This window comes from Accipiter gentilis, chromosome Z (genome assembly GCF_929443795.1).
Source record: "Accipiter gentilis chromosome Z, bAccGen1.1, whole genome shotgun sequence".
NCBI classification, from domain to species: Eukaryota; Metazoa; Chordata; class Aves; order Accipitriformes; family Accipitridae; genus Astur; species Astur gentilis.
The window spans coordinates 74,697,024-74,841,202 of record NC_064919.1 but is presented as its reverse complement, the minus strand read 5'-3'; the positions used below and the strand labels follow the sequence as shown (position 1 = coordinate 74,841,202).

The 144,179-nt window shown below is 38.0% G+C and overlaps 1 protein-coding gene across 1 annotated transcript; it reads left to right on the top strand.

The window, feature by feature from the left end:
• The first annotated feature begins 73,867 nt into the window (after positions 1-73,867).
• Positions 73,868-139,967, top strand: SLC1A3 (solute carrier family 1 member 3). Its single transcript, XM_049795878.1, has 9 exons — positions 73,868-74,138; positions 92,706-92,843; positions 120,991-121,195; positions 122,588-122,630; positions 131,665-131,960; positions 133,550-133,783; positions 136,390-136,584; positions 138,030-138,164; positions 139,433-139,967. Exons 1-9 carry the CDS (start codon positions 73,958-73,960, stop codon positions 139,635-139,637), a joined length of 1,632 nt encoding a protein of 543 aa, XP_049651835.1. The 5' UTR covers positions 73,868-73,957; the 3' UTR covers positions 139,638-139,967.
• The last annotated feature ends 4,212 nt before the right edge of the window (positions 139,968-144,179 follow it).

The window sequence follows — 144,179 nt, the reverse complement described above, 5'->3', positions numbered from 1 at the left end:
TTTCTATGCCTAACAAGATCTACAGGAGTGTATAAAGAACCACCTCTGTGTATTCTGAAAGGAAACATGAATGAAAGTATCATTACAGATAGAGGAGTGCAAAAGATAAAGTAAGCTCAGACAAAATATTATTTAAATGTAATATGTTTCTGGTTTTTGAAGTTTTGTTTTTCTCTTTGTAATATTTCATTTCACATAATTTTTAGGGACTCTAATTTAATAAAATCAGTCTACAGCATTGAGAATCCAAGAAATTAATCTGACAGGGTCATAGCGAGAGCATGTACCTTAAAATTCAACAGTTAACTAGTGCTGTAGATTGTTTCTTGTTACTGCTGGTAAGCTTTCAAAAGCCCTTTGAAAATCAAACTTTTCCATCTATGAAAAAAAAAAATTATACTGATTTTTAATTCAGGCTGAATGGCCAAGTAGCAAAGCAACAACTTATATAACAAAATTGTGCAATTTATGAATATGGTAACCATTATGCAAACTGACATTCTTGTTCCTCTACCTTGAAAATAACATAATAGAACTAAACAATTTTGGCATATTGAACACAGATGATGAGACAGCTACCACAGAATTGGAGATTAAATAGGTGACGAAACTTGGAAAAATGACAGCTAAGTTAAGAGGGGTATGATTAAGGGCTATGAAATTATGAATGGTACATGGAAGATGAATAAGGAATGACTACTCAAAATTTCTTCTATTAAAAAAAAATTGCAAGGGATCAAATTAAATTATCACGCAGAAATCTTTACATTGACAAAATTTTCCATACAGTGAATAATTAAATGATGGAACTGACTGCCACAGGATTCTCTGAACATAAGCACTATAAATGGAATTTAAAAATTAGACAAAATAATTGAAGAAAAAAAATCAAGTAAAAGCCTCTAAACACAAAGACACATTTATAAATTCCATTCACGAGTCACATATTGTGGGAAGCTAGAAGGGCACATCAAAGGAAACACCACTATACTCCTGTCTTGCTTTCAAACTCTTCCCCTAAGCAGTGCTTTTGGCAATTATAAGGACAGGATTCTGGGCTAGATGGACTTTTGGACTGACCTAGTACAATATACAGATAATTATTTCAGATTTTCATGCAACATTTGGTCATGCAGTTTATAGAATGAACATCAATTCAATATGAGTAAACTCATTTCTGAAGATGAAAGAGGAAACCCAAAAATAGGTAACCATACATGCATCTCTAATTAGCTCTCAGTGTATATATTTACACATAGTAATAATTTTAGGCAAAAGAAATTACAAAATGCAAGCAGGAAATGTGGCTTGCTTTAATAAAAAAAAAAGGTTTCATTTTTTTCTTACAAAGCTTTTCAATAGTCTTTAAACTTGAGACTTAATGTGTGCCAATGAAAACTATTTTTGCTTCTTTAAGGAGGTAAGTCAAGCAGAATGCAGTAATCCAGGCAACTTTTTCTTGTGATTTCTTCTCCAATGTCAGAATTTCTTGCATGTTTGATAACTTACGATAAATCACAAGTGGTTCCAACTTAACACTTCTGATTTTTCTGTTTTCTCATGACTTGGGATACATTTTGAATAAAAAGTGTTCTAAAATTAAAGAAAGCATTTAGATGTATTTGCTGGCACTGTGTGGTAAGCCTGCTGTGAATTAATCACCATCTGTTCCAAATAGAGTTGCATCTTTCCTTAGGACTGACCACCAATCCCTGTTACTGACTATTGTAATTTGTAAGTCCATTTTCTATCACAGATTTACAAAGTTTATGTGTCACAGCTATCCTTCAGAAAGGGAAGTAGTGGTTGATGTGCACTGCTTCAGTTTGGACATCTCTGCTGAAACTTATCTCAGAGTATTTACAGCAATTTGCAACTCTAAGGAACTGTGCTATGAAGTTGTTATTACTGTAAGTATGAATTTATTGTTACTACTGTATACTTTGCTATGAAGTGTGTGAATTACTCATTCCTTTCTATGATGATCAAGTATTTTTAGGTGAAGATATAAAGACAAAGTAAAGTTTGGTTACCATCTGTTTCAGCCAGTTCCTACCTTCATTTGTTTTGCTGTTTTGTGAACTCTTCATCTTCATAGATTATAGAGGTTATTAAGCTGAAGCCACACAGAGCTCAGGAACTCTATTTCACAGGAAATTTTAAATGTGGCCCAAATGTATTGTAACTATTTTTACATCTACCTTCAAAAAAGTTAATTTGGAAAAAGTGTTCTGAACAGAGATTTTCAAAAACAGATTTTACCCTGTAACTTTAAACACAGCTGAAATAAACTGTCAAACTTCTCAAATTAATTCTGCAAATTGCCAGAAATCAGGTCAAGAATACCAGACCTTCCAAACACCTTTCTAATGGAAAAGGGAACTACAGCTATAACCATGCTTCACAACAGCTGGTGCCCTTAGAACGCTGACTTGAGACAGGATTCACAGGACAGGACATAAACAGACCAAATGAGCTCTCTGCAGTAATCAAATTTCAAAGCAAATTGGCCAGATAACTATCTAACTTGAAGAAGGTGTAAATATTCTGCTTGGCTTTAGTTCTGTTAATAGGACATAGCATATTTCCATTCTGTAACAGAATTGGTAGTAAACTTGGTTAGCCATGGTAAGGAATAAATCACCATAATGAAGAAATAAAGCAGCAGGTAAAAGGGAGGTTCTAAGTGCTCGTGCTCCGTGGATCATGCAAGTCCTTCCCCTTGGAAGTGCTGCGTCATACGGTACCACACTACATGCTTTTGCAAACAGAACTATCCAGGCACAGCAGGGTTTCTGCTGAAAGACAACAATGCCACCATCAGATTTCTTAAGAAAACTGTGTACCTGTGGCTTATCCAGAGTTTAGTAAGCATTTCCTAAAATAACACATTAAGCCTTTTGCTTCTACTGATGAGATTTCAACCCTTCTTCAGGTCACTTAAAATTCAGTTATGTCAAGAAAAATAAGGCAGAAATGTGGCCAGAAATAAGAAATACGTTTTAATGATGAATGCTACTACTGAATCATAAAAACTTTTCTAAACTGATGAAAACAGAGGTCAGAAGATACCACTGGGTTTCACATCATATTTCTGACATCAGAGAGATTGGAATTATTTTGAAAAGTAATATTGTTGATATAATCAGTTACATTTACTTAAAACTGACACTTTAATGTTTTGGAAATTGACACAAGAACAAAGAATTTGTTATGAGTTGCTGGTGTTTGGAAGCTTTAGACACATTGCACCTTTCACCTTGAACATGAAAGGTGTTTGGTCCTTTACAGTATCTTCTTCTGAACTGATAGGAGTTTTTTAAAACAGCTCCTACTATAATAAATATAACTAAGATCATGGCAAATACTTTTAAGGAAAGGTGCAATTAACAGTTGGGAAAAAAAAAGTCCCTCACAGAAACAAAGTTTTAAATTAATTGTAAAAATGCCCATCTTAACAGGTGCACAGTGACAGATTCCAGTTCACACTGACCTTTTTATCAAAAGACCAGAGGCAGACAGGATATCTGGAGCTAAGGCACATTAGAAGTGCTACACTGCTTGTGGTAATGAGAAAGAGTAATATCCAGTGGATACACTTGGAGATGACAAATATGGCTACTTTGGATTAGATATTTTGAATCTTTTAGCGACTACAGTTATTACAAAAATGCCTTAAAAGGTTACACCTGAGACTCACTGTTTTTAAAAGGAGGGAAGCATCTGATTTACCTGAAACAATTAAAAAAAGTGCTTCAATACCTTAGAAGCTGACCCTGTCCTCACTGAAGTGATTGTTCAAGATTTGTATCAGTAGCATCGATATTCATTTCTGATCAGATCACATGTCCTCAAATCAAACATGATCTAACCCTTTCTATAAAAGAAAGGCAGCCAGATAGTATCATCTTTTTGTTAATTCAATACATGCTGAAGCTATAACCATCTCTCACATATTACTCACTTTGCGTGCTCTATTGTTTACTACACAGCTGGAGGGCTTGGTGGATGAGGCGAGAGCAGTGGGTGGTGTTTATTTCAGTTTCAGTAAGGCTTTTGACATTGTCTCCCAAAACATCCTTACAGACAAACTGATGAAGTACAGACAAGATAAGTAGACAGAGAGATGGACAGAAAACTGGCTGAACTGCCAGGCTCAAACCAATCTCCTAAGTGGCACAAATCCAGCTGGCAGCCAGTCACTTGACCTTGGGCATCAGTACTGGCTCCAGTACTGGAGCAAGTCCACTGAGGGGCCACAAAGACAAATAAGGGATTGGAGTCTGTGAACAAAAGGAGAGGCTGAGGGAGCTGGGACGGTTCAGCCTGGAGAAGAAGAGAAAGCTCAGGGGGATGTTATCAATGTGTATAAATACTGGGGGTGGGGTGATGGACTAAAGAAGATGGAAATCAGACTCTTCTCAGCGGTGCCCAGTGACAGGACAAGAGGCAATGGGAAGAAACTGAAATACAGGAAATACTGTTTATAGAGAAGAAAAAAACTTTTTTACTGTAAGTGTGATTGAACACCAAAACAGGTTGCCCAGAGAGGTTGTAGAGTCTCCATCCTTGGCAATATTCAAAACCTGAATGTCCCAGTCCTGGGCAGCCTGCCCTCGCTGACCCTGCTCTGAGCAGAGAGGTTGGACTAGGCAATCTCTAGAGGTCCCTTCCAACCTCAACTATTCAATGAATCTATCATTTAATTCAGATCATAAATTCCTCTAAACAGGCACCTTACTGTTTTGTATATTAATAAAGCATAATGAGACAATCTACAGAAAATTCCAATGATTGATTCAATTACACTTTGAACTTATCTAGAGACTTTCTGTCATGTTTCCCTAGTGGGACACTTGGAAAAAGAGGGTCTTCTACTTTCTCTGATACACTTTTTTTTCAAAGGCTGAAGAATTATTACCACCTGCAAAACATTAACTGAATAAACAACACATAATAATTTAAAACATCTGCTTTTTGTGAGCAAATCTGAAAAAACAAACTGAAAGCTTCTAATAAAAATGCTGTCTATCAGTATAATCTTGAAGCAGTCTGACAAGCTGCCCAATTCTTTCATGGCTGGTGCCTTTTAAAACTACTCCCCGTTGTGCAGCTGTTTGCTGAAGTTCCTGAAGTCTGTTTTGTCTTGCCAGCGTTACTTTCCTTGCTCACAGTTCAAAGACATGCCATGCAAAGCACAGCATTTTTATGACTTAAACAATTATAATTGTTTATTATTTTATCTTGCCCTGAGCGTGCCAGATATTTCTCAGAAAACGTATCACAGAAACAGATGGGCTTGCCTTTATCTCATTGATAGTCTTCATGCCTAATATGGCACATTTCCTTTTTGCTATGTTGGTTATTTGGTGGTACAGAAACAGCAGCTTCTTATGTTCCTGAAGTCACTTCTCTTGTCATCTAGAAAACACAGGACCAGTGCAGCCCTTCCCCATAAGGAATTGTCATCTGTACGCAGAGCTATAGACTGGAGCAATACAATGGACAGTCATTTTGCCCCTTCCCTGAAATGGAACAAGAGAAGCAATTGAAAAGCCCTTTCTATTCCTCCCTCTCTAGCCCCTGGCTGGTGGCAATTTCAGCACACCCAAATTACTGTATCACCTGGGCATCACTTTGGACTCGGACTTTGTTCCAGAAGGTTCCACAGTCTTACACTGAGGCCTATGCTTGATAGCCACGATAATTCAGTTTGTGGTTTGCTTATCATACTGACCAACAGTATCTCAATATCCCTTTGTACTTGTCTAATGGTAACTAATGTCACTTGTTTTACGTTGTTAGATTTTTTGGCAAAAAAAAATCACACAGTGGACTCATGGCCCATGAATGAGGCTTATTGGCATTAAAGTAATGCTGTTATTACTCTATGAGATAATGTGACTAATTAGGTAATAGGTTATTACAACTATTATTATTACTAATATCAAGACATTTCTTTAAGCTATTTGTCTTGCTACAGTGTAAAAACTGACAATGCCATAGAGGAATAAATTTAAATACAGACTTTCATTAATAAACAAATGGGATCGCCTCTATCCCTATAATCACTGAGAAATACTAGCTTTTACCAGAAGGTGGTGCTTATGTGCCACTAAATAAAAACGACGCAGTCCTCCAATTTCAATCACGTTTGCCGCATGGTAAAACAGAGAAGAAAATAATCATTTATTATTTCTGTGCTTCGTTTTGAAAAGATTGACTGAGCTGTCAAGATAAGGAACCAATATCTTTCTTCCACAGGAGATGACTTTTCCAAGTTTTTTAAACTGGGCTTTCATCTCATTTTACAAGCAGACTGACAGTGAAAAAGGTTTTTAGTGCTGTCAAGTATTAGTCCATGTGCAAAACAATGAGAACCTATTTATAACTTTTTATTTTTTTTTTACAAAAAGAGAACATGTAAGGTGTTGTAAATATGGTTTATTTAAATTTGTATTACTAACTACCTGACAAGAAGCTGCTGTTTTGATAACTGATTTTTACTATTTTGGATTAATAAAATGGTTTTTTAAAGCCAAAAAGTGAAGATAAAAATATATTCTCAAAAATTAGCTCAAATGGGATCATTTGAAATTACCCTGTGAAGTGCCTGGGTGTAACAAGAATCTATAAAAAAACCAATTTCTTTTAAACAACAACATTTTCCTTTATGCAGTATATTTCATCTCACAGGAACACAGAAATTCCTTTAGAGGCTTTGGTATCTAATATTTAGAATTTCAGAAGTTCTATTTAGAAAGCTGATTTGGAGAGGTGAGGATTGTACCCTGTCCTTCTGTTGTCAGTTGCTTTTAAGTTCTTGAAAACAGCCTGTCCCAGCCTGAAACTTTGCTTAGTCTGCCTTAAACAAATGGTCTCATTCACTGATTTCAAACACAGGACTGAAGGGACAAGAGACCAGAATTTGCTATTCTGTCATGTCTGTGCCTCCACAGATTCATTGCTAGCCCAGAGAAATAGCATCTCCAGAGATACCCAAACCATTCTGGTTTCTAAAATGGCAGGATGCATAGCAGTGCTATGGTCACCACAGTTTTTCTTGGCCTTGTGCCCTGGTTCTTGTGCTGTAAGCATGTAGCCTTTACTGTAGACCTCTGTGTCTTGCTCACGTTCTCTATTGGGTAAGGGCATTTAGTTGAGTTTATAGATTGGATGGTAACTCCATGAAGAATCAGGCAGATACCTCTCCAGTCTTGGTAAGGTAGTGTCTGCCTGTATCTTTCACTCCATGATGTGACCATTATTCTGTGAACCCAAATTAATCTAAAGCTTTAGGAAAAAAAAGAAAAAAAAAAAAATCAGAATTACAACTAAAGGGAAACAGGCAATCTAGTATGGCTGCATAATTTCAGTATTCAAATTTGGATGTTCATTACACTCTCTGCTTTCTTGACAGAGCCTATCACTTCTTCACACCACTACATATTGTCACACTACTGGGCTGCAATGTTAGCCAAATTCAGGGCCCTGATGGGTTGCTTCCATTAGGATCAGGAATGGGGAATCTGAGTCAGGTAGTCTCCAGACCTGTTTACAGAAAAATGCAGTCAAGGTTCTGTTTTCTTGAAGATACTAAAACCAGCTATAGGTAGACTCTTCAGTTAGAAGCTGCCCAATCCTCTACCCTGGCAAGTTTTGTGTTCAGGAACCTCTATCTCTCTTCTCAAGTTCACATTTGCAATTATTTTGCCTCCAATTTAAGTATATTCTAAGTTTATTCTGAAAGTTTTGCCGTTAGAAGCTACTTTGACTTGCTGCTGAAAGTGACCAATAGCCAGAGATAGTAAACCCTGCCCTAGGCCCAGGAAAAAGCAGGACATCACCTCCATTTCCTTTACATACACATGCAGTGAGTGTGGATACAGTACTTTCATCCAGGGTGCTGGCAGCTGGACCACATTTGGTCGTTTACAGGAAAAAAATAAGAAAAGGAAAATATCCTCAAACAACTCAAATGTGCTATGTCAATCTGTGGTAGGGCAGCAGGAAACTACAGAGATAGACAGCACTGTTTTGCTTCTTATCCCCACTGCTTGGTTACCAACTGAGAGGGCATCAGTCCCATTGAGAGGATTTGGACATTATGTGGCAGTGGACTCAGATCTCCAAGCTGTAAAAGAAGAGAGTGTCTGCAAAATAAATGGCATTTCCACCCCTGTATTATTTGTTGTATATGCATGAGCAATGAAAGGAGTTATTTTCAATCCAGGTTTCATAGAAGGCGAAAGGACAAAAGGAATATGCTGTATGAGGAAGAAAATTACAAGAGTTGTCCTAACTTTAGTTTGTTTCCTGGCACTAACTCCACCTCTTTTGTTAGAGCTTAAATGACTTAAAGTCTGAATTACATCTACCTAGACCTTGCCCCTTCCTTGTTATCAGGTTCTTTTCCTTCTCTTTCACCTTTTCTCTATGAAGCTCAGAAACAGTGCCTTGCACAGTTGCAACTCTGGAATGTTGGCCCCCTTGAAAGAATGACATGAGACTCCCCACAGAAGGAGCATGTCTCAACAGCTGCTCCAAACTTCTTGTCCTGATTTCTTGAGGAAGCAAGTTTCAAAAGAGATAACATTCTTTATACAAGTCTTTGTAAGTCAAGGATTCTCCTCTGTTTAGGCTTTCTGGTGTCTCACACAGCACAAATTTCACTTGAGCATTTTCCCACAGCATAGACTTTCCTAGTGTTTTTCTCTCATTTTCTGATGTCTGGTAAGGGCTGAGCTGAAACATAACCTCAGCATGAATCAGTTGAACAGTTAATCAACCAATGCATACAGGAAACCAGGCTTCACTAGGTCCAGCACTCACTGCAATACTTCTTGTTTCACGGAGTCACTCCAGTACCTCTGGCAGGGATATAGCACTGCTTCTCATCCCACCCCTCCACCTGGTGCCTGAAAGTCATTTAATAACAGAGTGTAGGAATTTCTTTCCCAGAGTTTCCCAGGAAGTGTGGTCTGCATGGTCACTACCCTTTCCTTACAGCTACTTGATCTACCAACATAATGGGATAGTAGCATTTGTTCCTCCTTAAAAACTTGGACTTGCAGAAATGCACTTTTTATTCAAGGCTTCTAAGGGTAACTAGCCTCTGCTCAGCCACACCTCAGCCAGAAGAACTGAAACCTCTGGCCAAGAAGTTGGCATAAGGCACTGTAGGACGGATATTGCAGAATTGTTAAATGCAACAAATGCAAAGGCATGTCTATACTGGATGTGGAGTTACTCAGCCCAAATAGAGCTAAGGATTTGCTTCCTCATATGTGGAGGCATATTGGGGTCCTTTCTAAGAAAGGATCTGAACCACAGATATTGCTTTTTGCAAGTGTACGCACAGACTGCTGACTAAACCAAAATCACAACCTCCCCCTTAAAAAAAAGTGTAGTATTTTACAAAATAAGGGCTTTTCCATCCTAAAGTACCCTCAGTAGACAAAATAGATTAAAAACTTAACATACATCCTGTTCTTTCTTCAGCTGTAAATCTTTAGCAGGATCCTTTCATCAGTAGTTCTGAGAGGCTTGATAGTGTTATACATCCATGCAGCAGCAGCATGAAGATTACAAGGTTACGCTGTGCTGGACAGTTCTGGATCCCAGTCTGCCAAACACCTACTTTGTATGTTTATGTGGTGTTTTATACATTTTTGATTGACTTTTAACTTCTACTAACACTACATTTGCCTAGTACTCTTATGGTTCTTTTTAATCTTCAAGCATTCTGCATACATTAACTAACATAATCCTCTTAATTAATTACTTCAGTACTTCTAGTTATTCCCCCCCCTCCTCCAGAAATGTTAAGGACCAAGCTGAAGAGTTGCTGCTACAGCATTAACTCCATGTCTTGAAGAAATCAGCACACACCTCACTAACGTCTATCTCAAACACTTGATTCTACTGCAGAAACACTTGAGGGTTTGCATGAAAGCAGTGGAAATTTACAGTACACTGATATGAAATTTGATAAAACTTTCTTCATACATACAAAATAATGAAAGAGTTTTTGAGAAAAGGTTGTAATTGCAAAGGAGTTAGAGGAATTGTAAAAAAATCTCTAAGAAGAAGCCTAATACTTATGAAACACTGGTGACATATGCACACATATATTCAAAGATTTCTTTTAAAAGATCACTGTTGTATGTGCATCATCTTTTACACAATACTTCAGTATTGAAAAGCACTGCATATTGAAGAAATAGGTTCATTTTCTAACCTAATGCATAAGATATTTTCTTCAGAGGTAACAAAGACATACATGCAGTTAAAAGGGAGAAAGGACTGGTTAATCAGGACAGGCAAGGTTACGGGTTTTTCTGAAATACAACTTGAGCTCAGACAAAATGGACTAACCTTTTAAAAACAAGCAGAAGGTTTGATGAGGGAGACTTCTTGGAGGAGAAAAGGATTTTCAAAGAAGTCATGTGCTTGGGAAGAAAATGAAACAAAGTTAATTCTAAGAAAAGTTTGAAAGCTGGGAAAAGAAAACCTGTCTATTCTAATAATGTTAAGTATTATCAGTGGGAATGTTAATTTTCATTTGATTATAAAATTTGGATCAGAATGGAAAATTAAGTGCTTGAATTTTAAGGACTGAGTCAATCTTTAGAATATTTTCTGCAGTTATGCTCTCCACGTAATTCTTTCTTAAACTTTATCCTGGGTAATCTTCACATGCGTGCATTGCATTCTAAGTCATTAAGGGGTTTTTTCCACTTTGTTTTGCATGGACAAAGGACCTGCTCCAATAGAGCAACTGCTGTACTCTAAATCAGTAGTTCTGAAACTATTGTCTGCAGTCATCCACAGAGAGCTGGCTTGTCACGTGGTGCTGGCAGTAACCTTGTAAACAGAACTAAAAAGATGTATTAAATACTTTCCCATGACACAGTCTCAGCAAATAAAACTGAAGTGACCATGCAGTTCTCTAAGAGAATTGGGAGTGTTCTTTGACAAATCTTTGATGCTGGATGTGATTTCGTGCACTTCTAAATATTCAGAAGACTTCCACTGCTTCCCTGGAGTATCAGAACTGCTTACCACAGAGAAATCTGTTATGAGAATAACACTAAAGAGCAGTGAAACCAAAGAGAGGAAGGCAAAATAAAAATAATAAACTTCAGGAAGGTAGATTCCAGTAAACTCAGGGAAACATTAGTTAAGTATTTATGGCAGGCAAGTTCATGAGGAAAAGGAGTTAAAGAGATCTGGCAATTCCTCAAAGAAATAGTATTGAGGCACAAGTACAAACTGGCCCAATGCAGAGGAAGGATGGAAAATGTAGAAAGAGACCGATCTGGCGAAGTCATGAGCTTGTTATTAGCCCCAAACACAGGAAGAGAACACAAAGTGGAAATTAGGTTAGACTGCTAGGGACAAGTATTTTCAGAAGACACAAATCTCAGGCCAAGGTACAAACAGCTGCAATTAGCAAGGAAGACCAAGAATAATAAGGAAGAAATATATAAGTAATAACTACATTAGTAACAGTAAGAAGAGCAAGGATAATAGAGCTTTGCTCCATAGCAGAGATGAAAATTTACAGGGCTTCAGAATTCACTAAAGAGATCATTTGCGAACAGGAAACTAACACAATTCATTAGGTGATAAAACATGTGGCTTTAGCTTAAAATAAGGAAAGAAAAAGCTAGGCAATTTTAAATATGTTATAAATGAAAGCAGCTTAAAATAATTTTCATATCAGTTTGATCCACTATCAAAATTTACTTAGCAAAATGCAAAAGAAACTGAGAGACTAGAAGACTCTACAGAGGGAAAATGCAGTACACAACTTTAATGGTAACGGAGGGAGCAGGAAAGAAGAATTAAATGTTCAATTACTGGAAAAATCCCACTAAAAAATAAACAACTTCCAAACATTGTCAAGAATAATGTTTTAGGTAGTCCTGCAAGGAACAGGGAGTTGGACTCAATGATCCTTATGCATCCCTTCCAACTCAAGATATTCTATGATTCTCTGATTCTATGAAATCAAGTCAAGTCTTTTACTATAAAGTAACAGGACTTGCAACTGAGGACACAGTAGATAATGCCGTCTTTCCAGACAGTAGTAAGGCTTTTGACAACTGTCCCATATGACATCTGCATGGACAGCTTAAAAAAACTTTTTTTTGACTCCTCTGACATAGAGTGGGTGCATAATTTGTGGGAAAATCATACCCAGAATGTACTTATTTATGTCTAGCTATCAAAATGGAAGGAAGTATTGAGTGGTGCCATGATCCGAATGAAGCTTAGCAGGCATGAATATGTGAAAGCTGGAGTAATCAACCAACTGTACAAATACCGTACATGGAACAGCTTTCTAAGGAGGAACTAGGGGTAAATCACAAGCTGATCATGTCCCAGGATTGGCTTGCAGTTACAGAAAAAGCAAAGCTCAGACTAGGTCATATAAACAGAATATATATCACAAAACAAATGAAGTAATCTGTCTAGTCTGATCAGCACTGATAAAGCCACAGCATATGCAGAACAGGGTATCCAGTTTTGGGCACTGCCCTTCAAGAAAGACTTAGATCCACTGGGCAGCTCTAACAGAGAGCAACAGGATTTTCAGATATCTAGAAAACATAACCTAAATAAAACATAACCTAAAGACTGAAGAGGAATATGATAATACTCAAGAATATAAACATTACTGTAAAGAGAAAGAGAATGTTTTTCTCTATATGTGCATGTAACTGCCAGCAGCTGATGGACCCATTTTTCTATGTACCAATGCACTATAATTCCAAAATCTTAGACACATTCCTATGGTTCCCATCAGGCATTAAAAAAGTGTTGTAGAAGACAAATTGTAGTTGTGTTTATGCTTCAATTGCTGTAATGAAAATATCATAATATACATCATTCATATCTTCATATTCAGGTCCAACTCAGAACTGTCATGTTCCTCAGATAAAAAAAGTGTAATACATACACAAATATTGCTCCCAAATTCTTCATATTTATTTAATGCTTCTTCACTTTCCTTTCAAGACAATGCATCCCAAATCATAGTTACGCTCTTCTTTCTAGCTTCCTTTCCTGTTCCTCTCCCCTATACAGTAGCCACCAAAATGGCCAGCTAGGTACCTTTAAAAACCTCTCTTACACATATTTTGAAAGCTTTCTTGAAACATCTCAGAAAAAAATAAGAGTGCTGGTTTCCTGATCACTCTGCAAGATCCTCTTTCACAATTAAGCCTGTGCAACTAATACAGAATTGAAATATGGGGAGAATTCACAGCAGACCAACTATGAAAATTCTCATGCTTAAATTTCACCTTGGAATGTCACTGATTGTGACAATGGAAAATTTGTGGCTATCTCAATAATTTTTTGAAGTCAGGTTTATCCACTGGCCAAAGACACTGAACACTCAGGTTTCATGCAAATATAAAGAACTTTACAGTACAAGGCGAGCTGCTTTTACAACACACTTTTCTTTAGTTCTTCTCAAGGTGTTTTACAAGGCATTAAAATAACTCTGACAAAACACCTAGTCAAGTAGCTCACCTATTCAAAACAAAACACATCTTAAGGTTGAAGGCTAACCCCCCTTTTGTATATCAGTGTGCAAATCTCACTGAATCTCTTGTTAGGAAGAATTTTTAGTATTGGTTTAGGATTCTTTTCATAAGGGAATGACAGAGAAATCCAGATCCGAGAGACATGAGAGTTGAATTAGTTTCCAAACCAGCTAGACTGACAAAGACACAGTCATCAATACATTACACAGTGGATGCACAGAAAGAATTCTTGGAAAGAAAATGAGATTCATTACTGCTTTGAAAACCTATGGTCAGAAATGGTTCGTATTTCATAAAGTCAGCAAGAGAATTAATACAGAATAACTCATACTGTGTTTTGCCTACTCAGGCTAAAATCTTTCCTCCTTAAAATGCCAATCCTAGAATCTGAAATGGGTTTGGAAACTTTTTTTTTTTTTTTTAATTGTTACTCATTTATTGTCCTCGTAAGAAACCAAGATTCTCAGATATCCTCTGCTGCCACATTTTGAAGGGTTAGTTAACAGATGTCCAACCAGATGATACAGAAGAACTTGAGATTTCAAATATTATATAAACTACTACTTTTTCTGCTGTCACCAGTAGATAGTAAAAATTCAGCCTCTCACAATATATAAGTGCAAAAGCACATATAAGGGCAGCTACATGAGTGCAATCATATAGGCACAAGAGCACGATAGAGCCCTGTTTATTGCATGAGTGCATATTGTCATGTTCTTGAGGACAAGGGCCTTTAAATAATTACAGACAGTACCTAAACAGCAAGCTAATAGGTTAGATGCAGTAGTTCCACATTTAGGAAAGAGCTATGAAAACTTGATTAATGTTGCAAAACTCAAGCACTGAAGAATTAGGAAATCCCTTTTGCAACCTTAGCTTTTACAAGTTCATGGTATTTTCACACTGAATATCTTCGCAGATATCCTGCTTCAACAAATGGCACATTCCTGACGCAAAAAGTTTTTGAGTTTTTGTAATATGATGTGAGGAAAAGACAGGTTCTTCGAGTGTAATTTCAGCAACAGCTAAGCTGACACTCCTACAAGAAATTCCAACCCAAGACACTTAAAGTTGGGGAAAATTCTGACCATTGAAAAAGAAGATTTTATAAAGTTTTATAAACAGAAATGTGAGGTAAATTTATTAATAACAATTATGTAACATAGACACAGCTGCAGGCACAGACAGACATACACAACTTTTCCAGATTGGCAAAAGTAGTAGAGAAACTTTGTGCCATTCTGGCAGTTACAATACTACTAATAATAGGCAAAGGTATCATTTGTAATTTTAAAGATATTCCTGAAGTACCCCTAATATAAACTTGTTCTGTAGGTAACATCTAGGCAACTTGATTGCTCTGGTAACACTTAAATTCTGATTGGATATGATACAATCTATTTTTTTTTTTTTCAGTTTAGACCAGGTGCTTTTATCATGCAGTGATCTGCATAATGCAGTGTTGACATTCTATGTGAGGGATTGTACAGTCTTTTCTTCTTCATTTCAGTATGCTACCTTTCTCATAGTTCTGCTCTCTCTTTTGTAGTGAATCACTTGCAAGTACCCTAGCAATGCTACGTCTTGCAACTAACTGAAGGCTTGTGCTTTTTCCTTTGTTTGGGGGGTCTCCAGTTTGCATTTGGTGTAAAAGAGATGGCAGTTACTGTATGCTAAACTGACTTTTTTAAGGACACATTTACTGATTGCATAAGAAAAGGGTGAAATCACATACCTGCTACTAAGTAGGTCCTGATAAAATAAGATCTTGGTCTCCTTCAGTCATGAGAACAAGCTGTAGCCATTTCTAGTCAACGGTAATTGAAGAGAATAGCAGGGCTCATTTGAAGTTTAATCCAGGAGGTTCACAGTACCAGCACCAGTTCCAGTGTGCTGGTTATGTTTCTGTCCTCAGAGTGACCCTGAGGGGCTCCTGTTCCCTGTCTCAGCATCAATGCAGGCAGTCTCCTGAGGATGGACACTCCCTAATCCACCTTCAGGAAGCTAGAAGGATTAAATAATAGATGTAAGATTTATTTACAAGTAACTGGGATACTGCAGTGTTACTTTTCTGTGCCACATGGTTCAAAAGGTCTTACAAAATACCAGATGATAAGGCTGACAATGAAAGGAAGCAATTTCAGTAATTTATCTAAAAAAGGAAGGAAATAGGTTTTTTGAGGTTGAATCACAGTTCTGGCGAAATCAATTGATTCAGTGAGACCAGCTATTCACTCTGGTAAGGTAACTTTAGTTGTTTGTAGAGGCAGCTCTAGTGTGCATTTACAGATTGAGTAAGTATAATTGAAGTTCATATTCTATTATTCATAATATTACCCATTTTGGTGAAAGAATACACACTATCCCTTTACACCACAAGCCTTACTTTACCCACTAAGCATATGTTTAAGAAAAAAAAAACCACTTCATTTTATCAATAGAATTCTTATACACAAATATTTCTCTTCAGCTGTACCCATAACACCACAACAGGCATAGAATCATAGAATCATTTAGATTGGAAAAGACCTTCAAGATCATCGAGTCAACCATGCCTACTAAACCATGTCCTGAAGTACCCTGTTGTCATGGTTTAACCCCAGCCAGCAACTAAGCACCACGCAGCCACTCACTCACTCCCCCCCATCCAGTGGGATGGGGGAGAAAATCGGGAAAAAGAAGTAAAACTCGTGGGTTGAGATAAGAACAGTTTAATATAACAGAAAAGAACAAACTAATGGTGATAATGATAACACTAATAAAATTACAACAGTAGTAATAAAAGGATTGGAATGTACAAATGATGCGCAGTGCAATTGTTCACCACCTGCCGACCGACACCCTGCCAGTCTCCGAGCAGCAATTCCCTGCCCCCCCCACTTCCCAGTTCCTATACTAGATGGGACGTCCCATGGTATGGAATACACCATTGGCCAATTTGGGTCAGGTGCCCTGGTTGTGTCCTGTGCCAACTTCTTGTGCCCTGGCTGGGCATGAGAAGTTGAAAAATCCTTGACTTTAGTCTAAACACTACTGAGCAACAACTGAAAACATCAGTGTGTTATCAATATTCTTCACATACTGAACCCAAAACATAGCACTGTACCAGCTACTAGGAAGACAGTTAACTCTATACCAGCTGAAACCAGGACACCTGTCCACTCGCTTTTTGAACACCTCCAGGGATGGTGACTCAACCACTTCCCTGGGCAGCCCATTCCAACGTCTGACAACCCTCTCAGTAAAAAAATTTTTCCTAATATCTAACCTAAATCTTCCTAGCCTCAACTTGAGGCCATTTCCTCTTGTCCTATGACTAAGCCACCTGACAGAAGAGACCAGCACCCACCTCACTACAACCCCCCTCAGGCAGTTGTAGAGAGCGATCAGGTCTCCCCTCAGCCTCCTCTTCTCCAGGCTAAACAGCCCCAGCTCCCTCAGCCGCTCCTCACAGGACTTGTGCTCCAGGCCCCTCACCAGCTTGGTTGCCCTTCTCTGGACACGCTCCAGCACCTCCATGTCTTTCCCGTAGTGAGGGGCCCAAAACAACACAGGACTCGAGGTGCGGCCTCACCAGTGCCCAGTACAGGGGAACGACCACCTCCCTGCTCCTGCTGGCCACACTATTTCTGATACAGGCCAGGATGCCATTGGCCCTCTTGGCCACCTGGACACACTGCTGGCTCATATTCAGCCGGCTGTTGACCAGCACCCCCAGGTCTTTGTCTGCTGGGCAGCTTTCCAGCCACTCTTCCCCAAGCCTGTAGTGCTGCATGGGGTTGCTGTGACCAAAGTGCAGGACCCAGCACCTGGCCTTGTTGAACTTCATACGATTGGCCTCAGCCCATCAATCCAGCCTGTCCAGATCCCTCTATAGAGCCTCCCTACCCTCAAGCAGATTGACCCTGGCTCCCAACTTGGTGTCATCTGCAAACTTGCTGAGGGTGCACTCGATCCCTTCGTCCAAATCATTGATAAAGATATTAAACAGAACAGGGCCCAACACCGAGCCCTAGGGAACGCCACTTGTGACCCACCGCCAACTGGATTTCACCCCATTCACCAAAGCCCTCTGGGTTCAGCCATCCAGCCAGTTATTCACCCAGTGAAGAGTACACTTATCCTGGCCACGAGACGCCAGTTTCTCAAGGAGTATGCCATGAGAGACAGTGTCAGAGGCCTTGCTGAAGTCAAGGAAGATAACATCCACAGCCTTTCCCTCATCCACTAGGTGGGTCACCTGGTCAGAGAAGGAGATCAGGTTGGTCAAGCAGGACCTGCCTTTCATAAACGCATGCTGACTAGGCCTGATCTCCTTCTTATCCTGACTTGCCATGTGAGTGTGCTCAAGACAAACCGTTCCATAATCTTCCCTGGTACCGAGGTCAGCCTGACAGGCCTGTAGTTCCCCAGATCCTCCCTCCAACCCTTCTTGTAAATGGGAGTCACATTGGCAAGCCTCCAGTCCTCTGGGACCTCCCCTGTTGACCAAGAATACTGATAGATGATAGAGAGTGGCTTGGCAAGGACCTCTGCCAGTTCCCTCAGTACTCTTGAATGGATCCCATCGGGTCCCAGAGATTTCTGAGTGTCCAGACGGTGTAGTAGGTCCCCAACTAGTCCCTCCTGGATTAAAGGGGGTATGTTATGCTCTTCATCCTTTCCTTCCAGCTCAACGGGCGGAGTACCCTGGGGATAACTGGTCTCCCTATTAAAGACTGAGGCAAAGAAGGCATTAAGTACCTCGGCCTTTTCCTCATCACTGGTTGCTACGTTCCCTTCTGTATCCATTAAAGGAAAGATATTCCCCTTGGGATTCTTTTTATTGTTAATATATTTGTAAAAATGTTGTCCCTTATGATAGTGGCCAGATTTAGTTCTAGCTGAGCTTTTGCCTTTCTAATTTTCTCTCTGTATGATCTAACAAGATCCCTGTACTCTTCCCAAGTTGCCCGCCCTTTCCTCCAGAGATGATAAACTCTCCTTTTTTTCTTGACTCCTAGCAAAAGCTCCCCGTTCAGCCAGGCCAGTCATTTTCCTTGGCAGTTTGACTTGTGGCACATGGGAATAGCCTGGTCCTGAGCCATAAAGATAGTGGTGGTTTTGCCGACCGCCGTCCTTGCCTCACCAAGAATTGAAAATTCTATCATTTCGTGGTCGCTAAGCCCAAGACAGCCTCCAACCATCACAGCTCGCACCAGTCCTTCCCTGTTCGTAAACAACAGATCTAGCAAGGCTCCTCCCCTGGTTGGCTTACCCACAAGTTGTGTCAAGAAGTTATCTTCCACACACTCCAGGAACCTCCTAGATTGTTTACTCGCTGCTGTATTGTATTTCCAGCAGATGTCTGGAAAGTTAAAGTCCCCCACGAGGACAAGGGCACACAATTCTGAGACTACTGCCAGCCACTTGTAGAGTGATTCATCCGTCTCTTCAACCTGGTCGGGTGGTCTATAGCAGACTCCCAGCACAATATCTGTCTTGTTGGCTTTCCCTCTCATCCTCACCCATAAGCACTCCACGTTGCATTCACAATCGTGTAGCTCTCTACAGTCAAAACATTCCCTAACATAGAGAGCCACCCCACCACCTCTTCTACCTTGTCTATCCTTTCTGAAGAGCTTGTAGCCATCCATTGCAGCACTCCAGTCATGGGAGTCGTCCCACCATATTTCCGTGATGGCAACTAAGTCATATCTATCCTGCTGCAGGATGGCTTCCAGCTCCTCCTGTTTATTGCCCATGCTGCGTGCATTGGCATAGATGCATTTGAGCTGGGTTATCGAATCCACCCCTAACACTGGCACGCTGCCCCCAGGCTCATCTCTGGTGCACCTAGTTTTATCCCTTACACCCTTCAAGCCTAGTTTAAAGCCCTTTCTATGAGCCCTGCCATGTGTCGCATCCCAAAGTTGGAATGACTCAGGTTCATGGATTTCCTTTGTCAGAATTAAGGTGAAATGACACCAGGGGAGTTCAAACAACAACCAATATTTATTCAACCTAGCTAACTTTGTCCAAGTACACATGAACTTGTTAATATGAACCTTGCAACATGTGATTAAGCCGCTGTTTGAGAAGAGGAGGGAAGTATAGAAAAATGAAATGGAATAAGGAACATGGAATAAGGAACGAATATATCGGAAGGAGAGCCCTCCCGTTGAGTCATGAGGTTCAGAGCAGACCCCCTTGCTTTCTGGACTCCTTCTCAAAGAGGAGCTCAGGGGCAGCTAGATCCACTCCTAGTCTCAGACTTGGTCAACAGTTTATGTTTAAAAGGATAAGGTGTAGAGACTGTGGAAAAGAGAGAAGGAAAAGAGGGAGAGAGACAATGAGAGAAAGAAAGAAAGAAAGACAGAAGAGAAGGGTTTCACGAGTCCTGGGTCCAGCGTTGGTCCAGCCAGCGTAGAGATCCAGTTCTGGAGGGTGCGCACTGAGGATTCGTTCTCTCTTCTTTTATAGTGTGTTAGTTGATGATCTCAATATGCGCAGTTCCCACACCTGGGGTTCACTGGAATCGGTTAGTAAGTTTGGGGGGGGGGGGAGGGGGGAGGGGGGGGTTCATTGTGGAGTTGCCTCTCTTTTCCTGCCGGCACGACCACTTAAGATAGAAGCACAGTCCCAACTTCTATGGGGCCTTCTTCCTCCAGGAAGGCATAAATTGTGTTCCTTCTCCTGGTCACTTAAGATAAGGAATTGGGGCTTTGGAGAATTGCGTTCCCACACTCCGTGGGGCCTTCTTCTCTGGCCATATTGTCCTGTTCACAAAACTCCAGCATTTTTACAGAGGCCGTTTTCTCCAGCAAAGCTCTTTTGGCGGATGTTTGAGACATTGAATTTGTCAGACCATCACACCATGTCACGAGCGAGGATTCTTTTCCCCCTTTGAGATAGCTGGACTCCATCTGTTGCCAGCAAGGCCGGTGCTGTGTAAACCTCCCCATGATCAAAAAAACCCCAAATTCCACCAATGGCACCAGCCTCTGAGCCATGTATTAACCAAGTGTATTTTCCTGTTCCTTTCAGTATATTCACCTGCCACTGAAGGGATTGAGGAAAACACTACCTGTGCTCCCCATCCTTCCACTAATCACCCCAGTGCCCTGAAGTCCCTTTTGATTGCCTTTGGATTTCTCTCTGCAGTCTCATCACTGCCAATCTGCACAACCAGCAATGGGTAATAATCAGAGGTCTGAACCAGACCAGGCTGATCCCTGGTAATGTCTTCTACCTGGCCCCCAGGGAGGCAGCAGTCTTCCCTGTGGGATGGGTCAGGTCTGCACATTGGGCCCTCTGGCCCTCTCAGAAGGGAGTCGCCTACGACAATTACCCTCCTTTTTCTTTTTTCAGAGGATGTGAGAATGTGTGGGGCTGTCCAGCTGGGCCTAGGAACCTCCCTAGATAGGACTTCATCTGCACCCTGATCTCCACTGGCCTGGTCTTCAAGTTCCAGAGCCACATACCTGTTGTGTAGGGGCAACTGGGAATGTGAGGGAGACTGGGAGGGAATTCGCCTTCCTCCCTGAGCAGGGACCTGTATCCATTCCCCTCCATCTCTTAGGTCCCCTGCTACCTGGTGGCAAGAGGGCAGGGGAACCTCCGCTTCTTGTGGAGCCTCCATCTGCTGCTTCTGCCTCAGGGATGGTAGCGTGTGGGCCCACCAATCTATCTCCCTCTCGTAATCCCTGATACTCCTCAACCTTTCCACTGCCTCTGCCAGCTCTACCACCAGGCTGAGCAGATCACCCACCTGGTCACACCGCACACAAGAGGCGTCCCCCTGCCTCCGTCATCAGCGATAGACTCAGGCACTGCCCGCAGCCAGAGACCCGGACGGCTGCACCTTCACACGGGAGCTCTGTCTGCGTGGCCACATTTTTCCTAACAGTGGCTTTCCCCCGAGTGGCAGCCATACCCGGGTCTTCCTCTGGGCCAAGGGAGCCTCCTCCGGCTGGGAAGAGGAAGGGGAAGGGGAAGAGGAAGGGGAAGAGGAAGAGGAAGAGGAGGAAGAGGAAGATACCCCTCCCGTGGTTGCCCCCAGCAATGCCCACCACGCCCGGGAGCCGCCGGCTGTGGCCGGTCCCCCTGCTCTCCCCCGGCGCTCCTGGGCCTCGGGAACCTCCCGGTCCTCCTCAGTCTGCCCTTCAGGCCACCGGCCACCTACCGCTGCTGCTGCTGGCCTCGCCGCTGACCAAATGCTGCCGACCGTTATGCCGCATTCAAATCACAGCAAGTCTCTGAGCCGAAAAGAACCAAGTGGTGGTAGAGAGCACATTGGCCAGCTCCTTCCATTCTCCTGGGTTTCATTTATGACCACTGCTGGAGACAAGAGTTTGATGGACACTTTTGGTGTGGCCATTCTCATATTCTGATGTGGTAACCCTTCCTGTTCAGGAGCAAAGAATGATTGATGTGATTAGGTGCAGTTTAGCAGAAGGAAACTACACTACAATATGCTAATCTTTGATTCAGCTCAGACATTTGCTGTTGCCTTAGCTGTGTTAACTTACACTACTCTCAAATCCTGGTCTGTAAAAATGCAGATTATATATGTGGGAGGCTTAAATCAATTAATGGCATTATCATAAAAACAGAGGTCCAGCTAGTGGTTGCTTCTAGTGTAATTCCACATGTCAAATCTAACTTGTTATGGGAACATGACTTTATGTCTGTCTACATAACTTAGAAGAAAGTCTGTACTACACAGGGGAGTGTTGATTTATTTTTTCTCCTCCTTGTGGTGTCATTTTAGCAATGTAATTTTGCTGCACAACAGAGCATAAGGTAGAAAAATAGCTATAATTAAAGAAGGGAAAACTACAAATTAATCTTAAGTAAAAAGATCTGAAAAGTTCCCAAACACATGGCTTACATACCCACCTTTTTTTAAAGAGACTTCTGAGATATTTGCTCCATTCATCTGCATAGTCATTGGTATAAAGTTATGATGCATCTGTAGACTTATGAAGTTATCTGCAGTAACATATTTAACACTGTCCAGATCAGAGATGTTTAACAAAAGTAAATTAAAGAGCATAACATTGGAAACAGAAGACTATTGGAAGCTTTAGAAAGGTAAGTATTGTGAAAAGAATATGTTCACAATGCCTGGATTACTGGTGGGTTTAGGAAAACATTTTCTAGTGCAAAAGGAGCATAGTGTTCCATCTCCTGACTAGCATGCCTAAAACTTCCAGCCTGCAATAAATTAGAGGAAATATCTGAAGAGTCCTACAGTAGCACAGATACTCACTCTGTTTGTCTTGCATCACTAGTGTGAGACTTTCATCATTTGTTTGAATGATGTATTTAAATTGCTTTTATTGCAAGCATTTGCTGCCCCCAAGAGTCAACAGCTCGTTCCCATGGTGCTGTGTACTTTCTTAAAAGATGTTTCATACATACAGTATCACATGTTTCTGTGGTTGTTATAATAATGAGAGTACTTGTCTTTTACAAAACTGTGGAGTAAAAAAACAGGGATACAAAACATGAAGACTAAATAGCAGAGTTTTAAGTTAATTTCTGAGAAGGTTTTGGCTAATTTGGTAACTGATGTATCAGTGGACTGTACTTGCCTTCTGTTCAATATTAACATGAAACTGAAGTAATATAATCAAAATAACACCTTTATCTAGAAAATAGAAGTTCTGCCTATTTGATTTGTGCATTATTTGCACAAATGCATACCTCAATGTGTACATTTGTTAAAAATGTGTCAATAACTGATCAAAACCATTTTTTTCTGCATTTTCCTGTGCAATATACTCACCCCATTACTTTCTAATGCATATCTTTATTAGTGTTTTTACTGAACAATGGCAATGTGGCTATTTGTGTCCAAAGCTGGAATAGAATGCAATCCCTGCACTATAAAAATAATATTTTGAAGCTTAAATGCCCCACCTGGTCTTATGCAAAAAGGGGAGCAGAGTGCCCCTCACCAAAGATTACTAACCTACAGTGGAACAGAACCAACTGGGATACTGTGTTTTGCCAGAAATCCAAATATCAAAGGGCAAGGAAACAAAGGATACTGACAAAACAGAGGTATAAACACAAAATAACAAAACAAGATCTATTTGGGGAAAATAAAAGCTAAACCACTGTGGAAGTGATTCAGCACCTCACACACATACATTATTATATACCTTCTATACAAACATGCAGAAACACATGTAAACAGAGTCCTATACACACAAAATATGAATGCAGCATACACCTAAAGAGGAATGAGAAAAAATGACAACACAGACAAATCAGATAACAGATAGGAAATAAGCTATGAGTGTGCAAAGAGATATGTCTAAAAACCCAATACTTTTTGAAGTGCTTATACCCAAGTGAGCTGACATTTAGCAAAAAAGGACTATATACACTCTGTACAGTTCTATTGCGACCATGCCTGTAATAATGGATTTGCCACATTCGTCTGAGTAGCACATTAAGTCCTTTTCATCTGTTGGAAGCAGCTTTTTCCAACTGTTAAGCTCCTAGAAATACATTACCTTACACTTCACACTATCACATTTCTATTAGTCCAGTCTCAAGGCCATTCAAATCTTTCTGTATGACAACAATTAACATCAGGTGCCTCCCAATCCTATGGCAGTGCATACAGGCATTACAGAGGTTCTTACCTTGAGTTTATGGTCTGAAATTATTATGTAAAAGAGAAATTATATGAGAAACTAGATGAGAACTAAGGCCACAGAGTCCATGTTAGTTAAATATAGTGTCATACAGCATGTCTGTAACTAAGCCAAGACATGATCCCAGATCACCAGTGTCTCAGGCCAATGCCTAAACTGCAAAACAGTACTTTGTGGGTAGGAATAATGCTAGGCCAACCAGTCTCTAACACCATCACTGACATGAAAAACTTGGTGGTTTTTTTTCTTCCTCTTAATGATATCAATGGTAACAATTTTCTTTGCAATAAACATTTGTCACATATAAGCATTATCTGGTATTTTTTACATATCACAAATATTTTTTCTGCTTGTTCAAATATTAACAGGAATGTTGCTCACTAAGTAGTAGTTCCAGAAATTATTTAGCACATGCTATTAAAATCTTGTCTGAAACAAGAATCATTACTTTCCTTGTTTTTCTCTGGCATTTATTAATATAATATCTAAGTTGTTCCTTCTTGTTAATTTAACTTCTGTAACACTCATACGAAATGAAGGGGACACATACCACTTTACAGGTACAATAATGTGGTTAAGTAGATACTTACTAATTCTAGGTAATTACTCTGAGGCATGCATTATTTCCTAGGCTTTCCCTGAAAGCAAATGAGAAACAACAAACAAACAACAAAAAGCCCCCAAGTTTCATTATGGAGTTTCCATGTTGGTTTTTTTTCCTTTCTTCCTTTTTTTCTTTATTAGTTTGTTCTTGTTTGTTCTTTTATGTTTTTTAAACCAAGAGAACAAAAATTTTAGACTTATGGCACAGCAATTGTGTGAAAGGAGTAACCCACATCATTAGCAGTTACTGTCCCTAATAAGGCCCTGAGAGGTGCCAAGACAAACCGCTGCTTGGCCAGATGCATAGATACTTGTTGAGAGAGGAACAGTGAAACACAGAAAACCTGGACATGAATGCTCTTTAAGGTACTCTTTTTCACATTATCTCCTGTTTTTTCCATACTGCGTTGTGCTAAAGGGTGCTAACTGGATGCTGTGAAGAATGTGTCATGTATTGACACTCGCAGGTATTCCAAAAATTGTTAATCAATCTATATTGCATCCACCCTTTAAGGGGAAACATATATCTAAAGATATACTCATATCTTCTTAATTGCAGTCCCATTCCCCTTGCCTACCTAGTCTACCACAAATTGAATGGGATTATCTTTTGTTCTCCTCTTTTCATGTTCTCCACGTTTTGGCTTATAGTTCCTAAGTATGCAGTGATAAAAACAAAAAGGAAGTAAATTCACCCTCTTGGTTTACTGTTCACTTTACCATTAACAGCAAAATTCCTAAGGATGGGCTTCAAATTGCCTTTTCAGACCTTATCACTTGTCTTTTTGTTCCAGTCAAACCCATCTTGCTTCCATACTAAATCTTGTCAGATTTCTCTCCCTTGAGCTGCAGCCCATGCCCCCACTACTACCTGTACCTTTGGTCAGCCACTTTTAGACACCCATCAATTTCCTCAGTTCCACGAAACACACTGAACAAACTGCCACAAAAAGGAGACTTTCTCAATGACTGCACTTAATTCTCCTCCCCTCTGTGCTATGGGCTACATCCTCCTTCCACTTACTTCATGTTGGAATTGGCATTTGTTGGACCCCTTGAGTTGTCACTTTAGTCTCCTAATGTTGCTTAAAACAAACTGAGTAGAAAAAGCTGGTAGGTTTCTGCTGAATATAGTACATTAAGGTAGCTAAGGGTAGCATTACCAGTGTCAAGGCAACAGATAGGGTAATAATGCAACAAGGGGAAGGGGTAGGAGCAGGAAGGGAGTGAGGATGAAGAGATATGGCACAGATGATCTCTCTCTTGGTTTGCTCACTCTCGTAAGGAACTGTGGCCTAAATCTTGTTTGTATCTGTTTACCTCAACATTTTCCAGCCTCATTTGCTACCAGTTCCCTGCCCATAAAGTTGTGTTGTGTGTGTGTGCCACCCTCTACCCCCAATTTGGTACTCCCTTCCCCTTGCCCACCTAGCCCTCTCAAGTCAACACTCAGCTCACCATACTGCCCGTGGTTCAACCCCTGTCTCCACTGCACTCCTGTCAGGTGTCTCCTGCTGCTGCACAACTGGCTGCAGAAGGGACATCGCTGCTCCTAGCATTTGCTTGCCTGCAACTGACCTGGCCCACAAGCAGCAGGGAGTAACTATGCTGAGAGAGGTTTTGAGCCTTGGCTACTACACAGCATGCACAGCTATGTTTTCAGAGTGATGTGTACAAGCTGGCCAGCATCGAGAACTGAGAGAAGCCGTCTCCATCAGTCTTCAGATTAAGGTGCTGAACTCTTAAGAAGTCTTGGAGCATATTCTAAGCGACATAATTCAAGGCATAACTTGGCTATGTATGGGTAGAGCTCCATCTGCCAAAGTGCAAATACCATCGTAAAGAGATGGCAGGGTTTTTCAAAGAAAAGGTTGACAGATATCTTTTTTAATTTGAAAAAGAAAAGGTTTCTTCCACCTGAATGGAAGTATTACATACAGAAACATTCCTCCAAATATTCAATTTATGACAGACATTCAGTCTGAAATGTGAGTAAAAGCTTGAAAAAGTTATAAGCAAACAAAAGTATATTCTTAATAAAAATGTCAGGCAGCTTTCATAAAAGAAAGTGCTACCAGCCCTACCTATAATTATTGTTGTATACGTTACAGCTACAAGGTTGTGTGTTCCTACAAGTTTATACAAGTTACAGCCTATTTCTTGTAAGTTCAGGAAAGTGGGTGTCACAGAATTATCTGATAGGAAAAAATAATTCCACAGGAATTAGTTTAGGCAGCACATTAACACAAATTAAAAAAAAAAAAAAAAAAAAAAAAAAAAAAAAAACAAAAAAAAACCAAACCAAAAACAGCCATCATGTTTTAAGAAACAGTCAAATTCACAGTAGAAGTCAAGAATTCTTACCAACATTTGTAATGGGACAATATGATATAAGTCTGTGCAGACAAACAGGGAGTTTTCATAATTATGAAATTATTAAATGGCCTGAAATGCAAGGACAAGAAGTGTAGATAATGGGCAGAAGTTAGCTAATGATGTTATTCCAAAAGATAAGTAATGTGGCCAGACACTGAACTAGAAAGATTTCATTAATTGCTTTGAAAGCTGTAAAGGATTACAGTGTGTGTACACAAAAGGCTTGTTTTACTATTAAAGAAATCTAGATTAAAGCTATTTATATTGTATACTTAAGATGGCAAGAATTTTACATTTAGACCTCCTTAAAACCAGACCACCCTCCAATTTTTAATAGCTGATCTTCAATATGATCTGCAAAACCAACTAAGCTATGTGAAAGGTTACCTCTCTTTTGGCCTTGTTCCTAATAAAATTTGTTCACCCTTGTAGATTGAGTTTATGGAAATCAAATACCAATGACAATATTTTTTGTATAGGCATAATCGAAGGAAGGATTCTACTGACAGATCTCTAAAGCTTTGGATGACCTGATGGAAACAAATTAAGGTAAGGCCAATATTGACTGATTTTGCAAATCTTTGCCAAATTGTTTTCACTCCTGGAATTTTTTTGCTTTATCAGTCTGGCAGAGCTTTACACCAGAATGGCATAAAGTTAATCTGTGGAACTTAGTGAACAACTGATCCTTTTTTCCCCTGGACAAAAAGAAAAGACACAATTTTGGATGGATCAAAATGATTTGTTGGCTGAAATAAATTGCTACCCCTTGCTTTCAGGTATTTTACCTTTCTTTCAATTAAATGTATAAAAGCGAGGCATTTCAAAACAATAACAAAAATATGAAATACACTTATGAAAATCTGTATTTTGTTTTCAAAATCCCTGCAATGACTTGCTGAGTTGGACAAATTTCACCTGATATTATTTTTTAAGATGATGCCTTATTTTCTGATTTTTCCCCACTTATATACATTTGTTTACTTGTGTTTTAAGTCTTGGTTAAGCTGATTGATTGTGATTATTTGAAAATTTACAGATTTAAATGAATTATTTCTGGAAAAATGTTAAGCACTAATTTCTTTTGCAGCTTTAAGAATTTTGTTCACCTGGAAGCAGTGATAAATGTAGTAGATGCAGTCCAAAACAGCAAAAGAAGACCAGAAAATCCCCAAATACAGAAAATTACTGTTAAAACTTTAGTTCCATTGATTACCTTGGTTCTCCGTATCTCTAGCGAAATGTGTGATGAATGAAGAAAGACCAATGGCAGTAGGCATTGGTTCTAAAAAGTAGCCAGCACTATATGGCTGAACTAGATTTTTTGTGACAAAACCAAAAACTGTATCCTTGTAATGCTGTTGGCCATGAACTTGATCAAAAAATAAAATGGGATATAAGCTAGTCCAATCTTCTTCCTGTGAAAGTGACAGAAGTATTCATGTGCACTACACTCCACTAACAGAGAAAATACTATTATCCATTGTGTTCAGAGTATAAACACTGTCCAGATTCTTTTGCATTCCTGTTGAAAAAAAAACAAACAACGTGATGGAATAAGATACTTCTAATGTTGCTGGCTTTTTAATTTTTTTAAACAGAGCTCATAAAAAGTCTCATTTTGTTGAACGTGGTATTACCAAACTACATCAGGCAATTCCTTGCTCACAAGCCCAAAATTGTCTTTCCAGCCAGAAAAAAAGTCTTTCATGCTCTCTGCTTGCTTGTATCACAGTATATGTGTTTCCACCACCCCTCTGCTCTTTAGATATTTTTAATACACACACACCCCTTTGTCCTCACCTTCCCTTTCGTAGATATTGTACAAGATACAGCAAGTACCCAAAATCTCAGATAGTGTTCTACAAACAACTCAGCCTTTAGATACTAAAAGAGCAGTCAGTCATCATCCTTCATCTGCCCAATAAATAGCTCACATGGCAAAGCTCAGCATCACTGAGAAACAGCAAGGGAAGCTGGAGTCCATATCATATGTTAGCAGCATTTATGCTTCAAAAATTTCTTGCAAACTTTTCTTTCCTAATTGCGGAAACCAGAGTGGCCTTGTTTACAGATGAACCCAAATTATTCCCCAGGTTTTGTATTTGGATGGTGTCTCACTCTGGTTTAGCCATCAGTCAAAGAGCAATAAATGTACTTGTTTCCACATTTTGACTGAGTGAGCGGCAGCTAACATACCTATCAGCTTAAGTGAAGTCTGAAACTTCCCTAGATGAAAGATACACTTACTAGCAACCATTCAATATCTAGTGTAACACATTATATTTTTTCACTAATGAGCTGCAAGCAAAATCCCATCTGCATAGTTGACTGTGTTAGAAAAGATAAAAGTCACAGGAAATGCCTGACAGAAATGCAGACTCAGGCTGATCTAAGTAATTAAATTGCTTGCCCAGCTAAAAGAACTTGCTGCGAGACAGGGAGAGACAGAGGGCCACAGAACATCTGGAGACAAAACGAGTGACCACTGAAACAGAAGCACCGGTCTATTCGAGTCTGTTTGAGACCAAACTGACATCTGAGACCAAACTGACATGGTGAAGACTAAATAAATGGGCTCGGATACCACAGCACGTTCAGCCACAGACATGTTGTTGAATGTTAACAAGTGCCAGAACCTGCCTGTTGGGCAGCAGCCACAGCACAGAAGAGCTGGGAGAGAAGCTGGGCTGGTCAGCAAAATGGTTTCTCACACGGCCTCCCTGTCCTTCAGCAGGGCAGGGTGTGATCCAGAAGAAAATTCCAGGCAGGCAGCACCATGGCCCCAGCTGTGTCCCCCTGCACACAAAGGGGACGGGCCTGCAGTGACCCCCCGCTTGCCATTAGCCCTGGGCAGGTCTCTGCTGAGTCACCCCGGCAACCCCAGACAGGGCGGAGAATGCCGGGTTCTGATTGGCTCAAATTCCGGCATCGCCTTGCCGATTGGCTGTTGCTGTGTTCACAGCCTGCCCTTCTGGAAGGTTCTCCGAATGTTGGCAAGGTCTCAGCTGAGGGCAGCCTAGTTAGAGGGGGCAATTCGAGTGATGGCGGGGGGATGGGGTTCAGTACTTCTTTGCTCACAGGCTTTGTTAAGGAGTACGGACCCTCTGTAACGAGGAGGGTACGTTCATGGGTGTCGTGGTTTAACCCCAGCCAGCAGCTGAGCACCACGCAGCCGCTCACTCGCTTCCCCCCCATCCAGTGGGACGGGGGAGGAAATCAGGAAAAAGAAGTAAAACCCCTGGGTTCAGATAAGAACGGTTTAATAGAACAGAAAAGAAGAAACTAATAGTGATAATGATAACACTAATAAAATGACAACAGCAATAATAAAAGGATTGGAATGTACAAATGATGCGCAGTGCAATTGTTCACCACCTGCCGACTGACATCCCGCCAGTCCCCGAGCAGCGATTCCCTGCCCCCACTTCCCAGTTCCTATACTAGATGGGACGTCCCATGGTATGGAATACACCGTTGGCCAGTTTGGATCAGGTGCCCTGGCTGTGTCCTGTGCCAACTTCTTGTGCCCCTCCAGCTTTCTCACTGGCTGGGCATGAGAAGCTGAAAAATCCTTGACTATAGTCTAAACACTACTGAGCAACAACTGAAAACATCAGTGTGTTATCAACATTCTTCTCATACTGAACTCAAAACATAGCACCGTACCAGCTACTAGGAAGACAGTTAACTCTATCCCAGCTGAAACCAGGACAATGGATTTGGGTTACATTAGCAAATTACTGCCCATTGTCTGACCTGTGGTGACTGACTGCTACATTTCAAGCTGGTTTATAGCTGGTTTAGTAATATGTACCACAGTTTAAAAAAACAGAATAACTGCATTAAGGTATGCAGTGTATTATGGATGAGGTGGCCTGAGATCCACCTGAACACTCATCCACCTGAACATTTTTTTTCCATATTTGAGTCATATTCAATAACACTGTTACACTTTTTAGACAATATTCTGTATTTAATATATATTATGAACAGCTTTATTTTCAGCTGTAGAGAATACAACATACAAACAGAGTCTGAACGGTATTCATGGTTTTCACTTGCTATATTACTATATAATGTATGAAAATGTTTCAAAGCAAGCTACAAAATATTGGGTAATAAATTGCAATTCCTGCCATAGGAAGGTGAACAGAAAGCTCTCGGACCAAGACTCAAAGCCAGACACTGTACTTCCTGTCTTTTAGATCTTCTAACATGTAAATCGACCGTTACAAAGAGGATTAACTACTAGAAGTGTACAACTGAAGCCCAACATTCAGCCCTGCTCTTTATTCACTGCCGGAGCAGACCAGGTGTCCAGAATCCTAATGCTCAGCTCTGCAGTTGGAGTTTATATGATCTGCATACTAAGCACAAGTCACCATTGTTTTCTGGCTTTAATTTATTGGTGGCCTTAACAACTGGCTATTTTTACTCCTAATTGTAGTTTAAATTGCTAGTACAAAATCAAACAGCAATTGGGACTCTAAACACGCACTTTCATGAAGTACAGTTATTTTTAAAAACTGTTTATTTTACCAGAGAATTAGATTTATGCTCAGAACCTTCAGGCTTTCTCACAGAAAATTACCTTGTGGTATTTTTTTTATGTTAATTCCTAATGTTAATAAGAAAGCTTTATAGTATGTACTAGAAATGGGATGATGGTGTAAGAAAGCATTTTAAAAAATTGGAATAATCTAATCACAGGCATATCTGTGTCATTGCAAAATGAAGACCTGGGTATTTGAGAATCTCCCCCCTTAGCACTTGTTGCAAAAACAGGCCCAAGTATTCCAACAAATTCCATTTTGGATAATCTTATTTACCAAAAGTCACCACATGGCTTCAGTTTGTAGTTTAAAGTGTTATTTTGTCCTGGAGGCTGGGCAACAGAATTGAAGGCTGGCAGGGAACACGGAGTCCACCATGCCTAACCACAGATCTGGATGTTATTCTAGTTCAGTCTAGTCCTTATATTCTTAAGAAGTAATATCCACTTGGAGGAAGTGAATTTAAACTACATGGCTTGCCAAGTATTTGGGGATCTGTCTTGTTGAAAGACACTGTGAATTAATAGCAGCTAGCTTCTTTCCATGGAGCTCAGAGCATTTTACATATATAGAAAGAGATGTCTCTTTTTATCTCATTTTTGTAGATGAAAAAACCCTCAGGTTTAAAGATTGTAAGTAACTTACCCTGGGTCACTCCTTGCAAAGCTGGAGGCAGACACTCAACCTCTCATTTCTATCCTGTGCTCCAGTAATAAGACCATCATTTTTCAGTAAAAACTGAGGGTCATCTTGACCTACACAAAATACAAAGATTGGCACATAACTCAGAAACAAGATCCACTCTACCAAGTGCAAGACTGCATGCCTACGCTTCCAGGGTCTGGCTCCCTTTTTCCACTTCAAAATAAGGTGCAGAGTTGACAGAGTATTTGTGTTTCTCTATATTTACCAGATGTGCAGTTACCTGTGATGAAAGTATAATTTCTAATATTATGGGACTGCAAGGTCAGAAAAATGTAGAGAACTATGGCAGCCATATAGTCAACTCTTGGTTATGTATGAGTGGTTATTTGGGTTGCTCTTTACTCAAAACTTGCCAAGAAAATTTGATTTCTTCTGCTATCACAATCTCAAACAGTTGTTTCCATCCTGTGAAATATGGTCCTCATGCCACAGAACAGTCTGTGATGCTTCTAATAGCAGTGAAGTGGTTTAAAGTGCTTGGAATAAAAGAGTTGAACAAAATGAAAATATAAACATAAAATTTAACGCCGAGAAAAAAGATACTAAACCCAAATTGTATCTCAAAATCACATCATAATAGTAAAATCCTGGTTGCAAGTGCCACTTGTAAAATTATAAACCCATTACAAAATACTTTAGAAGGATATTGTAATTTTATTCTTAAGAACATTAAACCTGGATTGAAACCTGTAAAGATTTGATGGGCTTTAATATGTGATAAGCAGTAGATTTAAAATTCTTCAGGGGATATGTAAGCTTAAGTATTCTCTGCTTTTTAACTGCCAGAACTTAAGTCCTCCCCAAATGCACTGAAATGTCTGTAATTTACTTGAATGAATGCACCCACTGCTGAAATGCAGACCTCCTCCCACAGCCCCCTGCCCTGTGAAGAGGCATGCAGTAGTTGTTGCATGCCATGTAGCAGCTCTGTGAGGAGTGGGAAAAAATTGTAGGGTTACTTCAACAGATAGTAATCAGGCTGGATTTTCTTCTCTTTTTTTTTCCTTTTAACCTTGGCAAAGACACAAAGGTAAATAACCCTACTTCTAAGAATAGTGCTGTAAATATTTTCACTATTCAGTTGAGGGCAAGGGCTTGATGTCATACTTCATTCAAATGGTACCAGCAACTATTGTGCTATAACATTGCTGAAACAGTATGTAAGATAATACCTAGCACAGAGAAACTACCATGAGCTGAAATGCTAACATGGTAGCAACAGCAGCAACACTTTTTCCTAGATACCACATACGACTATTGAACATACCAGAATAATTTGAGAGACCTGTTTAGACTACAGACTGACATAGGATTTGGTTAGTCTATGTAACACCTACAGCAGTTTCTCCAATGAGAAAGGGTTGAGCAGCTGCAAGGGAACACTTTAAACTGTGCTATTGGAAAATCAGCATTAGGCTTGAAAAAAGTTATTAATCATTTTTGCTGCTACTCCTCTTTCAAAGCAAGAAGAATTAGTCATCATTATTTACAAACCCTGACAAATGTAGGCAGAGTACTGAAAACTTTACTGAACTTTATGTTCTCAAGAGTCTTGGTTATTTGTCTTTAGAAATTCAATACTGTCATGTGACAAAGGATTGGCAGAGCTCTACTTATTGCACAGTCATTCTTTTGTTGGTATATAGAGCTGAATTAAGTTGTAAACACCAATCTATGATTCCTTCATATATGTTTAAAGTGTATTGTGTGTAAATAGAAATGAGAAAAAAAGCCTGGAACAGGGATACAGCAATTCAACCTGCTAAGACTAAAAGATACATTTATTTTATGAGTGCTTAATTTTAAAGATTGTATCCATATATCATATGCGTACATCATATGTCAAGAATTGTACTCTTTGTCAGTCTATTCTACAGATTTGGGAAAACAGGTTAGATTGTGACTCTGGCAGATATCCATATAAATATTTATATTTTGATATCATTGCCACTTCTCCTGTTCTGTGTTCCTTACTTTCACTCTGCAAACTTTAGAGGAAACTCAGCTAGTGTTTGGGTTACTTGCTAATAATTCATGTGTCTAAGTTATGTGGAAGAGATTTCTGTCTTCATAATCTAGAATAATGTATGTTTATGTGGCACTTCCTATTGGAGTAGAACTAAGTACTTTTCAAAGATTTGTGAGCTAGGGTGAGGAAGAACTTCCACTTTTATTTTGTTAAAGAATAAGGCACAGAAAGGCTGTATTTTCAAAAATTTCCCAAATAGCTGTGAATGGTTCATTTATCAGAAAACTCGCTTGAAATATTTATAGTGAGAACCTGATGCAGAGGTCCTGTCTACTGGGTTTGAGTGGTAACTGTAGATGCTTAGTCCTTTTGAAAATGAAAAAAAAAACCCCGGCTTTCTCAAATGTTCTATAAAAACGGCGGGCACTTTTGAAAATTTTGAGCTACATGGTATCTCAAAAAACACACAGGAGCTCTGTGAAATATTCAGGATCAGAACATAATCTTCTGAGTATGATTATGGCCCCAGAATTCTCCAAGACTGCCTGTTTATTGCTCTCAAAGAGCTTTTAAGTTTGCTCTGTGGTGGTCAGCAGAATGCACTTGACATATGCAGCCCAGCTGCTTTAGCAAGTCACTCCTTTCCATTATGACTTTGGCATTTTACTGCTGAACAGATTGAGTGAAGGGGCTTTTCATGAAAAGCTATTTAGTTTAAGGAATCAAACAAAAGAACAGAAAGTATGTTTTTCTGAATCTATAAACCCACTTTTGAAGTCATTTACTAAAGGATAATCTTTCACATCTCCTTTTTCAAGCCCAGCGATAAAGACAAGTCTGTGAATATGGTAAGTTTAATAACACATTCGAAAGTGGTCTGAAATAACTTTAACAGAAAAGCACCTGGCTTCTATTTATGTTAGTGAGACCCATATGTATGCAGTTTAGGTCAAAATATGCCCCAAGTGATTTATATGGTTTGGGTTGGTCCATATCCCATAGAAAGAAATAAAAAGATTATTACTGAGTAAGAGAATTTACAATGGAAATTTTACTGTCTAGTTTACTCAACCAACACTGGTAGATTTCAGTAGGAATCATGCATTCGTCCACACATGGAAGAGTGAGAAATAGAGAAGAAACCCCAGAAACATAAGCACTGACTTATCTGTCTCTGCCTATTTAAGTATAAAGAATTATACTACATACTGGTCATCTAAATAGAACACTAGAGTGAGGAATAACTTTATATAATTTCTAAACAGAGGAGAAATAAATAAAATTAAGACAGCAGAGGTGAAATCTAAGTTTTTTAGGGTCCTGTTGGATCCTAAGCTATATACTTGTATTATAGCTATAGCTTCTATTTCAGAACAAAGCTGCTTATAGACATGCAAGAAAGTTATCTTTTAAAAGTTAAGAAAAACGCAGTTTGTTGTATTTAAATCCTCTAACTGAGTACTAGAACTCTGAAATTCTGTAGGGGTGTCTTTACTCAGGGGGAAAAACTCAGGAAGATTTATTCAAAAATGTCCATTAAGTTCAGGGTTATGACAGCTGTAGGTGCTAAAAATGTCACAGATATCTAGTATCTTCTATATCTGGGTGTCTTTGATTATTCTGTTTAAACTGGTGCAATTCAAGCAAACCATCTTTATTTAACAAAAATTTAAATTTTTAATTTTAGTTAGACCACATATTCAAAATCTTTGCTGTTATGGGATTTAACTTCTGTTCATTATTAGTCCAGAGATCCCCAAAATCTTTGCAGTGTAACTCAGATAAATAGTTTACAAGGAAACAAGAAGGGAGCTAAGCTCTCTAGAGATCTCTATTTCAGTCCCACCCATTCACTACCCTATCTATACATCTAAATTTTTACTCAACTTAGCACCAAAGTTAGCTTATCAGCACTGTAATTGTAGACCCGCTGTGTAGGGTTTAGGGATTAATCCGTGCGGGGCCCGGACGATGGAACACCAATGTGATGATTAAAGTCGCCAGTTTATTGAGCTTAGCTAATCATTTTTATACAATTCTCTAAGTTGTTGAGAGACTTTGATTGTCTACTACATGCAAGCACTTGGTGTCCACACGCACACGCATAAGCGGTGATTGGTTACATCGGTACTGTCCACGCGCACAAACATAAGACATAGTTGGTTGTGTTAATTAGAGCATACAAGACTTGTCTTAGTCCAATTGGTCAAGATAAGCCCCTGAATTGAGGTTGTTTGTGCCAAGTTCCCTTTATCGTGGAATGTGCACCTGTGTTTTCCTAATTGGGATCTTTCTTCTTCTATCCTCTTATTTATTCTGTTCAAGGCCTTCTAAAGGCGCCTGGAACAATCTTGTGACCATGAGCTATTTTCAGGTCCAATAACTAACTTCCATATAACTGAGCCCTACACCGCTGTTACTCTCTATTTACTGAAGTCATAATTTTGAAACGGGAATGCCTCATTTCTGTAATTCTTCCCTCTGTGTAAATACTATTTGTCATAGGTTATTAGCTAAGTTGAAACTTGTTCTTCCATTTACACAGCAAGAAGTCTTCGTGACATAAAATAAATGAAGCCCTTTATGCTAGAGAACATAAAGAAATGCTAAAAATAATCAACCCCAAGTCCTTTCTCCTCCCCTCACTGAAGTTTCTCCATCTATAAAATGAATAAAAGGTACTGAGTTACTTTGTGAAATACTTTCAAAACTGCAGATGTGAAGCACGACATGGCAACTAATAACTAATATTAGTAATATTGAGTAAAATCTACATTTTGGAACACCAGCTTACACACAGAAGTTTTGCTAATTTAGACACCCTACAGAGATGCAGATAAATGTATACATACATTTATATCTCCTTTCACATCATAAACTGTCCAAGCAGCTATACAGTAAGTGAGTATTTGACATACTGAGATTACAGCAGCATTCTTTCAAACTCAAAAGGACACAGGACTCTGTATTTTTGATGAGACATTAGACAGTCTGAAAAGACATGCCTGAAAGTTCGAAACCTTAGGAAGATGTTTACAATAATCTGGATAATAAGTGCAACACACATACACTTTTTCACACATCTACAGGTATCCCGTGAAATCACTCTTTGCCTTAAGAATTGAAAATGAAGGCCTAATAAAAGTTTGCAGATTTCCATAGGTAATGCAGCCTTCCAGTAGACTTGGGTTTAACTGTATGTGCAACCTTCCAGGAAAACTCTTTTTATGCCTTTTCCCTTTGTTCAGATACTAAAACTCTTTATTTAGTCCAACCTACCTTTCAGTAGAAGCAATCCATGTTTTCATGTCTGACCTACAGAATAAAATACTACATGCTATGGCAGTGAAATGACCTCTACAGCAGAATATGAAACAAAACTCCAGGATCTTTTCATATGAGTGTTAATTTATGAATATTAATGAATTTTAAAATATTTTCATTCTTCAAGTTGTGAACGTGTTCCATAGTATGTTTTCTTAGGGGTTTTGGTTTTTCGCTTCTCTGTCTTGCTTTTACATATTTGGACAAAAGAAATGTAGTAATCACTTGGGTCATAAGTAATTTGCTGTCCATTCTCTTGGCTAATTCTTTCCACCAGGTTGGCACTAATCCATGGACAGTGCACATGGAAGTGTAGTCTATCAAGTTAGTGAATAAAACAGAAACGAATCCATACTGTTTACTGGAACTGGAAGCTATAAATTCTGTGAAGACTCAACTGTGACTTTGTTACAAGTTTCAAGTAGTCAGCTACTGTACAGGTATGCTACCTCAGGATAACATCTGAAACAAAAATATAGATCAAAATATTGTAATTCAATCACTAGTTTTCCTCCATTCCACCTCTTTACAGTTGTCAAAACCACTACCCTTGCCTTAAGCATTTTTTGTACCATCCTATAATTTTGCTGAACATACTTTTGTCTGAATGCACAGAAACTGTTCTCTCTAAATTAAATGTGAAACTATAAATAACATACACCTCATCCCAGATTCAGACTTAATTGCAGATTCAGATTGCAGTTAAATTTAGTTTCATTTCATGAAATGCTTTTGATTAACACAACAGTTCATGCTTTCTTCTTTCCGAATACCAAGATTTTATTTTCTATTTGAGAAGGCAGTATTTCTGACTAGCTAGGTGAAGAACCCACAGCAAAAAAACTTAATGCAATTCAAACATTTCCTACTAAGAATTATCTGTGAATGATAAGATATTAACAGATTTCTTTGTTGTTTCTCATATTAACTGCTCAGATATTAATAAAATTACAGATTTCAAACTGATTTTCTGCATGCTTCTAATATTTCTTCACTGGAATGATTTTTATTATGGGCTGGTATACAAACTCAGGTTGAAACATTTCTGGATGGATATCTATTCTATAGAAATGCTTTTAGCAAGCTTCATGAATATTCTGGGACATATACTGGGGAAAAATTAAACTGATATGAATCTTCTTATTACTGTCTTTTTTCAGAAATTTGCTCATGAACAAAGTAAAAATATATTTTATGTGCCTGTCCAAGTAAACAGTACCTCATGACAGATATCAAAAACTACCTCAAATATATTATCTGCTGCATATTTTGTGATATTTTCTTCATACTAGGCTTCATAGAAATATAGGACTTCCCTGCCATCTAGTTTACTAGTAGACTGTGCTAGTAAAGGTTGGAAACAAACCTAAACAGAGCACAGCGACATACTGTCTGAAGCTGCCCTATGGCAGACCAACACATATTATATATAATTACTTCAGGAATTCAGCCAGTGAAGCTGGGTTGCCTGCAGCTTCTAAACATGACTGAAAAAAACCATAAAAGGTAGGCAGAATTAAAAAGGAACATGAGATAGGTATGTAACTTCCTTGTGTGTTCTGAAGTACCACAAATACCAACAGAAAGGTCGGGACGTCCTCCAGTAAACTTTGCTGCACTAACATTTTAGTAAATGAATAATAGTGACAAGTGTTAGCAGAATATGTGTCCTCCAGCAATACAAAATCAATAATTTACACCTACTGCCTATTAGTTCTCCGAGTAGTCAGGGATTACATTTTTATGCATTATATTAACTGTAAGTCACATGTGTGGGTTTTGGGCACCTCTCTGATGAAAAGTTTTACAAAATTTTGTATTCTTGTAGGAGGTCTTGAAACTATGGATAGGAATGGGTGCAAAACTGAGCAAGCAAGTTATATAGGAAGAGAAAATTGGTCTTTATTAGACCAACTGACAAAGTTGGAAAAAAAGAGACAAGTGTTATCCTTTGTTACTTTATGTTTACTTATTTTGAAATTATTTTTATAGAACTATATCTGTTTCAACCTACTAAATTTGATGATTTTCCCCTTGCAGTTTCTTTTTTAAATAATGGGGCTTTTTCTGAGATCTTAATTTCAAAATTAAATTCATTAAGGTTCCAAAAGTCTCTCAGATAGAATAAGTCATGGAAAATTTTGCCCATGTTTGAATCTTCCAGATTTCTCTTTATATAACCATTAGTACTAGCAAGTCAGAGCATGTCTCTCATTTATGTCCTGACTTTTTCAATTGTAATTTCCCTGCAATGTCAGCCTTATGATTGATTTCTTTAATAATTTTGTATGTAAGATTTTCATTTCAGCAGCAGGGAAAAAAACTGGGACAGAACCAATCTCCATATGTAGCACAAGCACTCCATATTAATATTGAAATTAGTGGAAAAGATAGGGTCAGCTTCCCTTTTGTTCAATGGAGTTTAATTCTGAGAGTGGTAGCTCTTATTCCTGGCATACTATAATGATTTGTTGTTCCTTTTAAAATACACTTCCATGCAGACATACTTGTCTGCAATTTGCTGGTAAAGCGAGCACAAGAATCCACAAAGAGCAATTAAGGTGCCTGGCTCACACATCTCTTCCATTCCATAGAGGCTATCCAAACGGAGCAGCTACACAGCTCCCCTCCAGCCCCAGCAAGTCAGGAAGATGAGGGAGGATGCATTGTGTCATAATGTTTTCAGGTGCAGTTGTGATCCATTGTAATTGATTTTTTTTTTTTTTAAGATTCAGCTGAACACTGGTTCGTACTGAAGGCTATTATACCACACTACGTCTTTGATATAATAAAAACCTGGGCATGAAAGGCAGGTAAATTACCAAGAAAATGCTAGACCTTTTTAGTTGGTTTTTGTGTTGATAAAAATTGCAGCTTCTGAATGTGGACTTCATGTAAGATGAAAATGGAGGAATCATTCATGGAAGGATATGAGCCTATGCTACCCTGCCACACAGCAAAAATGAAGAGCAAAATCATGAAGCAGGTTCTAATAACTGTTATTTTTCTCTGTGCACTGGTACAGTACAAACATGCCTGAACAGAAATTCCAGAAAAATGCAGTAGCAGAAAGCATGATATTTTTTTTGTACAATTACTGCAGTTTTGACTATACTGCAATGAAGTGAGACCCATCACCTGTAACTGAATCCTGTTACTCACAATGCCCCAGGGAACCTCTATTCATTTTTATGTGCCACTTAAGGGTGGTGACTACTCATCTTTTTTAAAAAAACATTTCCTTCACTCTCTGGTGGTGACAGGAACTGCCTACAGGGCTGCTGTTTGTGTGCCCTACCAGTTCCAACTTTTGGTCACATAATTCATTTGTTTACAATTACTATGGCAACGATGACTGCCATAGCAACTCGTAATAGACTACTGCAAGAAAAGAAAAGAAAGGAAAAGGGAAGGGAAGGGAAGGGAAGGGAAGGGAAGGGAAGGGAAGGGAAGGGAAGGGAAGGGAAGGGTAAAGACAACTAAAGAAGGGAAAAGATAATTAGAGAAGAGACAAAAAAGAGAAGAGAAAGAAAAAGAAAAAGAAAAAAGAAAAGGAATCAAAGAAAACACATCTTGCACTAAATAGCAGGCAGATAAAACTTTTTTATCTTCAGTTCACTTGCTGTAGGACCAGATTCCATTCCCCTTTCTCACTCAGTGAGTTAAGGCACAGGAGTGATTACGGAGAAAAAAGCTATCATCAGAAAGAATAGGACTATCTGTATTTACCCCGTAAGCTTGTTTCCCACTGCCACAGAGCTCTTATCCCCTCTCACTATACAGCTGACTAAAAAAACTTCCTGTAGTAGACCTTAGTTTAAAACCAGCCATTATCACCATTTTTACAAGTTACCTGAATCATACAAGTACAGAGGTACCAGACAATTCTTAGTGTATTTAGTTTCAAAAACCTCCTGTACAAACACTCCAGTGAGCTGGACAAGCATTTTGTAGAGGGAAGATGGAGATACAGATAAAATATCAGACACTTGGCTGAGTGCATACAGTGTAATGAATCACAGTCAACAGCAAAGGCACAATACCACTTTATGCATGCTCCTAGCCATGGCAAACGTAAATTAAATACATTACCTTATGGTTCAGAAATGCCATATGGGAGACATAATGGTATCTTAAAGCCTAAGTTGAAAGTCATGGAACCCAAATCTATTACAGGAATACTTCATCACTACCGTGTTCAGTCTCAGAAGGCTTAAAACAACCTGTATGTGTTATTTTTGTTCATATAATAAACAGTTACTAGCATGCCCATATTTATAAAAGTTCTAAGTTCAACTTAAACTTTAAGTTTCAAATTAAACTCCAGCTTACAGGGCAGAAAAGACTATTCTTCTCATTAAAAAAATTGCTGGTTCTTAGCAGGTTATGTCTGTTGCTTGGACAGAAGACTTTTCAACCTAAATAAGCACTGCTGGCTTTAGGCTTTTTATACATTACATAGAAGTGGTAAACCCTCCCCCAAAGGGTCAACATGATTATAAAGTTATGCTCAGAGAAAGCCTATGAGGACGGTGCAGATTAAGTCTAAAGAAGAAGGCAGTTTGAGGGCAAGGCACCATATTCTTATGAGCTTTGAAAAGTGGAAGGCAAGACCCTTCTGAGAGCATCCAGTATCTCACTGAAAATCTTCAGGGCATCCAGGAGGTAGCAGGATACTTCAGCTACCTGCATGGGCAAGTCTGGAGGCTGTATTACGTGAAAGGGAGATCTTTAGGTGGATAGACTAGAGGTTCTTTGACATCAATGTGACAGCAGGGAAAGTACCTAAACTCCAAAAGTCTCTTCCAGAGAGTTTGCAATGTATTATTTCTCTTGGCAACAAAACCAGTGGAGATTTTAATCTGCCAAACAGCAAACCAAGAAATGGCAACTTTTTTTTCTTCTCATAACCATTTTCAGGAAATCTTCACCTGGCTTGCAGAATAAGCAGCACAAGAGTATCACACAAAGCTATTTCTAGAAGTAGCATATGGAACTATTAAGAATACCTGTTTTGTTAGTGTATCATTTAGTAAGTCTCAGTCATCAGTCTTGGAAAGAAGATACAAAAGCTTATAAACTAAACAAAGAAATCAATTTTACAACTCACAACTACAATTAGCAATAGAATTATAAAATGTTAGGACTCACAGAAACAGAATTGCTTGCAAATGCAGTACTCTCTGAGTTCCCCACTATTTCTCCAGGATGTCAAATTGCACAGCCCATACAGACATTTTCTTCATGTTATTTTTATGTAAAGTAGCTGATGTTGCAAGGATAAGATGCCATACAGAAGTCTAATGAGAAGCTTTCTTTCTGCAGCATTTTAGATCCCTCAATACAGATTGTCATTACACATAAACCATGTAAATTAAAAGCTGTGTGAACATGAAACAATTTTACTGTCACTAATACCTACTCAATGCTCAAAAGCTAGGGGATTCTAGTCAGACAAGATCAACGGAAGGATAAAGATGTTCATGTGAGAGCTGGGATGAAGTCTACAGCCTAAGGTACGATGGCTAAGTAACAGCTGGATGGTGATATAGGAGAGATTTAAGGCACAATTATGAAGGAGAGCCACATTATTTTATGGTTGTGAAAGGACATTATAGTGAAAAAGCTTCATGAATGTAACTTTGTTACAGTCATGATCTTTTGCAGAAAACATCTGAAAGTAGTTGAAACAAAATAATAAGTAATACACTGTAGGAGACTGACCTAGGTCCTTCCTTCTGCTGCCTCAATATATATGAGAAAGCAGTAAAACAGCAGAATAAAGAGCAATAACTAAAATGCACATAATCTCTTTCCATCTTGTAGAGAATGTCTAAAGCTGTAAAAATGGGCGTCCTTTGTGGAGAAAACCTATCAGCCAGAAGGATTTCTGCACCTGATGTGCTTTCTGGAGCTCAGCTGCATGTGTGGGGGGCACAGATTTGTGCAATCGCCATTGAGTCTTCTGTCTGTCCTTGGATATCTGCCATGTCTGGGGAATAGGCACTGTTCTCACTTCTTTCTGCCAGGAAGCATCCCTCCCCTACAGTCCCAAAAGAAGGATGGTTCACCTGTATGCATGCTTGCTCAGACTTTCCTATTCTGCCACTTTCTTTTGTAAGGGGATCATTTAGGCAAAAAGTATCTATCCTGCATCTCATCTTTTAGAGTTATTTCTAGCTGTTCTCCCCAGCTTTCAGATTGTGCCTTATTCATAGCTGGTTCCTATAAAATTCTTTATATGCTTTACATTCATCACTTTCTTAAACAAAAACATACTACTTGCATATATCCTAGCTGGATTAGTAGGATAACCACTACTGCTAAAGACATAAACTCCAACGTTATTGAAGGAAAGCTTGTGTCTTTCCAGCATAATGCCAAGTACTTCTGCCTTTTAGAAGCTCTTGTAAAATAGAAAGGACATGTTGTTAGGTAATACTTAAACTCCATATACTCCAGGAAGGCAACACATCAGAGGGCAAAACAATAACTGAAATTGGGAAGTACCAGTGGCAGAATTGATTCCAAGACAATGTAAGAGGCAGAAAGAGAAGACAGTTGTTATTCTGCACCTTCTGCCTCTGAACAGCTGTTATGACTATATCATTTCATATCAATAACTGCCACATATCAGTGGAAAATACAGTAGCAAGTCTTTCATCTTCACATCAAAAAGAGATCTTTCCAAGGGGTACTGGTATGAGAGGGAAAATCCAGCTCTTTATACCCAGGTTTTTAGAATGCTTAATTTACATACAATGCAGGTGCAAGTTAATTAATTACATAAAATTAACATTTTTTTTTCAAAGTGTTGTGACCAAGAGTGTAATTTTTATATTAGTATCTTTGTAAACAGGAGTCTAAACTCAGGTTTTATGTATAAGACTCATGGAAGCCATTTATTCCACATACATTTATAATATGCTGTTAGCAAACAAACAAACAAACAATGAAAACCTAGTTCAGAAAATAATATATTCAGTAAGGAAAATTAGGTGACCTTATAGTTTTTATATATTATATATAATTACTCTATTACATCAGATGATGCCACATACTGGTATGCGTTGGCATTGTTCCAAACCATAGGTTTATTTCAAGAACTATTGTCTGAAAAACAGCTTTAAGTGATGTCAGGTCTGAGCTGGCATGATACAAATTACCTGAACTTCTTTACAGACAAAAGTAATAACACAGACCTACTCCATTCCTTTTCTCCACCCCCCTTCCCCCAATAAAATGATTCACTAAAGCTTTGGAAGGCTTTTTATAATCTTTCCTTAGCTGCCCTCTATTCTCATTCATTGGGTGAGATCTAAAAAATGAGTTTCGTATTGAGATACTTAACGCTTCGTGCCTAAAAGTTAAAATCCAAGGTGATGATAAAGTCCCTATATAGTGACTGGGAGGGAGTTAGTTATCTAGACAGCAGCCAGTGTAAGGAGGAGACAATACCTAATCCAGGTGGCAGGAAATACTAAGGAAAAAAGTGGTCTGGAATGCTGTCCCTTGCCTGTCTGAAAGCTACAGTTGTGAAACTTCAGTTCAGAACTCAGAGCCCTTGGGCACATGTTAACGCTGGCACTTACAAATCAAGAAGGTGATTGAGCTGAAAACTTGCAATTATTGATGACACAAAGTTAATTCTGAGCCAAATCAGTCACCAAAACTGGCCAACTCTTTAGCTTGGCTAGTATTCATTCTGGCAAATGAGACTGGGCAACAGTTTGAGCAAAGGCTTAAAGAAACCAAGAAACTGCAGCTTAAGGATATGGTGTAATGGTACAGCTAAGAGCATCTAATAGCTGAATACTGCTAACGGGCAGAACCGCTCTCCCCTTGGTTCCTGTTCATATGTCTAGTCCTTCCTTTGCATTAGCAACGGTGCTTCTTTGACACTCAAGTAAGCTGGATCAGGAAGCAAAACTGACTTAAACTAACGTTGGAGTGTGTGTGTGGGGGGGGGAAGTTGCATTCCCATCAGATCTCACCACTGTCTCCGCATCTACTTAGATATTATGTAAAACACCAAGGAGTGCGATGGGGGTCAGACAGGTGAGATGAGGGCAGGACACCCAGGGAACAAAATGGAGACGGTCTGGACTAACTGCTAGAGCAGTCAGAATGGTTTGATGTAGATGTTAGGTCACTTCAAAAAGCAAAGTCATGCATTTGAGTACTGCCACACAGATCATTGTTTTCTCCTAGCAGTTTAAAAGAATGTAAGTGGGGACTGGTAGTTTTACCTTTAACATGGCAGTCTGGCGATTTGAGCATTTTCCTTGTCATTAGAAAATGTTGGTTGTGTTCAATCTGCCCCTGTGAGATTTTCAGTGATTGCAGGGGGTTTTTGTTTTGATCTTACACCACACATGAAAGACAAATGTGAAACAAGAGCACATGAAATGTTATTTTGGAATATTTTGGTCTTTGTAGAGTCAGTAAAGATATCTGAGTAAAGCATTCCACTGTTCATTAGAAGGTAAATGAGGTAACTATAGAATCATGTGGGAACCACAAATAAGTTTTTTTAAATGTATATGCAGTTAATTCTGTAAAGATGAACATTCCCTCTATAAAATGAATTCAGTTTGCATTGTGCTTTTCTATAATGTTTTAATGTTTGTTCTGTCTAGAAGTACGGTCTGTCCCAATACAAGAACAGATACATTTAAGCAGATTGTTTCGGATTCTGTCCACTCCATGCAGTACAGCTATGACCTTATCTTCCTGTTCTTTGGGCTCTTGCTTTAGTTTGAGTACACAGATCCCTGAATAGTGAGTACAAAATAGCATCTCTCTTTTCACTTTCCCTCAGTTTTGCAACTTAATATGCAACATTAGTTAGCCCTAAAAACGTTTCTCCAGGTTTTAAGGCATTCAGCCCATTGCCTACGTATTGTTAGGAGTCTTTATAGACATCCAAGTCCTAACAAATGCAAAATAAAAGAACCTGTTTTTCATGTTGCCAGAGGAAAACTTCACACCAAAGGAAAAGCAGGAAAAGAAATATTTGTTCATGATTCTCTAAACTTCATTGAGAACGTGAGTTCTAGTACTTGAGTTCTAGTAATAGCATTTCCTGCATTTTCACACACATCCCTCAACTGAAACAATTTATGTGTGAGGAAAATTACCGTGTGTAGTCATTGCTAATGCTTTAATCTTGTTATGCAGATACCAAAGTCACAGCTTCTATGATTTCTCATTTTACCCCTTCAGAAGAAGAAGAAGCAGAGTAGGAATATAGTTCAAATATTAATTAAATAAGCCCAGATTTCTTTTTTTTTTTGCATCTCTCATGACTCAAAGTTTGGTTGCAGGAAAAGAATTATATCCTTAACAACATTGGGGAGGGCTAGTAAAACATATTTAAACCTTTTCCCTTTTTAGTCCCCATCTTTGGCAAAATCAAAAGTAGAATTTAGGGACTCAAAGTGTAATTTGTGCAGAATTTAAGAGATGTTTGTGACAAGCAACATCTGCAGTTTCAAATGTTTGAAGCCAAAACATTTTACCTGTCTAAACCTGACATATTCTGCATTCCAGATGCACTCTCAGCTATCCAGCTCTCACCTGAGGCCACCTGGACCCCACAGCAAGACATCCCTGTGTCTATGTCCTCAGGAAAAAAAAAAAAAAAAAAAAAAAGAAAGAAAAAAAAAGAAAAAAGAAAATAAAAAAGTGTGCTCTGCAGTAGAGAGAATGAAGCTAATATTTGCCCTGAAATGGAAATTCTGAGTAAAGGGAAGAATTTGTCCTGAGGGTTTATGCAGCACAGAAGTAGGTGTAAATTATCTCATTCTTATCTTCTCCAAGTTTGCTCCAGTAATTTGAATTCCATCTAGACCACTGAATTAGGACATCTTAACACTAAATTATTCCTGTAGCAGTCATGACTAGTTTCCTAAACTTTTTATTCACAAGCTCAGATTTCTCACAAATTGTTCCATGATAAAACGTAAGTTTACAAAAAATACAAAGACAGAATAGAATACTCTTTCCTAAAGACTAGTATTGTCCAGGAACCTTAAAGGAAGTACAGTAGCAAAAGTTTTCTGATTAAATCCTGTTGAAACTTGACTTGTTCAGAGCATCAATTTTGCACATATTTGGATTTGTCTCCGTACAAATTTTTAAATTTGATTTCTATAAATTATGCAAACCCAATTCTTACATGTATGACTTACATGTACTACTCCAAACCATCATGCACAAATGGCTGAAAAGAACCCAGCCTCCTAACACTCTGAAAGAAGTTACTAACCAACCAAAGAAGTTGCTACCATTTAATAGTTATAATCTGATAGGTGTGTCTAACATGGAAGAATAGAGCAAAGAACCAAGATGTTCATAGTATTTTTAAAAACTGGGATCTAAAAGTCTGAGAAGAGAGTATACATGCCACCCGGAAAAAAAAAAAAATTATACTGCCTTACCAGTTGACAGTGAAAGGAAATATGCACAAATAACAAAAAGAAACCCCTGTATAATCTAAGGAAGAAGTCTGAAGCAAGGGATGAAGTATTTGTCAATATTAAACACTGAATGGACATTTTCCCAAATCCCAAAAGTGGTAAAGAAACAGAGACACAAAACTGTATATAGATATTTCACATATTACAGTTTCCTCTCTTTCACATGACAGCTGAACACACCCCACCCCCACACCCCCCCTAAATCTAACTCATTGTCAGACTATAACAGTGGCTGTGCTGCATCAGACTGAAGATCTCTCTAGCGCGGTATTTTGTTTCCAGTAGTGTCCAAAAAGAGGATCCCTAGGGAAGAGTATAAGAACAGAACAAACATCAAAGAACAGAGCAGGCACACTGTGACTTCCCCATATACTCACCCAGTGTTACTGCCTTGTACTTGCTCCAAGTATGTCTTAGAGGATTATACTAAAACCAGAATACCCTAAGGCTGCACCATGAGCAGGGTTTGGTTTTTAAGCAAGCCAGGGAATTTTCAGGGAGTTCAACCCTACATGGCAAATATTAGTGGTGAAATGTAGGACTCTCGGGGAGGTGTCATCCAGAGAATCTGTGCTTAAATTATGAGACTAGTAACAGGAAAACCTCTTCCAGGCCTTTGGTCATTCAGACCAAGAAATTATGTGCATTTTCTCTCAAGAGGAACACTTAGCCCATATTCTAGGAGAAGGAGCCAGATGAAACCGGTAATTTCCCTTGAGTTTTCCAAGTCCTAGGCTTAGTCACAGACCTGCCTTGGGGGAGGAAATCTTACACAGCTACTTGGCCAAAGTTGTTATTTACAGCTTGAAACTGAAGAGGTAACCATTGAATATGAATTTTATTAAACAACACCTAGCTGCACAGTTTCAAATAACTCATGAAAAGATTACAGAACTTATTAGTGTACAGACAGCTAGCAGAAGTCCATAGCAAATTCTGTAGGTGGGAAGTAGCCAGCACACCCCCTTATACCAGACTCTGCAAAAAATCTTTCATAAACTGCCAACAGAAGAGACATAAAGAGTCAGAATCTAATTTGCTGTATAGTGGCAGACGCAGTAAAGGCCAATGTTATCTAACAGCTCTCTCCATTGACTCACTACTTTGACCAGTGCAGTTTTTCACTACAATCCCAAAATTCTTCCCTGATTTTATTTTATTTTTCAAGAGCTTATGATAATTGAAAAAGCTCTGAAAGACTGCATGAAACCTGAGGAAGAGGAATAAGGAGAAAATATGTCATAAAGACCATGTAGTGTCACAGCACAATTCTCATCTACGTGATTAAATGTCCACCCCTCCTAAAACAGGGCAGTATAACAGTCCCTGGCAAGTTTTGCATCCTGACCTGTGCCCAGCCACAATATATGGAAAAGCATTAGCTGGTCCATAGCCAAAACAACACCAGGTAGAATGTTTCAGTTAAGCAGAATGAACAGCTACAGATCAGTACTGCAACTCATGCCATAGTCCTGCTCCTTTTATTAATACAGATGTTGTGATATGAATGCAATAATTTATATTAGTAAGTTCTAGGCAAAAATAGAAATCCAAATTTGGGGAAGATGTTCCTAGCACTTAAAGACTGTATTTATGTTGTATTGATTTAATGTAACAATGATGAAAACTTGTCACTGAGTCATTTATAGAAGTAAATTTAAGCAGCCTCTGTTGCACTAGGACAATAAACATATAAAGATGCAGAAGAGCATTTTAATTTTTTCTTTTGAGAAAAAAACAGAAATTTATAAAATAATTTCCAATATCATTCATGATGGCATCACAGCCAGTACCAGAGAACTTTTCTTGCACATGTGATGTTCCTCTAATATTCTCTACAAGTAAATAGAAGCCTCTATAACTACCCACTTCAATTCTCACCTTGTACTTCAGTTTAATTTTGTAGAAGCTTTCATTGAGAAAAACCTTTCCAGGTCAATTTAAATCTATGAAGCTGGGATGATCACTAAAGGCAGGTTTCACTGGATATATTGTATGTCTGCTATTAAATCTTTTGTTATTTCAGAACAAAACTGATTCACTTTTATTTTCTTCATCACATACTTGCATTGGTTTAAGTTTGAACTGTGAATAGATACTGTTTCAGTGACTGAGATATAGTTACACTGACAGAGGAATGAACACCTGGAATGCAAGAAGCAAAACACCAGTGCCCCGTAAAACCCGAGTATTTTTTCTTCCTGTGTTAATAATGAAGGCTTTGCTTTGTGTATTCCTTGTGTGTCATTCTTTGCATTTTCCAAAAGGACTGTGTGGCAGTGTGAGAAATTCAGTTCCAGCACAAATACATCCCCTGTGGTCTACACCCTGATGCCTCAGTCTGCCCTGCTGGAATTCAAGAGCAAAAGAATGAAAGGAGACTCTGAGTCTGGTTTATGGCAATGCACATCTCAGGCCAAGTTCAAATGACATTACATTCACTTCAGCAAAATATAAATAAATTCAGTAGCTCAAGACAGTTTTGATCCCTGTGACCCTTTTAAGCTGGCTTATCATCTTTATCTGTAGCATGCTTCTGCCCAAATTACATCCTACTATGACTTTCAGGGTAATACCCTCAACACAATGACACTGTGCAAGGTCAACAGTATGTCAACAGAAATACAGATCTGTGTGACTTAAGGCCTTGCTGCTCAGGGCCTTGTCCATTCGGATTTTGAATATCTGCACTGATGGAGAGTCCACAACTTCTCTGGTCCCCTGTCTCAAAGTCTATCAGTCACCTTTGCAGTAAAAAAACCCCTCTGATATGAAGTCAGAATGTAGCTTGTTCCAACTTGTATCTGTTGCCCTCTTGTCCTTGGGCTGTGCACCTCTGAGAAGAGTCTGCATCCATCCTCTCTATATCCTCCCGTATTTGAAATGTTTGAAGGCAGCACTAAGATCTGCCCCCTTTTGTCTTCTCTTTTAAAGGCAGAACAATCCCAGTTCTCTCCTTGTATGTCATGTGCTCCAACCCCATGACCAGCTTCACAGCTCTTTGGTAGACTCACTCCGGCATGACATGATGCAGTAGTCTGATTGAGGTATCACTTGGGCCAAGTAGAGGGGAAAAATAAGTTCCCTTGACATGCTGGCTAAACTCTAAAAGTCATCTTGTTAATGTGGTTGGCCTTCTGCAAGGGCACACTAACATACCTGTGAAAATACATTACTCCTAACAGAGGTGAAGATACATATACATTGACACTGAGTTACAAGGCCAGTAAAAACAAAGGTTCTGTTTTGATTGGATGCTTAAATGTATCATCAGGCATTTCTTATTCAAATTTCAAACAAAACAGTTATGCATCTCTTATACTTTACTGTCCAGCTTAGGAGACATTCTCCATTCAAGATGGCAACTTACCCCTTAGCCCCTAAGGGAAAAATAATGCAAATGGTATTTGATCTCAATGACTAAAGAGTACAATAGGAAGTAACGGCTCAAGGGAAGAAATGTAATGAGAAGCAGCAAGGAGAAGTAATGGCATGGGAAGAAAGGAAGAGGGACTAACGAAAGGGCAAAATGGGAAAAGGTAGGGTAAAGGGCAAGAGAATTATTACAGAGGTGGAAGGTAGGGAAGATAGTCTTTAGTCTTTATAAGCAGCTAGAAACCCTGACAACACTAGTAAAGGCCTCTTCTCAAGCTCTAGAGCCTACTGCAAAAAAAACAGACTCTGCTGACCTCCTCTTTCAAACCCTTTTAAAGTTCTAAATGCTATAAAATCAATCCTGGTGTTTCAAATACACTCAGCAACAGCTTGGAGTGTGTGAATCCTTGGTCGTTTTTTTGGCTCTGCATAATCAACTTTCTGCAGTACACTAAGACTCTGGCATTGCTTCTCAATGGCCAGTGCCAGCAGCAACCTGAGTTTTGACCACTTTGAATTTGGAAGGATTAAGGATTTAAATCTAAAACCAGTGACTTGTTTGGCCTAAAAGGACATTTTACGCTTCAATTTTATTTTTTAACAAAAACACTCAACAGGTCCAGCAGTTGTCCCTAACCCAGCTGATTTTCTGTTAATTTTACTTTTCAGCTTTTAAACTTTGTGTTCAAACTACCCCTCCTATTTTTTAGCCATTTGCCCCAACAGGATCAAACAGGGAATTTTTGTGTAATGAACTCTTTTCTCCATGACCACAGCTTTCACTGTGGACAGCAAGAACGTTGCAAATAAGGCTTTATTTATTTATTGTATTTGTTATATAACACCCATCCCCATGTATCTGGCTGCCCTACAAAAGTTAAAGACAAGAATAAATAAAATAAGGCTATACCCAGTGGTGAGAGAGAAGCAGCTGTTCTGCCAAGAGAAGAGCCAAGAAAAAACAACTCAGAGCAAAAAAGCTGTTGAGAAAAATCAAGATAAAATGATCAAAGATGCACTATCCAGAAAAGTCAGCAGAGTTTATTATCAAGGCTTTTGCATGCCCTGTTCACTTGATTGCCGTACATTTTATGGTCAGCCCTGGAGGCTAATGCAAGTGGAGATGCTGTGCAAACCTATCAATGGAACCAAAAAATGATCTGCAGCTGTCCAAAAGTCACAGCAGTGTGAAAAAAGAGAGAATCATGACAGTCAACTGTAACTGCTTAACAAAGAAGAAGACAGATTTCATTCATTTTTTATAAGTTACTGCCATAAACAGTCATGTAAAAGTTACTGTGATTGCATAGCAGGAACCAAACAAAGGGAAATTAAATTATCTTTGATACTAAAAATAAAAGTCAATATCAAAAGTGCTATAGAAAAGTAAGTTTTCCATAGCACAAAAAAAGACATCAAAATTCCAGATAATTCAAAAAAATTATTAGCACTCCATTTATCTCCAACCCTGTTGAGTGTCTTACACAGCCATTAGTAAACTGTGCTTGAAATGTGTCACTCCACAAAACAGTGGGGGGTGTTCATTATTCTATTTGTTTAACATAGCAGAATCCAGAAAATTGATTAAATTTGAACCCTAGCAGTACAGCCAGATCTCAAATTCTCGGACAGTACAAATGCCAGCCAGACCCTCCAAGCTTTTTAGTCAGTATGATTATATGATGTCAAACCATGCCTGAAAGATGTAGAGATGGGATCAGTGTACATCTGAGCTGAATTATGTCATTCGTACTAACTGGGCAGGCAATGAGACTGTTCTTCTCTTTTGCTGTTGTGTTTCCCTCACGTTCCCTGCTGACCTGGCATGTTCCACTGGAGGTACCCATTTGTACAGCAGTAGAATATGAGTGTTTTTGGTCACACATAGGGTATGCGTCCCTTCTGGCTGCAGCTGTGCCAGCTCCAAAAGCTACAACTCCTATTCATCCCTGCCTACTCACTGGTGCACCCCTTGCAGTGTTTACCATGCTTTCTGTCCTGCCAGCAGAGCTTCTCTGCAAGCACCTCCTAAAACATTTCAGTCAAACTGAGTCAAATTCACAGGATTCAGTGGGAATCTTACATGTATGTCTAGTTCCTAAATAAATGCTAATAGTTCAAAGGAGCATGGGTCCAGGCTAATTTATAGTAAATAAAATACACGCAGTCCTGACACCATAAATAATACCTGGTTTTATAACAACCTTACATTCTCTTCTTTTTCCCTTTTATCACCAAAATCCTAAGCACAATTAAAATTCCCTCTATCACGATATTGTGGATTGGAAAACCTTCCTGTTAAAATTCCAATAAATAATTGAAGTTACTTCATCTTCCACCAAATCCCGCTGTAAGGCCCCAAGCTCCTGGCAAATTTCCAGCTATAAAGATTTTGTGGCTGTTTCCCATCCCTCTATTCATTTTAATGCTACTTCCTTCCCAATCTCCAGACTCAGAAGAAAAGCAAAAGAAACAGAGTGCATTCCATACAACTGTGACAGCAGGGCCAATTCCCCAACAAATTGATTTGTTTGCTATAACCTGCCCTTATTCTGTGTCTTCAGACAGAAAGCCCTTCAGGGCACAGTCTGTCTCTTTGCTGTGCTTAAAGGACACAAAAGGCCCAACCCTCGCTGGGAGCCTGGACAGCTATCTGGATTCTAACAGATGCTTTGATCTCCCTCCATTATCAGGCCAACCCTACAAGACATCGGGCTCAGACTGCTGAGGCTCTTCTACATTTGTCATCAGACAGTAAATCCATATACAAACGAATGTACATTTCTTCTTCTCCTTGTAAAAGGACTCCTTGTCCTTACTGTCCTTGTATGTCAACCTAAGCACAATGAATGCATCCCTTACAATCGCCGAATCTGTGCTCACAATTTACTGCACATGGGACTCTGTAGTTGCATGCAGCCTAATATGAGCTGGCCCGATACTCAGAAACCAAACCTCCCAATATATACATTCAAATATGGATTTCTGAATATGCAAAAAGTGCAGATACAATAGTCATAGTGGTGTAAGTACATGCAACACAAATCCCTGTGAGCGTTTTGACTCCACTGTCCATAAAGAGTTACGAAATCACCATGCAAATACAAAGGGTGTTTTCTAAACTGCCCATCACACTAGGCCCAAACTGAACAAGCTCAGGGACTGAATTATCTCTTGTCCATGAAGAAAATATTGCTTTTGATCACAGGTTTGAGGTTTTTGGCAGGGTACCAAGGAGCTCCCAGTGTGGTTGCCTGTATCACACAGGCAAGTGATACAACTAGAGGGCAAACATAAGATTCCCACTGTGCCAACATATCAACCTTTGTAAACACAAACACTGAATGAAAAATAATGAGCAGCAAGACTATATCATGTCAGTGGTACATGCCATACTTACTATTCTAGTGCATATGCTCTGAATAATAAGATCTTTGCAGGAGTTCCGCTGCCATACTCCTTCAAAATTAGGCATTTCTAAATCCACAACAGCTGATGAGAATACTTTTCAGGTTGAAAAAGATCCTAAGTGGAGAAATCTAGTTTAAGAATGTCTATTTTTTTCTTACTGCCTTTTCAGTTTTTATTTTCTCACTGTGGTGTATCTCAGATCACTGTCAGTTATTGAAGTGTATCCAAAGGCTACCCTTGTAATGCAGTGTTTAAGGACAACAGCTCTCCCATCCTCACCAGTCACCACCTCCCTGCCAATGAGCAAGTTACAGAGAAGGTGCATACTGTAGGAATAGAATTTCACATAAACCATCTGTGACAAAAGAAATGCTAGTCATTTGAATTGTCTCTTTTCACAGTAATAATTTAATTAGGACTTTTAATTGAAACAGATCTGAGGAAAAGAAATAGTATACTAAAGTTGGTTTAATTGTTCCATTTTTAAATTTTGGTAGAAGATATCATAATGATGGGAAATAATGGGATAACCGTTTCAGTCAGTTTCACTCTTTCACTTAACTTACATCTAAGTTCTATACGAAATTTCTTCACAGTAGCCCTGGGGAAGGAATTCATAGCTCTTATTGTAAGCTATGTGAAATGCACTTTTTTTCCTCTGAGTTGGCCCAGAAACTGCACATTTTCCAAAAACAAAGCAGCAGATTTCTATACTTCATCTGAATCACAACTCTCACATTCTCACATTCTGCTTGGAGACTCGACTTTTTACTCTTCATTCACAAAGACTCCACAGGCGCCACTGGAACGAGAGCTGTGCCAGGGGTAAGGCAGCTTCAAGATCAAAGTGCAGATTTATCAAGAAAACAATGAAGAATAGGAAAAAAAAAACCACTTTAACTATACAAAGTCATTGTACATTCATACCAAGAAGATTTCACTCATTACCACATTTGTGAACAAAGGGGAGAGGCAGGCATAAAGAGGAAGGGCAGAATGACGTTAATGATGTTGCAAAAATGTAGCTCAGAGATTTGTCCCTCAAGTCTCGTATGTGTGTAATATAATCAGTGATGGATTAACATGCTGGAAGTGAGATGTTTAGAAGCTTTTCTGAACCCAGGAGAATGTCTGGTTTAAAAGCTGTGCTGTAACTATTTGGAACAGTCTCCCCCAAAATTTTCTGAGTACCTATGGCAAAAATATTGCAATATTACTCATTTCTAATAAGATTCTTGTTTTAATCGTGGTAGAATTTACAATGAGAAAATGCAGGAGAACCTACAGGGAGAAAGCAGTTAATGTTTTCCTGTCTGCAAGACTCTTGTTCAAAAATTCCAGAGTGCTGTACTTATGGCCCCAAAATACTATAAAAAACATTTTCCAAATGACATGATCAAGTCAGTTCAACAGAATAAGCTATAGTGGCAGTAAAACTAGAGAAATAGTATATAAAGGTGGTCCTAATGTATTTATTCTTCTAAGACTTTTCTGTCCCAAATCCACCAGTCCAGAACTTTTCTATTTGCGTATTTGCTGATCAGTTGTGCAGTTTGCACAGAGCTTGTGTGATTCAAATGTCAGTGCATGTACTGACTTTCACCAGTAAAAGTACATAAAAAAGCCAGGAAATTATCTTACATATCTTGTTAGAAAAGGAGAAAGCATTATTGGTAAGGGGGAGGATGTTTTTTCTTCTTTGTTTAGGAAAGGGCAGGCTGTTTGTGATCAAATTCAGGAGGAGAAGGATATTATTAGGTTAGCAAGGTAGGCAGGATGTAAACTACTCAGGTCTGGCTGCTCTCATTAATTCCTCTTGAGGAAGGACAAATAAATAACTTGCAAACATTGTCAAGAATAATGTTTTAGGTAGTCCTGCAAGGAGCAGGGAGCTGGACTCAATGATCCTTATGCATCCCTTCCAACTCAAGATATTCTATGATTCTCTGATTCTATGAAATCAAGTCAAGTCTTTTACTATAAAGTAACAGGACTTGCAACTGAGGACACAGTAGATAATGCCGTCTTTCCAGACAGTAGTAAGGCTTTTGACAACTGTCCCATATGACATCTGCATGGACAGCTTAAAAAAACTTTTTTTTGACTCCTCTGACATAGAGTGGGTGCATAATTTGTGGGAAAATCATACCCAGAATGTACTTATTTATGTCTAGCTGTCAAAATGGAAGGTAGGCAGGATGTCTCCTCTGGACATTAATAACAGGTAAAACCATGTCTATTCTCTCTGCCCTGTGGTAGAACTAACATTTCTGTCCAGAGAGTGAAGGACTACAAAGATCTTAGCATGAGAAGAATAGTTTTTAGATTAACACATACAGCTTATTTAAATATTCAAGCCTAGGTTTAGAACCACAACATTTGTACTCACTCTGTGGCAGCATCCAGATTTCACTGAGTATTTCTCTCACTCAAGAGCTATTTGATCTGTTGATAATGGTAAAGAGGGGCAAGTAAAGATGTACAGCCCTCAGCATTTAGTCAGTTTCAGCAGGTTGTTGACTAGAAAGATGATAGTCAGATACCTCTTTATTTTCAAAAATGTGCACAAGACCCTGTTTCACTGTTAAGCATATAAGCTAAACAGGTTACTTCCAAGTTGAGAAAAGTATACATTTCTGGTGATAACCATTTTCCAAAGAAGCTCTGACTCTCAGCTGCCTAATAGGATTGTGCTTACCACTGCTGTTTGTGTTTTCTCTTGCTCTCTGCTTCTGGCACACACACGCATCAACAACTACAGCCTGTCAATCCTGCAGCCTCATGTTTGTAACACACCAGCTCATTTGACATAGCTTCTCGTTGGCTCTTCCACCTCAGCTATTGCTTTGGGTTGCAGTTCCTGTTGGTTCATAAAGGAGAATCTGACTATTCCTTCATTTACCATCTTTTTTTAAAACTAAAATCTATGACATTAAAATTTCCTATTATTATGATAGCATAGACATTATCTCGTCTATGACCAAAAAAAAAAAAAAAAAAATCAGCGCTTGGCATTTACAAACATTGTAGTTTGAACCCAAATGATAAAAACCTGTACTAGCTAAGGATATTAAATAATGAATTGAAAGACTTCCAGCTGCACTCTCCTACCTTTCATTCTTATTTGGCTCTGATATTTGCTGGATCCTTTTGTGATTTGGTTCAATGAGTTTTGAAATCTAAACAGTTTGTACGTGACTTTGTAGCCTAGGTTATATTCCAATAATCTTACTTGTTGGTCAAGGATTCATTCAAAAGCTACATAATAAAAAATTCCAAATTTTGCAGGCTCATAAAAGGCAAATACAGATGTCAGAAAAGTCTTCTCTTCTATGCACAATTCCTAGCAAGTAATATGATCAAATGGCCACCTAAAGAGTATTCATGAGGGTAATGGTCTTTTTTAAAGATCTTAAAAAATATCCAAAAGGATTGGTGGGTACCTTAAAATGTTATCTCAGATTAAATAATATCTTCTGAACAAGATAAAAATCACCTGCTAAAGAGAAGTCTCGCAGGATCCTCCAGAGTAACACTTTTTCAAAACACCTAGTTTTTAACACAATCATAGATAATGACTTATACTGATGCCAATTAAATTCATAAGGTTTTATCTATAAGGGATCTTAACATTACAATGCAGGAAGATGTTGATTCATCTGTACTAGGAAGAATGGACAGTTTCTGCTGTTTTTCAAAAGCAGAAAAAAACTTCTAACTCTCATATTTAATTTAGCACCTGGTGGAATTTGCTAGAATAATTTCTCTCATTTTACATTTAAAAAGGAAAAGTTGATACCATGTAGGGGTTGAATAATATACATATAAATAGTTTAAATACTTTCAATAGTTAGCCACCTGTCTGAATATGTCTCATGTCTTCTTGTTCAGAAACTTGTCAAAATAGTGGCATAAATGGATAACTTACTTTGAATTTTTAGACTGAGCATGATTATTCAGACAGAATTACACCTGTGTGGTTGGTTCATACAACAATTTCCATATAAAGAACAAAAGTTGCATCATATATAGAATAGCATTGCCAATATTCCACAAAGAATTGAGATTTAGTCTTACTATTTACTACTTTACTATTAATCACCTTATGCAGAAATTTTATACTGGTTTTCTTTTTTAGTGGTTACTCTAAAGTAATTATTTTATTATAGTAATTAGTTGTGCTTATTTTGGCTGAGGCAGAGTTAATTTTCTTCATAGTACCCCGTATGGCGCTGTTTTGGATTCTTGCTGAGAACAGTGTTGATAACACAGGGATGTTTTTGCTATGGCTGAGCAGTGCTTACCCAGAGTCAAGCCCTTTTCTGCTCCTCACCCCTCCACACCAGCGAGCAGGCTGGGGGGGCACAAAAAATTGGGAGGGGACACAGCTGGGACAGCTGACCCCGACTGACCAGAGGGGTATTCCACACCATAGGATGTCATGTTCAGCATACAAAGCTTGGGGGACGATCAGAGGGATGGCGTTTGCCTTCCCAAGTCACCATTACGTGTGATGGAGCCCTGCTCTCCTGGAGATGGCTGAACACCTGCCTACCCATGGGAACTGGTGAGTGAATTCCTGGTTTTGCTTCGCTCGTGTGCACAGCTTTTGCTTTACCTATTAAACCCATCTTTTATTTTTACCCTTCTGATCCTCTCCCCCATCCCCACGTGGGGGCAGTGAGCGAGCAGCTGAGTGGTCCTTAGTTCCCGGCTGGGGTTAAACTGTGACATTACTCTGAATGTCATTATTAAACTGAAACTGTTGTAACCTGCTACAGGTTTTAAGGTTCAAATCTGAAAAACAGAAAACACCAAGAAACACACAGTTGACTATGCTTTTAATAGCACCTTCATAGTTCTATTTCACAAAATATCAATCAAAACAAAACCCATTTTCCCATGTTGGGCTCCTTCTGTGGCAATAATATTTACTTACATATATTATGAGACCTAAACCCTGCTGAATGTTTCTCTGTCTTCAAGAATGATCTACTATGTCAAAATGTATCTGACTGTTTTATAGACAACTTTACTATGGTTAAATGTGAAGGGTTGTTATGGTAGAGCATTTTAGATCACTTAAAGAATCACATCAAGGTATTAGCTGAAGTGATTTTAAAAAAGTAAGAGTGCAATTTAACAGAGTTTGATGGCAAGGTTCACTCTATTATTTACTACATGGAAGAAACACACAAAGGCAAATCGAGTTAAAATTGATTTAGAATGATTTATAGAGACTGGAGATGCAAAAAAGTAAGGGAGACCCTCTCATTGAGTCACAAGGTTCAGAGTGGACGCCCTTGCTTTCTGAACTCCTGATGGAGGTTAGGGGCGGCTATGCCCAATCCTAGTCTCAGACTTGGGTATTGGTTTATGTCTAATAGAGGCGATACAAAGGGTAAGGAAAGCCTTCCATTGAGTCATGAGGTTCAGAAAGGACCCCCTTGCTTTCTGAATTCCATCTCAGAGAGGAATCTAGTTGCAGCTGGATCCAGACGTAGTCCCAGACGTGGTCAACAGTTTACGGCCAATGGAATTTAGCTACATGGATTTCAGTAGACATTCATTCAGCATGCTATCAGTCACTTACCGAGGATCTGTTGCGAATAAGGGGTTTCTTAGCCTCAGGTAAGGAATCTCAAACCTCGTTGTTAAAGAAGCACCTTCCATCCCGGCGTCCGGTGTTAGTTCACTCTGTAATTCAAACCCTGGGTTTCCTGAAGCACAGACTCAGGCATCGAATCCTATAAAAAGAAATAATTTAATAGAGCGGTACAGCAGCAGGATTGGCTCAAGCTGGGTGCCTCCAGGGATGGAAAAGCTGGGGGGGACCTGAACTCATGCTAAGTAAGCAAAGCTAAGCAAACAGCATACTAAACCACACATTATAACTGTAAGTGTTTCATTCTATTTAAAACTCACTTAAGCTAAACGACTAACATCTCTTAACATTGAGAGGCATCCCTGCTCAAGGGGAGAGTTGCCTAGTGTGCAGTCCAGTTGCTGTCCAGGAAGATCTCAAATTGGGCTCACCCAACAGTCTGTTGTTGGTAAAAGATCTCGCTGCTTCAAGGAGCAACCTTGACAGGCGTCCCAACACAAGGGGAGTTAACCACCATGCAGCTATTGTGCCTAGCAGGGAGAGCTCAGAGAAGGCTCACTTAGGCTGTCCTATTTATGGGATAAAGTGGTTGTCTTGTAGTCAAATTGCATACAATGGGAGAGGTATGGACAAGACTCCTTGTAACCTCAACATTCTTTGTTCCTCTATGAATGAGTCTTGGAAAAACCACCCACTATTCACGTTAATCGCAGGAGCAGTGTTCACTGTGTCTCCTTTGTGGGTTTCCTAGAGGAGTTCTTGGCCCTGCTACAGTTCAGGCCTTTACCTCCTTTGGAGTCTGTACCGAACTACTGATTGTTTGGCCAAGAACGAGGTCGAATGCATCCATCACAAGGGTACATGCTGTTTTGTTAAGAATGAAAGATTCCAAGGTGCCATAAATGGCAATTTCATTTTTTTTTAATTTAAGAACAGCTTAGTAAAGTATTATTATTATGCTTATAATATCTGTAGCAAATAAATATAAAATATCATTTAAAAAAAACCTGAAAATTTATGTTCATTTTGCTATACTCTGATGTGCCATAATAACATTTATAGCCTGTTACAAATAATATTTTCAAAATTATTGCTGGGGTTCTATTTTACACACATACTATACACATTTGTACTCTTACTTAAAAATAAGTTTTAAATACATGTATATGTTTATTTTCAGAGAGCATGAGCGTGTCAAGGAAACCAACCAAACATGCTTTAAAACCACTTTTCTTTATAGAGCTGTTCTGCTGAATAAGAACTGAAGTGTACAATTTAAAAAAACAAAAGGGGGGAAAAAAAAGAGAGGCAGATTGTAATACAAATTATCTTGCTGCCTGAAGATTGCTATGCATCCTGGGTACTGAGACCTCATCTGGAAGTGATGTGTGAGGACTCTGAAAATCCTATTATATTGTACTGTGCTAAAAGTACCAGAATGAAGAGAGTAGTTTTGAGACCTTGAGACTGGGAGAGGCTATTATCATGTAGTGATGCCCTACTGCAGGAACTAAGTACATCCCTTCTCCAGGGCTCTTACGTGAAGTACTCAGAAAATTATTAGAACTGTAAATTGTTCCAACAGTGCTTAGAAGTCCAGAGCTGAAACATCCCTCTGCAAAGCAGTATAGTAATAAATTAAACAAAAACAAAAACAAAAAAACCAAGAGCAAGCTACAAGATCTCTTGTAAGCCTCTTCAAACAGCTTTCTTATTGTAATCTACATAATCACAATGAAAAAAAGAAAGTAATTTAAAGGTTAGAACATACTGATAACTTATGAGAAGAGATGTGATATGTCCTTTTACATTTACCGATGTGATTTCAGAGGAAAACAGTTCAGGAAACAGTCTGACACAGAAGAAAAAACCAGCTGTGTTTATATTTACCTTTAAAGATTGTATGGAAATTTGGGCTTTTATGATTAGTTTGTGATGTTTACTACTGGAAGAATCTTGAGGAGCCCAGTATTTGGGATGGGAAGAAGGGCTGTGATTACCCTGTGTCAACCACAATAACCATGATTATAGTCTGGTAGGAAAGGGTTATCTCTGTAGAAAAAAAAAAGTACCTCAAAAAGCTATTAAAAGTAAATAAAAACCCTGCAAGGAAAAGAACCATCAACAAAGAGCTTTCCCTTGAAGGATGAAAAGTGTTGGAATATTCTATATGAATGCTATGTCTAAAAATGATCTTATACTAGAGGATGATAGGATACCTAATGGGGAAAAGAAAAGAACCAGAATCCCAATGAAAGCAAAATCCTGATAGATTACTGGCAATGGAAGTCTGATACCTAGCTGATCTCCATTCCAGAATATTGGGCGAAATGCCTTTCCAGGATTATCTAAAGATTCCTACCTAATAAATTCCCCACTAATACATTCATCTGACACACAATGTGCTTCATGACTCTTACACTATGCTGTCTTTTTTGAGGGTTTGAGGGACATCTACATTTTTAATGTAATCCAGAACAAGTACTATGGTAGGCAGAGCTGCACTTTCTGGATCACTGCTCCTACATTTTACAGAACAGTTGAGTTATCTGTGGAAGATGAGACTTACTGTTACGGTTGGTTCCTGGAGTTTCTAGTCATGCAAATGAAATACATTAAGGGGTTTTCTTCATATCTATTTAAAGTATAATTTTGTAGTACATTGCAAATGTGTAAAAACCAGACTTATAAAAATGTTTACAGAATAAACTTTAAATGCACACAACCTACACAAGCATTCACGTCAGTGGAATTAATGGGAAGTGAAGTTAGTAACATTTTACACTTCTTTTGCACTACATTTAGAGAACATTTAGCTATCAGAGGAAAAAAAAGAACGAAGCTGCTCACATGTCACTAATACAAATGGGGGAAATAAAAAAAAAAAATTAATTTGAGACAAAGCATATTTGATTTTCATGGTATTCACATAGGTCCATCAAAGTAAAACATCCTTCCTACAGTTGAAACAAGATTTCAACTGTTCTAACTACATTTTGTGTGCAAACAGGAATTCTGAGTTTCATGTTTTACTGAACCATTGTAAAGTTTAATAGCTTGTGATTACACAAAGTTCACATATCTTGTTTTAAGCTGTTTGAATACAGCATGATAAAAGCAGTTGAATGTGATCATCTTATTTCATTCATCTAATTTTATTCTCCAATTTTGAGTCACTGAATCACTGGAATTCTCTCTTTAATAACTTACCAGAAACCTGATCAAAGAATTAAATGCTTTCATATTCTTGGGCTTAGAGGAAGTCAAGAATAGCGAGTACTTTTCAAGAAGTATTCAGATATCAGAGAAAATACTGCTTTAGGGATACTTTTCCCAAGATGACACATTCTTATAGGTGATGTGTCTTTAATGTTTAGGCTAAAGCAAAATTCTTGCTTAATTCTCCAAGGAATTTGATAGTGATTTTACAGAATTAATGAATCATCAGGAAATTAATATCAAAGCACAGCTGACTGGGTTCCTATTCAGCATTTCTGAATCACTGCTCATTGAGCAAAGCAATCAGTGGACAATGAGGGTTTTGCCTGAGCAAAATGTGAGTCAGGAGACCTGGACTCCCATTGTCTTCACTGGGAGTTTTGCCTGCATATGGAGTGAGCTGGGACTTCTAGTGAATGGGAGCCATTCACAACGTAGCTAAGTAAAGCACCCAATACATCACCATTTTGAAGTTAACACTAGGTGGTAGACATTACTGGAAGAAATACAGACATTTTTGGAGCCATGTGAAAGACTTGTATAAAGCAGCACTTCAAATGTATTGTCTCTTATTTCCCCCTTGTTTTGAAAGGTATCTGGCTGTTCGTTCTGACATTCCCTTTGGTTGAACAAATTAATTAAAATAATTTCCTTTTTGCATGCAGTCTGTAGGCGGAAGAGACATCCCTCTTTGCAGGGGAAGAGCTGACATCCTTGCAGCTGAAAACAGAAATCTGTTCCGCTGTCCATACCGTCTATCATTTTTTAGTTGTAGGAGGGAGGGATTTCTAACTAACCAGTTCTCAGCATGCTGCTATGTAAGTGCATATCTACTAATCTGTAGAGACACTCCCACCTATACATTTGTGATACAAACTCCTCCATGAACACATAAGTATGAGTGAGACCTTCAAGCCCATTTCCCAACCCAGCTGAGAGCTGGTATAAGCAGAACACAGGGAAAAGCTAAAGATGAAAAAGGAGATAGAGTCAAATAAAGAAAAAGAACAAAATACAGGACATGAAAGCCTACAGGGGAAAAAAAACCATGAGAGAACAAGGAGAAAAGGAGCATTACAGACTGCACACAGACAGAGCATTAAATAAGGGATGGTTTGGAATAGGTGTCTAAGAACCAAATAGGGTCAAGGTCTAAGCTTCCCTCAAAACTTGGATTCATTGATTTAAATGAAAACAAGAACTGTCCTTAATTATTTTTCTCTGACTCAAAGGAAGGAAGTGGTGGGCTAAGGAGTAAAAAGGGAGATAGACTTAATGGAAGTAAAGGGAGAAGGAGAGCAATGAACCTGCAAAAACATGGGGAGTAGTTGCTTTACCAAGGAAAAGAGGACAAGGAGGGGAGGTAGTGCTCTTTTGGGGTAGAAGTTCAGAAAGGAGCAGAAGGGGTGGACTAAATGACTGCATGAAAAAGCAAACCTGATATATATATATATATATATATATATATATATATAATGTAGTGAATCTGTAAATGAAGGATAGGATACTATACTACGGCTGAAATATTTGATTTACATTTTTCTTTTAACAGTTTCTGGTCTGAATGAAAAGACTAATGTTTGTGTTCTTTCTACAGATCCATTATACATGTGTGCCAAAAGAGATTTCATTGTATACCAAATAAATCTAAATAAAAACAATGTACCATGTATAAATCCTTTGTGTTGTTACAGAAAAGGCAGTTTTAAAATGTGGACTCAACACATTTTTTGGTTTTTATTTTTCTTAATTTTTATTACAATTTTCGAAATTTCTTTTGTATAACAATAATATTCATATCCTCTCAGACACTGAATGACGAACCTAGTCTTTCTGAACAGAACAAATTGAGCTAATATATCACACCAGTGATATGTCATCTTTCCTTTGACAAATACTTGTTCACCCTGCTATCTAATGCTTGATTTTTCTATAGATCTGACGGCAGGCATTTGATCACATTTCAAGAACAGCAATGAGTAATAAATATTAAAGGACTGTTCCTATTTTCTTTTAAGTAAATAGCAGATTACCAGTGAGTTCTGTGGGCCCTGGATCCCAACAGTGAATGGAATTTCAGAATGAAACACACAGCAAGAAAATAAATGCTGACCACCACACAGCCTCAGTGTCTGGATGCCAGGGATACTATGAAACAGATACTTTGAGATCCTCCATGGAATACTAAACAGAGATCATCCAGAAGAACATAGTGACTTTAAATTATCTCAGCCTATGTGGACTGGAAGGATAGAAGCAAAGAAGACTTTCTGCCATTCTGTTTTCCAAACCTGATGCTGCTTTTTTCCCCTGCTGAAAATTTGCGTGTTTTCTCAGAGCCTGTTTCTTTCTCACAATAAACAATGCAAAGCCCTCCTGCCAAAAAAAGTCCAAATGCTAAACAGTTGCTATTACAGTCATTATTATAGCAGCAACTTTGAGCTGTGTGCTTTTAAATTATAATTATTTTTACAAAAGATTTTTATGTGTCTTGATTGCAGTAATTATGATTCCATAGTAGTAAATGTGTATTTAAAAAGTCACGTTAGCTTACTGCTCCAAATAAATGAGTTTCCTTAAATGAACTTCATACAAATGAGTGGGGGGGTTTGTATATATCTTACTTCTTATGCTAACAACATGCTAGGATGTATTAAACAGCTGATAAACCATTGTTTCATTGTAAAAATAACTATGGACAAAGATGTCAAATGAAAAGCAATGTTTTATATGAAAGGTGTTTCACACAGATAATGTCAGATTCTGATTCAGAAATGCACCTTTCTCTTTAGTCTTGTTTCTCACCTATCTGCCCTTGCTTTGTTTAAGGAGGTAATGTCAAGAAAATAAAGCTATGAAGAGGCAAAAAGGAATCTGAGACCATGTCTGTTATACAGGTTAGCATATGTACTAGTGATAAGCCTGTACCTGTGTAAAGAACATCCAGTGTAAAGAGCATCACAGGATCCAAGAAATGGGCTTCGTCAACAACCAGTCTGGTAGGGAATAAAGACAGAAAACAGTTCAGCCAGTGGGACACCCACCAATGATGCTATTATCCCACAATAGGACCTCTGTGGGATCATTGCTCTGTTGCTACCATGACAAGGAAGGGTTGGAGGTCATGGATGCCCATGACAGTGTGTACCTCCAGCCAGAGCTTCTCAGGGGACTCTCGGTAGCTCAGTTGATTCACAAGCTACTGAAGTTTACAGCTGATCAGAGAAAAGGTTTAGAAAAGAAATCAGGAAGAGGAAACAGAGAGCGACCTGAGAGAAAGAGAGTAGCAAGTTTCTGGCTCCAATGCCACACACTTTTGTAACTAGCTACAATGCTGTGTTAACTTTTCAAATGAACCTGTCTGTCCCTTGGCACCCATTTTAGTGGTTGCCACTAGCTGTGGGAAAGCCAATGAAGCCATACTATACAGTGGTTTGGATCTGAAATGCTATCAGCTATCAGTTGGATCCCATTAGATTTCTTACAATGGCACAATCCCAACCTTACCTATTCTTTCGTAAGAATTGCTCCATTATACATACAGACATTCACATTCTTGGTAAGACAGTCAGGGGAAAAGTTCATGAGCCACATCCTCTGCTGGTATAACTTCATTTCCCTTCCCCCTTCTCCCAAGAGTGAGTGGGTGATTGGACTCCCTGTGTTGAAAGGGAAGAAAGTTGTCTATTCAGCTGCAGTCAGACATACAGTACCTGTTAAGGCCCGGAGAGCCCATGATGCTGAACGGAGATACTAGAGGTTCATGTTTCCCTGCTGGGAATTTTCACAGAGCAGAAAAGGAATGCCACGGTTTTGTTGTACAACTTCTGACTGACAACTGATAGAGCTCGAAAGCTTAAAGTCACAATTATTCTCATGGCACAAGACCTCAAAATGTAGGAAAAGAAATTACCAAGAGTATTTGTTGGCTGGCTTGAGTGAGCAATGTTAAGACTGTAATGGGACACTAAATAGAAATGTAGAAACAGATCACTGAAAATCTAAGTCCTGTAGCTTAGATTGGCCATTACTAGTAATCATTCTACCAATCTCAGGCAAAACACTTTGCTTTTGAAGTGTACTTTTGGCGGAATAATAATATTTTATAATAATCATTTAATCTTTACCATCAACAGGACATTTTACAACATAATTTTTATTGATAACTGAGCTTGACCAATCATTTGCAATGTATCAAAGATAAAATCAAGTTCAGCATAAGCAGTAGAGGAAGTTTCTTACTAAAAGTGACCAACAGCAATGTGCTTTGATTCTTATCATGGAGTAGTCTTAGAAGGTTTGAACAGGATTCCTTTAGGAGAAACAAAACCAGATCATACAGTCCAAGCACTAAAGGGTGTTTGGGCCACAAAACAAGGTTAGAACTAACCTAAAGTAACATTCCTGCCATGCGTACACTGCAAATGTTGTGTCCTCAATACCAACTATGAATCTACAGATCTTTTCCTGCAGCTCTTAAAATTTGCTAACAAAACATAGCCAATGTCTTTTTTGATGTGTGCAGAGCACCTCCAAGTATATAAATTACTACTACTACTACTATAATTATTATTACTACAATAATTATTAAATTATAAATTGTCCTCCCACTGTCCTCAATAAAGCAATGTGATAACTTTCATTGCATCAGATATTAATAAAAAATAAAGTATATTTTTCACACTTGGCTGTCCAAAACTGAAGTATTTGTAAATTCCCACTCTGATAAACAGATTTGAAAATAAACAAACACCAAGCCTCAATTTCTCATCTCATTTTAGCATGCTCAAAGAAGCAAGAGCCAACCAAGTTTCTCAGGAAAAAAAAAAAAAAAAAAAAACCCAAAACAAAAAAAAAACCACAAAAAAAAACAAAAACAAAAACCAACCCAAAAAACTAACAAACATGCCATGGTCCTGTGGAAATATTCAGGAGCCTAAGGCTGTGTCTTAGTTCTGCCAACTGTTTGCTAACTTGTATGGATTAAATCTGACCTCTCAGAGACTCAGGTCTTTTTCACTGGTACAATAGCATATAATGGTAATTAACAGTTCTGAGCTGGATTGGAGCTTGCAAGGGAGTCATATATATTCTTACTTTGTCCAACTTAACTGAAGACTGTGGATGTTCCAACATACCATTTACCATGAATAAACATATTCTTTCACAAGAATTTCTTTCCAATTTTGCCATTGTGGTTTTAACAATACTTCACCGAGCTTCTACCTAAACCTCCAAAACTTCAAAGATTCAGACAGTATTAATTTATAGTGCTGATTTATTAATGTGAAGACTGGGTTACTTTGAATGTTAAAAAGCTTATTTTAGCTGTGATCCATGCACTCTCATATGGGATTTATTACTGTCTGGGAGATGAAATGCTTGTACAATTTGTTGCTTCATTTCTACTTCTTGCATTTGCTACAACTGACTTCCCTGGGTTTTTGTTTGATAGCTCTAGTCAGCTGAAAATAACAATACTTTATGTTTGAACAGCAGCTTCCACTCTAATACCTTTACTTATTTTACAAAGGCACTCAGATACAGATACATGCCGACGTGCAAAGTACAGTTACTGACTGATTTTGTTAGCCACAACCAAACAGGGCTTGAGTTTACCACAACACGTGATTTCAGCTGGCTGAATCCACACTGCCTGTGAGGAAGAGGTTCAGGTTAAAGCCAGTCCTTACCCTATACTTGCATTTCCCTGCTTTGCAAGCCACCTGGTGCATTGGCAAAGACGGGCTGAAACTGAAACCCAAAGCACAAATTAGAGTGCTGAGCTAATAGGACAACACAGACAGGCTCGTCAAGGCCTTAGGTCATTCCTTGTCAATTTGAAAAAAAAAAAAAAAACCAATCCTGAAGCATGTGGAAATCATTTTGTCAGTGTAAAATTGGCCGTAACACCAATGACTGCTACTCTGTGTTACTCTATGAAACACACCAATGCTTTTGTATATTCTTAGTGTTGGCTGATCCAATCTAAAGTCTACAATGTGTCTAGTAACTTTTGTGTTTTAAGTTGCTCTTCCGACAAACTAATAATACTACTGAAAATTACAGATAGAAGCACTTAACTGGTAACATTTTAAATTTGTCCTAGTCCTACTATTAAACAGTGTATACTAAATGTGTTAAATCTATTCTATACCTCAAGGAAAATTCCAGTGCAATGTAATTTCATGTATTGCAGGGTGACACTGTACTATGAACAGTGACTCATTTATTGCTATCCAGGGATATCTGAGATACATGGTTTTTTTGTAATATAAAGGATAATACTCTTTATAGTTTCCTTATTTCACCATCAAAGTTAAAATCAATAAAAGAAATGGATGTCAGGAAATGAAGGAGAGAGGAAAAAAGAAAAAAAAAACAGAAATAAAATTCTGAACAAGAACATGTTGCCAAAAAGCTCTTAATATTGTGTTTTTCTAAGCACTGTGTAATAATATCGGTTGCTCACTGAGAGCTAATAAAATTATTCCTGCTGAAGTTAAGCTAAACTGTACAACTGCTTATTGTCTATCTTCATTTTATGTCACTGAATAGCTAATTCTCTCACAGGATTATCCTCATTTCTCATATTAATGAAAGCATTAAACAATGACATACTTTTGGATCACCTCGTTTGGGGCCTGACCCCTGTTCCATTAAGCCAACTTGAACATTACTATTCATATGAACAGAAGGCAGAATGAAGTCCTTATCTGGGAGGTTTTACAGAAAGCATACCATACTCCAAAAAAGCAAGATCAAACAAGAAGATCACTAAAAGCCAAAGGTCACTTAAGAGGTCTGTTCCCATCTCCAGGCAAAATGGTGAAAGTATTTAGAAACTGCACCATGAAAAATAAGAGTGAGGTAAACATTTAAGCTGCCAGGTATAAGAAAATGCAGCATGTGTTTCTATCTTTGCAACATAAGCTGTCAACATTTTTTCTTGCTTTTTAAAGTCAATTAGTAAGTTAATTTAGATGCTTACTTTCTTTCTTAAGTTAGATTTCTAAGATCAAGATTCTGTAGTACAGAGTTCAAACTCAAACCTACATTAATCATGAGTGAGTTTGCATTATATTGTAAGATTTTTCTTTACATTACACATCATTATTTGAAGCACATTTAAATTAGAAAACACTTTAGCAAAACCATTATCTGTGACTGTGTGGAAGTAACACTGCTCTTAATTTTATTTCATACCTGACTATTTTTTGCTGGCTGGTACATAAGATTATTTCTGTATACTTAAAATTACTTTCCAGGAAAAAAACCCAACCAAACAAAAAAAAACCAAAACAAAACATTAAAAGCCACATCATCTATAAACAAACTTCTTAAATTACATGTTTAACATAAATTTATATACATTTCAATTTACAGTATTTGTTCATCTTGTAAGGAAATACACTTAAAATCTCATAAAGATGCACTGAAATATAATTATTGAATATTTTATACTGACTTTACCCACATTTAAAATGAAAGTGTTCCTCTAAAAAGTGAAAGAAGGTCTTTGCGAATTCCCCTGACTCTCCTCTGCAAATATCTTTACGGTAGTACAAACTTTAAAATGCTAAAAAAACTGAAGGCCACTTATTTCTCAAAAGTGGATGCTTTATGCTTTTCCCGTCATCATTCATTCTGTGCTATTGAAACAGGATGAATGGGGATTAGTACCAGTGAGTTTAAATGGCTAAACAAGAGGCAAGTCTCATCATGTGTTTTGAGTATCTACAAGAAACATACAAAGAATTATAGCCGATTATGCTTTTTTGTATTCTTGATAATGCTTCAGTTGCTTCTGAAAGATATGTCTGGTCCCCCACCCTGGGAAGAGTAGATCAGGACTAACTGTCTTTAAGAATTAGGAAATACGTGGTAGCCTCTTTTTAGAACAAATTAGCATGCTCACATATTTTACCATTTATTTAAACAAGCACAGGAATAGTGTTATATAATTAAGTTTGGGCTTTTCAGATTTCCAGTCTGGAATGCCTAATGAAGAAGGGCTCCAGCCTCCCCTGCTCTGTGTGTGTGCGTGCGCACAATCCTTCAATTCTTCCTGGGTTCTGATTTTGCATTTCTAACAAAGCTGAACTGACAAAGCGTGAAAGTGGTCTAAAAGGAAAAACAAAGAAAGCGACCCTGCTTTCACTTTGCCAACACTAATCAATATTCCAGAAGCTCAGCTTTCCCCGCTCTTCTGATGTGGTTTTTATTTTTTTCAGAGTTAGGCTAGCAGTCTCCTCCCCTTTCCTTAAGTTACAGTGATAGTAAGTCGCTGTATTCCAGAGCACATGCAGATTGTCAGTTTTCTCCGTCTCCCGCTCGCTCAGCTCGGCAGCTCTGTTGTGTTTGCTGGGAAACTCCTGCCTGACCTGCCACCACCGTGTTCTTAGAGCACTGGAGGTCTGAAAAGGTGAGCCGATCGTTTCGTTTGGTCGGGTTTTGAGTACGAAGTCTTGGTTTTCCACTCTCTGCCGTTGTATGTTACTTACTGTAATGACCCTTCTGGTTGTGCCCACGTTCTTTCTTGATCTTAGTGTAAGTTATAAAGGACAGATTAGCTGCATTAATCATCTTGGAAAGAAAAGGCACCGTGAATGAGTCTTTTCTTTTTTTTTTTACAAAACACTAAAATTAATTGTTCTGAAAAAAATCCTGCTTGCACACAGTAGGTGTGTCCAAGCCAGAATATTTACTAATTTAAATACCTAGCTCAGTCGCAGAATGTTTCCTCTTTCTAAAGAAGCAAAGCATATAGCATTCAGTTAAAATTCGGGGAGGATATTGCACTAAAGTGCCAATCTTGAAACGTATGGTAAAAGCAGCAATCAAATCCCATCAAAACAAATTTCTTACAACATGGTATTTCCTCTAAAACATGCTGTTTGAAAACCCTGTGTATTTATATTCTAAGTGCTTCCTAAAAAAAAGGCGTTTAAGCACCAGGTTTATGAATAGTAAGATGTTCGAGTGGGACTGTGTATAAATGGGGAGAGATTTCAGTGGAAGCAGCTAACCCTATCCATTTATTAATTTCTAATTTCTTCATTAAATCATACTAGTGTATTAACTAAGACTTCAGAAAATGGGATTCTCAGTCTGGAAAATACCTTTGTACAGGCTTCATTATTAAATGAATTCATACCAAGCAGCCACAAAAATATCCATTTAAAAATGAAAAATAATGTCCTAATGAAAGACTTCTAATATTAAAACATTTTACGGTTGAATCAGCATGTGATTTCTTAAAATCAGGTTTTACCCCCATTATTGCTGTCAGGCCAAGCTAAGCATTACTTCGCAATGTGAACTTGTATTACAGTCTGAAGCGACAAGCTAAGTGGGATATAATTTCTGATGTTTTACAGATGTGTTCTGAATAGTTTATACACTTCAAAGATTTATGTTATCAACATAAAACTGTCAAAGGCATATCTTCTAAATAGTGGTTGAGGGATAAACAAACTATTCCTGCTACGTTTTGCCATGTGAAAAGGAGGAATTCAGCCAATGCATTCAACCATTTAAAAACATGTGAAATGCAGAACGTTTTAAACGAACCAGTTCAAGCAAAATATTTCTCTCCAGTGGTTAATGTGAAGGTGAGCTAGAATTTTCTTCAGATGATATGGGCCTGCTTAACAGATGAAAAGTAACCCTGACAGATAGTTTTAAACATTATAGCACCTTATGCTTCTACAAATTGTACTAATTTCACATTGGTATACCTCTCGCAGCTGCAAAAAAAAAAAGTCACTACTGGGTTTTACAGCACAACAGCAAGTCAGATTAATTTCTGAAGATGCAGGACACATATCTGATCAGGCCATATAATCCTCTCAAAGGGTTCTTCAACAGTCATTGAGGCTATGTATCAAAACCTGCAATCAACAACTTAGATATTACAAATAATACAAGTTTTACTGAAACATGAAGAGTATTTGCTTCCATGTAAACATATGGTTAATTATTCATTTAAAATCTTATTGCAGTGTCTGATATTTCTTGTCTTGTAGGTTTCTCCAGTACCTCCCACGGAAAAGAACCTTACACTTTTCTGAAGGAATATTGACAGACGTTAATTATAAAAGAAAACTTACTGCAAGACAGATGACTAAAGGTAACGGAGAAGATCCAAAAACTGGAAGTAGGATGGAACGCATTCAGCAGGGAGTCCGGAAACGTACACTTTTGGCAAAAAAAAAAGTGCAGAGCATAACAAAGGATGATGTTAAAAGTTATCTATTGAGGAATGCCTTTGTGCTCTTCACGGTTGTTGCTGTGATTCTTGGTGAGTAATTTGTTCAATAGGAATATTCTGTTATCGGGTGCATTTGACAGTGACTATTTGCCTGGGTGATTCGCATTACAAATGACCTCCCAGATTCTTCTGCACTGATAAGAATGTCCTGACTTGTAGAGTTGTGGCCTTGAAAGCTGCATGTTGAAGTTTAATTATTATAGTATCCCTAAGGAGAATTTTGGTGAAAAAAATAACTTGGTTAATGGATTCTTCTCCTAAAAAATCAGATACATTAACTGAATTGAATGTTTTAAATTCAATCTTTTTCTACCAAAGCCAGCTGCAGCAAAATGCTCAGGATGTAATTTTTATTTACCTAATCTACCAAAATATAACACCATGCAGTGACAAGCAAAGTCCTCAATGAATGAAATGAAGTGACATTTTCAATCAAAGGTGTATATTAGAGCCTCAATCTTTTCAGTTTTGCCTTTGATAAATGCAAAACAATCAAACATAAGTACAAGCTTATGCTCTCTCAGTCATTCACACTCTTACACATGCATCTTTCAGATGCCATTGGGGCAACAGTGGCAATGTTCCTTATTCAAAGGACTGCAAGATAGCACCTGATTAAATGCCTTTTTAGAGTATATGGAGAGGAATCCAGAATATCAAACAGCATTTAGATTTGGAATGCACCAAAATGTAAATTTAAAATATTGCTACACTTTTTGAATTTACATTAGAAAGAGAATCTTCTGAAAAAACACACATTTTTTTAAACAAATTTTTCTTTATATAACTATGTGATCAGTTTTGGTAGTTTTCCTTTAACTACAGATTTTCTAAATGACACCATATGTTTCATGGAATACCATTCTTTATAGTGTGAGAAAGAACATTATGGCTTTACTGTACTACTTTCATTTTTATTTTCTAATTAGTTTAAAATATAAAACTGTGAATCTGCTCATGAAAACCCATATGTTAGCACTTAAAGATAAGGGTATATATCCTACACCGATGTAGGCCCTAATGTCCTTGATAATGCTGTTCTGTATAAATCTTCTTGCTATGTTTCTACAACTTTTTCAGGAAGTAAAATTTTAGGGCTTTATCATCATTGTTGTTTCGGGAAGTAAAATATTAGTGCTTTACCATTATTGTTGCTTGATACCACATCTGCAGGGTTATTTTAAATTAATTTCAGTTTTGATGGTCTTCTTCTAGGAGACAATTATATTAATTTGCATATTGGTAAAATATATTTCGTTGCTATAACAGAAATGTCAGTCTCATATTTATCAACAGTATTTGATCACAAGTGCTTTGAATTCCTAAATAAGAACTTGTTCAATGCAAAAACCCCATTAATATCAGGGGTAAAAAAATGTAGGCATTTTATCTACAATGGACACAAAAGGCAGAAGAAATTAAGCAGGTTTTGAAACACTGTCTGATCTCAAAGGAATGCAATTTTTAGATTGTCACCTGCTTATACTGCACAAGACCAATGTGCTGTTGCAACTTTTCACTGTCATCTAGCTCCATTGTGACTCCCATAAATTTGGCAATGTGTGAACAGAAATGTAGGCTGTACGAGTGTTTCTACTGTTATTGCATGTTCCAATTAGCTTTGGGTGACCAGTGACAAACGTCTGCCCACAGCTCCACTACCACCTACAGCAATGGCAGAGTACCAATAAGGCTGAAATACAAGTTGGAGAATTAATGAAAATGTGCAGCCTAGGATGAGCTGGCTGCTCCAATTCTGCTTATGAACCTATAGACATATCTGGTATAATATGTGGAAAAATGTCTTCTCATTACTATGATGGAATACTCCAAAATTTTCTCACATTTGTTATTTGTGGTGTAATTTTACAGTACATATATGTTATTAGAACAGTAAGTTTACACTTGGTAGCTGATAAAAAAAGTAAGATTTGGTTTTTGGAAGGAGTTTTTTTGCTGTTGTGGAAATATTTGGAAGTAGGTAACAAAGAGTTTGGAAAACACTCAGTGGTTGAACTCCATCTGTCTAGTTTGGCAAGGACTAAATTGTTACCATCTCTCAGTTGTTTGGTGATCTGCGGAAAATCAAATGGTGGGCTTGATCCCTTTCTTAGCAGGCAGTAATCAACATTGTGAAATCAATCCACCAGTTAGCAGTCTTATCAGAGATGCTTGGATGTCAGTGTAGGTGGAAACCAAACTACGCTCTGGCCAGGATTGAATCATTACAAGAAATGATGCTTAAAGCTCTCTGTAATCTAAACAGACAGTTGACATCAGTTTTTAGGGTAGTCAGTCCAGCAATTTTCATAAAGACTAAATTCAGGAAAAGCAAAATGTTAGCTTTAAAGAGAGCAACCCTTCTTCAGAAACATTTATTTCAGGCCTCTTGTCAAAGGACTGACATGAAAAAAGCCTATTTAATAGAGCATTTCGGATTTTTTGCTGAGCAAGATTGATGCTGGTAGAGGTTAAGTGGATAGGATCATGCATCTTAGCCCAGTTTCAGGACTGTAGTTTATAACAGGCACTTGAGTTTGTGTGTGTGGCAACATGTACTTTGCTATGAAGTGGGCAACTACAACATGCATTTGTTTGTGCTACGTACTGATATTTTGCAGAGAGAGTAGACATTTTCTGGCATTCACGTGGTAAGGAGAAATACAGCCATCTACCCGAAATTCTGCTGTTAGTCTGATTCTGAACGGAATTCTGAAATGAATTCTAGACTAAATTCACTAGGTGCTACAACACACAACCAACTAATCTCTAAAAACCTAATGATTAAGATGCAAGAAGTTATAATTCATGTTGAGAATTACATAGCACTATTCTCCATTTCCCAAAAACCTCATGAAGGTCCTTCTGACTGCACATTCTGCATAGAGAGGGTCTGTCCAGCACATCATCATTATCATCGTTGTTGCTATTTTTAGTGAAATTTAAACTGCTTTCAAACCCTTTGAGAAACTTTGAGAAAAGCATGATCAGTAAGTGAGCTATGGTACAGTTTTTCAGATTCTTCTGGTACACCTAGAAATATTACATTCATTTTCTGCAGTGGATCTTGGCAAAAACCAATAGATGAGAGCAATTATGTGAGGCAAACTTGGGAAGCTGACCACTGGTAAATTCAGAGAGTCACGATGACCAGGAACAATTTAAGGTAGGCTAGGGGTCATGGTGGCTCATGGAAAATCTGCAGGAAGTCTTGCAAACTTTGAAGTGCTAGCCAAATTACTGGCAAAATCTCAGGCAATGCCCTCTCTCCCACGCTATTTAGCTCCATCATCCTGTCCCCAAAATGCCTTCCTTTCAGATGCCCTTCCTTCAGCAGACTGTCTTGATTCTCTGCTACTTACCTCCCATTTTCCAAAAATGCCACAGGAGTCCAGACTTTACTCTGGCAGGACTCCTAAATGCCAAAGAATGTCCTGTGGATTCTGAACTTGTACTGAAGGAAAGATTGAGACACACAGAGCTGCTGAGCAGAGATCCTGAGAAGCTGTTCACAGAGAAATGTTTAATTGAGGGGCTCAATGAAGTAGAGGGAGGTTGTGGAGCAAGTACTATAAAAAGCAGTTTCTGCATAGTTATGAAGCCATTATAGCTCCAAACTGTTAGCTAAAATCCTCTTTACACCACCAAAGTTATATGCTGCAGTTGTCCACTGGGACATTCAAGGAGTAGGGAGATGGACCCAGTTCTGTTTTCTGGCTACCTGTCTACCAAAGGGAGCACAGGACTGGCTGTGTCATTGAACCCAGTCACAATAAATGTGAAATGTAGACAGGCCCATACATCTGTTGTACGACAGCATGCACCATACATGATTCCAGAACTTTCCAACACCTTTATAAACAAACCTATTTAAAAGTATAGGAAGGCAGGAAAGATGAAGGCATTGCCAATGTCCATATGCCCCTGAAAACAGCAAAGAGTTAAATAAAGCCTGCAGATGATCATTCATAATACGGAAGGAAAAAACTCCTGCAAACCCCCTAAAATATCTGAACAGCGAAAAGCTGTGCAGAGTAGAGATTGTCCTATCTCAATACACTCCTGGTCTGAACAATAGTTTAGAATGAGTACTAAGAGGTACAAGTCTGTAATACACAGGTAGACAGAATCCTGGATAACGCCCACAAAAAAGACAGTCTCTTTTAAGTTGAATCGACACCTTTTCTGCTACTGGCAGTTCCTCTGTATCCACTGAAGACTGAAGCTGACATACCCAAAGAAGGCTATTTGACCCCATTACACACTGAAAATGAACACGATGACAATGCCTAAGGCAGCCATGGTAAAATTTGCATAAGAACAAAGCAAAGATCCAACACTATAGGAGAAATAGCTGTAGGAGGTGAGTCCTAGCTGAGAGAATACGTTAAAACACAAAGACAGAAACGTGACACCAGACAAAAGATTAAGGTATATAGAAGAAAATCAAGATAGTTTGGGTACAGCTAAGGAGAAATTAATTCTATTGATGCTGAACTCAGAGGTTACCGCTGTCCCAGTGCTCTCTCCTAAAGAACCTGCCCGGCACGATTGCTTTCCCTCTTGAGTGACAAAACCTTCCTAAGTAATATTCTGAAAAAATTGCTAAGCAAAACCTTAATTATTTTTGAAATTAAGAAATAGTTATAATTTTATGAAAAAAAACCAAACAGATGCCATAAGATCCAGAGTAACGCTTAAAAATTTAAAAGAGATGATCCTTTTCAAAAGGGAGAAAAAGTATAGAAATAGAAAGAACTTTAATTCTACTAGTAAGTAGCCAGTAATAAAAGTCAGACTGTGAAATACAAACAGTACACTAATTCAGCAGTTACTTACAAAATAAAATTATGTTAATTAATTACCATAATCTTAATTTCTTACCATAGAAACAGCACTGGTTGTTGGACTGCTGTACGTGGCACAGAGTAACAACAATAAACTTGGCTACTTTGTGAATCACAGTTGTGCATTCTGGAGACAGCAGCTTTGCATACATGCACAGTAAAGATACAAAATGTACTAAATATAGACTTACTACTGTCTTATTTCCTCTAAATTGTCAAATCAGTGGATTTGCAATCTGATACTCAAAAGTAGTGTGTCTCAGTGGTCATAAAACAATCCAGAGAAACATACATTCACTGGACTTTTCATACAGCTTGTGAAAAGGAAGGTGAGATTCTCAAAATTCTCTTTAGAAATTAAATTTAAATTTATTTATGTAATACCACTTCTTACAAAGCAGACTTCAAGGCTATCCCGGGTGGAATGCAGGACAGTAACTGCATGAGATATTTGGGATGCTTATGTGGTTTCTCAGAGATTTTACAGGAAAATCCCCTGAATGCCAGTAGGATATGGCAATCATGCTATCAAAAGTTATGTTACAACAGAAACAGAGGTCATCTCAAAGACTGTAAAAAAATCGGTTCTGTTGAGCATCAAAAGGGACTAAAAAGACATTTCCGCATCAAATTAACTAGTATTATGGCTTGCTGGTCCTTTCCACTTTTCTGTAGTCATGCACTGTTGTCACTATGGCAACTGCAAAGCAGTACAAAATCATAAGCAAGGTGCCAATTATTTGGATGCTGAGTAAATGTTTAACATTGTTGGATCCTTACTAGCACCCTAGCTACTGTAAAGCTAGAAAGAGTTGTCATCTGCACTGGAATGCTTTTGAGTTGGCCACAATGAAGGTGTAGCTGAAGATGGCATGTTCAGTTGTTTATGAATACCTGAAACTTTCATTCATGTGGCTTAAATTTCTCACACAATTTTTTGAAATAACCAGGCATCTAAAAGTTTCCAGAGATTTTATGTTACCAAAGAAAAACTATTTTTATAAAATACTTATATTTTTAGGTGAATCAAGATAAAGTGCATTTGAAAAATTATACAAAGAAATCCAATATTAAAGACAAGTAAATAAAGAAATTAGATCTCCTGGATGTTAATAAGGCTGCTAAAAAAGTAAGATATAAATGCAGGCATTGTGATAATTTGTACTGTAGCATTGACTTCTAGATTAGTTGCTGAGAGACACTGACTTTTTTATTTTTTTCACACCTTGTTAAAAAAATCAGATGTTCTGGAACCACGAACTGCATGAAATAATCCATGCAGTCACTTTAGCTGTATATATCCTCTGTCCATCCTCCCAATTTCTTTCATTTACTGTCCATTCCCTTCAGATTTCGTATTTCATTCAGTTTCAGATTACAATTCAGTAATCCCCTCACTACGGGAAAGACATGGAGGTGCTGGAGCGTGTCCAGAGAAGGGCAACCAAGCTGGTGAAGGGTCTAGTGAGCAAGTCTTATGAGGAGCGGCTGAGGGAGCTGGGGCTGTTTAGCCTGGAGAAGAGGAGGCTGAGGGGAGACCTGATCGCTCTCTACAACTGCCTGTAAGGACGTTGTAGTGAGGTGGGTGCTGGTCTCTTTTCCCAAGTAACAGGCAATAGGACGAGAGAAAATGGCCTCAAGTTGCACCAGGGGAGGTTTAGATTGGATATTATGAAAAATTTCTTCACCGAAAGGGTTATCAAGCATTGGACCAGGCTGCCCAGGGAAGTGGTGGAGTCACCAGCCCTGGAGGTATTCAAAAGACGTGTAGATGTGGCACTGAGGGACATGGTTTAGTGGTGGGCTTGGCAGTGTTAGGTTAATGGTTGGACTTGGTGATCTTAATGGTATTTTCCAAACTAAATGATTCTATGATTTGGGGGATTTAGTGTATTTTGTCATATATTTGTTTCTCAGCATATTACAGCTCAGTTCAACCTGGAGCTTTGGAGAAATAAGGCAATACCAGTGCCTCCTCCTATACTAATTTATCCAACTGTGGTTTTCATAGAATATGCTATGCTATCAACAATGTATATTTGAAATCAGCTAGGCTTTTGACCAAGGAGTTTTAAATTAGTCATTAATACAACAAAAATAGATGGTATGGAATAGGAAAGAAACTATGACAAATATGGAAAGAACAAATGGAAATTATTCCAGAGAATTTTTACTGCTTGAAGTTGTCCTGACACAGTTTGTACTTTAATCAACAGGATGAAACCATGGGCTGTGTAACTTCTTAAAATCCATACAAAAGAAATTTATTTTAATGATAGATTTTATAAAGCATTTTTTAACAAAAGAGGAAAATAATAGGTCCAGTGAACTGTACAAAAGTGAAAAGAAAACAGTTAAAATTAGGAAAAAAGGCAAAGAAAACCAGAATGGTAACAGGAGAATGAGGTGGATAACAATGTATTACTGTTACTCATATTTTGTGATTGTTCTTCCATGTCCTTTATCGTAGCAGCAGCTATATGCACCTTTTGAATTCTTGTTCAATTCTGTACATTGAAGAAATGCATTTTCTTGCTTGAAATTTGATATGTCTATGTATTTTCTATTAGCATGGATAGAAGATCATAAATGGAAATCAGCTTGACAGTTACAAAGTGTGTACTTATTTTTCACCATTTACTGTAACTTAGCATAACTGAAAATTCATTTATTCAAAAGAAGTCTAAAAAGGTGGGCCTTAGGTGTGAAGCATTATTTACACTGAAACATAAGCTAGTCTCTAAAACTGACTCTAGTAAATCCTCTGGTTTTACCATTCATGAGGACTAAATGAAAAAAAAAGAATAAAACTGCTTTTGTATGAATATAGCAGGAATATTAATTAGGGAATTCTTGGGTGTACTAACAAAAGGCAGTTGATAAATAAGGCTACTACATATATTTTTGTGTCTTTTAAAATAATTTTGACTTGGAAATACATATGTTAAGCAAACATAGACGTACAATCTAGTCCTTCAAAACCTAAAACATAAGCAAAGGAAGCTGCATATGGAATCCAAATCTCAGACCTGGGTGTCTTTTTAGTGCATGAGCAAGAGCGAGGAAACTGAAAAGAATAACCCCACAAGTCCACAAGCTAAGGATATAACTGCCTAAAACTTGCCAGGAGAAAAACAAACAAACAAACAGGTTTGCATTCCTACTGCCACTCCTTTCTGAGTGAGTCAGGAAGGACCGTGCCAGATATTTTCACCTAGTCAAGATCCAGAAGCACAAGAGTCCTCACCTTGGGAATGGTGTCAGCAGTGCTTGAGGAATTGGCTTACTCTTTTCCTTTCAGAAGGCAAGTTACAGGGGGATGTAACTGCACTATTCCTTTCAAAGTTGTCATCAGGCAGAAGGAAATGTAAGATTTCTAAAGGCAAATACATATGCCAAGAGAGCAAAAGGCAGCATGATGTTTTAACCTAATGGCTAAAACACTCATCTGTGACAGGGAGTCCCAGGCTGTGAAGTAATCCTTTGAGTAAGAACAGGAACACAGGGCATCCCAAATCTAGGTGATTCTCTGTGTGTGTGTGTGTCAGTTGCGTTCAGTTTCTAGATCCATGGGACTTAGCCTGGAATTAGGCAAATGGATGTTTAGGTCATGGCAATTCTGAGAAAAATACAAGCACAACAGTGGGAAGTGAGGGGTCTTCCGAAACAAACGGAGAACCGCCCACTAACTTTATGCATATCCAGAACTAATCTTATTTAGAGAGACTTTGAAGTTCAGGATTTGGACTCAGGTACTTACTGTGTAATTAAGTATTGTTCCAGGTGCCAGTTTCCCTTGGCCATTTCTGTGACCTTTAAGGTAGGCAAATTCTGCCATTCTGAATAACACCTAACAGTGAGAAGAAAGGTATCATAACCTATATGAGGCTACATCTAAATTAATCCTCTATGCTACAGCGTATCCTTCAGATGAGTTAACTCACAAGAAGTTAGGCATGAAACCTCTTTTTAATCAACTGAAATAAAACACTTTTGGAAATTCATGTGTTCAAGGAGCTGTTGACCTGTAAACTAAACAGATAGAAGGTTCTAGTTATGAATAGTTTCATAGTCATACTGAGGTTTTTAGGGAAGAAGTGGCTCAACTAGCAAAATTAAACATCTAGGGACTGAAAGCATCCTAGCTATCTTTTTAAAAAGATAGCAACATGATTCCATGAATTTCAGTCATGAACCTGATTTCCTTATCAAAGGAACTCACTGAATGATAAATCAAGCATAAATAAAGGATTCCAGTAATGCTTACACCTTATATGACAAAAGTCTTGTATTCTACAACAGGAAACACTTCCTCTCAGTCTCTCAAGGTTGTTTGCATGTGTCAGCAAAATACTGGAAAAAGGAGATTCTTTAAAATCTTTTAACAAAGTCTGCCACGTGAGTTGTGTTCCATTACTCAAGCCATTCTGGCATAGGCATATCCTGATTCAACAAAACACTTAATACTCTGGCAAACATCTCAGTTACAGATTTAGATTATCAGTGCTAAGCTAAATTAACAGGTAGTTTTGTAGGAATGAAAAGTTGGACTAGGTCCACAGAGACATGAATGCATAATATGAATCTCCCAAAAATGATGGTGTAAAACTGCATATCAAGGAAGCCAAGCCTACAATGAACTGTTTTGCAGTGTATGTCTAAGGTGGAATTAAAAAAACAAATAAACAAATAAAGGCAACTATCAAGGTCTAACCTCACGCTCTCTGTTAAACTACACTAGAAGTTCTTCAGAGTAGAGCTCTGTTTTCTGAGCGTGTTTGCACAAAAGTCTTGGCACTGAGGGATCTCAGTCTCATTGACTGCAATCCCTCGGTGTTAACTATACTGTAAAAAAGAAAATAATATGGATGGACAGCTGGAACTGTAGTAGAGAAGAAAATTCAGTGTTGCTAAGGACTATGTCAGCTTCCAGTTGAGGAAAAACAGAAAAGAAAGAAAAGTAAAGGCAAGAAAGGAACTATGTAAACTTTAAGAGAGCAGTTTTCTTATCTTTTAGGATCTATTCTTTAAGGGATAAAAACTTTAACATTATTCGAAAACGTAAAGCAGCAAAGTAAACTCAGGCATGAAAAAAAGTTAGTACAGTGACTTTGTAAAGCACTGACTAGGACTGTAATTCTAAATAATACTTCACAAAATACAATCTGGCATATATTGTGAACATCTGCTCTTTTTTATATGCATAATAAGAGAGTATTCCTGAATTTTGATGGAATTATTTGTTATTTTTTGCAGAAGTATTTTTTCTATAACTCAGAGAGTAGTGAGAGTACATAAACCAGGAGTAGTTTGTCTTTTAATAAAGTCTTTAGTCTGAGGATGAAATCAAAAATAATGTCCCTATTCCATAAGGAACAGTCTGCTTCAGTGCCAGCAGCAGTGACAACTCTTCCCCATTCCAAATCCTCTACAAATGCCCTGCAGTTGCTTGTCTTATAAATAACAACAAAAGAGAAATCACAGATGAGAAATAAATACAAAAACAGTTCAAGTAAAAGAAGAGAAAAATTAAGAAAAAATTTGAAGGCAAACAGAGAAGCAGAAGCTGGATAAAAAGAGAACAATCTTTTGGACATGTTCTCAAGGGAAGAAAAGTACCTCCTAATTGGGGAAGAAGGGCAAATTAACCCAATAACTAGAGAGAGAAGGGAAAAAAATGTGTAACATTGGAGCCAAGAAGTAGCAAGAGACAGATTTTAGTGATTTTTTAAAAAACTTTTTAACAGCACTCAGATATATCCTCAGATGTGGAATAACAAGTGTCCTGGTTTAGGCAGTACCTCATAAACCAGTGATTTTACTCATTCCTTCATTACATCAGTTCTTCCTCACAGCTTCAGACTCCAATTCTATGATCTCTGTCCACAAAATCCAAGGAGGTGCTGCTGTGTCTGCAAGTAAAGACAACATGCAAGTGCCCAGCCATAGCTGTACAGGTTTTTCAGGAGTTCAGGCACCTCCAGAGTTAGGCAGTGGCAGGCAGAGGCTTTGAGTGTCTTAATTTTGAGCTGTGCATTAAGTTCCTATGTATCTGTGTTAATCTAGCTCGAAATGCCCATAAAATGAATATTATAAAATATGTCTGGATCTTTGCAAATTGTAACCGAATAGTGATGTTAGAAGTCCGGTGTGATTTTTTTTGGAAGGTAATAACTCCCACTAAATAAAGAAAATCTTCAGGGTCAGGTTCAGGAGGCAGGTGTTCGTGATGCACAGTGACTGCAGCACTGCACCTCTGTCTCTCTTCAGTATAGCTGAGAGCACCATGGCACTCTCAAGACCCCTGAGCAAAGGTAACACTCTGACTTCTGTTCTGATGCAGGGAACAACTCTTTGACATCAGTGTAACTACACATTTGCTTTTCTCTGGATGTGTCTCTTTCTAGAATTCTGTCCAGGTGGAACTGGAAGATTTTTGCCTGATGTTTTCTAATCTTACACAACTTAATGGAGGCAGGAGTTTCAGCTAAATTGCCTGATGACTGGAAGTCTTGGAAAGTCCCGGAGTGCATGTATGCATGCACAGTAGACTCTGTGGGCAATGACTTTAGCACTCCCAGGAAGTGCCAGGCCTGCCACAAAGTGGTATGTGCTGTCCAGGACTACCATGGGTATTCCATTCGTGCACAATAAGTATAGTGCATCCTGACTAAAGTAGGTATGTGTTTTATATACAGGTAAACCGGGTAGTTCATTCTTCCCAACAGAATTGTCAACAAGTTGTAAGGTATCACTTTGCTGCCAGAACCATCCCATACCACAATATACCATATCATTGGGATCTTCTGGATCCCAGTCATGTCTAGGATATCTAGCTCTTCTATGGTAACTTCTCCCATGGCTTCCCTCATGCTATCTCTCAAGCAAAGGAGAGATAGCTATTTGTGTCCAAATTAACCCATATTCCACTTCAGTATAGCCACTTATAAGAGTTGCTTGGAGAACAGGTCCTTAAGCTCTCTGCTGCACTGGCATCATCCAGTTAAAAGAGAAGGTACATATCACACAAAGATATAGACACCTATACATGTGAGATTCTCTGCTGGGTCTCTGTTAGATGAGAGCTGTAGAGGAATAACAGCTAGTTTATTAAGCCAATTGATACTTGGTCTTCTTCAGGTCTGAAACAGAGAATCAAGTTCATGTGGAAAACATTTATTCTAAATTCAGTCTCAGAAGAAGAGAACTGAAGGAATTTTAAGCTACCTATTAGCTCCAGTTCTGGATTGCCATAGGAAGAGTAACTGATAAGGTTGCTTAAGGGTATGTTTTTGTGATTGATTAAGCCAGTCCTACCTCTGTCCCTGGCTGTGTATTTCCACCCCCAAATGTTTGCTTTCTTTCCTTGCCATCACACCAGCACCACCATCATCTAGCACAGCAGCAAACCTGTCCAGGGAACTAATCTGTGGATTATGTAAAAAATAACTCCTCTCTGGTTTAGCCCACAAATGAGCTCATCTCAGTATCTGACAAGTACAATTGCATTGAAGTAAGGATTTTGGATTTGTCTAGTTTGGAGAAAAGGAGGCTGAGGGGCAACCACATTGCTCTCTGCAGCTTCCTGAGGAGGGGAAGGAGAGAGGGAGGTGCTGAGCTCTTCTCCCTGGGATCCAGTGATGGGACATGTTGGAATGGTTCAAAGCTGCATCTGGGGAGGTTTCAACTGGACATGAGTAAGCGTTTCTTTACTAAGAGGGTGGTCAAACACTGGAACAGGCTTCCTAGAGAAGTGGTCGATACCCCAAGCCTGTCAGTGTTTGGAGGCATTTTGGCAATGCCCTTAATAACATGCTTTCATTTTTAGTCAGTCCTGAAGTGGTCAGGCAGTTGGACTACATGACTGTTTGTAGGCCTCTTCCAACTGAACTATTCTATTCTATTCTATTCTATCCTGTTCTGTTCTATCCTATCCTATCCTATCCTATCCTATCCTATCCTATTCTGTTCCATCCTATCCTATCCTATCCTATCCTGTTCTGTTCCATCCTATCCTATCCTGTTCTGTTCTGTTCTGTTCTATCCTATCCTATCCTATCCTATCCATCTTAACCTGTTCTGTTCTGTTCTATTCTATAAAAATGATCAGCTTAAATTGTAGACTTTTCCTGGCTGTAGCAATTTGGTGCTCTCCACAGCATTATTCCCCTCAGCTTGATGCCATACATGCCCTTCCTTACCTTAGTTATTTGCCTACCACAGTACTTGGACAAAAGAGCCTGTAACTGTATCTCCTGAAGCAAAGTCATTTCTCTTTTCTTGGAATGAAGACTCATAAAGTGCTTTTTGGGTTATCCCATCAAATATACTTTGTGTGAAGAACTTTTAAAGAGGATCATAATCCTGCACCTTTAGGACAAAAAAAGGTCAAAAATAAGGCAGCACTGATGACTGTATAATACAAGAACTAGTTCTCACATGATTAAGAGCAGTAACTCTGCTGCAGTCCTAAATTAAATGAATTGAGTAAAAAAAATAACTAGTTAGCACTAAACAATAATTAGCATAATAAGAACTAATCTTTAAGACAAAATCAGTAACAGTAACAATACAACCACCAAAAAAAAGACTGCTGCAGTATTTAGGTATTGCATATTTGGGTTAAGTACCTAGTATTTAGGTTCAACAAAATGGTTTCAAAGGGAACATACCTCTCTACCTACATAAGGAAAACCAGAAAGTAAGGAAGGAGCAGGGTGATATGGAAGGGGGGTTGGAAGTGGGGCAAAGGTTCAATATAAAATTATCTGGAAAAAAAGATGAAAATCGAAAGCATGCAAGTGAATTGGTGAGTCTGTGGTTCTTGTGGCAAGAAAAGAAAGAGATTAAGAATGATTGTGATTTTGTCGGCAACTTAAAGTATTTCTTATCACTAGAGAAGTTATTTACCTGTTTGTCTCAAGTAAATACAGTTGCGGCCTTATCTGAAACTGATTCTTAGAAGAAAAGGTGTCAGAACAAAATGGTAAATTAAGCAGAAACAAATGACACAAAGAACAAAAGCATTCATTCCAGAGCTCTGCAGGAACATAAGAATGAAATGGCTGTTCAGCTAACAAAAATATACAATGTCCCATTAAACTGGAAGGAGCCTGATTCTCTTACTGGCTTTAGACCAATTTCTGTTATAAAACAAAATGTTATTTGCTTGCTGGTTACAAGGTTTTTCTGGAAGAGCACTATTAACAGCCGTTACTTCAGTGTACCATTCTACCTTTTTTAAGGTATTCTTTTCCAGTTATTATGAAGTTTTCTATTCTCTTCTGGAAAAGAAAAAGTAAGTTTGTACCTCATCTATTAAGAAAAGGATATTGATATGGCTCTCATTTAAGTGTTTTGTGATTTACTGGTAAAAAGGTGAAGTGTATGTAACTCATTGGTGTGTTCTCTTTGAACAAGCAAGCACTAATACAGAAAGGGCAGCTTTTGCACGATCATTGGTATACCACCTAGTAATTTCCTCTTGAAATATGATTGAGTGATTTTTAATAAATTAAAAAGTAAAACTGCTAGATTTTCTACTTTCTGCATGAAAATACAGGAGAGAGCATGGACACTGTAAAAAACATTAACTCCAAAATAATGGTATGGTCTTAATTTCTGTGTGTTTCTGAAATAAGAGAGAGACCAGAAGCTCATAAGGATTCATTTCAAAAACTGAGACTTCATTTATTTCATGAAATGGCTGCTATTGTTCACTTAAAAACATCATGCCAATTAGGAGCTTCCTTATTCTCTTAAAATTATTAATTATTTGAAGGAGTGAAAAAAAAAATCCTCTCTGTTGAATTTATATATCTAATTCTTCTAAGTAGGCCAGAGAGGAGGATAGAGTTAAGCTTCCTTAAAGTTCTTGAATGAGCAGTTAGACCAGGGTAAAGACCCATCTCTCATCTTCTAAGAGTTATGGCTCTTTTTTTTTTTTACTGATGTGGTGTTTTAAACCCATGTGTAGGTGTGTAACCTGTTTCATCTATGCAACACAAAAACCCTAGGCCATTCATCAATGTCTTTCTATCTTAGGAATAAGCAATCCCAAATCCTATCTGCCATTTTGGCCATTTCCATCCCGTTCCCATCACTGTCAGAATCATTTTCACCTTCTGTTCCTTTCAAGTTTTAAATCCTCTCTTCAGTGTATTCATACAGACTGAATTTTATTTTGAACACCTACATTGGTATAAAAATGCAATAAAACAGTTTAGTTCAAGGATTGTTCTAACTGTCATTAGGATTATCTGCAAATCAGTTTTCCATAAATTTGACTATGTCACTGACAACACCTTAAAAATCTTTTTATAACTCTAATCTGATTTTCTTCTTCATTATGAACTGTATAAATTATTCAGCAATTTGGTTCTGTTATACAACGTTACACACATATAGAATTCATCTCCTTAACTTAAACAACACTACTGACTTTTGTCCAGAAAAAGCCTCACAAATTTTGTCGAGATATCTATTCTTCCCTGCAGAGCAGAAATGGTACACCATTCACCATTTGAGAAGTAAGGCTCTGATAGCGTTGATTAGTTGTTCTTTTCTGTTACAAGGGTAGACAGAAACCTGCACAACAGGTTGTGGGAGCTTGTTTTACACAAGGCTTTGTTTCATTACAATTTTCAGAATTAATCAGAAGCTTGAAACTTTTACTGAGAAAGGCCAGCTCCAGTATTTAATCTCAGTCTTGATCATGGAGGGTGCTAAGCAGTACAACTCTTACCACACACAAAGACGTGGATGATTGTTGAAATACTGCACACCTTCCAAAGGTTTAGTACCTCCTACCAGGTCTTACCTCCTGATTTTATCTTGATACTTTGTCATTGTGTCTACCTTTAAATCATCATTGTATGCTGTTATCTCACTATTTAAAACCTGTGAATGTTGGTTCTGAGAAGTGAATTCAAAGAAGTCAAAGCTACCTTGCCAGGTTTGACATTTCTCTTTCAAGTTCATAATTTTTATTAATAAAACTTTGTAAGATGGGGTGTAATAGCCACCATACAGGTATTTAAACTCAGAACAGAAAATAAAGTTTCATCTCCATATATTCTAAAATCAAGAGAGACTGGTAAAATCATGCTGTTCTGCTTTCATTATCACACACTACAATGAGGAAATCATTTGCTTAAATTCCTTTTTGCACTGCTAAGATCACTGTGTGGACACATTTAATTTTCTGAAACATCTGTGAAGCAACTATTACTATACCTATTTTACAAGTACGGAAACTGAGTCAGAGAAAGGTTCTTATGGCTAGGTGTGACTGCGTATAAATTAATAGCAGTGCTAAGATAAAGGCTGAGAAATTAGTAACTATCGGGTGTTGACCGAGTTCACCAGAATACACTACCAGGGCTCATTTTTTCCACATCGCAGAAATTCTTTTTGTAAACTGCAGTGCTGGACAACCCTGTAATTATGCACAGAGCACTTTATGACAAAAAAAGCAATAATTTTTCGCTCAACAGGTTTACATGGAACTTCAGAAACTTGCTCTCCGTACCAACAATATTCATTCAAACAGCCATCTACTTAGGCCCTCATTCTCTCTTAGGCCACTTTGTACTGCTTGGACAGTAGTGAACCAGATAATCAAGCCCTTATAGTATAGCATAAGGACTAGTTCTTATAGCAGCCTCAGAAACCCTTACTAACTTCAGTGAGGCTTTGTACTAGTGCAGAGATTAATTCATGTGGAACTAATTGCAGGACTGTGGCCCAAGTAAGAAACTGGTCTAGCTCTATTTGCTTGTTATCCAGTTGTCAAATGTAGTGCTCATTAAGTGCAGAAACAAAGGGTCCAGATGGATTCCTTATATCTGAGAAATGTGTTTCCCATATAAAAAAAAATAATGAGTAACACTGCAGTGGGATTTAAAACCTTACTAAAAAGAAAGGAAACTCTAAGGCAGGTCTTTTAATCAAGAATAATTCAGAGGCCCTTCCACTATGCATTTTATGGTCTACTTTTACCTAAATATATCATTTATGCAAAGTGCACTTTTTTCTATAGAACATGAATGACACTAAAACAAATGCCTTCTAGTCCCAGTGCTCTCTTCCATAGTGTGAACTCTGTGCTTGGTTCCAATTCTGCTCTATTCACTTTCTCCCATCCTGTAACACTGAGATTTTCTGTCCTACGCAAGACATTTCTGGACTCCTCTAACTTAACCTGCTGAAGTCCCTAACAGCAGGATCAGACAGACAGGCATCACTAACATGAGAATTATAGCTGTTTCCTTACATCAGCAGATGGCAATAAGCTAGTGTAGGAGGCATAACAGCATAGAATTTGGCATGAAGATATTATCTGCTGCATGGATGTACCAATCTAATATCTGATTTAAAAAAAAAAAAAAAAAAAAAAAAAAACCAAAAAAACCCCAAAACCACAAAGTGATTAAGAATTGGAATTAACAGTTTCCAGAAGCCTTCAATGTTATGGCATTTTCAGGATATACCCAAGTTCTAACATGATCTAGAAGGGAACTTGAATTCTTTGCTGCCTAACAGCACTGAGGATGCAGTTTCATGAAAAGTTTTAGGAAAGCTAAGTCTACCTATCTGCCAAAAAGGGCAGTCCCACTCTTCTCCAAGGTGCATTTCTACCTATTCCCTTGTGAAGATACCAACACTTGGGCAGCCACGTAAACAAATTACCTCAGGGAATTGACCTGGCTGAAAATTAACCCAGTAAAATAAATTCTTTTTGCAGCAGGATCAATTCTCTGATCCAACTTTTTATACAGCCACTGTTAGCACAAATGCCTGTACTAGACAGTGGAGAAGAGCATGAAGTCGGTAATGGGAAGGAGGGATAGTTGAGTTTCACCATCTGTATGGCTAAGGTGTTCCAGATAAAGCCATGTTGCCTGGCTGGATATAGATAGGCAGATAGGCACCAAACCATTTAACATTCAGTAAATTGTAAATAGTTATGTCAATTAACCAGATAAGCAAATAAAGCAGTTGGTGCAAAGTACAGGACAAAATCTACAAAGTTCTAGTTGAGAAGTTTAGGTTGCTGTACTCAGCCCTCTGTGGCTTCCATGTGTAAATATATCTCAAGCACCATTTATCTGTTCCCAGCAAGACAAATGAATCCAGGCACTCTCTTACTCTACTCCCTCAGGCATTGAAATCCACCACTTAGCCAGTAAGACCTTCCAACCCAGATCAGCTGCTTCTTTGCAAGTGCCTGTGTTTCTGAAGGTAGGGATGTGTAAAGCTACTTACATCCTGATACTGTTTTGCTGTGTAACAGCTTAACCACAAGGGGATTCTCAGATATGCCTGTCCTGGTTATCTCATCCAGTCTGAAGCACATCCACAGAGTGAACAGGCATGGACAGCAATTCTGAAGGCTGGTAGCTAGCATGGGTATGCATTGCATACATGATTACACTCAAAATCCCGGAATTCAAGGCACTTGTCTGCAGGGACTATCTCCTTTTCACTAATGCTCAAGATGTACCTTTTACATTAATCCATATTTTAAAAAAATAGCAGCACGAGTAACATTCTCAATATCTTACAGTGAAAAATAATTTAATGGCTTCAGTAGGACTACTCCTAATAGTTGAGACAGCAAATTAGGAGTGCAATCTGGGACATAAACCTGCATGTTACAATCAGATATGTCAAATAAGTACTCTACAGATATTCATGTTCAGATGTTACTACTACTTTAGATATCATGATATCTTTTCCTTCTCTTCAGGTGTAATCCTTGGATTTTCCCTCCGATCATATAAGATGAGCTATCGGGAAGTCAAGTACTTTTCATTTCCAGGAGAACTACTCATGAGAATGCTGCAAATGCTGGTCCTGCCACTAATTGTATCCAGTTTAGTCACAGGTAAAAAAGAAAGTTTTTTTTCTTCTTTTAAATAATTTGATAAAGGTGCACACACCAAATCATAAAAAATGAACATTCCATGTTCCGGAAGTGTTATAAGCTGCAGAAAGAGATAGCTTTGCTATTGCTGTTTTAGAGACAATGTGTCAATACATTTGAATTAATATACAAAGAAACTAAAAGACGCTTTTCCCAATTCCAAGACAATCTAAATGTACAAGTAACTATATGTAGGTGCTATGAAGCTGACTCTGTACTCCACTTCCTTCTCTTATTTTCTCAACAAATATTTCTTCCACAGTGTCCTATTGTTACCAGAGATAAGGTATCTCAGAAAAATAGTTCCAAGACACAAGAAAGCTTAAACTATTGATCATGGGCAATAACCCACACCTGTAGACCCGGATCTGTAAAGCATGTGTCTACTTCCTAATCTTTTAGCAACAGATTAGAAAAAATAGGTGGTAGACAGGATAGATTGAATGGTTTGGAAGAAACTTCATTCCACCAGTACTGGTTTCCTGTCTTCTGGTCAGCAATTCTCTTAAGCTTCAAGCCCTCTTTATTAAGTTGTTCCTTGAGCTAGAGTTATAATAATTTATTTCTTATGATGATGTATGCCTTGTCATTCTACCTAAGTTTCATGGAAAAGCTCTCAGAATTTTTATGAATGTTTAGGACATATCTGTGATTTATTCATCCTATTAATTATCTGAAGAAAAGAAAGTATGGGCTTTGGTTTATCAGCACATCAGTGGTACAGCTTGGAGAACTTAAATCAAAACCAGCCACTGTGAAGTCCTACGTTCTAAACACATAATATACTACCTTGTCAGAGGATCCACAGATTATAAACTGTTCTCTATTTCAACGATTTTCAAATATTTTAACATTAAGACCTCCCTTACAAATGCAAATGAGCATAGTCTCCACCTTCACAGATACCAAAGATAGCATATATGTATATAAGCTGTTAATACAACAGCAGAAAACTAGGGTATTCACAGTTATGAGATCATTTGCCTTCACATAGTTCAAGGAGAAACTAAATCTTGTTTCTATACACACGTATTATATGGATAATGAAAGCTTAATGAACACTGAAACTAGAGAGAAAATTTTAAATCTTGTAGAGCAAACAATGACAGGTTTTATTCCCAACCAGTGTATAATTCAGTTACATGTCATATCTCCTTGCAGTCTTCTTGTCCCTTTCACCTGCAGAACTTCCCGGGTTGGCTGGGCACTGATAGAAGAACCATTAAAAGTAGAAAAGGGGAGATGTTTACCCTTTTTCAGTGTCAGCTGAGTCTGGCATTGCTGCTCCATTTTGTAGGATGAGTTATTTCAGGAGAATTTACCTGCTCAGTTCCTCGTAACCCTGCATCCATATTGGTTCTTTGAAAGAGCTCAAGGTAAAACAGGAAATTAGGTAGATCATCCTATACAAGGATTTGAATTCACTTTCAAGATTTTAAGAAGAAACACTTTATTCAGGGAAAGATCAGCAAATCCAATTCAGAGAGTCGTAAGCCTCACAAGGAGCTGGCCTTGTGACAAAACAAGATCATCTGCTGTACCACCACATCTCAGAGATTTTATGATATACCAGAGCAATGAGTTTCCAAGTAGTTCTATTCTGAAAAGAATCTTCAACCTCTGGATTCAAACAATACCTTTCTTTTTGATGGCTTTTTTTACCTTTTAATTTTTTTGAGACCTTTATCCTTTTTTATGCCCTTTTTTCATAACAATAATTTCCTTTATTTTATAAAGGTTTGTGGCAAAGAGAAATCTTACATATCTATAAGATCTGTCTTATTATCATACAAGGGCCTTGTAATATTAGACAGATTATTCTTAGAGTTTCCCTTTGAAGTAGAGACAGTAATTTTCAAGGTGAATAACAACATTTTAAACTTCTTTAGTTGGACAGGGAATAATCAGAGAAAACTCAAAGCAACTCACAAACGACAGATTTAATTCTTTAAAAAAAATCATTAAATAAAAGATATTTCCCTGTTCATTGCTGAAACTGTGGAAAACCTGTCCTCTACACTGAAAAATACCTAATTTAGCATACAATTTTTTATATTTTTTTTTAAAGATGCTCTTACATATTTGCTACAGAACTCTGATACTCAAGTAAATATACAGGTATTATTGAACATCTAAATAATAATGAACTATAACCTTTACAGGTACACTACTGTGCAATTTTATAGATGCTATTGGTTTCTTTTTTTTACACATTACAGGATAATTAGTTGGGTAAAAGTCTTATATTTCTGAAGTCAGTCTTAAGACCGCTCTTGGCATCCATGAGCCAAAACTCTTATTTCCTATATTTTGTTTGTCAAAGCAAAATGGATGCCTCTTAACTAACCTGAAGAAGATTCCTCCAGGGTCTTGCACACTGATAATATAATTCCTTCTTCCAATTGTAAATGATCTGAATAAATATTTTTTGCTCTTTGCAGGCGTGACAGTGTCTCCCAGATATGATGTTCTGGGTTTCCATTTGTATTTATGTAAGTGTGCTCAATATAACTGGTTTTGACAATACTAGAACATACGGTCTCTGAGGTATTAGAAATAGGCTGGGGATGACTACATTCCTTCACAAGTTTTGTGAATGTCAAAGAAATTAGAGCAATAAAACCAAAGTAATAAATATAGAAGCTATGGGCTGTTATGTAAGTGCAATATAAATTGAGAAAGTGAAGATTTCTGCTATACAGGTAAACAGTTCTGACGGTTATTCACAGACTCTTGGGATAATAAACTATAAAAGGTGAAGTCAACACAGTCATATTTCTCTATAGCCTGTTTTGGTACCTTCATGAAAGAAACAATGCAGAATCATATTCAGAGGTTTCCACTCACATTTGCCTTGTGACTTACCATTATTGCATGTGGCTTAAGCAGGTATATAGTTTTCTCCATGAGATTCTGTCTTCTGATGTGTGTGTTACAAGGCATGTACTAACATCTGCTTGGGAGAAAATGGAGGTTGTATGCATACCTTTCACCATCTTTTACTGGTTATAGGAAAATATGATTATATGGATACCTGTATTCTTTGTCTTTTGTGGTTTAGACACAAATCCAGCTGCATACTCTATGCTGGTCTTTAGTCTCTACAGTCTTTCAGATGGGAGAACTCCCAAGTCAGCATTCCCAATCAGTATCTGTTACAAAGTCAAAGGCAAAATTAAAGCACAGTATATGGGAGGCAGCATAAATAACCAAAGAAATAGATGAAATTCCCATCTGCATTATTTTATGGACAAATCTGACCTGAATTCTTATGCAAACACAGGGCTGACAACTTTGCTCTGTTTCTGTTTTGAGTTTGCTGCAGTTGTAGGAGTTCAAAATATTTTATACCTTCTTATTTGATTATAATTTGAAGCATTTGACATAAACAAATTTCTTGACATAATTATTTTAAAATATGCATTGTCCCTTAAAGGTATATAAAATAAATATATATGCATATGATAACAATTGAACTTGTCATGAAATAGGCAAAGACTGCAAGATTTGCACCAGCATTAAGACTACTATGCATTAACATTTTTTGAGCTGTTATAGCAAGATCATAATGAAATTGAAATTCCATACCTTAAAACTGGCCCACAAATTTTATCTGCAAGTTTCAGTTATTCACTGAATATAAGGTCATCAGAATGAGGTACTTTTTCTTAACCAAACTATGTATTTCCTGAAATCACATTCACAAAAATGATTCATGACTAGTCTTTATAAAAAGCGTAGCTGGAACATGACATTTGTGACAAATATTAAAGCTAGAGAAATTTTGCAAGGGTTATTGGCAAATATTTTCACAATTCTGGTCATAGCTCAGTTTAATATATAGGCTGCTTCTCCTTCCCCAAAATTGTGGAAGCTTGGAATTTAGTTGTACAGGGACAACTACTTTTAAATGCAAGTAAACTAGGATTAAATTCTGTGCATTTCTTTCAAATATCTTTGTCTGGTAAAATATAGCAAAGCATAAAAAGCCCAGTCAAAATCTGAGACTAATTTTTCCTGCACATTGCAGACACAGTATGAAAATTGTTTATTTACTAACAGTAATCGAGCTGGAGAAAGAGAAAGGGAATGTAGAAACAGTGAAACAGTGAGGTCCACTGGCTCGTAATGATTATCAGTACCACACAATGTACATTAGATGATAATGCTTGTCCAATGCTTGTCCAAACTGTTAATGGGGGTAACACTAATATGGTGCAAATGAATCTTAATCACACACCAGGATTTTGTGTGCAAGATTCTGTACAAACACAAAGACTGTGAATCTTCTTATACAAAAGGAGGCTGTATAGTAAAACAGTTTAGAAGCCTGAGCATGGAAGGTTTACCTCAAAGAAGAAAAACATCTTAGTATGTAGTTTGTAGTATGTCTTTGTTTATATTCACTCCCCTTTCTAATTCAAATAATGACATGGCTGTCTTTCACGGATTCTGGAAGATACAGAAACTTCCCTGCCTCTGATGCAGCCTTTTAATAACAGACTACAACACTGATAACTGCGGAGACACAAGTGACTTTCCTTTGGGCAGACTCAGAGACATAAGATTTTAACCCCAGGTTTTTCAACATGTTCATAGTGTTTACCACTACAAAAACTATAGAATGTGTTGACAAAGTGCAGAAGGCTGAAATTTCCATGTGTGGATGTCTCTTAACTAACCTTAGATGTACATATGATGCTTTTGATTTCAGCTATCAAAACAGTGCAATGAACAGTGACAATGTTAAAAACAAGTAGTAAGGAACATGGTCTATCCCCTCACTGAGATAAAAAAAAAAGGCACACAGAGTGACTTGAGTAACAAAACAAACCACAAGTAGAGATCACAATTAACAGACAAGTTGCAAATGCAGTTGCTTGAAATTACCTATAATGAAACAAGGATAATATTCAAAGAACAACTGAACCTGAAATAGTCTCCAAGCCACTCCCTTACGTAAGTCAGGAAAAACACAACATCTGGATATGAACATATTCAACTGCTGAAAAAACAGATTTTGCCCAAAGCAATTTATGGATGTAAAATGTGGAAAATTAATGCCATGTCATGTTGTATAACCTTAGGCAAATGATGTTTCCCTTTTGTATCTCTGCTTTCTTTCTCCTTTCAGATGTAGTGCTGGTGAAGTTTTTTTACAGCTACTAGGCAGAAATGAAGATAACTATGTATGATGGAAATTTTAATGGAGACGTGTAGATTAAGTTGTCACAGCTCAGCTGTGTATATAGCTATTGTGTATATAGCTATGTGTACATAGTTCAGCTACGTGTATAGCTATTTTACTTGTATCACTGTAGAGATGGAAATAAACTTAAGCAAATAATTACAGCAAGGATGGTATATGGGGCCATCACTGAGAAAGTCGCTGTAGAAATACTACACCCAAAGTTACCTAGTGACTGCTTGCAGCTAGTTATGATGATATCACTAATAATCAGATATGCATAAATGGACCGTATTTTTTCACTAGATACAACTGTTTAACAGGAAAGTGTTAATGATGAAGTTAAAAAAGAATTCTCCTGACATTAGCATATGGTGTGATGGACCTAAGCTAGGCTGTGTGACAGGGAACTGTGATACAATGGCACAGCCTCCCACATTCAGATAGCAGCTGTAGCCAGTCTTCTGTAAAGACATAATTCTAGAAAATACTACAGTCTCATGTTATTAAATTTAAGAAATTAGGTTTTATATTTGCCTTTCCAATATTTAGAATGAGGCAGCAAAGGACTGATCAAGTGTAACTGGATGCAAATGCTATTAAAACTTATCAAAACACCTATCCTCTAGTAAATTATTAGCATTTTTCATTTTGACAATTGTAATGTCCTTTATTAACATATTAAATAAATAGCAGTAAACATAAAGGGCCAGAATTTTCAATTTGCTCATCCTAACCCCTCATATCAGAGCATACAATAGGAAGGTCTCATAAATAGACCTGCGCATCATCTCTTCAAAAAAGAGGCTGGGAATCCATCCCCTGTCTAGGTTTGTGGATGCAGAAGCCATACTGCATGAAGTCTTTGTGTAGTTCCAGTGTTCTCCCGTCTACTCGCTGACAAGTCTATTGTGGGAAAAAAGCTATCACTTACTACAAGGTCCTAGGTGCTGTCTCATATCAGCCACAAATGTTTATGGTAGTTTCAACAGATGGAAAGTCTCATTTAGCAGGATTCCAGAGAGGGGAACAAATGCTGTGGAGCCAGCATTATCCTTCTCCCAGGAAGGAAAAGGATGGGCCTAGCACTAATTCCCTTTAAATCATTCTGGCAGAAAAGACCTATAACCAGTGCCTGTGCAAACCAAAATTATTATCAAAATTCAGTCTTACTCTTCTGTGTTTCAGTTTAAGAAATATATCATTCCTGATTCAGTTCATATAGTTCATACATGTAAATTGAGAAACAATTAGGCAGTGTTTGCTCAGTTTAGCTGTTCACCACAGCAATGAACCCATTTCCCAAATTCCAAAATTTGGAAATTTTCTGATTTTCCAAAAATTCTCTGATTTTTGCATGTCCTAGAGAAATTATTTTAGAAGTCAAAATAAGCAAAACCCATCAAATCAATGAAAAGCTTTATAGTGATCTCAGTTGACTCTAGTTGCAGGCAAAAGAACAGAATTGACAGATTCTCTATGAGTGAAGCACCTATTGGATTGGCAGTGCATTTGAGCTGCGTGTATATTAGTATTGAAAGCTTGCTACAGAGGAACCCTGTAGATACCTCCTACAGTAGGAAGCCTGCTATGACTCACCAATCCATGAACATCTTAGGAGTATATTTTTTTCTTACTTCTGCCTTTCTTTTAATACATAAAATGTTATTTTAAAAAGTAACTTACCTTCTTTTTGAGGCAACTCTTTCCTCTTTCTCCCCCACCCAATACTATATAAGCATGCCAACGTTGTAAAAGCTGAATTGCATGGCAGCTTTAATTTTATGCACTTGTACATTTCATGCACACATCAGTTTATGCATTCATATAAGTATTTACATATGCAATTTGCGTAACTGGATGACAGTGCTATTTAATTTGAACATCCAAACCCTTTTTTTCCACAAAAAAGGGAAAACTCATGCTTTGATTTGTGTGTGTCCAAAACCTGTAGCTAAAAATGTGGGCATGCAAGTTACTAAGTTTGTAAAGATCCAGTCATCTTGTAAATGGAATTTCCTGTAGGGATAAAGAAACAATTGAAGAAACATTACTAGTGTTGATCCATGTTCTGTAACAATTTCATCTCAGGCTAGCATCTTTATGGTAGATGCGGGCCAACAGCAGCTAAAAATATACAAACATGAAACTTTATATACATAATTACTTTAAGCACCTGCTCTTCAGTACCTGTATTATTGTGTAAAACAAATGTCTATAAATTCTGGCATACAGCCTCTAATAACCATTATTTAGACAGGCACTCAAACAATAAGAAATTGGAACCTTCTTATACTGTTCCTTTCCACAATCTTTAAGGGAATGTGGGCAGGATAAGTTTAATAATTATGTTATGTACTTCTGAAGTATTTTGAACAAAGCTTTTAGAAGTTTAAAAAATGAGTTTTAGTGGCAGGCAGCTACATTTTGAAAAATCAATAAGTAAAAAAGGTAGGTTGGAAACTATTTAGCACCTAGAAACATAAATTTTCAAGTTGAAACACAAAAAGAACTATATGCACATTCAGTGGTTTTTGGCAATCAGTTTGGCTGTGACATCCTGAATATGTTCCCTGAACAAGTTTTTACACAGAAAGTGCTCCAGGAGGAAACTAACTATACCCAGCTGGAAGTCAGAAAGCATTGTGCAAGGCATGGATGTTAGAAAATCATAACGAAACGTCATACATATGTGTACAATAAATACAGCTTTGGGTGGAACCTCTTACTTAGAAAGTGCTATATATCTCAATCTATGCAAATACTAAAAGCAAGGAGCTACAGAAAGGATCACAAAATGAAAATATAACTGAATTCTCAACCATTTCTGAAACAATTTTGCAATAGGAAATGCACAACAATCTATCTTCAAAAAAGCCTGAGAGAACAATTCTAAGTGAAGCAGATCCCACTAAAAATTAAAATGCAATAAAAGCAGAGATGAAATTTTTGCATATAATGACACCCGGTATAAAATAAAATTTGATTATACCTTAAAAAAGAAAACCTAAGCATCCAAAAGCAGAAAGCATGCAGCAGTGTGTTTTTGAAGTCTTAGTTTCTGCAAGCAGTAATGCACAAACAGCAAGGGTGTTCAAGAGCAAAGTCTGCAATAATTAAAGACAGCAAAACTAAAAAAACAACTTCTGAAGTCATTCAAGTTTGCTAGAAGCCCTTAAGTAAAGGCTGATTTAAATTTCATTGCAACCTATAGCTTTTCCTAGTGAACGACTACTTCCTTCCCCCCCCCCCCCCCCCCCACAATATTGAATAACCACACTGTTATTCAATTTGCATTCTGCATGGCATTCCAACTGAGTTGGTGATAGGTAACAACATCCCATCCTCAAAGACTTAGTTTTGATTTTTTATCTTAGTTCAAATGCATAACATCAAGACTTTGCTTGCTGACAGGCAAGTCACTGGCAAAACAAAAAGCAAAAAGTGGAAGAACATGTAAGAGTTAAAGCATCCTGCCTGAGCACTGGTGGACCATTATAAATCCACACTGTCTCTCTATTAACATTTCTGTTTCAAAGGCAGAAGGACTAAAAATATCCTAGGGACAGCTCAAAATAGTTTTTTGTGTTTGATACAAACAAATACAAATTGGTTAGAGAAAAACAGCACACGTGAAAATTAAAAACACTTAACTTAAAAATACTTAACTTTAAAATATTATGAAGTGTAAAATCAGCTACCTTAGATTGTAAATGGAGAAGACTTGAGTTTGTATTTTGTACAGCAAAATTTTGGGAACTAGGACACTGAGAGCAAGCATTTTATTCAGGATACTGAAGACTGAAGCTGTAAAGAATGATGTTTTCAATAACGAGTAACTCTGTGATAACATGACAGATGAACTAGAACGGTGCCAAGAGCAAAGTAATACACCTGGGAAAGGGCAATGTGCTACACCTATACTACACCTAATCACAAGCTCTCAGATGGACACTAGTACACAGGCAAGGGTTCTCAGACTCCCTGTGAACAATCCAGAGAAGGTGACAGGTCTTATTAGTGCAATGGAGTTCTAGTGAAATGCAAGGAGGGATTAAACAGCCTACAACTTCTTGGCATGAAAAAGATACAACCATAGAAGGTCACCATAAAAATCCACAGAGATCATTAATCATTTGTAGAAGCTTAGATGGAGTAACTATTATTAGATCTCAAAATTATTTTTCATAATAAAGGAAATATGAGGTGCCCAATGAAATAATTAGGGTGTGCATTTATAATAAAGAAAAGGAAGTGCTTCTTCACACAGCACACAATTAAATTGTGTTGTGCAGTGCCACAAGCCAGAAGTTAATAGTTTCAAAATGAAACTATAGAGTTCACAGATACAGCCGTCATTGACCATTAAATCTGGGGAACTAGCCATTTGGAAGGCCCTAGTCCCCAGTGGTACCTAGATACAAGGAGGGCAAGCAAGGGCAGTGAACACTATCTTTTTCTGTTTCTTCAAAGTCTTTCAATAAGTATCTGTTGTCAGGTAGAGCTGAAGACAAAGAAATTACTTGGCCAGCCATTGGACTGATTAATTTCCCATAGGTTTATGTTACTGTTGCACTCCATAGAATTTCATATCAGATTGAAAGGGTTTCTCTGTTTTCACATGTTAAGATTTCACCCACCAATTGCTCTAAGGAAATGACTAATGTCAACACTTTCAGCTTTCTGACATACACAGCTTTTTCCAGAGCCAGTTCAAAACCAAGGAAAAACTCTTCCAGGATCTGAGAATCATTTCACTTTCAACAAATGTAAACTCACTCCACTGACATGAAATTAGACTTAAAAATAAAAGAGATAAGGCAAATCATATGTCAAGAAAGAAGGGAAGAACTATGCACAACAATATCAGCAGCTCTTAATTATGCCACTCTTGGGAAGTTGACAAATAACAACAGTGTAAGAGCTATTAACAAAGTTATGACAAAAACCAGTATGAAAACGCGTGAAGAGTTACACCAAGAGATAGTTAGGTACACAGAGGCTTCATTCAGGCTTTCAGTTTCCTAGTCCTTTCACCTCTTTTACCACTACCCTGAATACCGTGATCTGCATCCCCATTTCCTACATGTGAATGTAGCACATATCCATTGTATTTGCTTCTTTGTCAGTTTGTCTTTGCTGTAACTGCTCATGAAGACCAGAAGAATCCAATCAAGAAAGTTCCTGAGGCTGCATTTGGGGGACAGCAGGAACATTACTCAGAGTACTTAAACACCAGCAGAAGTAACACATATCATCCTTTCATCAATGTTGTAAAATCTGACAGACACAAAATACTTTCTGAATAACCGCATCAGCTACACAGATCACTGCAGAAGGACCAACTGCAGACCCAGCCACACACAGAAGGTTGTCGTCTTTCAGAAACAGGAGACTGTAATGCTATCATTAGGTCCTCTGCCCTTGTTTTCACCCTGGGTTTTTTCCCATGTTTTGATAATGGGCAGTTGTTGACCTATAATATATTATTTCCATTTAATTCTCAGAATTAATTGCTGGATCTCCTACATGCTGTCCCTCAGCCATTTATCTGGATTATAAACTCCTATAAGGCAGAGCCATCATTATCACCACTACTGTAGGTAGAGATACTGAATACTGGCCTCTTGATAGCACTGCTGGATGCCCCACCTGTGCTCTGAGCAATGGAGAAAAAGTCACTGTGCACAGGACTACACACACAAGAGCTACAGGACTAAGCCCCGGGTCTGGGTTCCAGTAAGATGTTGGGTTGTCTGGAAGAGGAGGAAAGCTGCCCAGCTAATTGTTCATCCTGGTATCCAGCCGCATGGTGCAGCTCTCACTGGTGCTGGAGGATAAGAAGGAGAAAACAGATACAAATCACTAATGAATTGTTGAGACTACAGATACAACTAAGGAACAGCAACATCTGGGATTTGAGCTGCATGTTAGGGAGTCACAAAGCAGATCCTCCATTGGCTACAATTCCTCTCATCCAGGCACTCCTGTTAGCGCATACTTTTTTCTTTACTTTCTCTTCCAGGGTGTTTCTGAACATATTCTATATCCTCCAGTTCAGATCTTGAGAAATGAGTGCAACAAAATATACACAATGCTGTTGTATATGGCATGAAGAATCTCTCAAAAGATACCTCTACAAATATTTAAGAGCTTGCCTCATTGCCAGGAATTAGGAATTCCTTTGCAATTGTGTCATAGCTCCTTTTCATAGCTGATAACTTTTTCAGAGATGTGACTGGCACAGAGTAGCATACCTTTTCATATTCTTTTGTTGCAGTGTTGTCTCCACATGAGTGCCTGAGGCAGCCATGAATGCAGCAAAATGTTTGCTGAAACCTAGAATCTCCTTAGAGATTTTGTTAATTGCGTGGAAAATGTCTCAAGGTGAACTTTTTCAGGGTCACAGTCAGGTCTGGATTTCCTCATGCAAGTGAGTCCAGGGTGCTGTTATACTGCTGAAGTTTCATGCAAAACTCTTGTAACATACCACCAGTCCCAGAAAGTACTGGTTTTTTGTGGTTATGGCTTATTCTAGAAAACATCAGTTTTGGCTAGGTCTGGGCATAGTCTGCTACTTCTGTGCATTGCCTCGGGTATTTTACTTGGGCCAGCCACCCTGATGACACTTCCCCATTTACACAAGGCCTTTTTCCTTTGATTCTTTCTAGGACTTGATCTTCCCAGGTTTGACTGAATGATGCCACTGATACATACCACAAACAAGTTAATTCAATTTACCTAAAAGCCCATCTGTGTGTGTCTGGAAGGTAGCAAGTACCACCTGAATTCCAGAAATGGGGAAAAAAGAAATTCCTACAGGCCCCTACCTGTTCTCAAGTTTGGTCTTTCTTGAGCTGCCTGTCATTCTCAGATCAACAAAAATTGTATATTTAGTATTTTTTATCTTGGCCAAGTGCTCATCATTGTAAAGCATGGCATTTCCATCTGAAAAAGGGACACGTGCAATCAGTACAAACACAGATTCCTCAGAGGTTTGTACTCTTAACAAACAGGGCAGTTTGGTATACCACAAACTTTCAGTTCCTGTTACTGTGAAGACAGTTACATCTAGCAAAACTGGAAGAAAAGCACCTGGGATGGCAAGCTCTTAAACTTTGGATCCTTGGCTCACCAGATAAAAAAGTTCCGTGTACTCTTTCTATCGATAATATCTTGAAAGGACTTTTTTCTCTGCAGGAGTCTACCAAAAGCAGATATACCAATGTTGATCTACAAAGAGAAGTGAAAATATTAGGATACAGAAAGACTTGTGCAAAAAAAAAAGTCTCATTATTTATTTGGCCATATCATGTGGGAATGAAAAGATAAAATTCTTTACAGTTTCACACAACTGAATAGCAATTCAGTTCTAATACTGAGTAAGAAACATGCAAATAAAGAAAAGAGTCAAGTGCTCAACTCCCATGCCAACAGAAGCTTTCAGATCTTAATGTTATTCTCAAAGACCCATCATCTCTGGAAGTCAAGTATCAAAGCAAATTAAATTCCTGGCCCCTTGGTTGTGAAGAAAAGCTCAAGAATAGGTCCTGACTGTATTCTGAAAACTCAAGAGTCACACAACAAAGAGCACTTATTTGAAAAAATTTGGGGATTTAAAGTATTCCAGTATTTGGAGAGCATGAGTTTTTGTTCCTGAGTAGTTAGGGTTATCAGATCTGGTATTAATCTTTAAGCAATATTCATCTTCTCTACTTCACTGAAGAGTTTGATGGGCTTCAAGCGTGTTACCAGTTGTGAAGAAGCTTTTGGATCAAGTACATTAACACAAACATTTATTTAGTTGCCTCAGTTAAGCCTGTGTTCAGGATCAGGCTTTGGTTTGTAGTAATAATAATATACTTACACAGAATTAATGTTTTTTCAGATAATTACACCTTTTCATCCTCAGATAACTGTACCACTAGCTCCTTACTGGTGGTAGATAAGAAAAAGTACAGCATCGTACTAGAAGTACACTGTTTGCACTAGAATTAACATACTAATGCTGATTCTTTCCTTCATAAACAGCTCTTTTATTTTCTCTCTGCTCATATGCAAAGCTAAATACTTACTTTATTCTGACATTTCACCACCCACTTCTAACTTAGATCTGAATACTTAGATAATATCAGAGATTCTCCAGTGAATATAGTTTCTTTTCATAGAGAAAAAGTAGGTTTTGGTCAAGAGTTCAGCTAATGAATGGCTATTTCATTAATGAATACATTCTTGCACTAAAAATCAGCTTTGTCCAATATTTAAAATTGCAGTATGTCTTAACTCCCCAAACCCTGAAAACAAAGTTAGAGAACATTAGCTTACTAAGCCTGTCTAATATCTGGCTCAAGGCTAATGAAGCTGTGCAAAGGGCCCACATCCATAAAGAAAATAAAGCTTTCAAATTCAAGATAGGATGTTTAATAGTTCATTAAAAAGTAAATAGGCTTCTTTTCTGTTCTGCAGAACATCACAGTCCAATAACAACAATGATCTAAAAAGCCTCCCCTGCCTTTCATCCGTTTAGTTTAAAAAGAGCTGATATTTTCTTTGGTACCTCAGACTTCTCATGGAAATTCATATCCTGCAAGCAGATGATGCCCAGATGGCAACTGTGTAATACTTGAATTGTGGAAGCCAAACCCCATTTTTCAGCTGTACTTAGCACTGTAATGCCCTGGAAAAGAGCTGAATAATATTAAAAAGCACTGATTGCTACTGTCAGGCATTCCAGAGGAAGCCTTAACTTCTTTCCATTGCCTCCTACAAGTCTGTAAGGTAGAGAAAGAGAGAGCAAAAAATGTACTGTTTTGATGTTGCAAGGCTGTAACTGAATCAGTGACCCAAAGTTCAAGAGGTCACTGAAACAAAGGAGAGAAAAGAAGGAAAACAAAAGCTTGTTCACATGAAATTCCAATTCCACACTTTCGTAATGAGTTCTCAGAACAGCCTTAACATCATTACTGAATTGTGAAAAAAAAAAACAAAACACCAAATTATAACAACAATTTAAAATGTAATAGACTAATTGCAGCTAAAGTAATGACTCCTTAGTATTCATATGGCATATTACCAGAGGACGTTAAATTCACAAATAGGAAGGTTTTTTTTCCTAAACTTGATTTGATTGTTACCCATTAACTTCTTGGGTGGGGATTTAGGGTATAATTAAACCATAATTTACTCCTATGGTCCATGAAAAAAAATGGAAAAATGCTTATGATGTTATGCATTAGAATGTTCTTATTCATTATCAAGATGTTAATTTATGGATTGTAAGTGCTGTTTTAAAATGCTGCTAGTTTAAAATTTTAAAAAATTCTATACAATTTTTTTCAAATTTTGTCTGCATCAGTTCCCATGCTCTTTAAATAGATTTTGCTATACTTGATAAAGGAAGTCTCAGATTGTTTCTAGATTCTTTATTAATACAAGATTCACATTTTTTCGATGCCATATAAAACTTCATATGCAGAATTTTTCTTATCAAATCCGTTAATGTGACTCTTTGAAAAATGAGAATCTAAAAGTACTCCATATTGTCAAATTAGTTACTGTTCTGCAATTTCTAATGAAAATAATGACTTAGAGACATGAAAGAGCGACATGCATTTCCTTTTGATGCAGACAGATAATAGTACATAGTGGTGCATCTTTTTTGTACTCGAACAGTCAGAGAGACTGAGGCCCCAACTATGCTAGGTCCTGCACCAAAGTCAATACAGTATTAGGGGTAATGTCTTTCAGGACAAACTTCCCCAGACTGAGATGTTGTTGACATCACTGACTTCACTGTCACAGATAGATAACTGAGCTAATTTTGTATCACTATGGGGAGCAGAATAGCAATGGCAGCATGGAGCTCCATTCAAAGTGATTTATGTTGCTTCATGTGAATGCAGATAGCACTACAACTTGCAGAAATTAAAACTATACTTGAGGTATGAGAGGAGAGAACAAAGTGTGAATTCATCAAGAACAGTCTATGGAAGCATACATACTGTTGTAAAATAGTACAAACTGAAAAAATGCGTGGCACATGGGAAGGAATGTAATAAACTGAAAGGATTAGTAGAACATGTAAACACCAGCAGGATGTGTGTAACATAGACAAAAAGGAAAGCAACAGCTCCATGAACAGCTCAGATAAATTCTCTGGAAGAGCAATGGATAAAACAGCAGCAGAGGAATGAACTGCTAGCTCGAAAGCAAAATGAAAATATATCACTTTTAAGTTGGACGCAGATGGACCAATCGGTGTTGTGTCACTGACAAGATTTCTAAAGAAAGAAAAAAAAAAAAAAAGACAAAGCAATTTTGATTATTAGTAAACCTGGTAGAAGACGAGATAGTAGCTACTGCAACAACAAAAAATACACAGGATTCTTTAGTGAGTGGGCAGTTACCAGAGCAACTTCAGATTACTCAAAAAAGTGAAGTCTTGTTGAACATATCTAAAGGCAATGTCACACCATTCTTTTCCAAATTACCTTAACATTGCCGAATTAGCAAAGAAAGATAATCTCAGGGTTTTAAAAATTGCGCTAAAATTAACATTCCAAGCAGAAATCCAAAGACCAGGTTGATAATGGACACATTAGTAACACACTACCATTACTTTAAATCTTAGTTGAGTCACATCCAAATGGGCAAAGCTTCTTTCCAAATCATGGCTGCTGCATGAACGCTATAAAATTAACTTAACTAGTGTCAGATCCTAGTGGACAATCATCCAAATAAAAGACACTATCACTGCAATAGAGTCTATTATTGGAAGTTTTAGTGAAGAAGCCAAGAACTGGCTGGCCAACAATCCTAGATCACATTTTGAGTGAGAAGGTGAAGCCTCCAGCATAGAGCTGTGACAAGTTACAGGCCAATACAATCCCATACCACAAACCCCATGTCACTTTGCACTTAGACAGAGATATGTCTCTATTTTTTTTTTTTTGACAGGCAACCTTAATTTTCCATTCTTTAAAACTTGCACCTCTCTAACTAGAATTATGTTCACTTCATTTTTCTAGCAATTCAACAGTAGTGTCTCTTCAGACATCTGTTACATACCAAAGATGTAAAAGCAAATGCATTTTTACATTAGACTGCGTTACTAGCTACGGTTCCTTTACAGATATGTCTAATCTCACATCTGTATTCTCAAGTATGTCATATTATTTTTTCAGTAGCAGCTAAAGTAGATCAGGAGTGATTTATGATACTAAATAGTTTACAGCTTCATCACATAGTACACAGCCAGTCAGATAACACAAGTGCTGTATATTTCTGGAATGTTATTTAATAAGTGCTGCACATACAAAAACATGTCTGTGAAGGACTCCAGGCACAGTCTGCCAAAACTCAGACCAGCGTTTCAGCAGATTAAAAGCTTCCACATATATTTTAAGAAATTGCATTATGGATTTTTATGGAGCATTAAGTAATGTGTTTAACACCATCCAGAAGGCAAAGGTATCTTTATCAGTGGTATCTTGCCAGGATGCGGTATGTTTCATGTTTCAAGCAGATATTTTTGGCAATATGTTCAGAATAAGTGAAAATTAGTATTTTCATCCTTGGGGAATAGGAAAGAAGTCTTACAACCACTAGCATATTTATTTCAGTCTTGTAACAACATGTCCTGTAGTATTCAAGCTAACTTAATGTGCTTTGGCTTATCAGCCAATTAACACAATTAACTTATCACAATTAACTTTTTTCCTAACTAAACTGAAATAATTTACAGTATTACATTTTGCTTTTTTCTTAAGCAAATGTGCTCATTTTTTTTCACTTCTGATACAGAAAATAAGCAGCTTTATGCCCAAAAGAAGAATCCTATTTCCAGGAAAGCTTAGTCCAAATGTCTGAACATAGAAGGATGTCTTTTTAGAATTGCACTGTGCAGGTAGCAGCAGTGTTTTGTTACCAAAAAAAATTGTGAGCTGCTATTTTCTGTGTTCCTGGGTCTCTGATTCTTGGCTTGAAGACAGTCACTCCTTTGTACTCTGTTATTACAATGAGGTAACCAAAGAAAGAGAGTCTTGGTTTGAGACTGTCAGCTGTTACTAATCACTGCTCCATGGCTTGCTGTGAATCCCTGCTTGCCTCTCCCTCCTGCTCTGCTTAGCACACATAAAGAAGATAAATTACTCCCTAGTTTCCTTTCAAAAAGCATATTGTCTGGCACATTCCAATACTGTGAGCAAAAGATGGAATAATGCGAAGAGTTAAATGGGTATCTAAACAGCCCCACAGCAGGGTCCTTCTCAGGCAGATGTGAGTTTCAAGAAATGTAATTTCCTACTCATTCTCCAAAAGTATTCTGTTATACTGCAAACCCGAAGAGTAAATCAACTATGATTTCAGAACAGTAGAGCATATTCCTGCAAGAGTTTTCCTGTAGTAATGCAAATATCACTGACACTCAATAAATGCAGCATCTAAGTGTACCATATCTGCATATTTCATTTTACTGGGAGGTGTAATACCTTGGTGTCTATAAATTATTTAGCAACAAGCCATCCGGGGAGGTTTATGGAATTCTTCCCTGCCCTCACTGACTGACACTGTCCTGAAACAGAGAAGAAATTTAAATGAAGAAACAGAATGGTTTGGGTTGGAAGGGACCTTTAAAGGTCATCTTGTCCAACCACCCCTGTAATGAGCAGGGACATCTTCAACTAGACCAGGTTGCTCAGAGCCCCATCCCACCTGTCCTTGAATGTTTCCAGGGATGGGGCATTTACCACCTCTCTGGGCAACCTGTTCCAGTGTTTCACAACCCTCATTGTAAAAAATTTCTTCCTTACATCTAATCTGAATCTACCCTCTTTTAGTTTAAAATCATTACCCCTTGTCCTGTTCAACAGGCCCTACTAAAAAGTTTGTCCCCATCTTTCTTACAAGCCCAGTTTAAGCACTGGAAGGCCACAGTAAGGTCTCCCTGGAGCCTTCTCTTCTTCAGGCTGAACAACCCCAACTGTCTCAGCCTGTCCTCGTAGGAGAGGTGTTCCACCCCTCTGATCATTTTTGTAAGGCCCTTCTCTGGACTCGCTCCAATAGGTCCATGTCCTCCTTACGCTGGGGGCCCCAGAGCTGAAGGCAGTACTGCAGGTGAGGTCCCACAAGAGCAGAGCAGAGGGGCAGAGTCACCTCCCTCGACCTGCTGGTCACACTTCTTTTGATGCAGCCCAAGGTACAATTGGCTTTCTGGGCTATGAGCGTGCATTGCCAGGTCATGTTGAGCTTCTCGTCAACCAGTACCCCAAGTCCTTCTCCACAGGGCAGCTTATCTCCCAGCTTATCCATAAGTGCTTATCCACTTATCCCCCAGCCTGTATTGATGCTGGGGGTTGCCCCGACCCAGGTGCAGGACCTTGCACTTGGCCTTGTTGAACTTCATGAGGTTCACATGGGCCCACTTCTTGAGCTTGTCCAGGTCTCCCTGGACGGCATCCTGTCCCTCAGGTGTGTCAACCTCACCAGTCAAGTTATTTGTGCATGGTAGCAAGAGAAGTAAGATATGAGAAAGGCTGTGGAATACCCTACCATGAAAATAGTTAGGGTAAAAATAGCAACTGATTTGCACCTCAGGCTCAATAAATTTCTAACCAAGACTGTATAATATATTTGCCTGCTATATCAGAATGCTATACTTGATGGCCCAGGAAGTACTTTCCAGCAGAGATTATTGTCATACTTTTTTATAAGATGACAACTAATCTTGATGCACTGAAACCAAGCAGAGTTTCATAAAGTGAAGTTATTCTACTGAAAGAGCAATATCAGTGATGAATAACAAAATGGTCTTTCATTATTCATGGCTAACTGAAAGGTAAAAATCACTGTAAAGCCACTAGAGATTATTTGGGTCTCTACCATTGTGGTAGGTTGACCCTGTCTGGGTGGCAGTTGCCAACCAAAGCCACTCTATCACTTCCCTCCTCAATTGGATCGGGGAGAGAAAAGTATGACAAAAGGCTCATAGGTCAAGATAGGGACAGGGAGAGATGACTCAGCAATTACTGTCACAAGCAAAACAGATTCAACTTGGGGAAAATTAACTTAATTTATTGCCAATCAAACCAGAGTAGGCTAATGAGAAATAAAACCAAATCTTAAAACACCTTCCTCCCACCCCTCCCTTCTTCCTGGGCACAGCTTCACTCCCGAATTCTCTACCTCCTCCCCACCAGCAGCACAGGGGGATAGGGAATGGGGGTTGGGGTCAGTTCATCACACATTGTCTCTGCTGCTTCATCCTCTTCGGGGCAGGACTCCTCACACTCTCCCCTGCTCCAGCATGGGGTCTCCCCATGGGAGAGAGTTCTCCATGAACTTCTCCAACATGAGTCCTTCGCATGGGCTGCAGTTCTTCACAAACTGCTCCAGCGTGGGTCCCTTCCACGGTGTGCAGTCCTTCAGGAGCACACTGCTCCAGCGTGGGTCCCCCACAGGGTCACAAGTCCTGCCAGAAAACCTGCTCCAGTGTGGGGTCCTCTCCCCATGGATCCGCAGGTCCTGGCAGGACCCTGCTCCAGTGCTGGCTTCCCATGGGGTCACAACCTCCTTCAGGCATGTCCACCTACTCCAGCGTGGGGTCCTCCCCGGGCTGCAGGTGGATATCTGCTCCACCGTGGACCTCCGTGGGCTGCAGGGGGACAGCCTGCCTCACCAAGGTCTTCACCACGGGCTGCAGGGGAATCTTCGCTCCGGCGCTTGGAGCATCTCCTCCCCTCCTTCTTCACTGACCTGGGGGTCTGCAGGGCTGTTTCTCTTACATGTTCTCACTCCTCTTTCTGGCTGCCATTTCTGTCTGTCCTGCAACTTTTTTTTGCTGCTTAAATCTGTTATCACAGAGGCGCTACCACTATTGCTGATGGGCTTGGCCTTGGCCGGTGGCAAGTCTGTCTTGGAGCCGGCTGGTATGGGCTCTGTTGGACATGAGGGAAGCTTCCAGCAGCTTCTTACAGAAGCCACCCCTGTAGCTCCCCCGCTACCAAAACCCTGCCACACAAACCCAATACAACCATTCACACCAGTCAATGATGATCTGACATTATCTTACCATGATTTCATAAAGATTTTCCTTCTAATGAATAAACTGTGGCTAGAAGAGCATGTGTCTGCAGCCAAGAGGATGAAGGATAAAAAAACGTGGTCAGTTACAAAATATTTTCCCTTAACAAAAGTTAGAAAGGGATGGAGGAAATATATTTGAAGCTAGCACACATTACACTTATTTGCTAGCATATTTTTACGCTGGTCCCATCAAGATGTATGGGACCAACAGAGGGAGTACAGTGTTCAGTTTGCAACACTTTTGCACGTGCAAAAGCTTTCAGAATCACTGAGAGGTATCCAGCATCCACATTCAGGTATATTTCAAAACAAGCACTCTATGAAAGTCAGAAATAAATACGTATGGCAGGGTTAGGTTAGCTCCTCTAGAAAAGGTCTTTTTTCATCATATATAACCTTTCTCCTTCACTGTGGTAGTGGAGAATCCACAAAGGAAGGTACATGGCTTTCTTTAAGTGCTCATGTGGACTCTTCTACTTGTTAAGTCCCACCTTTCTGTTAAAGTCTGTGAATTCGCTGGTTCACTCATGCAGTGAGATTTTTTTCTTACATCTAACAGGAACATGAGTGTATCTTCATAAGGGTATATTTTTGTGCTGATTTTTTTTGAAGGCAGTGCTGGTTTGAGTCGCCATGGCCCTCCAGATCTCTCCTGAGCCCAGGTGCTCTTTCACACAACCTTGTTTTCTTCTTGTCATCAAATGTTGGATGGTGTTTGTTCAGCCACCTGGTGAGAACAGAGCCAGCTTGAAGATAAGCAGGGTGAAGTTAGGAATGCTTAACTTGCTGTGGAAGCACTGCCACCAAAGAGCAAAGGATGCAGTTTAACAATACAGCCAACTTGAAGCAATGGCAAACTGCTGCCAAAATGCTAGTTTTCCACCCCCAGACATGCTCTTCCTGCTGCTTCCTTTGTAAAAGTTCTGGTGTTCACATGATACGATTCTGAGATGATTCAGAATGACAAACTGACAGAAAAACTAACCCTCCAAAACCCAAAGTTAATAGTTCTCTGGTGGCAAAGGACGGGGCAGGACTAAAAAGCTGTGAGGCAGGTCTAGTCCTTTAGAAGCCACTATTAGCCATTTAATTGGCTCATTGAACTGCATTACTATGTCCCAGCCATGGGTTTCATTAGTCAGCTTGGCTTAATAACGGTCACGTAATTTTGGATCAAGTACAACTGCTAATTTTCCTATGAGATATTTGCCAAATGTTCTTAATGGACCTGGAAAAATTAATGAAATATCTAATTTCATTATTTAAATTTCCATATTCAAATAAGGATAAGTTAAGCTGAGATTTGGAAGCAGCTTGTCCCATCAGTTCATGCAAAAATGCATACAGAGCTATATTTCAGACATTATATGTCACTTCAGGAAGTCATTACCTGTACTGATTTAATATTAATTAGTTTCACCAATGCATATAGTTCTTTGAAAATGTTATTTAGCTTTTTTCTTTGCAATTTTATTCTTTTACTGCTACTGCTATTAAAAATAATAATCTAGAGTTTGGACTAATTTTGGACCTGATCTTGTGAAGGGCTCAATTGTCAAAGCTTTAAACATTATTTAACTTTTATTTTCTGGGAATGCTCATCACCACTCAGGACATGCTCAACAGCTAACAGAATAAAACTCTAGGGCTTAATCGTGTTAATTAAACTCTGGCAATACCTCCACTGTCTTTACCTAACTATTGCTTTTCCTTACAATTTTTCTGTCAGCATATTTTACCGTGACCTTGCACAGCGTTATTCATTTCCACAAATCCTCGTCAACATACACAAAAGGGATTGTTCTCATGGTCTCACACTGAGAGTTTACTCATCACACAGTGCTTAGTGGATGTAGGGGGTCAAGAGTAGCTCATTTAAGACTGCTTCATTAGGAGAGTGAAAGACAACCTTAAAGAAACAAAATTAGGGCAACACTCCTGAGTCAACAGTTGCCATTATTGCTGTTCCACCATAGGAGTCCTTAACAAGCAACTGCAATTTCCTAATGAAGAGACCGTAAAAAATAAACAGGAAAATAATTAGCAATAAAAATATACTCTGTTCATAATGTTTTGTTTTTAAAGACCAAGTCCAAAACATCTAAAGGAAATTTATATAAAAATCTACATTAGCAAGGAAATGCCATCAATTCAGTTCTAATATGTTGAATAAGGAAAGACTTCATCATGATCATAGCAATCCTCTCTTTTTTATTTCCAGTAGTCAATATGTATGAAGACCAGAATGCACAGGTTTTTCCACACACTCATTCAGAACTGTTTCATATATTTGCAACAACCTATTGCAATGTCTCAGCAGGATTCTGACTTCACCAGAGAATAAGGTGTTTGGTAGTAGCTAGAAATGGCAGAGTTGAAGTTTATTTTACACAAATTGGCAAACTCTAAAATAACTCCAACATGTCTGTATGGGTCACTGTACACTGTTTCTTCCAAAATAAAGACTTCTTAGAGGATCAAGAATTACATTAGGAATGGTTCAAAGCTGCATCTGGGGAGGTTCAGACTGGACATGAGGAAGCATTTCTTTACCGAGAGGGTGGTCAAACACTGGAACAGGCTTCCTAGAAAGGTGGTCAATGCCCCAGGCCTGTCAGTGTTTAGAGGCATTTGGACAGTGCCCTTAATAAAATGCTTTAATTTTTAGTCAGTCCTGAAGTGGTCAGGCAGTTGGACTAGATGATCATTGCAGGTCCCTTCCAACTGAACTATTCTAGCCTATATTTAAAATTTTTGTCATTATGCATCAAAAGTGATTTTAAAGAAACCAAGAGTTTAAAATATTGTGGGTAAAGTGGTAGATTCTCTTGTTACAAACATAAGAATTTTAGTATAGGAAAGCAAACACATAAACTTCTTGGTTTTTCCAAAAGTTTTTAAAGGGAGGAGAAAGATTTCAGAAACAAGGACTTTCAACAGGAAAAGCAGTAGGTGAGCACCTTAACTGTTTTCAAAGTGAAATTATACAAATGCATATATGCATACGCTCACTTGCACACCCTCTCCCGACAGAGACAGAGTCTTGCTTGCTCTGACAAATGATAAAATCACTGAAGGTACTAGGATCAGTGCTGAGTAGTTGGTTTTTTAGGAAAAACAAAAGAAAATGAATCTTGCTACTTGCCCAGTTCTTCGGTGGCATACTACTCACTTTGAGTGTAAAGAAAGATCCTATTTAAAAACCGCCAGTTATGGACTCTGATTCGGCAAAACACATTAGTTAGTGATTAACATTGAGGACAAATGTAAGTCCAAGAATGCTTTGCTGACTAGGAGTTTACACACTGAAATACAGCCTCAGTCACACCAGCTGCCAACCAGTGTGGTAAATATGCATATTCTGTCTAATTGTGTAAATATATATCTTCCTTCTTCCTAAAAAAACCCACAGGCAGAAGCTCTTAGGTATTGTAACAGGAAAATGAGGTATGTACTTAAACTCAAATAGCTCATAACTTATGACTTGAGGACATTGGACTGTACTGCAAAAAATCAGTCAATGCATTTGTGATAATCAAAGGGCGAAAGTGTTCTGAAGTTGTAGGACTTTTTAGCATAGGCTCTGCTTTTTGGCTTTCAAAATAATTCATTGGAATTTATTTTTGAACAAGGACATCCAAAGGTATTACTGGCTTAACTGTTATCTAAAGAAAACATACTTAGTATATTTTACCTCTGATCTTACTGAGGACTACAGTACCATCCCTTGGTGCTAGTGTGCCCTAGTGTAACCCAAGATTACACATAGAATATGTACAGCATATTTTCAATGTCAAGAAAACTAAAAACAATAGCAGCAACTCTGGATTTGTAAATTCTAGAATTCTGTATAATCTAGAATCATAAGTAAAATATAAAAAAATATAATTGACACAAAACCAGTCACAGTATTGTAACAATTCAGGAAAGTTGCTGAATCATTAGTTCATGCTGACTTGCAGAACCATAATCAAGTCAGGTGAACAATCAGAATTATCAGATTAACAGCTCAGAATTTTTAATAAGTTGCCCCAACTAGATTTTTCTCTCCTCCCCGCCCCCCCCCCCCCATCCTTTTTGTCTCTCTTTCTCCTTCTCTTGCAATCACATACTTGCTTGCTGCCTTTCCTACACCCTAAAATATTTTCATTTCTTCTCTAACACATTTGTTAAAGAACAACCTAGTGCTTTCTTTTTTTGCCCTGACACTCTGGAGAACTCCTTGACGTGTCTTTATTTTCACTCGCAGTGTGACTGATTCCTCACTTCTGAAGAGAGGGAAAGAGTAGGTGAAGGGAGAGGACAGGGGTAAGGGCTTAGGTTAGTTTGCAGTTTTACAGACTTATGGCTGCCCCCTTCTTTATTCTCTTCCTTTCCTCCCTCCCTCCCTCCCTGCCCGTCAATACTTAAAAAATCATTCCCATTCATGTTGTGTGCGCACACACGCTGTGAGAAATTACAGGCGCTCTGCTCCAGGTTGCCTTGACAACTCCGAGGCATCCCTGTGCGTGGGGACCGGTGGCACAGCAAAGTTTCCCAGGCCCCCTGGTGAAGGGGAGGGTGGAGGAAGAGAGGAGCCAGAGGTGCTGGAGCCAGCAGCCATGTGGAGGAGAGAGCAGCAAGCAGGATGAAAGGGGCACATACATCTCCCGCGGGACAATGGGAATTTTGCTGGCTAGCTGTGAAAGGACACACTGAGGATACAATGGTCTGTGACACATGAAAACTTTGGAGCAAACTTTATTGCTTCTCCATTAAGGACCCTCCCACAGCCCCATTCAGCTCCGAGAAACCATGTCAACATCTTAAAATGTAACGAAAACAACCCCCTTCATTTTCTTGTGTTTTAAAAACAGATTTAAAATATTTTTTTTAGAAATTTCTTGCTGGTGGTATGCTGGAATCTTTTGCAGTTTCAGCCCTGGACGGCACCAAGTGTCCCTCTTGTGAGTTCCCTGACTTCCCATTAACTTCAGGGGGAGGGAAAGCTGCCCTGCAGCTCCCCAGCAAGGGCTCGCTGAGGTCAGAACTTGCTTCTTCCTCATATAGCTTTTGTTCATACTTAAGCCTGTCATCCCTCTGCTTTCAATGCTTGCTGCTATACATGCCATGAGTGGTTAGAGCTCAAGAGAGGAATTGCTGTCCCCTACTTTCAAGCTGAGAAGTCCTTTATACGATAGCAAGAGCAGGAATGAGACTAAGCAAGGGGGGCCTTACTAGAGTAAGGGGCCATGTAGTCACAGCTGGAGTGCGTAATAGGAAAGCAAGCTGGAAAGCAGCTTATAAAGAAAAGAGCATGACTCTTGCTTCCTGACATATCGCTTGCACATGGTTCACCACTCAATCCCAGAATCAGTCCAAGAAAGAAATCGGATCACAAGCTCTAATCCTTCAATGCAGCAATCCTTAGTGATAAGGTATGCCCTACACTGACTCCTAGTGATTTTTGGAGTGTGGGAGACTCAACCTAGTATCAAGTGCGGAGTATAAAGGAAGGTCAGGTCTGGTTAAAGAAGTAAGCACATATGCCTGCAAACCCTCCAGACTGACAGGGCTTGGCATCTGGTGCTGAATCTATTACCTGGCAAGGGCAGGATACTGGGAACTGACTGGTTTAACACCTGTGCATTTCCAAACCTACCTAGCAAACTATGTAAGTTAACCTTTTCATGCTCAGGACATAAACCAAGTTTAAAGCTGATCTTAGCTAAAATGAAAAAATACGAAGCCCTTTGCTGCTACTTTAGAAAGAGCAAATAAGAACATAAACTGTCAGTTAAAATATACAATGATAAAGTTACCTGGACTAGTATGCATGCATTTCACTTTTAAAATTATATTTTAAGTTGCATACTAATACTTTAAAAATACAACTTTTAACAAATACTGTCTGTTATAAACGTTGTGCAACTCAGTAGCTGATCTAAAATTCTCCAAAAATTATCACCAGTATTTTTATGCATTGGTCAATTATATTTGCATTATTTTGCGGACTCAAAAAATGTAATCGATCCTCCATCCACCAGCAATAAGGCTACAGAGCTTACTTCCTGTTTGTAAAGATAAGAAAAATGTTTGTTACGTGGTAGCATTCACCATTTTCCTCAAAGAATTTCAAAACATTAAATGTAAACTTACCACAAGCATTATCATCCAGTTTTACAGATGGAAAAGCTAGGCAGAGAAATGAAGGATCAACTGCTTCAAATGTTGGATTTCCAGTTTCAGTTTCTTGCTGTGCCAGTAACACTTAGCTCTTCCACTACAATGGCACAAGTAAATCAAGCAATTCAGGGTGCAAATCTAGTGATCTTCCTTTGCAATTCATTTTGTGGGTACAAATCTTACTGGTTCTAATGGCTTCTGCTGAAAGGACAGGCAAACACTAGCTGAAATGAAAGGGTAAGTATGAAGCATGTGATTGGTTTTATACTTTGAAGATTTGATCAGAGCCTGGAACATAGCCTTGATCTCAGTTACACCAGTGACTAGAGTATTTTCACTGTAACTCCAGTAGCACATATTTCCTCCTTTAGAAGATAGACAGAAGTACAATATATCTACAATGATTTGAGAAAACATTTAGTTTTGCCAGGTCATGATTCTAGTTTTATGTTTCTATATTATTGATATTTATGCAGTCCTGTTGCCTTATTTAAAATTTTCTCCTCTGAGACAGGTAGCGAGAGCATAAGGTGGTCAACTTTCATTATATTTTGTATGTTCAAAGATGGCGTCTATATAAATGTGTAGGCAGTCTGCAGAAGTCTGAATTAGACAGTTTTATAGGGGGCTAAAGGAGGAGATGGTAAAGCAAAGAGATTCTTTCCTGACCAATTTTTCTCATTCCTGCACTTTGAAAGCTGGATTCCAACATGAAGCATCAGCACTGCTTTGAGACAGATGGTGTAGTCCTCCAGATGAAGTATGGGGAAGTTATTGACTACTTGAAATTTTAAGGAGAAGAAGTAAAGGGGCATGTTAAGGAGAAGAACACTAACTGCACCTGCTTGGAAAGAGAAAGATCATTTCCATTTCTGACACTCCTCATGAGACACTCCTTCTCAGAGATTCAGAGCTCTTTCCCTGGCAGAACTGCACCTTCATTTAAAAAACACAGTGCAGTTCTGTTGGTGTAATTTGATGAACAAACACTTTTAACAGATGCCATAGTAAGCACCCTAGTATTCACATTAGATCAGATGCATTAAGACGAGCCAAGAATTAGGATTAATGTCGCAAGTTTTGCAAAGCTTATAAAAGACTCTAAAGGCTAATTCATATAATAGCACGGATTTTCTGAAACAAGCTAACAGCATTTAATCTGTTTTAAACTCCCATGGCTTGGGACAGAGGTAAACTGAGGTCATTCCATTACGGATTGAAGAAAACTCTTCATACACGTTAATTGTAGCAAACTATCAACATTACTTGAGAGTACTCTGCTTTCTTTCTTACTATTACAAATTAGGTGCAGCACATTTCTAAGGCACATTTTTTCAGACTATGCTGACTATGCTAATTGAAACACAGGAATTGGCTCACTGGAAATAAGGGAATGCCACACTGCATCAGAACAATAATCTTTGCTTTTTAACAAAATGTTAACAAAGCACAGAAAACTGTAACTCTTGTAATAAATTATGTAATAACAAGCATTAGGAGTGGGATGGGAAGACAGTGGCAGTACAAGCTGCAGAAGAGGGCCAACTTACCTTGCATAGCTTTAAATGTACTGGTCATCAAAACTCTTCCCACAAAACCATTCTCATCACGCTGAGTTCATACTCTTTACTCACAACTATATGAGGTGAATGTCCTTGTGCTTCAATTTACTAGGAATTGCTGCCCTGGATAGTAAAGCATCAGGGAAGATGGGAGTCCGAGCAGTAGTCTACTACATGAGTACTACGATCATTGCTGTACTGATTGGTATAATCATTGTGGTCATCATCCACCCTGGGAAAGGTACTAAAGAAAACATGCACAGAGAAGGCAAAATTGTGCAAGTGACAGCAGCAGATGCCTTTCTTGATTTAATCAGGTATGGCTATGATATTGCACATTTTCTGTACTGATAGCAAAGACAGTAATATTTAGATTCATGTGAGAACAAATGTAAAGAATTTTAGACAGTGTCTACATAAACTAGCCAAATTTCTTTCAACTATGTGGTACCAATATCTCTAATCCCTACAACGCTACAAAAGAATACATGGATTTATTTTCAAATTGAGCTGTTGCAATGGAAGAAACTGCTTTTAATATTCAAAGAAAGGTTCTTTCTTTCATGCATAAAAGAACGACTTCTGTTCTGCTATCTGCATGGGTCTTTTCCCCTCCTTCTGTAGCACAGTCCTTATTACTAGATTTCTCTGCTTTCCTTTATTTCCAACTTTCGACAATTTTCTCACTTCACATGGATCCCTGATTTAGCTCTTCATCTTAATTTTGAATTGTAGCTGCCAATCTGGGTGCATCTACTCAACTTGTTAAATTGTATGGATGGGAAATAAATTCCAGGAACAGGCAAGTAAAATGCTTGAAGTAGAGGGGCACAGATATAAAATCTTGTTTTCTCCTTGCTCAGAGTCTCTGCAATGCCTCTTTTATAGAGCTAATATGTCACAGATGTATTTCAGGGAGTAGGGAAGCTGAGGTTTTGAACTCGGGAGCTTTTCCACAGGTAAAGCCACCAAAATTTTGTGTTCCACTAACCCATTTGGAGAAGCCAGAGACATGGAGAAAGGCCTCCAAGAGTCATGCTGCCAGGAAGGGGGACTTCAGAAAGACCCATGAAGAGGTTTGCACTCAGATTCCTCAAGATTTATTCAGTTAGGCTGCTTCTAATTCCCTCAGAAATGTCACCATTCTGGAAAGCAAAGAAACAAACCCCCATATGTAACAAGTATACACACACGTATATAATCATGTAAGAATACTCAAACTTCAGAAATATTTATTTCTTAATCACAACAAGACTCTAAATCAAGTGATAACTGTCACGATGTACTAGGCTATGTGACTGCAAAAAAATGTTTGAGAAATACAGATGCGTTAAATATCAGTAACTTCTTTATTAATCTGGATTCAGAAAGCATTAATAAATACAAAATTAAAAGTCAGCACTGACCCACAGAGCTTTGTTCATTTGGTAATTTAGCTAACATTCTGCTCCATAGCCAGACCTGATAAGCAGTATTGGATACAGAGATTGCAATTGCCAGTATCTATCCAACCCTACTACATTTTGTCCTGATAAAGCTAACCAGGCTAATGCTATATGCAAAGCTCTACTCACTTTATACATAATTACATATTTGTCTTAGGATTCCTTTGAAAATTAGCTGGTCAATTCTTTTATTAGCTGTGCCGCTACTTAAGTTATTACTAGAATCTTATTACTTCTCATGGTTTTTTTCCTTCTTTTTCACAGAAATATGTTCCCTCCAAATCTGGTGGAAGCTTGCTTTAAACAGGTAAAAATGTTTTGTTATACCAACTAAAACATAACAAAGTAAGAAATTGAAATGTAATAGCATTTTCTTTAGGAATATCATATACTTGTACTTACAGCAGAAACAAATCTTATGTATGCTGCCAGCTGTCAAAAAACCCAAACCAAATCCGTGCTTTGTTTTCAATCATATTACCTCAGTATTTGATATGAGAAGTGAATAAAACACCTGGCACAGCAAATCAGAAAATAAGGTTTTTCAAAATGTCAAATTTGTAAGTCTACAGCAAGTTTCATTAAAGTCAATACAGAATTTACTTTTCATAAACAGTGTTATGTTAAATTGGAAGATACTGAGATACACACCATCTGAACAAAGACTGGAAGATATTCAAGAATGTCATGTGAGAAATGTGCATAGGTTCGAAACAGCGGAAACAGTTTTGTGGACATCAATTACAAAATCAAACTAGGGGACTTCCTGGCACCTATGGTAGGAGTGCATAGGAATGTTCTTTCTATGTTGCTTCCCAAATTCCTCTGTCATTCGCCTAGTCTTAACCTCAACTGTTCTATGGAGAAAATAATAGTAACTAGTTACATTCCTTTTTTAAAAGGAGGACAGTGTAGATTCAGTGAAATGTATAACATGTATTTCCATAATCTAATTGCTTCATATTGACCCCACAGACAATCTTGAACTGATAATATTTACCAGTTATTGTTGTAGCAATTAAAGAAAGCTGAAATCTGGAGTTCAAGAAGCAAGAGGATGAAGTAGAAACTTTCCAAAGTCCAGCTGAGTTACATCTTGGAGAAGAATTGAAAAGGAACAGTAACATTTTCTTTAGTTACATAAGGAGACACCAATAAAAAACAATGACTTTCTAGATTAAAGATTTGGTCAAGATTAAAGATAAACTAGACACAGGTCCAAAAACAACAAATGCTCTGCCTCTGTTTTCAGCAAGGATGATGATGAACTCAGGACAGTGATGCAGAAGAGCGGTATGGAAAGATGAAAGTCTATCTCTAAACTAGAAACAAAATTCAAAGAATCTATTGTAATAAAGTCAGGGAATGATATCATCTTTATCGCAAAATGATGAAAGAATTAGGGCATGATGTTACAGATCTAGCAGCAAGTATTTTTAATAAATCAAGTTGGGAAGTTATTATCTATAATTGGGGAAAGCAATAATAGTGCCTTTTGAATTGCAGTTTCAAAAGGATTTGGGAATTGATTTAAGCAGCTAATAACCCATTAGCTTGATCTCAATTGTACGGAAGGATATAAATACCCTGAAGCAGAGAGTAAAGACTTCATAATACATGAAAATGAAAAATACATTTAAAAAAAGATAAAGAATAACACAGGTTTCTGAAACATAGATTGTACCAGAATAACCTTCCATCTTTCTTCCACAAGACTGCTCTTTTTTTTTTTTTTTTTTTTTTTTCCTTGGTGCAATGCATCTAATCTCTCTGGACTTTGTAAAACAAAGTTTTTAATATGAGGGAAGTGAAATAGTTGAGCAGGGAATAAGATTATTGTAAGAACTGTAAAATTTGTGGGGATAGCCATGGAAGATGCTGAAGGACTAGGCGCACCTTAATTGATATTTTTATGAATGACATTGCCATAAGATGCACATAATGAAATTTACAGATGACAAGAAAGTCCAAGCACTTCCTATCAAGATATCTAGCAAATGCTAAAGGTGGTATGTCCCTGGCACACTGTAATACTATAAAGTCACAACAACGAAGTGAATTGGCTCTTGCAGACATTGGCATGTTTGGTTATCTCCTTGTAGCTCTTTATCCCATGTAAAATAAACATTTAGAAATCAACAGTAATTTCTGCTTTGAGATGGGAAGTCATCAACAGAAAGAAAAAAAAATTAAAACCCCTCTAATTCAGCTCTAGTATATATTATGTGTCATAACTCCAAGAGAGGAAATTAAGCCAGAGGAATGTGATTGTCTGGAATACAGAGTATATTTGGGTCATCACATTCATAGGAAGATTCAGGCAAAATGAGCACAATGGAGAGAAGAGTTGCTGGCATTATCAAAAGAACACAGCGTATAAAGGAAAAAGAAGCTTCATTTAAAAACGATTCAGGTACAAAAACCAAAGTGATAACAGACCTGTATAAGATTAAGAAAAATGTTTACACAAGAAGAAATGGAAGTCACTAGAACTGAATTAAAGTGGAAATTAGTGAGGTTTTTAACATTCATTACCTAAAAGATAAGGTCCTGGAAAAATCTTCAATTAGGAGTCATGGGAACAAACTACCTCATCAATTTTAAGATACAGCTTGAAAAATTCTCTTGATAAAGTATCCTACAGCATCAGGAAACTTGACTTAGTGACTATCAGTCCTAAATTTGTGTTTTTAATTAAAGATGTCCTGTAGATTCTGTTTACATTAAGTATATTGTATTTCTCATGTGCTTTACAGCTTAAAGGGATTTCAAAAAAAATGGTTCAAAAACCAGGAAATATTTAATGGAAGCTTTTTTCTGACATTCATCAACAGCTATGTTTACTGAAGCACCAGGATTTTAAATGTCATACTGATACTATTACCTTTTGAATCAGGTAGCAAAACCTAGATTTTTTAAGTATAAATTATTTTGTTGTAGCAGATTTTTTAAACTAAAAACATTTTATGGAGCAACAAGTATATGTAAGATTCATAGGTTTCCAGATGACTTTGTACGTCTGACTCCATAACTTCCTTTTCAAAAGTTTACATCAGGTTTTTCATACGTTTCTCAGAATATTTGTGAAAAAGGATGATCCATCTGGCACTAATCTGGTTCTGTATGTTGGCCCAAACACAAACCAGACTACTACTTATAGTCGTCCACACTCAAAGCCTTAATACTGATCCACAGCTTTGCACACCTGGAAACCATCACTGGCATTTGCACTCCACATTCAGACCATATTCTTTTGATATAATAGGCACTCACACTCTGGTTTATAGCATCCTTAAGCAGGTTTCTTTCCTGACAGAGGTCTGTGTTGGAACCCACTGGAAGGTTTTTTTTTTCTTTCTCACCATGGCCAGCAGACAGGTCCTCTAATGACTGTGTTAGTACTCACAGCAAGTTTTGAACCCATTACTTCCCCCATCAACAACAAGCACTTCCCAAAGCAGCTCCATTAACACACAGGACCAACTATCATTTCCAGAGTTTTTGACCTCAGAAGAACAAATATTACTCAAATTTTGTAAAACCAAGACATGGAAAATTGTACTTTTCCTTGCATAATTAATTTTGGTGAAGTAAAGTTAGTTTTCTGCATGTGGAAATGCTCTCCTGCAAGATGAAATGGAGCTGTATGAAGAGGGTAACCAAGGTGGAGGGGGCTTCTAGATGGAATTGCAAAAGTTTTTGTAGTATTGCTGCTGGAAGAAGAGTCAGGAAGTAAGACTGAGACTTTAGGACTTATTTAGGAAGGATCTTCCTAAATTTTCTACTGTTCTTCATTCAGTCTAATGGTTCTTTGGATAGCCGTTCCTGTTCTTCTTTCCCAGCAAGTCTGTGAGGGAAACAAAGCTGCCTCCTCTTGCTTCTTCTTCTCCTGCTCCTCCTTTCTTTGCACATTTTCTTCCCCAGAAACAGGAAGAGAGGTGGAACAAAATGCCCCTTCCCCTCCAAAAAGGAACCCCCCCATTGTGGATCCCAGAAGCTAGGAGGAGTCCCTGTAGGAGAGAAAGAGAGCCCACAGAAAAGCTAAGGAAATCCTTTCATTCAAACCTTTCAGCCGAGAATTGGCAGAACCATTTCAGTCTTAGCTGGTGCCATTCAGGCCCATGCCCCAGGAAAGCCTACAGGGACAAGGGGCCACCCTTGCCCAGCAGGTCAAGTTAAGAATTATCTGGAAAATGTTGGGCTTTAGCTTAACTCTGTTCTTCCTGAGTGACTCCCGCTCTCCCTGTGAAAGACCAAAGTCCTGTTGGCAACCTGTCTCTATCAGGACCTCCTCCAATTAAATTGGTGGCAGATGGGGATCACTGGAAACAGCAGATTGTTAATCCAAACAGCATACTTTCTGATGCTGGTTATTTCCATATGACGTATGTTGCTACCTTCACTATGTACCGATCATTTGGGGGCTTTTGTGATTTTTATCAGTAACAGTGGACTCTGAAAGACTGCACCTAGATAAATATTCCACATTTAGTTAAAACTAGATTACTTTGTTCAAAATTTTCTCTAAACTTCTATATTCACCCCAAGTTCAGGGATAGCTAAAGAAATCTTTGGATTTATCTTTCAGCTCTGGCCATTATCTCTTCACTTCTCTTTCTTTGCTAAATTCAAAAATGCTATCTAGCCTGGGGCTGAGCAGTCACAAGAGTCTGCTTGTTAAGCAGATACTGCTTTTTAACTGCTTGTTCTTTGTGCTGTGCTCTGGGGATATCTCAAAAGACAAAAGAAACACAGGTGAACTTGGGAAATCAAGAGAAACAGAATCAATTTAATTATTTGGGGAGGGTTATTCTGTTCTGAATAGGTGGAATTTGATGCCAGCTGAAGCTTAAAGAACTAGAAAGGTGCATCTGATAACTGCATTTATAGAATCATAGAAACATTTAGGTTGGAAAATACCTTCAAGATCATTGAGTCCAACCGTCAATCCAGCACCACCATGCCCACTAAACCATGTCCTGAAGTGCCTTGTCTACGCGCTTTTTGAACACCGCCACGGATGGTGACTCAACCACTTCCCTGGGCAGCCTGTTCCAATGCCTGACAACCCTCTCAGTAAAGAAATTTTTTCTAATATCCAATCTAATTTCTTCTGAGCTATTTTTAATTAAAAATTCTTTTCTGAACTCCTTCTTATCAAGGGGATAGGAAGTGTTAATCACACATCCAGACATGAATACTAACTAATATATGCAGTCTAGTCCTCATGATAATTTTGGGTAGTTAATATACATTTTAACCTATGTCATCAGCTCTTCTGCAGACAATTTTGATGCTTTCACACATGTCCATATGGAAAGGAAAGAAAAAATTAATTAGGAAGATGGGATATCACCGCCCTATTTTCATTTCTTTTCATTTTTTTAGGCTTGCATTTAAGCAAACTTGTTGCTTTTAAAGTCATCATTCAGTAAAAACTACATAATCATACAGCCTTAGCAGAGACAGTGCTAATAATACTATCTCAGAGTACTGATAGTAAATTATGAGTTTTCAGAGCAGTTAGCCATCCAATTACCTTCTCTGCAAGTTAACCACTGGAATGTGCTACTGCTGTGTTATAGTGCTGCTTCTTAAAAGGTCATGCAATATATTCAAGTCAAACGACTGTGGGTATCTTGTACCACTAATGAAAACAAAACAATAATAAAAGTATGAACTAATTCATGATATTATGCAATAAAGTAATTATATTGTTTATTTCATAAAGACCTAGCTTAATTAAAATTCATTTTTAAGTTGTTCATTAGCACTGTGTCTTGTAAAAAATCCAGAAATGCCATTATTTTTACATTTTACTTGCGTATAAGGTTGTTCATAGAAAGCTATTAGTATTAATATGTTCCAAATAATATCTACCTTGCTCCTAATTTGTTCTCTATACATGAACTTAGGGAAAAATTATGACTATTTTGCATCTAACATCTTACCAGGCAAAAATACCTCTGCCTGGAGACAAAATGCATCAAACATCCTCAGAAATGACAGCTCATCAGTGATGCTGTCTCGCCCATCACAGATGAGCAGTGTAGGGTATGTGGACTTCTAGTAAAACATAACCAGCTCTTCTGAGACCCTTAAGCCTACAATCTGTTACATGGGAAGTTTTTCTTTGTCTAGTTTCTTCCATTACTGAATGTTGCAAAAGAACAAGGATCTGCAGAATCACAGTGGGATAGTAAAATGTCAGTTTGAGCTACATGAACAGCTGATAACTTTGATTCCCACCAAGCTAGAGATCTGCCTGAAAGTAGGACTCTCATAAAAGCTCACAAAATTATCTATAACCAGTTTCTTTGCAGAGCAGTAATAGTCAACTTTGCTATTACCTCATTTATTTCAAAATCTTTGATACTTTCTATCTTGAAGGTGGTCTTTCATCCTGTCACTTCCTATAAACAGTTGGCTTTTTCACCATTCTACACACAAAATACAATCTTGTATTTTGCTTTTCGTGTCATCTGAAAAAGCACTCGCAAGAATAAAACGCAACCTATACTTTTTCCTTAGTAGGTATCTCCTTTACTTTTTCCATATTTGGTTTTCCTTAATTTCTTTTGCTTCACCAGGAGCCTTCTCATGACTTTTGATAGACAACATTGGGCATTAGTAGACACCCACAGCCACAAGACTTATCCTTAAATTCATTTAGCAACAGTGAAAGAAAGGTTAGTTCAAGTGACTGTCCCAGAGCAAATACAGCTGCTCTGATTCCTGTCACTCAGATTCCCATGTTGAATCTCGCTCTAAATAAACCATTTCTCCATTGCTCTGGAATGGGTTCTAGAAAGACTATCCTCCCTAGTAACATTCCTGAACACTTAAGTCTGGCCAACAGGGTGAGTCAACAGATAAGATCTATATCTCCCTGTACCAGTCTAGTAGCTGAAATGGAAATAGACTTTGCTAAGTGAGGTCCTAAAATCCATATTATACCCCTAAAGAGACTTAACTAATAAAGACCTAAGGGCATCTCCCTGCTGGGACAGAATTCCAGAATCAGCACAAAGGAGAAGGAATATGCTTATTACAACCTAAAACGATTTCTAACTGGGGTTTTTAAAGGCAGGAAACTTCATGTGATTGTGCATTCTCCCCTGTAAATGCTCAACTTCTTCTTAGTCCCCTGCCATAATTTTTGAGCCCAATAGCCAATTCCAACCTAATCCGACATGAGAGGGGCAATTCTCAGGCAAAGTGAGACTGTGCTGGCACTGAAAGAAAAGCAGTTTATGACTTAGCTCATGGCCTGTTCCAACAGGCAGCAGCCAGCCAGCACACGTCTCACACCGACTGACAGCCGCCTCACGTGCGGCTTTTGACCTAGCCAAATAGGTAGGAATGAGAGGACGACCTGAGGGTAATGGAGGAGAATCAGAGCAAAGTCAGTTATGGTCTGTCTAGGGGAGATAGGAAACAAATAAGAAACTCGGTAGGAAATTAGGCTTTAATTCCAGTCCTCATTAAACAGCTTGCTTTTTTAAGTTTGTCTAATCTGTACGCCCACAAATCCAACATAATTACACCCTTCAGATATTTGCATTAAGGAATTTTTACCTACTTTTTTTTCTACTGAAAAACAGTAGTAAAAACATACATATAACACAAGTATTATAACCATACACATTAAAAAAAAAAAAAAAATATTAGAAATGTTTCACGTACAATGCTAGGCAGTATTTTATCATTCCTCTCAGGACTGAATTAAAAACTCCTTAGTGAGAATTTCTAGAAAATTTCCATTTCCACTCTAATACCTCTCTGTCACTTAAAGAGGCAATCCCATCCCTCCTTCCCCAACTGTGTAGTTACAGTCTCAGTGTTTTGCCCTGTCTGGTGTTCACCAGTCAGTGAGATGATTCATCTCCATAGCCTTTACCCCAAAATGACCACTTTTTTTGCTTGGTAAGTTTTTTGCCAATTTAAAAAGTAGAACTGGCTTACTGAGAGATCAAACTAGACCTAACACAGAGGACAAATTTTCACAGGTTGGGTGTGAGTGGGTGAGGGAGCGGAACTGGGCTTTTCTGTGTCAGCCAACTGTTCAAACAGCTCAGCTGTCTCCTCTAACCACAGCCCAAATCTTAAAACATTTTAGCAAATTTCATTTAAGACTCAAGAATTCTGACCTCCATGGAAATTTGTTCTGCTACATCTTATTCAGAAACTTTCTATAAATCTCCTGTAAGCAAGTTTTATCAGAAATTCTGAAAGACTTAAAATCTTCAGGGGTATACAGCAAATATGTGGAAGGTGTGCATAAAACAATTCAGGTGTGGAAAATAACAGAAAATTAGGTAAGTGTAGATAGATACTGATATTCAGGTTTCCCATCTTTGTCATAAGTACTCCATTTCACTCAAATGCTTTTGGAGTGTGCAACAGTCTCCAGATAATACTAATAATACTACAGCTCCTGGACTTAATACTTATCTCTTATTTGCAAGACCAAAGGTATAAAAATCCAAAGTTGCTGAATAACCTTCACATCAGCATCCCATGGCTTTAATAGGGTAATTAGAATCCTGAGATATATTAGAAACATTTTATTAATGGTATTTAGTTTTCTCTGTGTTCAACAGAATTAAATCAGGACAGGGCTGTAGGGCTTTTTGAGCCCAGACAGAAATATTTGTCATGCACATTTCTCTCTAAAAAAAACCATTAAGGTGGTAAAGACTGGGTTTCAAAGTAGATGTTTAGGGGCACATTGGGATTTTGAAATTGATTTGCCCATTCCATAATGGAACCATTTAATGTAGACCCCTTTTCTTAATTAAGAAAAGTGGTGATCTATTACTGCAAAGCATAGAAAACTAATGGCTTTGCCATAGCTAAGGAAAAAAGAGTTATGTTATATTTAAGTTACTTTCAGTCTAATGTTTTTAATTGAAAAAGATGAAAAAGTAAGGAAACTCCAGAGCACATGAAAACATTTTCACTAGCCAAAAAAGACCTATTTATTTGACAGTTGGAAATATGTTGCTGAGAAAAAAAAAAAAAATGTATAAAAATGCAAACTAAGAATCATAGTTTTGTCACAAAATTCATGAACATGACAAATCTGTGTCTTTGATTTTGAGATATTTGTGAGAAAGTGAGTTCTGAAGCTAAAGGTGAAAAATTAGTTCTTGAAATTAATGTGTATTTTTGTTGCATTCAGGAAAGCCAGATTTTCATCACAGTACATTTTACCAACAAATATTACACAAAGACTTCAAATGCCCTACAACAGTAATTAATAATTTAATGTGTGATTTTTACCTTCGTTTGCTATAATTCACAGAATTCCTATCTTTGTTTTATTTTCATTTCAACAGTTCAAAACTAACTATGAAAAGAGAATGTTTAAAGTAGATATTCCATCCAATGACACATCCACAGTGGCTGCCATAGTAAGCAATGTGTCAGAAGCAGTGGAAACCCTCATCCAAATGAAAGAGGAAATAGTTCCTGTTCCGGGTTCTGTAAATGGAGTGAATGCCCTTGGCTTGGTGGTCTTCTCAATAAGCTTTGGCCTGGTGATTGGAAGCATGAAGGAGCAAGGTCAGGCGTTAAAAGACTTCTTTGATAGCCTTAATGAAGCTATCATGAGATTGGTAGCTCTAATCATGTGGTAAGTGCCTCTTTGATAAATTCCATTTTAAGCTACGAACAATATTGTTTCATTACAATCAGGCACTGGATAGCAAGATTCCGTTTGGCAGGAAGTCAAACAATAAGACCTTACCTACCTTGTGACTTTTTTCATAAATTACCCCAAGAACTGTAACTCTGTATGTCAATAATTTGTCCAAACATACTTGCTCTTTCAGTGTCTTTAGCTTTTGACAGGAGAAAAATCAGGGTCTATGGCAGAACTTGCTATGCTTATACAGAGCCATTCTATGTCTTCATAAAGATAGCAATCACAACAATATGCTATCAAAGTTTCCTTATATCCTAATCTAACTGCATTAAAGGAAACTGGCAAACCTCTCCCGTAATCTTATTTCTATGCAGCAAGACTGTGTTTTCACTAGTTTCCAACACAACTGGTTCCTGCAGTTGTGTAGTGTGTATACATATGTCCTTGCATTGTAGCTGCACTTGCACATACACAGAATTTTCCTGCTTTCTTTATTGTGTTCAGTAGGTAAATAAAACCAATAACTTTTCCCTCAAACTTCAGGTATGAAGACTTTACAGCAAAGAAGAATCATTATTTGTCAGGTAGAAGGTTAATTATGAGAGAAATTGTGTCTTGTTGCCTTCTTTACTACAGAAAACAAACAAACAAACAAACCAACACCAAAAGTCTATCCAAAAACACACACCTATATGTTGCAGTACTAGATACAAAACTAAAAATAAGTATATTTTTCCCAGTAACTAAAATTCTGATGATAAAGCAGTGGATAAGAATTGTTACTTCTGAGAAATTTCTACATGGATTTGATGGCTTAAAGTGCAGTGGAGATATGCTGGATAAATTTTGTTCTGTGGTAACTTAGTGTGAAAAGGCAAGTGGACGTTTATAGAAATAAGGCTGCACCAGAAGTCCCGCTGCAGCAGAATTATGTTAGAGTTTTATGCTCAGCACTAGCTCTTTCTTCATTTGCAGCTGTGCTTACTGATAGGAAAAAGCAGATCATACCAGCTTTGCTGCTGCCCCACAATGCAGCTAACCTCTGTCATACAGGTGGCTTGATGCTGAAGTATTTATCCAGTGCCCCACTGGATAAAATGGGCCATGGCCAGAAGCAGCTTGAAATCATTGGAAATTATTAGCCTTCTTTCCGGGTTCATTCCCCAGCAACATGGGAAACAGCCCTGGCGAGATAATAGAACTGGGTACTTGGCACAGCCTACAGCTATGTCAGTTGAGCCTTCACTCATACAGGTAGAATTGTAACAGAATTGACTAAACTAGCTTTTAAATGACACTTGAATTCCAAAGGGCGCTCATCTCCCTACAGGTCTGAAAGGCATGCTATACATCCTTAACAGATCCTGAATCCGATGGAGACCATCAGAAACAATCACTGCTGTAGTTTGAACTGTTAAGAGTTAAAGTGTTGAACCCCTGAGCTGCTTCTGAATTATTACAGTCATCCTAACAGTGAAATCCTACATTCACGCATGCATATAAACACAAAAGGTATGGATGGGGGAGTGAATTTCTGCTTTGTTCAGTACGATACTGATATGATTTCTTATTTGCAGGTATGCTCCACTTGGAATCCTTTTCTTGATTGCTGGAAAAATTGTTGAGATGGAAGATATGGGTGTGATCGGTGGTCAGCTTGCCATGTATACTGTAACAGTTATCATCGGTTTACTAATTCATGCTGTCATTGTCCTACCTCTTCTCTACTTCCTGATCACTCGTAAGAACCCTTGGGTATTTATTGGAGGCTTAATCCAGGCATTAGTCACAGCTTTGGGAACATCTTCCAGGTATAATACAATATTTTAATGCCATATTTTTTTTATAATATTATTGGTTTGAGAAACAAATTTGCCTCATGTGATTGGTTAACTCTGTATGCAAGTATTCACTTGGGCACTTTATTTCAGTTCCGCTGCTCTCCAACAGAGATAATTATCATTATATTGACTTGAACTCTGTTTTCTATAAGAATCCCTGAACAGAGATGAAATGAATCTGTTTGGTGATGCAGACTGTATGGCTGGAACCCTTGTGGCTTTGATTACCCTTGGTGTTTGAGTTTTTTAAGTAGTTTGTAATGGCTTACCGGTAAAGAATGCAGCTGGCAAAGGATATGCATGACAAAATGGAGCAGCAACAGGAAAGTTCAGAGAGGATTCTGAGAGAGCTTGAGAGTCCTTATTGGCAGCTGATGTTCTGTGCTCAAAATCCTGATAGCCAGTGATGGATATACAACCTGCAACAGAAATGCCACTTTTGCTCTTTGTTGATGAAGTCATAGGTACATCATATGAATAAAAAAAACTGTTTTCATCTATGATGAAACATTATTGTAATTAAATATACATTTCTATACCATATGACTTTGCATAAAACACCTTTCATTTTAATAGATTTTAAAATTGTCTCCTAAAAATGTTTTAAGTCAGACATTCTATATTACTAAATTCAAGTCTCTGGTGTTTGGGATTATTCTGAAGATCTGGATGAGAAGCTATTGTGACCATTGCTGTAGAATCTAATTAAGTTTTGTATCACTGAAAAAGCTTTTGAAGGCTTAGAAAAATTATGACAGCATGTTAACGGGTAAAGAGGAACAATTACTAAATTCACATTTTACATTTGGATGTCGATCCTTGCAAGTTTGTGTAATGCCTAAAAGGGAATTTGACTAATAATGATTTTTAAAAGAAGATAATAAAACTAATGCCAGTCAATATAGTTTAAGAGAAAATAAAATGAAGTTACAACTCCAGTGGGTAACAGTCATACTGTTAAGAGGGTATGTTCCAGCTTCTATAAGACATTCCCCTTGGCACTGCTCAAGATTCTCAGTAAGAACCTAGACTGATGTAAGAGACCATACTATACTGTGAGTGTATTTAATAGCTATTTAAATTGACTGTCATCAAAGAGATTTTTCCAGCACAATCATCCACAGCCCTTCTTTATTTTACATTTTAGTAGTATTTTATTTTGTCAATATTAGTAAAGTCCTCAAAGACATGAACATCTGTTAAGTAGTTAGCAATGAAGAGGTCACCGAGACAGAGTAATCTGAATTGCTGGGTCTTGAAAAACCTCTTTACTTTGGTGTAATCAGATGTAGATATACATTTTTTAAGAACAAAGAGCCCAGGCAGCTCTTATAAAATGGCCACCTTACCCTTCCTTCTGAGACAGTGTCTCTGGAAAGGAGATTGGCATCATGTGGGCTGAATGGGCACTCCTGTAGCATGTGAAGCCAAAATGCTCAGTTGCGTTGGTCTTTAAATGAAATTTCCGTCCATATCATATTTGGATGTAGCAGCAGGGGAACAAGATTAAGTGGTGTACAGGTCCTGGCTGGGACAAAGTTAACTTTCTTTGTAGCAGCTTGTATGGTGCCGTGTTTTAGATTTGTGACCAAAACAACGCTGATCACACACTGGTGTTCTAGCTATCACCGAGCAGTATTTGCACGGTGTCAAGGCCTTCTCTGTTCACTCTGCCCCCATGGTCAGTAGATTGAGGGGTGCGCAACAGGTTGGGAAGGCACACAACCAGGCAGATGACCCGAACTAGCCAAAGAGATATTCCATGCCACATACATCATGCTCAGCAATACAAAGGGAAAATGGGATTTTATGGAGGCTAGCCATCTTTTACTCAGAAACTGGCTGGGCACTGGTCTACCTGTGGGAGGTAGTGAGTGATTGCTTTATCATCACTTGTTTTGTTTTCTTTCTCTCTTCTTCCACTTATCCTTCACTTATTAAACTTTTTTTTTTTTTTTTTTTATCTCAACCCCTGCATTTTATTGCTTTTACTGTTCCTTTCCTCTTTGCCTGTCCCGCTCAAGGTGTGGGGGCAAGTAAGCAAGTGGCTGTGTGGTGCTTAGCTGCCTACTGGTGTTAACCCACAAGTGGTAAAGTAATGTAACTATCCATCAAAATGCCCTTTCTAGGGGAACCAGGAAATAAGAGAAAACATGCTGTATACTGAAGGCTTGAATAGCCTAATTTGTATAACTTCAGAAAAACAGTGCTTAGGGATGATTCAATCATAACTTCAAGACACAAAAAAATGCAAAGCAGGAATTATTAAATAGATTCATCTGCCTAGCAGAAGTATCTTGTAACAAAATAGTGAAGTTAGACACATTCAGACTAGGGACTACGTAGAGCACAACAGTAATTAACCATTGGAAAAAGTTTCCAAGAGCATTATGGGGTACTCCATCATTAGAAGTGTTTAAATTCAGCCTTTGCATTTTTTTAAAAAAATATTTTGCTACATCACATAAAAATTAAGACAGACAGAATAATGTCTCTTGTCATCACAAGGCATGAAGCTTTTCATTCCCTCTTTGTAGAATTTATATCATGTATTACATTCTTTCTTTTTGTTTCAGTTCTGCAACACTACCTGTTACATTTAAGTGTCTAGAAGAAATAAATGGAGTGGACAAACGAGTTACAAGATTTGTACTGCCAGTTGGTGCTACAATTAATATGGATGGAACTGCTTTATATGAGGCTTTGGCTGCAATTTTCATTGCACAAGTTAACAACTTTGATCTGAACTTTGGGCAGATTATCACAATCAGGTACAGAAGCCATTATTACCTATATCTAATAAAAGCACCTTTGCAATGACTCCTTCTTGCTGTTATATGCAGGATTAAACAAGAGTGTCTAAAGCTAAAAACAAGAACTGCTACAGTAGCTCAATTACTGTAATGATTTACAACTTCTCCACAAAACAGCCCCCCCCAGTACATATTGTCCATTAGGTAAACCTTTAAAAAACTGTAACATGACACACTTATCGCTGCCCTTAGTAAAGTCAACAAGAACATTTTTTAATGACTTTTAAATTTTATTTCTTAAGAACTCATGCAGCTGTTGGGAGCTATAGGCTTACAATCAATACCAGGTAGTTCGTAATGCATGTAAAAAGCAGTAGCACAAAAGTGTCACAGTGCTATAGCTAGGAGAGGTAGTGTTTTCCTAGTCCTGATGGTCTCAGGATACAAATAGAGCAAGCTGTGTAAGGAGCAAGTAATACCTTTTATTACACCAGCTGATAGAGCTGGAGAAGATAGGTATGTTTTCAAGCACACAAGTCTTCATGTTTGAAATGGAACAGCAAACAACCCACTGAGTAGCACTCGGTGACAACTGATCTGCATTCATTTCATTATGTTAATCAAACAGTTTAAGAGATAAGGGTGATGGGTACATGTGCAGAAGAAAGAAGGTCAGCAAGGGGAGAGAGGGACACTGTGGGACAGAGACTTATTTATTGCACAGGAACACTGGAAGTTCAGATATAGTGCACTGGGAATGTAGAAGATTTTCAAGGAGAAGTGACTCTCTCTATAAAAACCGCCAGCTTAATTCAATATTCATCACGAGAAGGCAAAACTCTGCCTTCACACTCCAAGGCAATAGTTTCATGTTCATTAGTACTAGAGCTGCTCCCTGCCAAATCACCTGACAAAACAAATTCTTCCTAAACCAGGTGTGAACAAGCATATTTCTATCAAGTTACTAGACTGTATGACTCAGGGTTTCTGGCAGTTTTCTCTTTTCTGATGGCAGAATGCCAGCTGCTGGAGGACAGATGCTTCACCTGGCACGAAGTTATAGTGAGATGGACAGAGAATAAAAATTCTTGCATTAGATCTGCCAGGACAAAATTATCTCCTCAGCTTTTCTTTTAACATGTTTGAGCTTGTGGAGTGAGTTTGTTCAATGGGTGTGGGCATGTAGCCGTGTTTTAGTCTGGCCCTTGGCATCTAGCAGGGGATTTACAACCTAACAAAATCATATTTCAAGGGTTCTGAATAAAGGTTTAGTGAAAACATTTTGGATTAAGATCCACACTCCCCTCAAGCTATGCAGTGTTAAGATAAGGTGCTGGTCTCATCTTTTTATTTACTACTGATCAAATGCATTCTTGCTTCAAACCTGGTTTTAATGTTTGCCAGATGATAAGGAGAGTTTATTACGGAAGTCAATTAATTGCTCTTGCCATCTCTTTGAACAGCATCACAGCTACAGCTGCCAGTATTGGGGCTGCAGGCATTCCTCAAGCTGGACTGGTCACCATGGTCATTGTGCTTACATCAGTAGGTTTGCCTACAGATGATATCACTCTTATCATTGCAGTGGACTGGTTCTTGTAAGTATTCTTATGGAGTCACTAAGGGCTTAGACCATATTTAGAAGTGCAATAGCCAGGGACATTCTGGCAATATCGCAGTCAGTGGTGTACTTCTGTTGCTGTGGAAGGCAGTTGGAAGGAAGTGTTAAAAAGAATCACTATTTCTTGTGATTAAGGTATTTTCTTAGAGCAGATGGTGAGGGGGTTACTTAATGATGGTTCCTCTTGCATGTGAAAGGGTTACTTAGAAACCTGGATCCTTAGGGTACTAAGAAAAATTTCAGACACACTGTAATTAAACCAGCAAAGAATTGCTTTACTCGTCTATTTTTTTTGTAGGATGGCAATGAAAACCTTTCCATTAATCAAGGTCAGAGCTGTTTCAGATCTGACTCACATGGGAGGCCTGCTGACTATCTAATCTGGGAAAGGTTCATACGCCTACCCCATGGACACAGAAATGAAAAACAGTTGCGTAACTCTCTTATCCAGCTACCACAGTGTATTGCCCCTCAGTTTTTCCATGCGTCTGTCTGTAGAAGACTGACACCTGTAGGTATATAGCGAGATCCCTTAGGTCCAGGAGCTAAATCAAGACGGGTTTCCTCCAACCTCTATTTCATCTAATGCCTATTAGTTATAGTTTCCAGAGGGTTTTACCCTTCAGTCTTCTCAAGCGATCCCTGCAAGAAGTTGCCTGTGTGGTTATGAGAACATAATGTCTTCAAATGACTATCTAACCACATGCCCACAGCCTTATGTAGGTGGATGCTTATCGAGTAACAGTGCCAGTCACCCCTCGTCAAGCTGCCTTCTACATCTTTTGGGCAGAGCCCGCTAAAGAGGGCTGAATTGTTGTAGTTTAATTTGAATTATTTCAGCACAATTCTACCCTAAATTACTGACTGTAGTTTACAGTCATGACAGAAATGGCCCTAACAAGGTAGATTCTCATTGGCTTATATGTTCAGAGGATATAAACTCAAACCACCAGCGTATAGAAATCCCTCCAAGAAGCATCTGCTATGTGCTCCCTTTGTTGTCCTCATCACACAACTGTTTCTTGCTGTGAAGTTGCCAAGAGTATTAACACATTTTGTGACTTCAAGTCCTAGTATATTTGTTAATTTCTGTAGAGGAAATCATGGCATTAACAGTTCAGATAAATGAATGTATACAAAACAGCTGAAACATCTATAGCTTTTTAAAGGCCATTTTAACAGCTAGTCTGCATGCTTCCCTGAACAAGTGGTGAAATCAGGGCTGACTTACTGGTTTCTCCCTAGGGATCGTCTCCGTACCACTACCAATGTCTTGGGAGACTCCATTGGAGCAGGAATTGTTGAACATCTATCACGGCATGAGCTGAAGAACAGGGATGCTGAAATGGGTAATTCTGTGATAGAGGAGAATGAAATGAAGAAACCATACCAGCTGATCTCACAAGAAAATGAGAGTGAGAAACCATTAGATAGTGAAACCAAGATGTAGGGTAATGAAAGCATGAGTCCAACAGAAGTGTGGAAAACACACACTTTTTCCAGCCATTAATATCTTGAATTCACCAAGTTCACTTATTCCTTGATTTTTCCCTTTATGCAAGCACTGGAAAGAATTAATGAAAATATATTCCAAATGAGCAGTGATCACAGTATATGTTGGCTTCCCACTTAGAAAAAATTAACAGGCCACAATACTGGTCCTGCTACACATGTGCTAACTGAGGACAAAAAAAACAGAGATTCTCAAATAAAAACAAAAATCAGTGTATATGTTACTCATATGTTACTCAGTCCTGTGAACTTTTTCTTTTTTTTTTTTTTTTTTTTTTTTTTTTTTTTTTTTTTTGTGAACTGGAGGGTAAAACAGATAACAGAGCCTGAAAATGGTTTTATTTTTTTAAATACCTGTTTCAAATTTCCTAACTTCTATAAACACACAATCAATACTTCTACCTTGATAACTGCATCCAGCTAAGTTAATTAACAGGATTTTTGGGGTTTTATCTGATTTTTTCTCTAATGTTATATCATTCTTCAAATACTAGCAGGACAATAAAGAGAAAGACATTGATTAAAATGATAAAAAGGGGGAAAACATAAATAAAGAAAAAAATACCCCAAGCTAGCACTTTTATCAGCTGAGTTGAAATATTTCTAAGAAAGTTATTTTATCTAGAGAGTTTTTCACATTAGCCTCAGCCTCATATTGAAAAAAACTTAGCCTAGTCAGCTCCCACTGACTTGCAAATATTTATGTATGTATGTATGTATGTACCTCCAATCTGGATTTGCCCCCTTAATTTCGACATCAAAACCCAATTGAACAATTTATGTGTGTCCGTGCTTATAGGAGCAAGGCCCTAGGCAGTATTGACTCTGGGACAGAAAATGTGTCTTCATCTCTGTTTGGAAAAAAAACCATAGCATGCTCTGGGTATGCCAGTTATCTACTTAATAAGCAATAATAAGAACAGAAGACAGCACCAGCTTTCTGCAGAAGGTGCAGAAGGGTGAGATGCTCAAATCCTAAAGGGACTGGATTCTAAATCTGAATCCCTGGGTTTTTCTGATTGGAAACCTCCCAAATGCTTGGTCATCCCACTGATAAGTTATAGAGTTATTAGCTGGATTTACAATTTTCAATCTGGAGAAGAATGCTCACTATCTCAATATGAAGTTTCAAAATCCTTGTGTGTTTATCAGTAGCATCTCAAAAAGAAAAAATAACACTTTAGAAAGTAAAACTAATGGGTGCTTTTTTACTTTTTTACTAGGGAAAATATATAAATTGCAAAATAGTAAATATTATAATAAATGTTGAAATTTTAATTAGAAAGGATTTTAAAGCGCAATATTGTAGATTTCTTTCAGGGAATTTGTAAGGAAAGAATGAAAAAAAGGGAGACAATGCACTTGTAATCCTGTGGCATTATTGTTCAAGATTATTCCCTGATGAAGCCCTTTTCTAGAAATATAAATCATGTATTTTTAATTTGTTTATTATTATAGAGGTTAAACTGGAAACTTTTATAAAGTAGTTACAGTTGAGGGAACAAAAAAATATTCATCAACAGGCACAATATTGTTGAGTGATCTTTTTTATTAAAATGTTTGGTTGTCTTCTTTCTCCATCTCCCTACCAAAAAATTCTGATGAATGAAGGATTTTCTTGCAGTGTCCCAGCTGCCACTCAAAAACCATTCCATATTTTGCTTCTGTCACTAGAAAATATAAATACGGTGTACAAGTAACTGTAGTGAAAAAGTCAGCCTGCTGGTTGAAGGCAAATCTTTTCCCAGGCAAGACTGGTTTTTCAGGACTGAAAACTCTGCCCCATCTTCTCCAGCTCAGTAACCCAGACAATACAAGCAGGAACTCTCCAGTGAATGAAATGAGCAGGGTTTAATACAGAGTATTGAGCAGTCAAACCAACAAAGCTCTAAATGAATCTCTGACTGAAAGAAAACAAATATGGGGGATTTTTTTGCTAACAGAATGCAAATCTAGGATACAGACAGGCATTTTTTGATATGTAATTAGAGATATTTTTATATAGATACTGTATTCTGAACGTGTGTATAAACATTAACTGTAGATTTTATGGTGTAACAATTTAATTTTCTGTTAAGATTTTGTTTGGAAATACATTGCAAAGACAATGTAAATGGCTGTCTTTCTATGACATCAGCTGAGAAAAATGAATTGTGTCACAAAGAATGTGATCTTTTTTTATACTAACTTTGTTTCTTATGGAAATCAGGTATTATAGAAAGATTCCCTTCCCCATCCCTCACTGGTTCTGCATTGGTATGCACCCAGAGTGGATTGAGAAACATTACTTTGTAGATGTATTTTCAATAAAAATAGTTTTACATTACTGCTTTTTTTGTGATTTAGAATTTCTTTCAAAGCCTCTGTAATAGAAGCTTCACACAAACTTAGAGCTGACACTCATAATATGGGATTTCAGGAATTCCGAGCCATTTCATACAACAGGGCTTTGATGTAGCAGGGCTTCCTCACTTCAAATACCTGCTTACAGTTTCATGATCAAAAATAAATAAGTAAAGGAGGGGAGGGAGGAACATTAAAAATAAAAAGGACTAATGTTCATCCTACTTAAGTTCATTCAAATTCAAGTATATAAATTCATATTGATATCTGCAAAATGCTAAAAAATTATTTACATTTTCATTGATTCAGCTACTGCAAAGCTGCCAGTTCATTTTGGATGTATAATTAGATGGTCCAAAACCCCCATTGACTGGGGTATTACAGCATCCTAACATTACAGCCATCCTAGACAAGCCACCGTTTTTCTCACAGAAGTGGTTTGTGATGGTGTCAGGGTTCATTCGGCAACAACTTCAGATAGCAGTTATCATCTAATGGAAGTGAATGTCTTGTCAGAAGGACTGGGAAAGGTATAAAAGACATAAGCTGAATCACTTTCATCTGGGAAGTTGTGTTGGTTGGAAGAGCTGGAGGCAGCAGGAAGAAGTCCTGCCTTCCTAAACATACACCAACAAACCACTGGACAATGACCTCTGTGAATTTGTCTGTGGTATTTTGAGTCAAGTCAATATATAATGCAACCAATTTTGTAAAAAAAAAAAATCAGAGAAGACATGCATGAGCATAACTTTTCCCAATTTTTTTTTTTTTTTAGTTATCTACACATTCATTCACTCAACCCAGGTAAGTGACTTTGTGTTTCTAGAGTTATTATCATGATGGGAAGAGCTAAAGAAAGAGGGTTAGTGTATCACTTGGAGATATTACTGGCACAGTGGCCTTGCTTACTCTTCTGTGCCCCCATGCAGAAAAAAGATCTCTGGTATTCCGTAATTTTTCAGCAGTGTTTTCATTTGAAAGTTGGGGTACAAAACAGACATGCCATTCTTAGGCAAGAATTTATGTCTCTGTAACAGTGTGGCCAGTATAAAGCAAAGTGATCATGCATGTGGAAAATCAGCTACTGGCACAGGAAAGTATATCTGAAGGACTGAATTTGCACAAGTAACATTTGTCTTCCAACACAGGCAGAACTGATAAGAAATTTAGGGCATTTTTTTTTTTCAACTAACTCTGTAACACATGCTTGGTTTAATAAAGCTAAAATGAAAATGGTGCAGAAGTATGTGTCTTTCTTCTAGCATGATAAACAGTTTACTAGTTGTGCTAGTTGTGATCAACAGTGTGTGACCAACTTGCTTTGAGTGTGATCAACCATTTCCCAGAACAGGATAAAAAAATCTGGGATGAACTGATATATCACTCCTGTCTGGGTTTCTGTTTGGTCTTTCTGAAGAGATCGGCTTACCCAGGAAGCATGGAGTAAGATGGAGAAAGACTCTAGCAAGAAGGAGAAAGACTTGTACACCTCTATGCCAAACTGAAAACCCAGACTTGCAACATCAGTGAGGCAGGAAGACTCCTTCTGATAACAGAGAGCTGTAGTCGGATGATACAATCCTGCATGGTGAGCCCTTTCCTTTACCATCTCCCCCCACCTGGCTCCTCAGATGTCTCTAAGATACCCAGAGGGATCTAAAAATTCCAAAATTTAGTACAGGAGCACTTGCATGTCTAACCAAAGTTTTTCTTCAACATGCCTCATTACACAACTAGGGCTGCACAAATAATTGATTTTTCACTTCACTGAGAGAACTGAAAAACTGAGGAGAATAATTCTTCCAGGGCATCAAGAAATGATTTTTTATTGCTTAAAAAAAAAAAAGGAATCTCTTTCAGGTATAATGAAATGCTTTATTCTCAACTTCTTGAAACATCCTATCTCATTTCTAAACCAATTTTACTCTATTTTAAATTAAAACAAACTCAGCTGTAAAATGAACTGTAACTCAGAAATAAAACATTCAACCATTTTTCTAGGAAAATGTCAAAATGAAATATTTCAACTTTTCTATAATATCTTCTCACTTTAAAGTCAATTGTGTTTACAGAAGTTGGCACAGCTTCACAAGTATTTGCCTCAAAACTGCATTTTTCAGCAGTATATTTTTGTATT

What these genes read in the sequence shown, in the direction of transcription:
- SLC1A3 (XM_049795878.1), top strand. Translation starts at nt 73,958, where the DNA reads ATGACTAAAGGTAACGGAGAAGATCCAAAAACTGGAAGTAGGATGGAA. An exon ending in TGGAAGCTTGCTTTAAACAG is followed by an intron (nt 122,631 to 131,664) that starts GTAAAAATGTTT and finishes TCATTTCAACAG; the next exon opens with TTCAAAACTAACTATGAAAA. An exon ending in GCTTTGGGAACATCTTCCAG is followed by an intron (nt 133,784 to 136,389) that starts GTATAATACAAT and finishes TTTTTGTTTCAG; the next exon opens with TTCTGCAACACTACCTGTTA.